Source organism: Hydractinia symbiolongicarpus, chromosome 1, assembly GCF_029227915.1.
Source record: "Hydractinia symbiolongicarpus strain clone_291-10 chromosome 1, HSymV2.1, whole genome shotgun sequence".
In the NCBI taxonomy this organism is placed as follows: Eukaryota; Metazoa; Cnidaria; class Hydrozoa; order Anthoathecata; family Hydractiniidae; genus Hydractinia; species Hydractinia symbiolongicarpus.
The window spans coordinates 20,420,313-20,564,491 of NC_079875.1; positions in this window are offsets into that span (position 1 = coordinate 20,420,313).

The following is a 144,179-nucleotide window of genomic DNA, read 5'->3' on the forward strand; positions in this document are numbered from 1 at the left end:
CTGTGCAGGCAGATAGAACCACGTGATTTACGTGTGAGGCTATATTAGACTGCAAAAGGCCACATTACAGCCTTAATAGGACGATGCACGTAGTTAAAGGTGTTCTAAAGCGACGGCGCTAATGAAAACGACTTGGGATGTTGTAGCACATTGAGACTGGAAAGGCTAGTGCAATGGTAACCGGCGCAGGCAACTCAAACCGCGTGATTTAAGTGTGCGGGCTTTATTAGACCGCAAAAGGGCATATTACGGTCGTTATAGGCCCGTGCACGTAATTAAGAGTGTTCTAAGGCCACGGCGCTAAGGAGAACTACTTGGAGCGTTGTTGTGCATTGAGACTGGCAGGAATAGTCCAATTAAAACCTGCGCAGGCAGATGGAACCACGTGATTTACGTGTGAGGCCTTTATTAGACTGCAAAAGGTCATATTACAGCATTTATAGGACTGTGCACGTAGTAAAAAGTGTTCTAAGGCGACGGAGCTATTGAAAACGACTTGGGACGTTGAATTGCATTGAGACTGGAACGACTAGTCCAATGGTAACCTGCAAAAGCAGCTAAAACCGCGTGATTAAAGTGTGCGGCCTTTATTAGACTGCAAAAGGCCATATTAGGGTCTTTATAGGACTGTGCACGTAGTTAAGATTGTTCTAAGGCCACGGCGTTAAGGAGAACTGCTTGGAACGTTGTAGTGCATCAAGACTGGAAGGAATAGTCCAATGGTAAGCTGCGCAGGCAGATGAAACCGCGTGATTTACGTGTGAGGCCTTTATTAGACTGCTAAAGGCCATATTACAGCCTTTATAGGCCTATGCACGTAGTTAAGAGTGTTCTAAGGCGACGGCACTAATGAAAACGACTTGGGATGTTGTAGCGCATTGAGACAGGAACGACTAGTCCAATGGTAACCTGCGCAGGCAGATGGAACCTCGTGATTTACGTGTGAGGTCTTTATTTGACTGCAAAAGGTCATATTACAGCCTTTATAGGACTGTGCACGTAGTTAAGAGTGGCGACGGCACTAATGAAAACGACTTGGGATGTTGTAGCGCATTGAGACTGCATCGACTAGTCCAATGGTAACCGGCACAGGCAGCTAAAACCGCGTGATTAAAGTGTGCGGCCTTTATGAGACTGCAAAAGGCCATATTACGGTCTTTATAGGACGATGCACGTAGTTAAGAGTGTTCTAAGGCCACGGCGCTAAGGAGAACTACTTGGAACGTTGTAGTGCAATGAGACTGGAAGGAATAGTCCAATGGTAACTTGGGCAGGCAGATGGAACCACGTGATTTACATGTGAGGCTTTTATTAGACTGGAAAAGGGCATATTATAGCCTTTGTAGGACGATGCACGTAGTTAAGAGTGGTCTAAAGCGACGGCGCTAATGAAAACGACTCGGGACATTGGAGCGCATTGAGACTGGAAGGAATAGTAGAATGGTAACCGGCGCAGGCAGCTGAAACTGCGTGATTTACGTGTGCGGCCATTATTGGACTGCAAAAGGCCATATTAAGGTCTTTATAGGACTGTGCACGTAGTTAGGAGTGTTCAAAGGCCAAGGCGCTAAGGAGAACTACTTGGAACGTTGTAGCACATTGAGACTGGATGGAATAGTCCATTGGTTCCCTGTGCAGGCAGATAGAACCACGTGATTTGCGTGTGAGGCTATATTAGACTGCAAAAGGCCACATTACAGCCTTAATAGGACGATGCACGTAGTTAAAGGTGTTCTAAAGCGACGGCGCTAATGAAAACGACTTGGGATGTTGTAGCACATTGAGACTGGAAAGGCTAGTGCAATGGTAACCGGCGCAGGCAACTCAAACCGCGTGATTTAAGTGTGCGGGCTTTATTAGACCGCAAAAGGCCTTATTACGGTCGTTATAGGCCCGTGCACGTAATTAAGAGTGTTCTAAGGCCACGGCGCTAAGGAGAACTACTTGGAACGTTGTTGTGCATTGAGACTGGAAGGAATAGTCCAATGGTAAGCTGCGCAGGCAGATGAAACCGTGTGATTTACGTGTGAGGCCTTTATTAGACTGCAAAAGGCCATATTACAGCCTTTATAGGACAATGCACGTAGTTAAGAGTGTTGTAAAGCGACGGCGCTAAAAAAACGACTTGGGACGTTGTACCACATTGAGACCTGAAGGACTAGTCCAATGTTAACCTTCGCAGACAGGTGAAACCACGTGATTTACGTGTGAGGCCTTTATTAGACTGCAAAAGTCCATATTAGGGTCTTTATAGGACTGTGCACGTAGTTAAGAGTGTTCTAAGGCCACGGCGCTAAGGAGAACCAGTTTGAACGTTGTACTGCATTGAGACTGGAAGGAATAGTCCAAGGGTAAGCTGTGCAGGCAGATGAAACCACGTGATTTACGTGTGAGGCCTTTATTAGACTGCAAAAGGTCATATTACAGCATTTATAGGACTGTGTACGTAGTTAAAAGTGTTCTAAGGCGACGGAGCTATTGAAAACGACTTGGGACGTTGAATTGCATTGAGACTGGAACGACTAGTCCAATGGTAACCTGCAAAAGCAGCTAAAACCACGTGATTTACATGTGAGGCCTTTATTAGACTGGAAAAGGGCATATTATAGCCTTTGTAGGACGATGCACGCAGTTAAGAGTGTTGTAAAGCGACGGCGCTAAAAAAACGATCTGGGACGTTGTACCACATTGAGTCTTGAAGGACTAGTCCAATGGTAACCTTCGCAGACAAGTGAAACCACGTGATTTACGTGTGAGGCCTTTATTAGACTGCAAAAGGCCATATTACAGCCTTTATAGGACTGTGCACGTAGTTAAGAGTGTTCTAAGGCGACGGCGCTAATGAAAACGACTTGGGACGTTGTAGCGCATTGAGACTGGAAAGGCTAGTGCAATGGTAACCTGTGCAGGCAGATGGAACTTCGTGATTTACGTGTGAGGTCTTTATTTGACTGCAAAAGGTCATATTATACCCTTTATAGGACTGTGCACGTAGTTAAGAGTGTTCTAAGGCGACGGCACTAATGAAAACGACTTGGGATTTTGTAGCGCATTGAGACTGGAACGACTAGTCCAATGGTAACCGGCACAGGTAACTCAAACCGCGTGATTTAAGTATGCAGCCTTTATTACACCGCAAAAGGCCATACTACGGTCTTTATAGGACTGTGCACGTAGTTAAGAGTGTTCTAAGGCCACGGCGCTAAGGAGAACCACTTGGAACGTTGTAGTGCATTGAGACTGGAAGGAATAGTCCATTGGTTCCCTGCGCAGGCAGATAGAACCACGTGATTTGCGTGTGAGGCTATATTAGACTGCAAAAGGCCATATTACAGCCTTAATAGGACAATGCACGTAGTTAAGAGTGTTCTAAAGCGACGGCGCTAATGAAAACGACTTGGGATGTTGTAGCACATTGAGACTGGAAAGACTAGTTCAATGGTAACCGGCGCAGGCAACTCAAACCGCGTGATTTAAGTGTGCGGCCTTTATTAGACCGCAAAAGGCCATATTACGGTCGTTATAGGCCCGTGCACGTAATTAAGAGTGTTCTAAGGCCACGGCGCTAAGGAGAACCACTTCGGACGTGCTGGTGCATTGGGACTGGAACGACTAGTCCAATGATAACCGGCACAGGGAGCTGAAACCACGTGATTTACGTGTGAGGTCTTTATAAGACTGCAAAAGACCATATTACAGCCTTTATAGGACTGTGCACCTAGTTAAGAGGGTTTTAAGGCGACGGCGCTAATGAAAACGACTTCGGATGTTGTAGCGCATTGAGACTGGAAAGGCTAGTGCAATGGTAACCTGCAAAAGCAGCTAAAACCGCGTGATTAAAGTGTGCGGCCTTTATTAGACTGCAAAACGCCATATTAGGGTCTTTGTAGGACGATGCACGTAGTTAAGAGTGTTCTAAGGCCACGGCGTTAAGGAGAACTACTTGGAACGTTGTAGTGCATTGAGACTGGAACGACTAGTCCAATGGTAACCTGCAAAAGCAGCTAAAACCACGTGATTTACATATGAGGCCTTTATTAGACTGCAAAAGGTCATATTATACCTTTTATAGGGCTGTGCACGTAGTTAAGAGTGTTCTAAGGCCACGGCGTTAAGGAGAACTACTTGGAACGTTGTAGTGCAATGAGACTGCAAGCAATAGTCCAATGGTAACCTGTGCAGGCAGATGGAACCACGTGATTTACATGTGAGGCTTTTATTAGACTGGAAAAGGGCATATTATAGCCTTTGTAGGACGATGCACGTAGTTAAGAGTTTTCTAAAGCAACGGCGCTAATGAAAACCACTTGAAACGTTGTAGTGCATCAAGACTGGAAGGAATAGTCCAATGGTAAACTGCGCAAGCAGATGAAACCGCGTGATTTACGTGTGAGACCTTTATTAGACTGCAAAAGGCCATATTACAGCCTTTATAGGACGATGCACGTAGTTAAGAGTGTTGTAAAGCGACGGCGCTAAAAAAAACGACTTGGGACGTTGTACCACATTGAGACCTGAAGGACTGGTCCATTGGTAACCTTCGCAGACAGGTGAAGCCACGTGATTTACGTGTGAGGCCTTTATTAGACTGCAAAAGTCCATTTTACGGTCTTTATAGGACTGTGCACGTAGTTAAGTGTGTTCTAAGGCCACGGCGCTAAGGAGAACTACTTGGAACGTTGTTGTGCATTGAGACTGGAAGGAATAGTCCAATGGTACCCTGCGCAGGCAGATGGAACCACGTGATTTGCGTGTGAGGCTATATTAGACTGCAAAAGGCCACATTACAGCCTTAATAGGACGATGCACGTAGTTAAGAGTGTTCTAAGGCCACGGCGTTAAGGAGAACTACTTGGAACGTTGTAGTGCATTGAGACTGGAACGACTAGTCCAATGGTAACCTGCAAAAGCAGCTAAAACCACGTGATTTACATGTGAGGCCTTTATTAGACTGCAAAAGGTCATATTATACCTTTTATAGGGCTGTGCACGTAGTTAAGAGTGTTCTAAGGCCACGGCGTTAAGGAGAACTACTTGGAACGTTGTAGTGCAATGAGACTGCAAGCAATAGTCCAATGGTAACCTGCGCAGGCAGATGGAACCACGTGATTTACATGTGAGGCTTTTATTAGACTGCAAAAGGCCATATTACAGCCTTTATAGGACGATGCACGTAGTTAAGAGTGTTGTAAAGCGACGGCGCTAAAAAAAACGACTTGGGACGTTGTACCACATTGAGACCTGAAGGACTGGTCCATTGGTAACCTTCGCAGACAGGTGAAGCCACGTGATTTACGTGTGAGGCCTTTATTAGACTGCAAAAGTCCATTTTACGGTCTTTATAGGACTGTGCACGTAGTTAAGTGTGTTCTAAGGCCACGGCGCTAAGGAGAACTACTTGGAACGTTGTTGTGCATTGAGACTGGAAGGAATAGTCCAATGGTACCCTGCGCAGGCAGATGGAACCACGTGATTTGCGTGTGAGGCTATATTAGACTGCAAAAGGCCACATTACAGCCTTAATAGGACGATGCACGTAGTTAAGAGTGTTCTAAGGCCACGGCGTTAAGGAGAACTACTTGGAACGTTGTAGTGCATTGAGACTGGAAGGACTAGTCCAATGGTAACCTGCGCAGGCAGATGGAACCACGTGATTTACATGTGAGGCCTTTATTAGACTGCAAAAGGTCATATTATACCTTTTATAGGGCTGTGCACGTAGTTAAGAGTGTTCTAAGGCCACAGCGTTAAGGAGAACTACTTGGAACGTTGTAGTGCAATGAGACTGCAAGCAATAGTCCAATGGTAACCTGCGCAGGCAGATGGAACCACGTGATTTACATGTGAGGCTTTTATTAGACTGCAAAAGGCCATATTACAGCCTTTATAGGACGATGCACGTAGTTAAGAGTGTTGTAAAGCGACGGCGCTAAAAAAAACGACTTGGGACGTTGTACCACATTGAGACCTGAAGGACTGGTCCATTGGTAACCTTCGCAGACAGGTGAAGCCACGTGATTTACGTGTGAGGCCTTTATTAGACTGCAAAAGTCCATTTTACGGTCTTTATAGGACTGTGCACGTAGTTAAGAGTGTTGTAAAGCGACGGCGCTAAAGAAAAGGACTTGGGACGTTGTACCACATTGAGACCTGAAGGACTGGTCCATTGGTAACCTTCGCAGACAGGTGAAGCCACGTGATTTACGTGTGAGGCCTTTATTAGACTGCAAAAGTCCATTTTACGGTCTTTATAGGACTGTGCACGTAGTTAAGTGTGTTCTAAGGCCACGGCGCTAAGGAGAACTACTTGGAACGTTGTTGTGCATTGAGACTGAAAGGAATAGTCCAATGGTAACCTGCGCAGGCAGATGGAACCTCGTGATTTACGTGTGAAGTCTTTATTTGACTGCAAAAGGTCATATTATAGCCTTTATAGGACTGTGCACGTAGTTAAGAGTGTTCTAAGGCGACGACACTAATGAAAACGACTTGGGATGTTGTAGCGCATTGAGACTGGAACGACTAGTTCAATGGTAACCGGTACAGGTAACTCAAACCGCGTGATTTAAGTATGCAGCCTTTATTACACCGCAAAAGGCCATACTACGGTCTTTATAGGACTGTGCACGTAGTTAAGAGTGTTCTAAGGCCACGGCGCTAAGGAGAACCAGTTGGAACGTTGAACTGCATTGAGACTGGAAGGAATAGTCCAAGGGTAAGCTGTGCAGGCAGATAGAACCACGTGATTTGCGTGTGAGGCTATATTAGACTGCAAAAGGCCATATTACAGCCTTAATAGGACAATGCACGTAGTTAAGAGTGTTCTAAAGCGACCGCGCTAATGAAAACGTCTTGGGATGTTGTAGCACATTGAGACTGGAACGACTAGTTCAATGGTAACCTGCAAAAGCAGCTAAAACCACGTGATTTACATGTGAGGCCTTTATTAGACTGCAAAAGGTCATATTATACCTTTTATAGGGCTGTGCACGTAGTTAAGAGTGTTCTAAGGCCACGGCGTTAAGGAGAACTACTTGGAACGTTGTTGTGCATTGAGACTGGAAGGAATAGTCCAATGGTACCCTGCGCAGGCAGATGGAACCACGTGATTTACATGTGAGGCTTTTATTAGACTGGAAAAGGGCATATTATAGCCTTTGTAGGACGATGCACGTAGTTAAGAGTGTTCTAAAGCAACGGCGCTAATGAAAACCACTTGAAACGTTGTAGTGCATCAAGACTGGAAGGAATAGTCCAATGGTAAACTGCGCAAGCAGATGAAACCGCGTGATTTACGTGTGAGACCTTTATTAGACTGCAAAAGGCCATATTACAGCCTTTATAGGACGATGCACGTAATTAAGAGTGTTGTAAAGCGACGGCGCTAAAAAAAACGACTTGGGACGTTGTACCACATTGAGACCTGAAGGACTGGTCCATTGGTAACCTTCGCAGACAGGTGAAGCCACGTGATTTACGTGTGAGGCCTTTATTAGACTGCAAAAGTCCATTTTACGGTCTTTATAGGACTGTGCACGTAGTTAAGTGTGTTCTAAGGCCACGGCGCTAAGGAGAACTACTTGGAACGTTGTTGTGCATTGAGACTGGAAGGAATAGTCCAATGGTACCCTGCGCAGGCAGATGGAACCACGTGATTTGCGTGTGAGGCTATATTAGACTGCAAAAGGCCACATTACAGCCTTAATAGGACGATGCACGTAGTTAAGAGTGTTCTAAGGCCACGGCGTTAAGGAGAACTACTTGGAACGTTGTAGTGCATTGAGACTGGAAGGACTAGTCCAATGGTAACCTGCGCAGGCAGATGGAACCACGTGATTTACATGTGAGGCCTTTATTAGACTGCAAAAGGTCATATTATACCTTTTATAGGGCTGTGCACGTAGTTAAGAGTGTTCTAAGGCCACAGCGTTAAGGAGAACTACTTGGAACGTTGTAGTGCAATGAGACTGCAAGCAATAGTCCAATGGTAACCTGCGCAGGCAGATGGAACCACGTGATTTACATGTGAGGCTTTTATTAGACTGCAAAAGGCCATATTACAGCCTTTATAGGACGATGCACGTAGTTAAGAGTGTTGTAAAGCGACGGCGCTAAAAAAAACGACTTGGGACGTTGTACCACATTGAGACCTGAAGGACTGGTCCATTGGTAACCTTCGCAGACAGGTGAAGCCACGTGATTTACGTGTGAGGCCTTTATTAGACTGCAAAAGTCCATTTTACGGTCTTTATAGGACTGTGCACGTAGTTAAGAGTGTTGTAAAGCGACGGCGCTAAAGAAAAGGACTTGGGACGTTGTACCACATTGAGACCTGAAGGACTGGTCCATTGGTAACCTTCGCAGACAGGTGAAGCCACGTGATTTACGTGTGAGGCCTTTATTAGACTGCAAAAGTCCATTTTACGGTCTTTATAGGACTGTGCACGTAGTTAAGTGTGTTCTAAGGCCACGGCGCTAAGGAGAACTACTTGGAACGTTGTTGTGCATTGAGACTGAAAGGAATAGTCCAATGGTAACCTGCGCAGGCAGATGGAACCTCGTGATTTACGTGTGAAGTCTTTATTTGACTGCAAAAGGTCATATTATAGCCTTTATAGGACTGTGCACGTAGTTAAGAGTGTTCTAAGGCGACGACACTAATGAAAACGACTTGGGATGTTGTAGCGCATTGAGACTGGAACGACTAGTTCAATGGTAACCGGTACAGGTAACTCAAACCGCGTGATTTAAGTATGCAGCCTTTATTACACCGCAAAAGGCCATACTACGGTCTTTATAGGACTGTGCACGTAGTTAAGAGTGTTCTAAGGCCACGGCGCTAAGGAGAACCAGTTGGAACGTTGAACTGCATTGAGACTGGAAGGAATAGTCCAAGGGTAAGCTGTGCAGGCAGATAGAACCACGTGATTTGCGTGTGAGGCTATATTAGACTGCAAAAGGCCATATTACAGCCTTAATAGGACAATGCACGTAGTTAAGAGTGTTCTAAAGCGACCGCGCTAATGAAAACGTCTTGGGATGTTGTAGCACATTGAGACTGGAACGACTAGTTCAATGGTAACCTGCAAAAGCAGCTAAAACCACGTGATTTACATGTGAGGCCTTTATTAGACTGCAAAAGGTCATATTATACCTTTTATAGGGCTGTGCACGTAGTTAAGAGTGTTCTAAGGCCACGGCGTTAAGGAGAACTACTTGGAACGTTGTTGTGCATTGAGACTGGAAGGAATAGTCCAATGGTACCCTGCGCAGGCAGATGGAACCACGTGATTTACATGTGAGGCTTTTATTAGACTGGAAAAGGGCATATTATAGCCTTTGTAGGACGATGCACGTAGTTAAGAGTGTTCTAAAGCAACGGCGCTAATGAAAACCACTTGAAACGTTGTAGTGCATCAAGACTGGAAGGAATAGTCCAATGGTAAACTGCGCAAGCAGATGAAACCGCGTGATTTACGTGTGAGACCTTTATTAGACTGCAAAAGGCCATATTACAGCCTTTATAGGACGATGCACGTAATTAAGAGTGTTGTAAAGCGACGGCGCTAAAAAAAACGACTTGGGACGTTGTACCACATTGAGACCTGAAGGACTGGTCCATTGGTAACCTTCGCAGACAGGTGAAGCCACGTGATTTACGTGTGAGGCCTTTATTAGACTGCAAAAGTCCATTTTACGGTCTTTATAGGACTGTGCACGTAGTTAAGTGTGTTCTAAGGCCACGGCGCTAAGGAGAACTACTTTGAACGTTGTTGTGCATTGAGACTGGAAAGGCTAGTGCAATGGTAACCGGCGCAGGCAACTCAAACCGCGTGATTTAAGTGTGCCAGCTTTATTAGACCGCAAAAGGCCATATTACGGTCGTTATAGGCCCGTGCACGTAATTAAGAGTGTTCTAAGGCCACTGCGCTAAGGAGAACTACTTGGAACGTTGTTGTGCATTGAGACTGGAAGGAATAGTCCAATGGTACCCTGCGCAGGCAGATGGAACCACGTGATTTACGTGTGAGGCCTTTATTAGACTGCAAAAGGTCATATTACAGCATTTATAGGACTGTGCACGTAGTAAAAAGTGTTCTAAGGCGACGGAGCTATTGAAAACGACTTGGGACGTTGAATTGCATTGAGACTGGAACGACTAGTCCAATGGTAACCCGCAAAAGCAGCTAAAACCGCGTGATTAAAGTGTGCGGCCTTTATTAGACTGCAAAAGGCCATATTAGGGTCTTTATAGGACTGTGCACGTAGTTAAGAGTGTTCTAAGGCCACGGCGTTAAGGAGAACTGCTTGGAACGTTGTAGTGCATCAAGACTGGAAGGAATAGTCCAATGGTAAGCTGCGCAGGCAGATGAAACCGCGTGATTTACGTGTGAGGCCTTTATTAGACTGCAAAAGGCCATATTACAGCCTTTATAGGCCTGTGCACGTAGTTAAGAGTGTTCTAAGGCGACGGCACTAATGAAAACAACTTGGGATGTTGTAGCGCATTGAGACAGGAACGACTAGTCCAATGGTAACCTGCGCAGGCAGATGGAACCTCGTGATTTACGTGTGAGGTCTTTATTTGACTGCAAAAGGTCATATTACAGCCTTTATAGGACTGTGCACGTAGTTAAGAGTGGCGACGGCACTAATGAAAACGACTTGGGATGTTGTAGCGCATTGAGACTGCATCGACTAGTCCAATGGTAACCGGCACAGGCAGCTAAAACCGCGTGATTAAAGTGTGCGGCCTTTATGAGACTGCAAAAGGCCATATTACGGTCTTTATAGGACGATGCACGTAGTTAAGAGTGTTCTAAGGCCACGGCGCTAAGGAGAACTATTTGGAACGTTGTAGGGCAATGAGACTGGAAGGAATAGTCCAATGGTAACCGGCGCAGGCAACTCAAACCGCGTGATTTAAGTATGCGGCCTTTATTACACCGCAAAAGGCCATACTACGGTCTTTATTGGACTGTGCACGTAGTTAAGAGTGTTCTAAGGCCACGGCGCTAAGGAGAACCACTTGGAACGTTGTAGTGCATTGAGACTGGATGGAATAGTCCATTGGTTCCCTGTGCAGGCAGATAGAACCACGTGATTTGCGTGTGAGGCTATATTAGACTGCAAAAGGCCACATTACAGCCTTAATAGGACGATGCACGTAGTTAAAGGTGTTCTAAAGCGACGGCGCTAATGAAAACGACTTGGGATGTTGTAGCACATTGAGACTGGAAAGGCTAGTGCAATGGTAACCGGCGCAGGCAACTCAAACCGCGTGATTTAAGTGTGCGGGCTTTATTAGACCGCAAAAGGCCATACTACGGTCGTTATAGGCCCGTGCACGTAATTAAGAGTGTTCTAAGGCCACGGCGCTAAGGAGAACTACTTGGAACGTTGTTGTGCATTGAGACTTGAAGGAATAGTCCAATGGTACCCTGCGCAGGCAGATGGAACCACGTGATTTACGTGTGAGGCCTTTATTAGACTGCAAAAGGTCATATTACAGCATTTATAGGACTGTGCACGTAGTAAAAAGTGTTCTAAGGCGACGGAGCTATTGAAAACGACTTGGGACGTTGGATTGCATTGAGACTGGAACGACTAGTCCAATGGTAACCTGCAAAAGCAGCTAAAACCGCGTGATTAAAGTGTGCGGCCTTTATTAGACTGCAAAAGGCCATATTAGGGTCTTTATAGGACTGTGCACGTAGTTAAGAGTGTTCTAAGGCCACGGCGTTAAGGAGAACTGCTTGGAACGTTTTAGTGCATCAAGACTGGAAGGAATAGTCCAATGGTAAGCTGCGCAGGCAGATGAAACCGCGTGATTTACGTGTGAGGCCTTTATTAGACTGCAAAAGGCCATATTACAGCCTTTATAGGACGATGCACGTAGTTAAGAGTGTTGTAAAGCGACGGCGCTAAAAAAACGACTTGGGACGTTGTACCACATTGAGACCTGAAGGACTAGTCCAATGGTAACCTTCGCAGACAGGTGAAACCACGTGATTTACGTGTGAGGTCTTTATTAGACTGCAAAAGTCCATATTAGGGTCTTTATAGGACTGTGCACGTAGTTAAGAGTGTTCTAAGGCCACGGCGTTAAGGAGAACTACTTGGAACGTTGTAGTGCATCAAGACTGGAAGGAATAGTCCAATGGTAAGCTGCGCCGGCAGATGAAACCGCGTGATTTACGTGTGAGGCCTTTATTAGACTGCAAAAGGCCATATTACAGCCTTTATAGGAAGATGCACGTAGTTAAGAGTGTTGTAAAGCGACGGCGCTAAAAAAACGACTTGGGACGTTGTACCACATTGAGACCTGAAGGACTAGTCCAATGTTAACCTGCAAAAGCAGCTAAAACCGCGTGATTAAAGTGTGCGGCCTTTATTAGACTGCAAAAGGCCATATTAGGGTCTTTATAGGACTGTGCACGTAGTTAAGAGTGTTCTAAGGCCACGGCGTTAAGGAGAACTACTTGGAACGTTGTAGTGCAATGAGACAGCAAGGAATAGTCCAATGGTAACCTGCGCAGGCAGATGGAACTACGTGATTTACTTGTGAGGCTTTTATTAGACTGGAAAAGGGCATATTATAGCCTTTGTAGGACGATGCACGTAGTTAAGAGTGTTGTAAAGCGACGGCGCTAAAAAAACGACTTGGGACGTTGTACCACATTGAGTCTTGAAGGACTAGTCCAATGGTACCCTGCGCAGGCAGATGGAACCACGTGATTTACGTGTGAGTCCTTTATTAGACTGCAAAAGTCCATTTTACGGTCTTTATAGGACTGTGCACGTAGTTAAGTGTGTTCTAAGGCCACGGCGCTAAGGAGAACTACTTGGAACGTTGTTGTGCATTGAGACTGGAAGGAATAGTCCAATGGTACCCTGCGCAGGCAGATGGAACCACGTGATTTACGTGTGAGTCCTTTATTAGACTGCAAAAGTCCATTTTACGGTCTTTATAGGACTGTGCACGTAGTTAAGTGTGTTCTAAGGCCACGGCGCTAAGGAGAACCACTTGGAACGTTGTAGTGCATTGAGACTGGATGGAATAGTCCATTGGTTCCCTGTGCAGGCAGATAGAACCACGTGATTTGCGTGTGAGGCTATATTAGACTGCAAAAGGCCACATTACAGCCTTAATAGGACGATGCACGTAGTTAAAGGTGTTCTAAAGCGACGGCGCTAATGAAAACGACTTGGGATGTTGTAGCACATTGAGACTGGAAAGGCTAGTGCAATGGTAACCTGCGCAGGCAGATGGAACCACGTGATTTACATTTGAGGCTTTTATTAGACTGGAAAAGGGCATATTATAGCCTTTGTAGGACGATGCACGTAGTTAAGAGTGTTCTAAAGCAACGGCGCTAATGAAAACCACTTGAAACGTTGTAGTGCATCAAGACTGGAAGGAATAGTCCAATGGTAAGCTGCACAGGCAGATGAAACCACGTGATTTACGTGTGAGGCCTTTGTTAGACTGCAAAAGGCCATATTACAGCCTTTATAGGGCTGTGCACGTAGTTAAGAATGTTCTAAGGCGACGGCACTAATGAAAACGACTTGGGATGTTGTAGCGCATTGAGACTGGAACGACTAGTCGAATGGTTATCGACGCAGGCAGCTGAAACCGCTTGATTTACGTGTGCGGCCTTTATTGGACTGCAAATGGCCATATTACGGTCTTTATAGGACTCTGCCCGTAGTTAAGAGTGTTCTAAGGCCATGGCGCTAAGGAGAACCACTTAGAACGTTGTGGTGCATTGAGACTAAAAGGTACAGTCCAATGGTAACCTGCGCAGGCAGATGGAACCGCGTGATTTACGTGTGAGGCCTTTATTAGACTGAAAAAGGGCATATTATAGCCTTTGTAGGACGATGCACGTAGTTAAGAGTGTTCTAAAGCGACAGCGCTAAGGAAAACGACTTGGGACGTTGTAGCGCATTGAGACTGGAAGGAATTGTCCAATGGTAACTGGCGCAGGCAGCTGAAACCGCATGATTTACGTGTGCAGCCATTATTGGACTGCAAAAGGCCATATTAAGGTCTTTATAGGACTGTGTACGTAGTTAAGAGTGTTCTAAGGCCACGGCGCTAAGGAGAACCAGTTGGAACGTTGAACTGCATTGAGACTGGAAGGAATAGTCCAAGGGTAAGCTGTGCAGGCAGATGAAACCACGTGATTTACGTGTGAGGCTTTTATTAGACTGGAAAAGGGCATATTATAGCCTTTGTAGGACGATGCACGTAGTTAAGAGTGTTCTAAAGCAACGGCGCTAATGAAAACCACTTGAAACGTTGTAGTGCACCAAGACTGGAAGGAATAGTCCAATGGTAAGCTGCGCAGGCAGATGAAACCACGTGATTTACGTGTGAGGCCTTTATTAGACTGCAAAAGGTCATATTATACCTTTTATAGGGCTGTGCACGTAGTTAAGAGTGTTCTAAGGCCACGGCGTTAAGGAAAACTACTTGGAACGTTGTAGTGCATCAAGACTGGAAGGAATAGTCCAATGGTAAGCTGCGCAGGCAGATGAAACCACGTGATTTACGTGTGAGGCCTTTATTAGACTGCAAAAGGTCATATTATACCTTTTATAGGGCTGTGCACGTAGTTAAGAGTGTTCTAAGGCCACGGCGTTAAGGAAAACTACTTGGAACGTTGTAGTGCATCAAGACTGGAAGGAATAGTCCAATGGTAACCTGCGCAGGCAGATGGAACCACGTGATTTACATGTAAGGCTTTTATTAGACTGGAAAAGGGCATATTATAGCCTTTGTAGGACGATGCACGTAGTTAAGAGTGTTCTAAAGCAACGGCGCTAATGAAAACCACTTGAAACGTTGTAGTGCATCAAGACTGGAAGGAATAGTCCAATGGTAAGCTGCGCAGGCAGATGAAACCACGTGATTTACGTGTGAGGCCTTTATTAGACTGCAAAAGGCCATATTACAGCCTTTATAGGACTGTGCACGTAGTTAAGTGTGTTCTAAGGCCACGGCGCTAAGGAGAACTACTTGGAACGTTGTTGTGCATTGAGACTGGAAGGAATAGTCCAATGGTACCCTGCGCAGGCAGATGGAACCACGTGATTTACGTGTGAGTCCTTTATTAGACTGCAAAAGTCCATTTTACGGTCTTTATAGGACTGTGCACGTAGTTAAGAGTGTTCTAAGGCCACGGCGTTAAGGAGAACTGCTTGGAACGTTGTAGTGCATCAAGACTGGAAGGAATAGTCCAATGGTAAGCTGCGCAGGCAGATGAAACCGCGTGATTTACGTGTGAGGCCTTTATTAGACTGCAAAAGGCCATATTACAGCCTTTATAGGACGATGCACGTAGTTAAGAGTGTTGTAAAGCGACGGCGCTAAAAAAACGACTTGGGACGTTGTACCACATTGAGACCTGAAGGACTAGTCCAATGGTAACCTTCGCAGACAGGTGAAACCACGTGATTTACGTGTGAGGTCTTTATTAGACTGCAAAAGTCCATATTAGGGTCTTTATAGGACTGTGCACGTAGTTAAGAGTGTTCTAAGGCCACGGCGTTAAGGAGAACTACTTGGAACGTTGTAGTGCATCAAGACTGGAAGGAATAGTCCAATGGTAAGCTGCGCAGGCAGATGAAACCGCGTGATTTACGTGTGAGGCCTTTATTAGACTGCAAAAGGCCATATTACAGCCTTTATAGGAAGATGCACGTAGTTAAGAGTGTTGTAAAGCGACGGCGCTAAAAAAACGACTTGGGACGTTGTACCACATTGAGACCTGAAGGACTAGTCCAATGTTAACCTGCAAAAGCAGCTAAAACCGCGTGATTAAAGTGTGCGGCCTTTATTAGACTGCAAAAGGCCATATTAGGGTCTTTATAGGACTGTGCACGTAGTTAAGAGTGTTCTAAGGCCACGGCGTTAAGGAGAACTACTTGGAACGTTGTAGTGCAATGAGACAGCAAGGAATAGTCCAATGGTAACCTGCGCAGGCAGATGGAACTACGTGATTTACTTGTGAGGCTTTTATTAGACTGGAAAAGGGCATATTATAGCCTTTGTAGGACGATGCACGTAGTTAAGAGTGTTGTAAAGCGACGGCGCTAAAAAAACGACTTGGGACGTTGTACCACATTGAGTCTTGAAGGACTAGTCCAATGGTACCCTGCGCAGGCAGATGGAACCACGTGATTTACGTGTGAGTCCTTTATTAGACTGCAAAAGTCCATTTTACGGTCTTTATAGGACTGTGCACGTAGTTAAGTGTGTTCTAAGGCCACGGTGCTAAGGAGAACTACTTGGAACGTTGTTGTGCATTGAGACTGGAAGGAATAGTCCAATGGTACCCTGCGCAGGCAGATGGAACCACGTGATTTACGTGTGAGTCCTTTATTAGACTGCAAAAGTCCATTTTACGGTCTTTATAGGACTGTGCACGTAGTTAAGTGTGTTCTAAGGCCACGGCGCTAAGGAGAACTACTTGGAACGTTGTTGTGCATTGAGACTGGAAGGAATAGTCCAATGGTACCCTGCGCAGGCAGATGGAACCACGTGATTTACGTGTGAGTCCTTTATTAAACTGCAAAAGGTCATATTACAGCATTTATAGGACTGTGCACGTAGTTAAGAGTGTTCTAAAGCAACATCGCTAATGAAAACCACTTGAAACGTTGTAGTGCATCAAGACTGGAAGGAATAGTCCAATGGTAACCTGCGCAGGCAGATGGAACCACGTGATTTACATGTGAGGCTTTTATTAGACTGGAAAAGGGCATATTATAGCCTTTGTAGGACGATGCACGTAGTTAAGAGTGTTCTAAAGCAACGGCGCTAATGAAAACCACTTGAAACGTTGTAGTGCATCAAGACTGGAAGGAATAGTCCAATGGTAAGCTGCACAGGCAGATGAAACCACGTGATTTACGTGTGAGGCCTTTGTTAGACTGCAAAAGGCCATATTACAGCCTTTATAGGGCTGTGCACGTAGTTAAGAATGTTCTAAGGCGACGGCACTAATGAAAACGACTTGGGATGTTGTAGCGCATTGAGACTGGAACGACTAGTCGAATGGTTATCGACGCAGGCAGCTGAAACCGCTTGATTTACGTGTGCGGCCTTTATTGGACTGCAAAAGGCCATATTACGGTCTTTATAGGACTCTGCCCGTAGTTAAGAGTGTTCTAAGGCCATGGCGCTAAGGAGAACCACTTAGAACGTTGTGGTGCATTGAGACTAAAAGGTACAGTCCAATGGTAACCTGCGCAGGCAGATGGAACCGCGTGATTTACGTGTGAGGCCTTTATTAGACTGAAAAAGGGCATATTATAGCCTTTGTAGGACGATGCACGTAGTTAAGAGTGTTCTAAAGCGACAGCGCTAAGGAAAACGACTTGGGACGTTGTAGCGCATTGAGACTGGAAGGAATTGTCCAATGGTAACCGGCGCAGGCAGCTGAAACCGCATGATTTACGTGTGCAGCCATTATTGGACTGCAAAAGGCCATATTAAGGTCTTTATAGGACTGTGTACGTAGTTAAGAGTGTTCTAAGGCCACGGCGCTAAGGAGAACCAGTTGGAACGTTGAACTGCATTGAGACTGGAAGGAATAGTCCAAGGGTAAGCTGTGCAGGCAGATGAAACCACGTGATTTACGTGTGAGGCTTTTATTAGACTGGAAAAGGGCATATTATAGCCTTTGTAGGACGATGCACGTAGTTAAGAGTGTTCTAAAGCAACGGCGCTAATGAAAACCACTTGAAACGTTGTAGTGCACCAAGACTGGAAGGAATAGTCCAATGGTAAGCTGCGCAGGCAGATGAAACCACGTGATTTACGTGTGAGGCCTTTATTAGACTGCAAAAGGTCATATTATACCTTTTATAGGGCTGTGCACGTAGTTAAGAGTGTTCTAAGGCCACGGCGTTAAGGAAAACTACTTGGAACGTTGTAGTGCATCAAGACTGGAAGGAATAGTCCAATGGTAAGCTGCGCAGGCAGATGAAACCACGTGATTTACGTGTGAGGCCTTTATTAGACTGCAAAAGGTCATATTATACCTTTTATAGGGCTGTGCACGTAGTTAAGAGTGTTCTAAGGCCACGGCGTTAAGGAAAACTACTTGGAACGTTGTAGTGCATCAAGACTGGAAGGAATAGTCCAATGGTAACCTGCGGAGGCAGATGGAACCACGTGATTTACATGTAAGGCTTTTATTAGACTGGAAAAGGGCATATTATAGCCTTTGTAGGACGATGCACGTAGTTAAGAGTGTTCTAAAGCAACGGCGCTAATGAAAACCACTTGAAACGTTGTAGTGCATCAAGACTGGAAGGAATAGTCCAATGGTAAGCTGCGCAGGCAGATGAAACCACGTGATTTACGTGTGAGGCCTTTATTAGACTGCAAAAGGCCATATTACAGCCTTTATAGGACTGTGCACGTAGTTAAGTGTGTTCTAAGGCCACGGCGCTAAGGAGAACTACTTGGAACGTTGTTGTGCATTGAGACTGGAAGGAATAGTCCAATGGTACCCTGTGCAGGCAGATGGAACCACGTGATTTACGTGTGAGTCCTTTATTAGACTGCAAAAGTCCATTTTACGGTCTTTATAGGACTGTGCACGTAGTTAAGTGTGTTCTAAGGCCACGGCGCTAAGGAGAACTACTTGGAACGTTGTTGTGCATTGAGACTGGAAGGAATAGTCCAATGGTACCCTGCGCAGGCAGATCGAACCACGTGATTTACGTGTGAGTCCTTTATTAAACTGCAAAAGGTCATATTACAGCATTTATAGGACAGTGCACGTAGTTAAGAGTGTTCTAAAGCGACGGCGCTAATGAAAACGACTTGGGATGTTGTAGCACATTGAGACTGGAAAGACTAGTTCAATGGTAACCGGCGCAGGCAACTCAAACCGCGTGATTTAAGTGTGCGGCCTTTATTAGACCGCAAAAGGCCATATTACGGTCGTTATAGGCCCGTGCACGTAATTAAGAGTGTTCTAAGGCCACGGCGCTAAGGAGAACCACTTGGGACGTGCTGGTGCATTGGGACTGGAACGACTAGTCCAATGACTAGGCACAGGCAGCTGAAAACACGTGATTTACGTGTGAGGTCTTTATAAGACTGCAAAAGGCCATATTACTGCCTTTATAGGACTGTGCACCTAGTTAAGAGTGTTCTAAGGCGACGGCGCTAATGAAAACGACTTCGAACGTTGTAGCGCATTGAGACTGGAAAGGCTAGTGCAATGGTAACCGGTGCAGGCAACTCAAACCGCGTGATTTAAGTGTGCGGCCTTTATTAGACTGCAAAAGGCCATACTACTGTCTTTGTAGGACGATGCACGTAGTTAAGAGTGTTCTAAAGCGACGGCGCTAATGAAAACGACTTGGGACGTTGTAGCGTATTGAGACTGGAAGGAATTGTCCAATGGTAACCGGCGCAGGCAGATGGAACCACGTGATTTACATGTGAGGCTTTTATTAAACTGAAAAAGGGCATATTATAGCCTTTGTAGGACGATGCACGTAGTTAAGAGTGTTCTAAAGCAATGGTGCTAATGAAAACCACTTAAAACGTTGTAGTGCATCAAGACTGGAAGGAATAGTCCAATGGTAAGCTGCACAGGCAGATGAAACCACGTGATTTACGTGTGAGGCCTTTATTAGACTGCAAAAGGCCATATTACAGCCTTTATAGAGGGTTGTGCACGTAGTTAAGAGTGTTCTAAAGCGACAGCGCTAAGGAAAACGACTTGGGACGTTGTAGCGCATTGAGGCTGGAAGGAATAGTAGAATGGTAACTGGCGCAGGCAGCTGAAACCGCGTGATTTACGTGTGCAGCCATTATTGGACTGCAAAAGGCCATATTAAGGTCTTTATAGGACTGTGTACGTAGTTAAGAGTGTTCTAAGGCCACGGCGCTAAGGAGAACCAGTTGGAACGTTGAACTGCATTGAGACTGGAAGGAATAGTCCAAGGGTAAGCTGTGCAGGCAGATGAAACCACGTGATTTACGTGTGACGCCTTTATTAGACTGCAAAAGTCCATTTTACGGTCTTTATAGGACTGTGCACGTAGTTAAGTGTGTTCTAAGGCCACGGCGCTAAGGAGAACTACTTGGAACGTTGTTGTGCATTAAGACTGGAAGGAATAGTCCAATGGTACCCTGCGCAGGCAGATGGAACCACGTGATTTACGTGTGAGGCTTTTATTAGACTGGAAAAGGGCATATTATAGCCTTTGTAGGACGATGCACGTAGTTAAGAGTGTTCTAAAGCAACGGCGCTAATGAAAACCACTTGAAACGTTGTAGTGCATCAAGACTGGAAGGAATAGTCCAATGGTAACCTGCGCAGGCAGATGGAACCACGTGATTTACATGTGAGGCTTTTATTAGACTGGAAAAGGGCATATTATAGCCTTTGTAGGACGATGCACGTAGTTAAGAGTGTTCTAAAGCAACGGCGCTAATGAAAACCACTTGAAACGTTGTAGTGCATCAAGACTGGAAGGAATAGTCCAATGGTAAGCTGCGCAGGCAGATGAAACCACGTGATTTACGTGTGAGGCCTTTGTTAGACTGCAAAAGGCCATATTACAGCCTTTATAGGGCTGTGCACGTAGTTAAGAATGTTCTAAGGCGACGGCACTAATGAAAACGACTTGGGATGTTGTAGCGCATTGAAACTGGAACGACTAGTCGAATGGTTATCGACGCAGGCAGCTGAAACCGCTTGATTTACGTGTGCGGCCTTTATTGGACTGAAAAAGGCCATATTACGGTCTTTATAGGACTCTGCCCGTAGTTAAGAGTGTTCTAAGGCCACGGCGCTAAGAAGAACCACTTAGAACGTTGTGGTGCATTGAGACTAAAAGGTACAGTCCAATGGTAACCTGCGCAGGCAGATGGAACCGCGTGATTTACGTGTGAGGCCTTTATTAGACTGGAAAAGGGCATATTATAGCCTTTGTAGGACGATGCACGTAGTTAAGAGTGTTCTAAAGCAACGGCGCTAATGAAAACCACTTGAAACGTTGTAGTGCATCAAGACTGGAAGGAATAGTCCAATGGTAAGCTTCGCAGGCAGATGAAACCACGTGATTTACGTGTGAGGCCTTTATTAGACTGCAAAAGGTCATATTATACCTTTTATAGGGCTGTGCACGTAGTTAAGAGTGTTCTAAGGCCACGGCGTTAAGGAAAACTACTTGGAACGTTGTAGTGCAATGAGACTGCAAGCAATAGTCCAATGGTAACCTGCGCAGGCAGATGGAACCACGTGATTTACATGTGAGGCTTTTTTTAGACTGGAAAAGGGCATATTATAGCCTTTGTAGGACGATGCACGTAGTTAAGAGTGTTCTAAAGCAACGGCGCTAATGAAAACCACTTGAAACGTTGTAGTGCATCAAGACTGGAAGGAATAGTCCAATGGTAAGCTGCGCAGGCAGATGAAACCACGTGATTTACGTGTGAGGCCTTTATTAGACTGCAAAAGTCCATTTTACGGTCTTTATAGGACTGTGCACGTAGTTAAGTGTGTTCTAAGGCCACGGCGCTAAGGAGAACTACTTGGAACGTTGTTGTGCATTGAGACTGGAAGGAATAGTCCAATGGTACCCTGCGCAGGCAGATGGAACCACGTGATTTACGTGTGAGTCCTTTATTAGACTGCAAAAGTCCATTTTACGGTCTTTATAGGACTGTGCACGTAGTTAAGTGTGTTCTAAGGCCACGGCGCTAAGGAGAACTACTTGGAACGTTGTTGTGCATTGAGACTGGAAGGAATAGTCCAATGGTACCCTGCGCAGGCAGATGGAACCACGTGATTTACGTGTGAGTCCTTTATTAAACTGCAAAAGGTCATATTACAGCATTTATAGGACTGTGCACGTAGTTAAGAGTGTTCTAAAGCAACATCGCTAATGAAAACCACTTGAAACGTTGTAGTGCATCAAGACTGGAAGGAATAGTCCAATGGTAACCTGCGCAGGCAGATGGAACCACGTGATTTACATGTGAGGCTTTTATTAGACTGGAAAAGGGCATATTATAGCCTTTGTAGGACGATGCACGTAGTTAAGATTGTTCTAAAGCAACGGCGCTAATGAAAACCACTTTAAACGTTGTAGTGCATCAAGACTGGAAGGAATAGTCCAATGGTAAGCTGCACAGGCAGATGAAACCACGTGATTTACGTGTGAGGCCTTTGTTAGACTGCAAAAGGCCATATTACAGCCTTTATAGGGCTGTGCACGTAGTTAAGAATGTTCTAAGGCGACGGCACTAATGAAAACGACTTGGGATGTTGTAGCGCATTGAGACTGGAACGACTAGTCGAATGGTTATCGACGCAGGCAGCTGAAACCGCTTGATTTACGTGTGCGGCCTTTATTGGACTGCAAAAGGCCATATTAAGGTCTTTATAGGACTCTGCCCGTAGTTAAGAGTGTTCTAAGGCCACGGCGCTAAGGAGAACCACTTAGAACGTTGTGGTGCATTGAGACTAAAAGGTACAGTCCAATTGTAACCTGCGCAGGCAGATGGAACCGCGTGATTTACGTGTGAGGCCTTTATTAGACTGAAAAAGGGCATATTATAGCCTTTGTAGGACGATGCACGTAGTTAAGGGTGTTCTAAAGCGACAGCGCTAAGGAAAACGACTTGGGACGTTGTAGCGCATTGAGACTGGAAGGAATTGTCCAATGGTAACCGGCGCAGGCAGCTGAAACTGCATGATTTACGTGTGCAGCCATTATTGGACTGCAAAAGGCCATATTAAGGTCTTTATAGGACTGTGTACGTAGTTAAGAGTGTTCTAAGGCCACGGCGCTAAGGAGAACCAGTTGGAACGTTGAACTGCATTGAGACTGGAAGGAATAGTCCAAGGGTAAGCTGTGCAGGCAGATGAAACCACGTGATTTACGTGTGAGGCTTTTATTAGACTGGAAAAGGGCATATTATAGCCTTTGTAGGACGATGCCCGTAGTCAAGAGTGTTCTAAAGCAACGGCGCTAATGAAAACCACTTGAAACGTTGTAGTGCATCAAGACTGGAAGGAATAGTCCAATGGTAAGCTGCGCAGGCAGATGAAACCACGTGATTTACGTGTGAGGCCTTTATTAGACTGCAAAAGGTCATATTATACCTTTTATAGGGCTGTGCACGTAGTTAAGAGTGTTCTAAGGCCACGGCGTTAAGGAAAACTACTTGGAACGTTGTAGTGCATCAAGACTGGAAGGAATAGTCCAATGGTAAGCTGCGCAGGCAGATGAAACCACGTGATTTACGTGTGAGGCCTTTATTAGACTGCAAAAGGTCATATTATACCTTTTATAGGGCTGTGCACGTAGTTAAGAGTGTTCTAAGGCCACGGCGTTAAGGAAAACTACTTGGAACGTTGTAGTGCATCAAGACTGGAAGGAATAGTCCAATGGTAACCTGCGCAGGCAGATGGAACCACTTGATTTACATGTGAGGCTTTTATTAGACTGGAAAAGGGCATATTATAGCCTTTGTAGGACGATGCACGTAGTTAAGAGTGTTCTAAAGCAACGGCGCTAATGAAAACCACTTGAAACGTTGTAGTGCATCAAGACTGGAAGGAATAGTCCAATGGTAAGCTGCGCAGGCAGATGAAACCACGTGTTTTACGTGTGACGCCTTTATTAGACTGCAAAAGGCCATATTACAGCCTTTATAGGACTGTGCACGTAGTTAAGTGTGTTCTAAGGCCACGGCGCTAAGGAGAACTACTTGGAACGTTGTTGTGCATTGAGACTGGAAGGAATAGTCCAATGGTACCCTGCGCAGGCAGATGGAACCACGTGATTTACGTGTGAGTCCTTTATTAGACTGCAAAAGTCCATTTTACGGTCTTTATAGGACTGTGCACGTAGTTAAGTGTGTTCTAAGGCCACGGCGCTAAGGAGAACTACTTGGAACGTTGTTGTGCATTGAGACTGGAAGGAATAGTCCAATGGTACCCTGCGCAGGCAGATCGAACCACGTGATTTACGTGTGAGTCCTTTATTAAACTGCAAAAGGTCATATTACAGCATTTATCGGACAGTGCACGTAGTTAAGAGTGTTCTAAAGCGACGGCGCTAATGAAAACGACTTGGGATGTTGTAGCACATTGAGACTGGAAAGACTAGTTCAATGGTAACCGGCGCAGGCAACTCAAACCGCGTGATTTAAGTGTGCGGCCTTTATTAGACCGCAAAAGGCCATATTACGGTCGTTATAGGCCCGTGCACGTAATTAAGAGTGTTCTAAGGCCACGGCGCTAAGGAGAACCACTTGGAACGTGCTGGTGCATTGGGACTGGAACGACTAGTCCAATGATAACCGGCACAGGCAGCTGAAAACACGTGATTTACGTGTGAGGTCTTTATAAGACTGCAAAAGGCCATATTACTGCCTTTATAGGACTGTGCACCTAGTTAAGAGTGTTCTAAGGCGACGGCGCTAATGAAAACGACTTCGAACGTTGTAGCGCATTGAGACTGGAAAGGCTAGTGCAATGGTAACCGGTGCAGGCAACTCAAACCGCGTGATTTAAGTGTGCGGCCTTTATTAGACTGCAAAAGGCCATACTACTGTCTTTGTAGGACGATGCACGTAGTTAAGAGTGTTCTAAAGCGACGGCGCTAATGAAAACGACTTGGGACGTTGTAGCGTATTGAGACTGGAAGGAATTGTCCAATGGTAACCGGCGCAGGCAGATGGAACCACGTGATTTACATGTGAGGCTTTTATTAGACTGAAAAAGGGCATATTATAGCCTTTGTAGGACGATGCACGTAGTTAAGAGTGTTCTAAAGCAACGGTGCTAATGAAAACCACTTAAAACGTTGTAGTGCATCAAGACTGGAAGGAATAGTCCAATGGTAAGCTGCACAGGCAGATGAAACCACGTGATTTACGTGTGAGGCCTTTATTAGACTGCAAAAGGCCATATTACAGCCTTTATAGAGGGTTGTGCACGTAGTTAAGAGTGTTCTAAAGCGACAGCGCTAAGGAAAACGACTTGGGACGTTGTAGCGCATTGAGGCTGGAAGGAATAGTAGAATGGTAACTGGCGCAGGCAGCTGAAACCGCGTGATTTACGTGTGCAGCCATTATTGGACTGCAAAAGGCCATATTAAGGTCTTTATAGGACTGTGTACGTAGTTAAGAGTGTTCTAAGGCCACGGCGCTAAGGAGAACCAGTTGGAACGTTGAACTGCATTGAGACTGGAAGGAATAGTCCAAGGGTAAGCTGTGCAGGCAGATGAAACCACGTGATTTACGTGTGACGCCTTTATTAGACTGCAAAAGTCCATTTTACGGTCTTTATAGGACTGTGCACGTAGTTAAGTGTGTTCTAAGGCCACGGCGCTAAGGAGAACTACTTGGAACGTTGTTGTGCATTGAGACTGGAAGGAATAGTCCAATGGTACCCTGCGCAGGCAGATGGAACCACGTGATTTACGTGTGAGGCTTTTATTAGACTGGAAAAGGGCATATTATAGCCTTTGTAGGACGATGCACGTAGTTAAGAGTGTTCTAAAGCAACGGCGCTAATGAAAACCACTTGAAACGTTGTAGTGCATCAAGACTGGAAGGAATAGTCCAATGGTAACCTGCGCAGGCAGATGGAACCACGTGATTTACATGTGAGGCTTTTATTAGACTGGAAAAGGGCATATTATAGCCTTTGTAGGACGATGCACGTAGTTAAGAGTGTTCTAAAGCAACGGCGCTAATGAAAACCACTTGAAACGTTGTAGTGCATCAAGACTGGAAGGAATAGTCCAATGGTAGGCTGCGCAGGCAGATGAAACCACGTGATTTACGTGTGAGGCCTTTGTTAGACTGCAAAAGGCCATATTACAGCCTTTATAGGGCTGTGCACGTAGTTAAGAATGTTCTAAGGCGACGGCACTAATGAAAACGACTTGGGATGTTGTAGCGCATTGAGACTGGAACGACTAGTCGAATGGTTATCGACGCAGGCAGCTGAAACCGCTTGATTTACGTGTGCGGCCTTTATTGGACTGAAAAAGGCCATATTACGGTCTTTATAGGACTCTGCCCGTAGTTAAGAGTGTTCTAAGGCCACGGCGCTAAGAAGAACCACTTAGAACGTTGTGGTGCATTGAGACTAAAAGGTACAGTCCAATGGTAACCTGCGCAGGCAGATGGAACCGCGTGATTTACGTGTGAGGCCTTTATTAGACTGAAAAAGGGCATATTATAGCCTTTGTAGGACGATGCACGTAGTTAAGAGTGTTCTAAAGCGACAGCGCTAAGGAAAACGACTTGGGACGTTGTAGCGCATTGAGACTGGAAGGAATTGTCCAATGGTAACCGGCGCAGGCAGCTGAAACCGCATGATTTACGTGTGCAGCCATTATTGGACTGCAAAAGGCCATATTAAGGTCTTTATAGGACTGTGTACGTAGTTAAGAGTGTTCTAAGGCCACGGCGCTAAGGAGAACCAGTTGGAACGTTGAACTGCATTGAGACTGGAAGGAATAGTCCAAGGGTAAGCTGTGCAGGCAGATGAAACCACGTGATTTACGTGTGAGGCTTTTATTAGACTGGAAAAGGGCATATAGTTAAGAGTGTTCTAAAGCAACGGCGCTAATGAAAACCACTTGAAACGTTGTAGTGCATCAAGACTGGAAGGAATATTCCAATGGTAAGCTGCCCAGGCAGATGAAACCACGTGATTTACGTGTGAGGCCTTTATTAGACTGCAAAAGGTCATATTATACCTTTTATAGGGCTGTGCACGTAGTTAAGAGTGTTCTAAGGCCACGGCGTTAAGGAAAACTACTTGGAACGTTGTAGTGCAATGAGACTGCAAGCAATAGTCCAATGGTAACCTGCGCAGGCAGATGGAACCACGTGATTTACATGTGAGGCTTTTATTAGACTGGAAAAGGGCATATTATAGCCTTTGTAGGACGATGCACGTAGTTAAGAGTGTTCTAAAGCAACGGCGCTAATGAAAACCACTTGAAACGTTGTAGTGCATCAAGACTGGAAGAAATAGTCCAATGGTAAGGTGCGCAGGCAGATGAAACCACGTGATTTACGTGTGAGGCCTTTATTAGACTGCAAAAGGCCATATTACAGCCTTTATAGGACTGTGCACGTAGTTAAGTGTGTTCTAAGGCCACAGCGCTAAGGAGAACTATTTGGAACGTTGTTGTGCATTGAGACTGGAAGGAATAGTCCAATGGTACCCTGCGCAGGCAGATGGAACCACGTGATTTATGTGTGAGTCCTTTATTAGACTGCAAAAGTCCATTTTACGGTCTTTATAGGACTGTGCACGTAGTTAAGTGTGTTCTAAGGCCCCGGCGCTAAGGAGAACTACTTGGAACGTTGTAGTGCATTGAGACTGGAAGGAATAGTCCAATGGTACCCTGCGCAGGCAGATGGAACCACGTGATTTACGTGTGAGTCCTTTATTAGACTGCAAAAGGTCATATTACAGCATTTATAGGACTGTGCACGTAGTTAAGAGTGTTCTAAAGCGACGGCGCTAATGAAAACGACTTGGGATGTTGTAGCACATTATGACTGGAAAGACTAGTTCAATGGTAACCGGCGCAGGCAACTCAAACCGCGTGATTTAAGTGTGCGGCCTTTATTAGACCGCAAAAGGCCATATTACGGTCGTTATAGGCCCGTGCACGTAATTAAGAGTGTTCTAAGGCCACGGCGCTAAGGAGAACCACTTGGGACGAGCTGGTACATTGGGACTGGAACGACTAGTCAAATGATAACCGGTACAGGCAGCTGAAAACACGTGATTTACGTGTGAGGTCTTCATAAGACTGCAAAAGGCCATATTACTGCCTTTATAGGACTGTGCACCTAGTTAAGCGTGTTCTAAGGCGACGGCGCTAATGAAAACGACTTCGAACGTTGTAGCGCATTGAGACTGGAAAGGCTAGTGCAATGGTAACAGGTGCAGGCAACTCAAACCGCGTGATTTAAGTGTGCGGCCTTTATTAGACTGCAAAAGGCCATACTACGGTCTTTGTAGGACGATGCACGTAGTTAAGAGTGTTCTAAAGCGACGGCCCTAATGAAAACGACTTGGGACGTTGTAGCGTATTGAGACTGGAAGGAATTGTCCAATGGTAACCGGCGGAGGCAGATGGAACCACGTGATTTACATGTGAGGCTTTTATTAGACTGGAAAAGGGCATATTATAGCCTTTGTAGGACGATGCACGTAGTTAAGAGTGTTCTAAAGCAACGGCGCTAATGAAAACCACTTGAAACGTTGTAGTGCATTGAGACTGGAAGGAATAATCCAATGGTAACCTGCGCAGGCAGAGGGAACCACGTGATTTACGTGTGAGGCCTTCATTACACTGCAAAAGGCCACATTACAGCCTTAATAGGACGATGCACGTAGTTAAAGGTGTTCTAAAGCGACGGCGCTAAGGACAATCACTTGGAACGTTGCATCGCATTGAGACTGGAACGACTAGTCCAATGGTAACCGGCGAAAGCAGCTAAAACCGCGTGATTAAAGTGTGCCAGCTTTATTAGACCGCAAAAGGCCATATTACGGTCGTTATAGGCCCGTGCACGTAATTAAGAGTGTTCTAAGGCCACTGCGCTAAGGAGAACTACTTGGAACGTTGTTGTGCATTGAGACTGGAAGGAATAGTCCAATGGTACCCTGCGCAGGCAGATGGAACCACGTGATTTACGTGTGAGGCCTTTATTAGACTGCAAAAGGTCATATTACAGCATTTATAGGACTGTGCACGTAGTAAAAAGTGTTCTAAGGCGACGGAGCTATTGAAAACGACTTGGGACGTTGTACCGCATTGAGACTGGAACGACTAGTCCAATGGTAACCTGCAAAAGCAGCTAAAACCGCGTTATTAAAGTGTGCGGCCTTTATTAGACTGCAAAAAGCCATATTAAGGTCTTTATAGGACTGTGCACGTAGTTAAGAGTGTTCTAAGGCCACGGGGCTAAGGAGAACCACTTGGAACGTTGTAGTGCATTGAGACTGGAAGGAATAGTCCAATGGTAACCTGCGCAGGCAGATAGAACCACGTGATTTGCGTGTGAGGCTATATTAGACTGCAAAAGGCCATATTACAGCCTTTATAGGACTGTGTACGTAGTTAAGAGTGTTCTAAGGCCACGGCGCTAAGGAGAATCACTTGGAACGTTGAATCGCATTGAGACTGGAACGACTAGTCCAATGGTAACCTGCAAAAGCAGCTAATACCGCGTGATTAAAGTGTGAGGCCTTTATTAGACTGCAAAAGGCCATATTAAGGTCTTTATAGGACTGTGCACGTAGTTAAGAGTGTTCTAAGGCCACGGGGCTAAGGAGAACCACTTGGAACGTTGTAGTGCATTGAGACTGGAAGGAATAATCCAATGGTAACCTGCGCAGGCAGAGGGAACCACGTGATTTACGTGTGAGGCCTTCATTACACTGCAAAAGGCCATATTACAGCCTTTATAGGACTGTGCACGTAGTTAAGAAAGTTCTGAGGCCACGGCGCTAAGGAGAACCACTTGAAACGTTGTAGTGCATCAAGACTGGAAGGAATAGTCCAATGGTAACCTGCGCAGGCAGATGGAACCACGTGATTTACATGTGAGGCTTTTATTAGACTGGAAAAGGGCATATTATAGCCTTTGTAGGACGATGCACGTAGTTAAGAGTGTTCTAAAGCAACGGCGCTAATGAAAACCACTTGAAACGTTGTAGTGCATCAAGACTGGAAGGAATAGTCCAATGGTAAGCTGCGCAGGCAGATGAAACCACGTGATTTACGTGTGAGGCCTTTGTTAGACTGCAAAAGGCCATATTACAGCCTTTATAGGGCTGTGCACGTAGTTAAGAATGTTCTAAGGCGACGGCACTAATGAAAACGACTTGGGATGTTGTAGCGCATTGAGACTGGAACGACTAGTCGAATGGTTATCGACGCAGGCAGCTGAAACCGCTTGATTTACGTGTGCGGCCTTTATTGGACTGCAAAAGGCCATATTACGGTCTTTATAGGACTCTGCCCGTAGTTAAGAGTGTTCTAAGGCCACGGCGCTAAGGAGAACCACTTAGAACGTTGTGGTGCATTGAGACTAAAAGGTACAGTCCAATGGTAACCTGCGCAGGCAGATGAAACCGCGTGATTTACGTGTGAGGCCTTTATTAGACTGAAAAAGGGCATATTGTAGCCTTTGTAGGACGATGCACGTAGTTAAGAGTGTTCTAAAGCGACAGCGCTAAGGAAAACGACTTGGGACGTTGTAGCGCATTGAGACTGGAAGGAATTGTCCAATGGTAACCGGCGCAGGCAGCTGAAACCGCATGATTTACGTGTGCAGCCATTATTGGACTGCAAAAGGCCATATTAAGGTCTTTATAGGACTGTGTACGTAGTTAAGAGTGTTCTAAGGCCACGGCGCTAAGGAGAACCAGTTGGAACGTTGAACTGCATTGAGACTGGAAGGAATAGTCCAAGGGTAAGCTGTGCAGGCAGATGAAACCACGTGATTTACTTGTGAGGCTTTTATTAGACTGGAAAAGGGCATATTTTAGCCTTTGTAGGACGATGCACGTAGTTAAGAGTGTTCTAAAGCAACGGCGCTAATGAAAACCACTTGAAACGTTGTAGTGCATCAAGACTGGAAGGAATAGTCCAATGGTAACCTGCGCAGGCAGATGGAACCACGTGATTTACGTGTGAGGCTTTTATTAGACTGGAAAAGGGCATATTATAGCCTTTGTAGGACGATGCACGTAGTTAAGAGTGTTCTAAAGCAACGGCGCTAATGAAAACCACTTGAAACGTTGTAGTGCATCAAGACTGGAAGGAATAGTCCAATGGTAACCTGCGCAGGCAGATGGAACCACGTGATTTACATGTGAGGCTTTTATTAGACTGGAAAAGGGCATATTATAGCCTTTGTAGGACGATGCACGTAGTTAAGAGTGTTCTAAAGCAACGGCGCTAATGAAAACCACTTGAAACGTTGTAGTGCATCAAGACTGGAAGGAATAGTCCAATGGTAAGCTGCGCAGGCAGATGAAACCACGTGATTTACGTGTGAGGCCTTTGTTAGACTGCAAAAGGCCATATTACAGCCTTTATAGGGCTGTGCACGTAGTTAAGAATGTTCTAAGGCGACGGCACTAATGAAAACGACTTGGGATGTTGTGGTGCATTGAGACTAAAAGGTACAGTCCAATGGTAACCTGCGCAGGCAGATGGAACCGCGTGATTTACGTGTGAGGCCTTTATTAGACTGAAAAAGGGCATATTATAGCCTTTGTAGGACGATGCACGTAGTTAAGAGTGTTCTAAAGCGACAGCGCTAAGGAAAACGACTTGCGACGTTGTAGCGCATTGAGACTGGAAGGAATTGTCCAATGGTAACCGGCGCAGGCAGCTGAAACCGCATGATTTACGTGTGCAGCCATTATTGGACTGCAAAAGGCCATATTAAGGTCTTTATAGGACTGTGTACGTAGTTAAGAGTGTTCTAAGGCCACGGCGCTAAGGAGAACCAGTTGGAACGTTGAACTGCATTGAGACTGGAAGGAATAGTCCAAGGGTAAGCTGTGCAGGCAGATGAAACCACGTGATTTACGTGTGAGGCTTTTATTAGACTGGAAAAGGGCATATTTTAGCCTTTGTAGGACGATGCACGTAGTTAAGAGTGTTCTAAAGCAACGGCGCTAATGAAAACCACTTGAAACGTTGTAGTGCATCAAGACTGGAAGGAATAGTCCAATGGTAAGCTGCCCAGGCAGATGAAACCACGTGATTTACGTGTGAGGCCTTTATTAGACTGCAAAAGGTCATATTATACCTTTTATAGGGCTGTGCACGTAGTTAAGAGTGTTCTAAGGCCACGGCGTTAAGGAAAACTACTTGGAACGTTGTAGTGCAATGAGACTGCAAGCAATAGTCCAATGGTAACCTGCGCAGGCAGATGGAACCACGTGATTTACATGTGAGGCTTTTATTAGACTGGAAAAGGGCATATTATAGCCTTTGTAGGACGATGCACGTAGTTAAGAGTGTTCTAAAGCAACGGCGCTAATGAAAACCACTTGAAACGTTGTAGTGCATCAAGACTGGAAGGAATAGTCCAATGGTAAGGTGCGCAGGCAGATGAAACCACGTGATTTACGTGTGAGGCCTTTATTAGACTGCAAATGGCCATATTACAGCCTTTATAGGACTGTGCACGTAGTTAAGTGTGTTCTAAGGCCACGGCGCTAAGGAGAACTATTTGGAACGTTGTTGTGCATTGAGACTGGAAGGAATAGTCTAATGGTACCCTGCGCAGGCAGATGGAACCACGTGATTTATGTGTGAGTCCTTTATTAGACTGCAAAAGTCCATTTTACGGTCTTTATAGGACTGTGAACGTAGTTAAGTGTGTTCTAAGGCCCAGGCGCTAAGGAGAACTACTTGGAACGTTGTAGTGCATTGAGACTGGAAGGAATAGTCCAATGGTACCCTGCGCAGGCAGATGGAACCACGTGATTTACGTGTGAGTCCTTTATTAGACTGCAAAAGGTCATATTACAGCATTTATAGGACTGTGCACGTAGTTAAGAGTGTTCTAAAGCGACGGCGCTAATGAAAACGACTTGGGATGTTGTAGCACATTATGACTGGAAAGACTAGTTCAATGGTAACCGGCGCAAGCAACTCAAACCGCGTGATTTAAGTGTGCGGCCTTTATTAGACCGCAAAAGGCCATATTACGGTCGTTATAGGCCCGTGCACGTAATTAAGAGTGTTCTAAGGCCACGGCGCTAAGGAGAACCACTTGGGACGTGCTGGTGCATTGGGACTGGAACGACTAGTCCAATGATAACCGGAAGAGGCAGCTGAAAACACGTAATTCACGTGTGAGGTCTTCACAAGACTGCAAAAGGCCATATTACTGCCTTTATAGGACTGTGCACCTAGTTAAGAGTGTTCTAAGGCGACGGCGCTAATGAAAACGACTTTGAACGTTGTAGCGCATTGAGACTGGAAAGGCTAGTGCAATGGTAACCGGTGCAGGCAACTCAAACCGCGTGATTTAAGTGTGCGGCCTTTATTAGACTGCAAAAGGCCATACTACAGTCTTTGTAGGACGATGCACGTAGTTAAGAGTGTTCTAAAGCGACGGCCCTAATGAAAACGACTTGGGACGTTGTAGCGTATTGAGACTGGAAGGAATTGTCCAATGGTAACCGGCGCAGGCAGATGGAACCACGTGATTTACATGTGAGGCTTTTATTAGACTGGAAAAGGGCATATTATAGCCTTTGTAGGACGATGCACGTAGTTAAGGGTGTTCTAAAGCAACGGCGCTAATGAAAACCACTTGAAACGTTGTAGTGCATCAAGACTGGAAGGAATAGTCCAATGGTAAGCTGCGCAGGCAGATGAAAATACGTGATTTACGTGTGAGGCCTTTATTAGACTGCAAAAGGCCATATTACAGCCTTTATAGGGCTGTGCACGTAGTTAAGAGTGTTCTAAGGCGACGGCACTAATGAAAACGACTTGGGATGTTGTAGCGCATTGAGACTGGAACGACTAGTCGAATGGTTATCGACGCAGGCAGCTGAAACCGCTTGATTCACGTGTGCGGCCTTTATTAGACTGCAAAAGGCCATATTAGGGTCTTTATAGGACTGTGTACGTAGTTAAGAGTGTTCCAAGGCCACGGCGCTAAGGAGAACCACTTAGAACGTTGTGGTGTATTGAGACTAAAAGGTACAGTCCAATGGTAACCTGCGCAGGCAGATGGAACCGCGTGATTTACGTGTGAGGCCCTTATTAGACTGAAAAAGGCCATATTATAGCCTTTGTAGGACGATGCACGTAGTTAAGAGTGTTCTAAAGCGACAGCGCTAAGGAAAACGACTTGGGACGTTGTACCGCATTGAGACTGGAACGACTAGTCCAATGGTAACCTGCAAAAGCAGCTAAAACCGCGTTATTAAAGTGTGCGGCCTTTATTAGACTGCAAAAGGCCATATTAAGGTCTTTATAGGACTGTGCGCGTAGTTAAGAGTGTTCTAAGGCCACGGGGCTAAGGAGAACCACTTGGAACGTTGTAGTGCATTGAGACTGGAAGGAATAGTCCAATGGTAACCTGCGCAGGCAGATAGAACCACGTGATTTGCGTGTGAGGCTATATTAGACTGCAAAAGGCCATATTACAGCCTTTATAGGACTGTGTACGTAGTTAAGAGTGTTCTAAGGCCACGGCGCTAAGGAGAATCACTTGGAACGTTGTATCGCATTGAGACTGGTACGACTGGTCCAATGGTAACCGGCAAAAGCAGCTAAAACCGCGTGATTAAAGTGTGCGGCCTTTATTAGACTGCAAAATGCCATATTAGGGTCTTTATAAGGCTGTGCACGTAGTTAAGAGTGTTCTAAGGCCACGGCGCTAAGGAAAACCACTTGGAACGTTGTAGTGCATTGAGACTGGAAGGAATAGTCCATTGGTAACCTGCACAGGCAGATAAAACCACGTGATTTGCGTGTGAGGCTATATTAGACTGCAAAAGGCCACATTACAGCCTTAATAGGACGATGCACGTAGTTAAAGGTGTTCTAAAGCGACGGCGCTAATGAAAACGACTTGGGATGTTGTAGCACATTGAGACTGGAAAGGCTAGTGCAATGGTAACCGGCGAAGGCAACTCAAACCGCGTGATTTAAGTGTGCGGGCTTTATTAGACCGCAAAAGGCCATATTACGGTCGTTATAGGCCCGTGCACGTAATTAAGAGTGTTCTAAGGCCACGGCGCTAAGGAGAACTACTTGGAACGTTGTTGTGCATTGAGACTTGAAGGAATAGTCCAATGGTACCCTGCGCAGGCAGATGGAACCACGTGATTTACGAGTGAGGCCTTTATTAGACTGCAAAAGGTCATATTACAGCATTTATAGGACTGTGCACGTAGTAAAAAGTGTTCTAAGGCGACGGAGCTATTGAAAACGACTTGGGACGTTGAATTGCATTGAGACTGGAACGACTAGTCCAATGGTAACCTGCAAAAGCAGCTAAAACCGCGTGATTAAAGTGTGCGGCCTTTATTAGACTGCAAAAGGCCATATTAGGGTCTTTATAGGACTGTGCACGTAGTTAAGAGTGTTCTAAGGCCACGGCGTTAAGGAGAACTGCTTGGAACGTTGTAGTGCATCAAGACTGGAAGGAATAGTCCAATGGTAAGCTGCGCAGGCAAATGAAACCGCGTGATTTACGTGTGAGGCCTTTATTAGACTGCAAAAGGCCATATTACAGCCTTTATAGGACGATGCACGTAGTTAAGAGTGTTGTAAAGCGACGGCGCTAAAAAAACGACTTGGGACGTTGTACCACATTGAGACCTGAAGGACTAGTCCAATGGTAACCTTCGCAGACAGGTGAAACCACGTGATTTACGTGTGAGGTCTTTATTAGACTGCAAAAGTCCATATTAGGGTCTATATAGGACTGTGCACGTAGTTAAGAGTGTTCTAAGGCCACGGCGTTAAGGAGAACTGCTTGGAACGTTGTAGTGCATCACGACTGGAAGGAATAGTCCAATGGTAAGCTGCGCAGGCAGATGAAACCGCGTGATTTACGTGTGAGGCCTTTATTAGACTGCAAAAGGCCATATTACAGCCTTTATAGGACGATGCACGTAGTTAAGAGTGTTCTAAGGCCACGGCGCTAAGGAGAACCACTTGGAATGTTGTAGTGCATTGAGACTGGAAAGAATAGTCCATTGGTTCCCTGCGCAGGCAGATAGAACCACGTGATTTGCGTGTGAGGCTATATTAGACTGCAAAAGGCCATATTACAGCCTTAATAGGACAATGCACGTAGTTAAGAGTGTTCTAAAGCGACGGCTCTAATGAAAACGACTTGGGAAGTTGTAGCACATTGAGACTGGAAAGACTAGTTCAATTGTAACCGGCGCAGGCAACTCAAACCGCGTGATTTAAGTGTGCGGCCTTTATTAGACCGCAAAAGGCCATATTACGGTCGTTATAGGCCCGTGCACGTAATTAAGAGTGTTCTAAGGCCACGGCGCTAAGGAGAACCACTTGGGACGTGCTGGTGCATTGGGACTGGAACGACTAGTCCAATGATAATCGGCACAGGCAGCTGAAACCACGTGATTTACGTGTGAGGTCTTTATAAGACTGCAAAAGGCCATACTACGGTCTTTGTAGGACGATGCACGTAGTTAAGAGTGTTCTAAAGCGACAGCGCTAATGAAAACGACTTGGGACGTTGTAGCGCATTGAGACTGGAAGGAATTGTCCAATGGTAACCGGCGCAGGCAGCTGAAACCGCATGATTTACGTGTGCAGCCATTATTGGACTGCAAAAGGCCATATTAAGGTCTTTATAGGACTGTGTACGTAGTTAAAAGTGTTCTAAGGCGACGGAGCTATTGAAAACGACTTGGGACGTTGAATTGCATTGATACTGGAACGACTAGTCCAATGGTAACCTGCAAAAGCAGCTAAAACCACGTGATTTACATGTGAGGCCTTTATTAGACTGCAAAAGGTCATATTATACCTTTTTTAGGGCTGTGCACGTAGTTAAGAGTGTTCTAAAGCAACGGCGCTAATGAAAACCACTTGAAACGTTGTAGTGCATCAAGACTGGAAGGAATAGTCCAATGGTAAGCTGCGCAGGCAGATGAAACCACGTGATTTACGTGTGAGGCCTTTATTAGACTGCAAAAGGCCATATTAAGGTCTTTATAGGACTGTGTACGTAGTTAAGAGTGTTCTAAGGCCACGGCGCTAAGGAAAACGAGTTGGAACGTTGAACTGCATTGAGACTGGAAGGAATAGTCCAAGGGTAAGCTGTGCAGGCAGATGAAACCACGTGATTTACGTGTGAGGCTTTTATTAGACTGGAAAAGGGCATATTATAGCCTTTGTAGGCCGATGCACGTAGTTAAGAGTGTTCTAAAGCAACGGCGCTAATGAAAACCACTTGAAACGTTGTAGTGCATCAAGACTGGAAGGAATAGTCCAATGGTAAGCTGCGCAGGCAGATGAAACCACGTGATTTACGTGTGAGGCCTTTATTAGACTGCAAAAGGTCATATTATACCTTTTATAGGGCTGTGCACGTAGTTAAGAGTGTTCTAAGGCCACGGCGTTAAGGAAAACTACTTGGAACGTTGTAGTGCAATGAGACTGCAAGCAATAGTCCAATGGTAACCTGCGCAGGCAGATGGAACCACGTGATTTACATGTGAGGCTTTTTTTAGACTGGAAAAGGGCATATTATAGCCTTTGTAGGACGATGCACGTAGTTAAGAGTGTTCTAAAGCAACGGCGCTAATGAAAACCACTTGAAACGTTGTAGTGCATCAAGACTGGAAGGAATAGTCCAATGGTAAGCTGCGCAGGCAGATGAAACCACGTGATTTACGTGTGAGGCCTTTATTAGACTGCAAAAGGCCATATTACAGCCTTTATAGGACTGTGCACGTAGTTAAGTGTGTTCTAAGGCCACGGCGCTAAGGAGAACTACTTGGAACGTTGTTGTGCATTGAGACTGGAAGGAATAGTCCAATGGTACCCTGCGCAGGCAGATGGAACCACGTGATTTACGTGTGAGTCCTTTATTAGACTGCAAAAGTCCATTTTACGGTCTTTATAGGACTGTGCACGTAGTTAAGTGTGTTCTAAGGCCACGGCGCTAAGGAGAACTACTTGGAACGTTGTTGTGCATTGAGACTGGAAGGAATAGTCCAATGGTAAGCTGCGCAGGCAGATGAAACCACGTGATTTACGTGTGAGGCCTTTGTTAGACTGCAAAAGGCCATATTACAGCCTTTATAGGGCTGTGCACGTAGTTAAGAATGTTCTAAGGCGACGGCACTAATGAAAACGACTTGGGATGTTGTAGAGCATTGAGACTGGAACGACTAGTCGAATGGTTATCGACGCAGGCAGCTGAAACCGCTTGATTTACGTGTGCGGCCTTTATTGGACTGCAAAAGGCCATATTACGGTCTTTATAGGACTCTGCCCGTAGTTAAGAGTGTTCTAAGGCCACGGCGCTAAGGAGAACCACTTAGAATGTTGTGGTGCATTGAGACTAAAAGGTACAGTCCAATGGTAACCTGCGCAGGCAGATGGAACCGCGTGATTTACGTGTGAGGCCTTTATTAGACTGAAAAAGGGCATATTATAGCCTTTGTAGGACGATGCACGTAGTTAAGAGTGTTCTAAAGCGACAGCGCTAAGGAAAACGACTTAGGACGTTGTAGCGCATTGAGACTGGAAGGAATAGTAGAATGGTAACGGGCGCAGGCAGATGAAACCGCATGATTTACGTGTGCAGCCATTATTGGACTGCAAAAGGCCATATTAAGGTCTTTATAGGACTGTGTACGTAGTTAAGAGTGTTCCAAGGCCACGGCGCTAAGGAGAACCAGTTGGAACGTTGAACTGCATTGAGACTGGAAGGAATAGTCCAAGGGTAAGCTGTGCAGGCAGATGAAACCACGTGATTTACGTGTGAGGCTTTTATTAGACTGGAAAAGGGCATATTATAGCCTTTGTAGGACGATGCACGTAGTTAAGAGTGTTCTAAAGCAACGGCGCTAATGAAAACCACTTGAAACGTTGTAGTGCATCAAGACTGGAAGGAATAGTCCAATGGTAAGCTGCGCAGGCAGATGAAACCACGTGATTTACGTGTGAGGCCTTTATTAGACTGCAAAAGGCCATATTACAGCCTTTATAGGACTGTGCACGTAGTTAAGTGTGTTCTAAGGCCACGGCGCTAAGGAGAACTACTTGGAACGTTGTTGTGCATTGAGACTGGAAGGAATAGTCCAATGGTAAGCTGCGCAGGCAGATGAAACCACGTGATTTACGTGTGAGGCCTTTGTTAGACTGCAAAAGGCCATATTACAGCCTTTATAGGGCTGTGCACGTATTTAAGAATGTTCTAAGGCGACGGCACTAATGAAAACGACTTGGGATGTTGTAGCGCATTGAGACTGGAACGACTAGTCGAATGGTTATCGACGCAGGCAGCTGAAACCGCTTGATTTACGTGTGCGGCCTTTATTGGACTGCAAAAGGCCATATTACGGTCTTTATAGGACTCTGCCCGTAGTTAAGAGTGTTCTAAGGCCACGGCGCTAAGGAGAACCACTTAGAACGTTGTGGTGCATTGAGACTAAAAGGTACAGTCCAATGGTAACCTGCGCAGGCAGATGGAACCGCGTGATTTACGTGTGAGGCCTTTATTAGACTGAAAAAGGGCATATTATAGCCTTTGTAGGACGATGCACGTAGTTAAGAGTGTTCTAAAGCAACGGCGCTAATGAAAACCACTTGAAACGTTGTAGTGCATCAAGACTGGAAGGAATAGTCCAATGGTAAGCTGCGCAGGCAGATGAAACCACGTGATTTACGTGTGAGGCCTTTATTAGACTGCAAAAGGCCATATTACAGCCTTTATAGGACTGTGCACGTAGTTAAGTGTGTTCTAAGGCCACGGCGCTAAGGAGAACTACTTGGAACGTTGTTGTGCATTGAGACTGGAAGGAATAGTCCAATGGTACCCTGCGCAGGCAGATGGAACCACGTGATTTACGTGTGAGTCCTTTATTAGACTGCAAAAGTCCATTTTACGGTCTTTATAGGACTGTGCACGTAGTTAAGTGTGTTCTAAGGCCACGGCGCTAAGGAGAACTACTTGGAACGTTGTTGTGCATTGAGACTGGAAGGAATAGTCCAATGGTACCCTGCGCAGGCAGATCGAACCACGTGATTTACGTGTGAGTCCTTTATTAAACTGCAAAAGGTCATATTACAGCATTTATAGGACAGTGCACGTAGTTAAGAGTGTTCTAAAGCGACGGCGCTAATGAAAACGACTTGGGATGTTGTAGCACATTGAGACTGGAATGACTAGTTCAATGGTAACCGGCGCAGGCAACTCAAACCGCGTGATTTAAGTGTGCGGCCTTTATTAGACCGCAAAAGGCCATATTACGGTCGTTATAGGCCCGTGCACGTAATTAAGAGTGTTCTAAGGCCACGGCGCTAAGGAGAACCACTTGGGACGTGCTGGTGCATTGGGACTGGAACGACTAGTCCAATGATAACCGGCACAGGCAGCTGAAAACACGTGATTTACGTGTGAGGTCTTTATAAGACTGCAAAAGGCCATATTACTGCCTTTATAGGACTGTGCACCTAGTTAAGAGTGTTCTAAGGCGACGGCGCTAATGAAAACGACTTGGGACGTTGTAGCGTATTGAGACTGGAAGGAATTGTCCAATGGTAACCGGCGCAGGCAGATGGAACCACGTGGTTTACATGTGAGGCTTTTATTAGACTGAAAAAGGGCATATTATAGCCTTTGTAGGACGATGCACGTAGTTAAGAGTGTTCTAAAGCAACGGTGCTAATGAAAACCACTTAAAACGTTGTAGTGCATCAAGACTGGAAGGAATAGTCCAATGGTAAGCTGCACAGGCAGATGAAACCACGTGATTTACGTGTGAGGCCTTTATTAGACTGCAAAAGGCCATATTACAGCCTTTATAGAGGGTTGTGCACGTAGTTAAGAGTGTTCTAAAGCGACAGCGCTAAGGAAAACGACTTGGGACGTTGTAGCGCCTTGAGGCTGGAAGGAATAGTAGAATGGTAACTGGCGCAGGCAGCTGAAACCGCGTGATTTACGTGTGCAGCCATTATTGGACTGCAAAAGGCCATATTAAGGTCTTTATAGGACTGTGTACGTAGTTAAGAGTGTTCTAAGGCCACGGCGCTAAGGAGAACCAGTTGGAACGTTGAACTGCATTGAGACTGGAAGGAATAGTCCAAGGGTAAGCTGTGCAGGCAGATGAAACCACGTGATTTACGTGTGACGCCTTTATTAGACTGCAAAAGTCCATTTTACGGTCTTTATAGGACTGTGCACGTAGTTAAGTGTGTTCTAAGGCCACGGCGCTAAGGAGAACTACTGGGAACGTTGTTGTGCATTGAGACTGGAAGGAATAGTCCAATGGTACCCTGCGCAGGCAGATGGAACCACGTGATTTACGTGTGAGGCTTTTATTAGACTGGAAAAGGGCATATTATAGCCTTTGTAGGACGATGCACGTAGTTAAGAGTGTTCTAAAGCAACGGCGCTAATGAAAACCACTTGAAACGTTGTAGTGCATCAAGACTGGAAGGAATAGTCCAATGGTAACCTGCGCAGGCAAATGGAACCACGTGATTTACATGTGAGGCTTTTATTAGACTGGAAAAGGGCATATTATAGCCTTTGTAGGGCGATGCACGTAGTTAAGAGTGTTCTAAAGCGACGGCACTAATGAAAACGACTTGGGATGTTGTAGCGCATTGAGACTGGAACGACTAGTCGAATGGTTATCGACGCAGGCAGCTGAAACCGCTTGATTTACGTGTGAGGCCTTTGTTAGACTGCAAAAGGCCATATTACAGCCTTTATAGGGCTGTGCACGTAGTTAAGAATGTTCTAAGGCGACGGCACTAATGAAAACGACTTGGGATGTTGTAGCGCATTGAGACTGGAACGACTAGTCGAATGGTTATCGACGCAGGCAGCTGAAACCGCTTGATTTACGTGTGCGGCCTTTATTAGACTGCAAAAGGCCATATTACAGCCTTTATAGGACTGTGCACGTAGTTAAGTGTGTTCTAAGGCCACGGCGCTAAGGAGAACTATTTGGAACGTTGTTGTGCATTGAGACTGGAAGGAATAGTCCAATGGTACCCTGCGCAGGCAGATGGAACCACGTGATTTATGTGTGAGTCCTTTATTAGACTGCAAAAGTCTATTTTACGGTCTTTATAGGACTGTGCACGTAGTTAAGTGTGCTCTAAGGCCCCGGCGCTAAGGAGAACTACTTGGAACGTTGTAGTGCATTGAGACTGGAAGGAATAGTCCAATGGTACCCTGCGCAGGCAGATGGAACCACGTGATTTACGTGTGAGTCCTTTATTAGACTGCATAAGGTCATATTACAGCATTTATAGGACTGTGCACGTAGTTAAGAGTGTTTTAAAGCGACGGCGCTAATGAAAACGACTTGGGATGTTGTAGCACATTATGACTGGAAAGACTAGTTCAATGGTAACCGGCGCAGGCAACTCAAACCGCGTGATTTAAGTGTGCGGCCTTTATTAGACCGCAAAAGGCCATATTACGGTCGTTATAGGCCCGTGCACGTAATTAAGAGTGTTCTAAGGCCACGGCGCTAAGGAGAACCACTTGGGACGTGCTGGTGCATTGGGACTGGAACGACTAGTCCAATGATAACCGGCACAGGCAGCTGAAAACACGTAATTTACGTGTGAGGTCTTCATAAGACTGCAAAAGGCCATATTACTGCCTTTATTGGACTGTGCAGCTAGTTAAGTGTGTTCTAAGGCGACGGCGCTAATGAAAACGACTTCGAACGTTGTAGCGCATTGAGACTGGAAAGGCTAGTGCAATGGTAACCGGTGCAGGCAACTCAAACCGCGTGATTTAAGTGTGCGGCCTTTATTAGACTGCAAAAGGCCATACTACGGTCTTTGTAGGACGATGCACGTAGTTAAGAGTGTTCTAAAGCGACGGCCCTAATGAAAACGACTTGGGATGTTGTAGCGTATTGAGACTGGAAGGAATTGTCCAATGGTAACCGGCGCAGGCAGATGGAACCACGTGATTTACGTGTGAGTCCTTTATTAGACTGCAAAAGGTCATATTACAGCATTTATAGGACTGTGCACGTAGTTAAGAGTGTTTTAAAGCGACGGCGCTAATGAAAACGACTTGGGATGTTGTAGCACATTATGACTGGAAAGACTAGTTCAATGGTAACCGGCGCAGGCAACTCAAACCGCGTGATTTAAGTGTGCGGCCTTTATTAGACCGCAAAAGGCCATATTACGGTCGTTATAGGCCCGTGCACGTAATTAAGAGTGTTCTAAGGCCACGGCGCTAAGGAGAACCACTTGGGACGTGCTGGTGGATTGGGACTGGAACGACTAGTCCAATGATAACCGGCACAGGCAGCTGAAAACACGTAATTTACGTGTGAGGTCTTCATAAGACTGCAAAAGGCCATATTACTGCCTTTATTGGACTGTGCAGCTAGTTAAGTGTGTTCTAAGGCGACGGCGCTAATGAAAACGACTTCGAACGTTGTAGCGCATTGAGACTGGAAAGGCTAGTGCAATGGTAACCGGTGCAGGCAACTCAAACCGCGTGATTTAAGTGTGCGGCCTTTATTAGACTGCAAAAGGCCATACTACGGTCTTTGTAGGACGATGCACGTAGTTAAGAGTGTTCTAAAGCGACGGCCCTAATGAAAACGACTTGGGATGTTGTAGCGTATTGAGACTGGAAGGAATTGTCCAATGGTAACCGGCGCAGGCAGATGGAACCACGTGATTTACATGTGAGGCTTTTATTAGACTGGAAAAGGGCATAATATAGCCTTTGTAGGACGATGCACGTAGTTAAGAGTGTTCTAAAGCAACGGCGCTAATGAAAACCACTTGAAACGTTGTAGTGCATCAAGACTGGAAGGAATAGTCCAATGGTAAGCTGCGCAGGCAGATGAAAATACGTGATTTACGTGTGAGGCCTTTATTAGACTGCAAAAGGCCATATTACAGCCTTTATAGGGCTGTGCACGTAGTTAAAAGTGTTCTAAGGCGACGGCACTAATGAAAACGACTTGGGATGTTGTAGCGCATTGAGACTGGAACGACTAGTCGAATGGTTATCGACGCAGGCAGCTGAAACCGCTTGATTCACGTGTGCGGCCTTTATTAGACTGCAAAAGGCCATATTAGGGTCTTTATGGGACTGTGCACGTAGTTAAGAGTGTTCTAAGGCCACGGCGTTAAGGAGAACTACTTGGAAAGTTGTAGTGCAATGAGACTGCAAGGAATAGTCCAATGGTAACCTGCGCAGGCAGATGGAACCACGTGATTTACGTGTGAAGCCTTTATTAGACTGCAAAAGGCCATATTACAGCCTTTATAGGACGATGCACGTAGTTAAGAGTGTTGTAAAGCGACGGCGCTAAAAAAAATGACTTGGGACGTTGTACGACAATGAGACTTAAAGGACTAGTCCAATGGTCCCCTTCGCAGACAGGTGAAACCACGTGATTTGCGTGTGAGGCCTTTATTAGACTGCAAAAGGCCATATTACAGCCTTTATAGGGCTGTTCACGTAGTTAAGAGTGTTCTAAGGCGACGGCACTAATGAAAACGACTTGGGATGTTGTAGCGCATTGAGACTGGAACGACTAGTCGAATGGTTATCGACGAAGGCAGCTGAAACCGCATGATTTACGTGTGCGGCTATTATTGGACTGCAAAAGGCCATAATAAGGTCTTTATAGGACTGTGTACGTAGTTAAGAGTGTTCCAAGGCCACGGCGCTAAGGAGAACCTCTTAGAACGTTGTGGTGTATTGAGACTAAAAGGTACAGTCCAATGGTAACCTGCCCAGGCAAATGGAACCACGTGATTTACGTGTGAAGCCTTTATTAGACTGCAAAAGGCCATACTACAGCCTTTATAGGACGATGCACGTAGTTAAGAGTGTTGTAAAGCGACGGCGCTAAAAAAAACGACTTGGGACGTTGTACCACATTGAGACTTGAAGGACTAGTCCAATGGTAACCTTCGCAGACAGGTGAAACCACGTGATTTACGTGTGAGGCCTTTATTAGACTGCAAAAGGCCATATTACAGCCTTTATAGGGCTGTGCACGTAGTTAAGAGTGTTCTAAGGCGACGGCACTAATGAAAACGACTTGGGATGTTGTAGCGCATTGAGACTGGAACGACTAGTCGAATGGTTATCGACGCAGGCAGCTGAAACCGCTTGATTTACGTGTGCGGCCTTTATTGGACTGCAAAAGGCCATATTACGGTCTTTATAGGACTCTGCCCGTAGTTAAGAGTGTTCTAGGGCCACGGCGCTAAGGAGAACCACTTAGAACGTCGTGGTGCATTGAGACTAAAAGGTACAGTCCAGTGGTAACCTGGGCAGGCAGATGGAACCACGTGATTTACGTGTGAGGCCTTTATTAGACTGGAAAAGGGCATATTATAGCCTTTGTAGGACGATGCACGTAGTTAAGAGTGTTCTAAAGCGACGGCGCTAAGGAAAACGACTTGGAACGTTGAATCGCATTGAGACTGGAAGGACTAGTCCAATGGTAACCTGCAAAAGCAGCTAATACCGCGTGATTAAAGTGTGAGGCGTTTATTAGACTGCAAAAGGCCATATTAAGGTCTTTATAGGACTGTGCACGTAGTTAAGAGTGTTCTAAGGCCACGGGGCTAAGAAGAACCACTTGGAACGTTGTAGTGCATTGAGACTGGAAGGAATAATCCAATGGTAACCTGCGCAGGCAGAGGGAACCACGTGATTTACGTGTGAGGCCTTCATTACACTGCAAAAGGCCATATTACAGCCTTTATAGGACGATACACGTAGTTTAGAGTGTTCTAAGGCCACGGCGCTAAGGAGAACCACTTGGAACGTTGTAGTGCATTGAGACTGGAAGGACTAGTCCAATTGAAACCTGCGCAGACAGGTGTAACCACGTGATTTACGTGTGAGACCTTTATTAGACTGCAAAAGGCCATATTACAGCCTTTATAGGACTGTGTACGTAGTTAAGAGTGTTCTAAGGCCACGGCGCTAAGGAGAATCACTTGGAACGTTGCATCGCATTGAGACTGGAACGACTAGTCCAATGGTAACCGGCGAAAGCAGCTAAAACCGCGTGATTAAAGTGTGCGGCCTTTATTAGACTGCAAAATGCCATATTAGGGTCTTTATAAGGCTGTGCACGTAGTTAAGAGTGTTCTAAGGCCACGGTGCTAAGGAAAACCACTTGGAACGTTGTTGTGCATTGAGACTGGAAGGAATAGTCCAATGGTAACCTGCGCAGGCAGATGGAACCACGTGATTTACGTGTGAGGCCTTTATTAGACTGGAAAAGGGCATATTATAGCCTTTGTAGGACGATGCACGTAGTTAAGAGTGTTCTAAAGCGACGGCGCTAAGGAAAACGACTTGGGACGTATTGAGACTGGAAGGAATTGTCCAATGGTAACCGGCGCAGGCAGATGGAACCACGTGATTTACATGTGAGGCTTTTATTAGACTGGAAAAGGGCATATTATAGCCTTTGTAGGACGATGCACGTAGTTAAGAGTGTTCTAAAGCAACGGCGCTAATGAAAACCACTTGAAACGTTGTAGTGCATCAAGACTGGAAGGAATAGTCCAATGGTAAGCTGCGCAGGCAGATGAAACCACGTGATTTACGTGTGAGGCCTTTATTAGACTGCAAAAGGCCATATTACAGCCTTTATAGGGCTGTGCACGTAGTTAAGAGTGTTCTAAGGCGACGGCACTAATGAAAACGACTTGGGATGTTGTAGCGCATTGAGACTGCAACGACTAGTCGAATGGTTATCGACGCAGGCAGCTGAAACCGCATGATTCACGTGTGCGGCCTTTATTGGACTGCAAAAGGCCATATTACGGTCTTTATAGGACTCTGCCCGTAGTTAAGAGTGTTCTAAGGCCACGGCGCTAAGGAGAACCACTTAGAATTTTGTGGTGCATTGAGACTAAAAGGTACAGTCCAATGGTAACCTGCGCAGGCAGATGGAACCGCGTGATTTACGTGTGAGGCCTTTATTAGACTGAAAAAGGGCATATTATAGCCTTTGTAGGACGATGCACGTAGTTACGAGTGTTCTAAAGCGACAGCGCTAAGGAAAACGACTTGGAACGTTGTAGCGCATTGAGACTGGAAGGAATAGTAGAATGGTAACTGGCGCAGGCAGCTGAAACCGCGTGATTTACGTGTGCGGCCTTTATTGGACTGCAAAAGGCCATAATAAGGTCTTTATAGGGCTGTGCACGTAATTAAGAGAGTTCTAAAGCCACAGAGCTAAGGAAAACCACTTGGAACGTTGTAGTGCATTGAGACTGGAAGGAATAGTCCAATGGTACCCTGTGCAGGCAGATGGAACCACGTGATTTACGTGTGAGTCCTTTATTAGACTGGAAAAGGGCATATTATAGCCTTTGTAGGACGATGCACGTAGTTAAGAGTGTTCTAAAGCGACGGCGCTAAGGAAAACGACTTGGAACGTTGTAGTGCAATGGGACTGGAAGGAATTGTCCAATGGTCACCTGAATAGGCAGATGGAACAATGTGATTTACATGTGAGGCCTTTTAAGACTGCAAAGGGCATATTATACCTTTTATAGGGCTGTGCACGTAGTTAAGAGTGTTCTAAAGCGACGGCAATAATGAAAACGACTTGGAACGTTGTAGCGCAATGAGACTGGAGCGACTAGTCCAATGCTAACCGGCACAGGCAGCTAAAACCGCGTGATTAAAGTGTGCGGCTTTTATTAGACTGCAAAAGGCCATATTACTGTCGTTATAGGGCTGTGCACGTAATTAAGAGACTTCTAAGGCCACGGCGCTAAGGAAAACCACTTGGAACGTTGTTGTGCATTGAGACTGGAAGGAATAGTCCAATGGTAACCTGCGCAGGCAGATGGAACCACGTGATTTACGTGTGAGGCCTTCATTAGACTGGAAAAGGGCATATTATAGCCTTTGTAGGACGATGCACGTAGTTAAGAGTGTTCTAAAGCGACGGCGCTAAGGAAAACGACTTGGAACGTTGAATCGCATTGAGACTGGAACAACGACTAGTCCAATGGTAATCTGCAAAAGCAGCTAATACCGCGTGATTAAAGTGTGCGGCCTTTATTAGACTGCAAAAGGCCATATTAAGGTCTTTATAGGACTGTGCACGTAATTAAGAGAGTTCTAAAGCCACAGAGCTAAGGAATACCACTTGGAACGTTTTAGTGCATTGAGACTGGAAGGAATAGTCCAATGGTACCCTGCGCAGGCAGATGGAACCACGTGATTTACGAGTGAGTCCTTTATTAGACTGCAAAAGGTCATATTACAGCATTTATAGGACTGTGCACGTAGTTAAGAGTGTTCTAAAGCGACGGCGCTAATGAAAACGACTTGGGATGTTGTAGCACTTTGAGACTGGAAAGACTAGTTCAATGGTAACCGGCGCAAACAACTCAAACCGCGTGATTTAAGTGTGCAGCCTTTATTAGACCGCAAAAGGCCATATTACGGTCGTTATAGGCCCGTGCACGTAATTAAGAGTGTTCTAAGGCCACGACGCTAAGGAAAACCACTTGGGACGTGCTGGTGCATTGGGACTGGAACGACTAGTCCAATGATAACCGGCACAGGCAGCTGAAAACACGTGATTTACGTGTGAGGTCTTTATAAGACTGCAAAAGGCCATATTACTGCCTTTATAGGACTGTGCACCTAGTTAAGAGTGTTCTAAGGCGACGGCGCTAATGAAAACGACTTCGAACGTTGTAGCGCATTGAGACTGGAAAGGCTAGTGCAATGGTAACCGGTGCAGGCAACTCAAACCGCGTGATTTAAGTGTGCGGCCTTTATTAGACTGCAAAAGGCCATACTACGGTCTTTGTAGTACGATGCACGTAGTTAAGAGTGTTCTAAAGCGACGGCGCTAATGAAAACGACTTGGGACGTTGTAGCGTATTGAGACTGGAAGGAATTGTCCAATGGTAACCGGCGCAGGCAGATGGAACCACGTGATTTACATGTGAGGCTTTTATTAGACTGGAAAAGGGCATATTATAGCCTTTGTAGGACGATGCACGTAGTTAAGAGTGTTCTAAAGCAACGGCGCTAATGAAAACCACTTGAAACGTTGTAGTGCATCAAGACTGGAAGGAATAGTCCAATGGTAAGCTGCGCAGGCAGCTGAAACCGCTTGATTCACGTGTGCGGCCTTTATTGGACTGCAAAAGGCCATATTACGGTCTTTATAGGACTCTGCCCGTAGTTAAGAGTGTTCTAAGGCCACGGCGCTAAGGAGAACCACTTAGAACGTTGTGGTGCATTGAGACTAAAAGGTACAGTCCAATGGTAACCTGCGCAGGCAGATGGAACCGCGTGATTTACGTGTGAGGCCTTTATTAGACTGAAAAAGGGCATATTAAAGCCTTTGTAGGACGATGCACGTAGTTAAGACTGTTCTAAAGCGACAGCGCTAAGGAAAACGACTTGGAACGTTGTAGCGCATTGAGACTGGAAGGAATAGTAGAATGGTAACTGGCGCAGGCAGCTGAAACCGCGTGATTTACGTGTGCGGCCTTTATTGGACTGCAAAAGGCCATATTAAGGTCTTTATAGGGCTGTGCACGTAATTGAGAGAGTTTTAAAGCCACAGAGCTAAGGAAAACCACTTGGAACGTTGTAGTGCTTTGAGACTGGAAGGAATAGTCCAATGGTACCCTGCGCAGGCAGATGGAACCACGTGATTTACGTGTGAGTCTTTTATTAGACTAAAAAAGGGCATATTATAGCCTTTGTATGACGATGCACGTAGTTAAGAGTGTTCTAAAGCGACGGCGCTAAGGAAAACGACTTGGAACGTTGAATCGCATTGAGACTGGAACAACGACTAGTCCAATGGTAATCTGCAAAAGCAGCTAATACCGCGTGATTAAAGTGTGCGGCCTTTATTAGACTGCAAAAGGCCATATTAAGGTCTTTATAGGACTGTGCACGTAGTTAAGAGTGTTCTAAGGCCACGGGGCTAAGGAGAACCACTTGGAACGTTGTAGTGCATTTGGACTGGAACGACTAGTCCAATTGAAACCTGCGCGGACAATTGTAACCACGTGATTTACGTGTGAGACCTTTATTAGACTGCAAAAGGCCATATTACAGCCTTTATAGGACTGTGCACGTAGTTAAGAAAGTTCTGAGGCCACGGCGCTAAGGAGAACCACTTGGGACGTTTTAGTGCATTTGGACTGGAACGACTAGTCCAATGGTAACCGGCGCAGGCAGCTGAAACCACGTGATTTACGTGTGCGGCCTTTATTAGACTGAAAAAGGCCATATTACAGTCGTTATAGGGCTGTGCACGTAATTAAGAGAGTTCTAAAGCCACAGAGCTAAGGAATACCACTTGGAACGTTGTAGTGCATTGAGACTGGAAGGAATAGTCCGATGGAACCCTGCGCAGGCAGATGGAACCACGTGATTTACGTGTGAGTCCTTTATTAGACTGCAAAAGGTCATATTACAGCATTTATGGGACTGTGCACGTAGTTAAGAGTGTTCTAAAGCGACGGCGCTAATGAAAACGACTTGGGACGTTGTAGCCTATTGAGACTGGAAAGACTAGTTCAATGGTAACCGGCGCAGGCAGATGGAACCACGTGATTTACATGTGAGGCTTTTATTAGACTGGAAAAGGGCATATTATAGCCTTTGTAGGACGATGCACGTAGTTAAGAGTGTTCTAAAGCAACGGCGCTAATGAAAACCACTTGAAACGTTGTAGTGCATCAAGACTGGAAGGAATAGTCCAATTGAAACCTGCGCAGACAGGTGTAACCACGTGATTTACGTGTGAGACCTTTATTAGACTGCAAAAGGCCATATTACAGCCTTTATAGGACTGTGCACGTAGTTAAGAAAGTTCTGAGGCCACGGCGCTAAGGAGAACCACTTGGGACGTTTTAGTGCATTGGGACTGGAACGACTAGTCCAATGGTAACCGGCGCAGGCAGCTGAAACCACGTGATTTACGTGTGCGGCCTTTATTAGACTGAAAAAGGCCATATTACAGTCGTTATAGGGCTGTGCACGTAATTAAGAGAGTTCTAAAGCCACAGAGCTAAGGAAAACCACTGGGAACGTTGTAGTGCATTGAGACTGGAAGGAATAGTCCAATGGTACCCTGCGCAGGCAGATGGAACCACGTGATTTACGTGTGAGGCCTTTATTAGACTGGAAAAGGGCATATTATAGCCTTTGTAGGACGATGCACGTAGTTAAGAGTGTTCTAAAGCGACGGCGCTAAGGAAAACGACTTGGAACGTTGAATTGCATTGAGACTGGAACAACGACTAGTCCAATGGTAATCTGCAAAAGCAGTTAATACCGCGTGATTAAAGTGTGCGGCCTTTATTAGACTGCAAAAGGCCATATTAAGGTCTTTATAGGACTGTGCACGTAGTTAAGAGTGTTCTAAGGCCACGGGGCTAAGGAGAACCACTTGGAACGTTGTAGTGCATTGAGACTGGAAGGACTAGTCCAATTGAAACCTGCGCAGACAGGTGTAACCACGTGATTTACGTGTGAGACCTTTATTAGACTGCAAAAGGCCATATTACAGCTTTTATAGGACTGTGCACGTAGTTAAGAAAGTTCTGAGGCCACGGCGCTAAGGAGAACCACTTGGGACGTTTTAGTGCATAGGGACTGGAACGACTAGTCCAATGGTAACCGGCGCAGGCAGCTGAAACCACGTGATTTACGTGTGCGGCCTTTATTAGACTGAAAAAGGCCATATTACAGTCGTTATAGGGCTGTGCACGTAATTAAGAGAGTTCTAAAGCCACAGAGCTAAGGAATACCACTTGGAACGTTTTAGTGCATTGAGACTGGAAGGAATAGTCCAATGGTACCCTGCGCAGGCAGATGGAACCACGTGATTTACGTGTGAGTCCTTTATTAGACTGCAAAAGGTCATATTACAGCATTTATAGGACTGTGCACGTAGTTAAGAATGTTCTAAAGCGACGGCGCTAATGAAAACGACTTGGGATGTTGTAGCACTTTGAGACTGGAAAGACTAGTTCAATGGTAACCGGCGCAGGCAACTCAAACCGCGTGATTTAAGTGTGCGGCCTTTATTAGACCGCAAAAGGCCATATTACGGTCGTTATAGGCCCGTGCACGTAATTAAGAGTGTTCTAAGGCCACGGCGCTAAGGAAAACCACTTGGGACGTGCTGGTGCATTGGGACTGGAACGACTAGTCCAATGATAACCGGCACAGGCAGCTGAAAACACGTGATTTACGTGTGAGGTCTTTATAAGACTGCAAAAGGCCATATTACTGCCTTTATAGGACTGTGCACCTAGTTAAGAGTGTTCTAAGGCGACGGCGCTAATGAAAACGGCTTCGAACGTTGTATCGCATTGAGACTGGAAAGGCTAGTGCAATGGTAACCGGTGCAGGCAACTCAAACCGCGTGATTTAAGTGTGCGGCCTTTATTAGACTGCAAAAGGCCATACTACGGTCTTTGTAGGACGATGCACGTAGTTAAGAGTGTTCTAAAGCGACGGCGCTAATGAAAACGACTTGGGACGTTGTAGCCTATTGAGACTGGAAGGAATTGTCCAATGGTAACCGGTGCAGGCAGATGGAACCACGTGATTTACATGTGAGGCTTTTATTAGACTGGAAAAGGGCATATTATAGCCTTTGTAGGACGATGCACGTAGTTAAGAGTGTTCTAAAGCAACGGCGCTAATGAAAACCACTTGAAACGTTGTAGTGCATCAAGACTGGAAGGAATAGTCCAATGGTAAGCTGCGCAGGCAGATGAAACCACGTGATTTACGTGTGAGGCCTTTATTAGACTGCACAAGGCCATATTAGGGTCTTTATGGGACTGTGCACGTAGTTAAGAGTGTTCTAAGGCCACGGCGTTAAGGAGAACTACTTGGAAAGTTGTAGTGCAATGAGACTGCAAGGAATAGTCCAATGGTACCCTGCGCAGGCAGATGGAACCACGTGATTTACGTGTGAGTCCTTTATTAGACGGCAAAAGGCCATATTACAGCCTTTATAGGGCTGTGCACGTAGTTAAGAGTGTTCTAAAGCGACGGCGCTAATGAAAACGACTTGGGATGTTGTAGCACATTGAAACTGGAAAGACTAGTTCAATGGTAACCGGCGCAGGCAACTCAAACCGCGTGATTAAAGTGTGCGGCCTTTATTAGACTGCAAAAGGCCATATTAAGGTCTTTATAGGACTGTGCACGTAGTTAAGAGTGTTCTAAGGCCACTGGGCTAAGGAGAACCACTTGGAACGTTGTAGTGCATTGGGACTGGAACGACTTGTCCAATGGTAACCGGCGCAGGCAGCTGAAACCACGTGATTTACGTGTGCGGCCTTTATTAGACTGAAAAAGGCCATATTACAGTCGTTATATGGCTGTGCACGTAATTAAGAGAGTTCTAAAGCCACAGAACTAATGAAAACGACTTCGAACGTTATAGCGCATTGAGACTGGAAAGGCTAGTGCAATGGTAACCGGTGCAGGCAACTCAAACCGCGTGATTTACGTGTGCAAACTTAGACTGCAAAAGGCCATACTACGGTCTTTGTAGTACGATGCACGTAGTTAAGAGTGTTCTAAAGCGACGGCGCTAATGAAAACGACTTGGGACGTTGTAGCGTATTGAGACTGGAAGGAATTGTCCAATGGTAACCGGCGCAGGCAGATGGAACCATGTGATTTACATGTGAGGCTTTTATTAGACTGGAAAAGGGCATATTATAGCCTTTGTAGGACGATGCACGTAGTTAAGAGTGTTCTAAAGCAACGGCGCTTATGAAAACCACTTGAAACGTTGTAGTGCATTGAGACTAAAAGGTACAGTCCAATGATAACCTGCGCAGGCAGATGGAACCGCGTGATTTACGTGTGAGGCCTTTTATAGGGCTGTGCACGTAGTTAAGAGTGTTCCAAGGCCACGGCGCTAAGGAGAACCACTTAGAACGTTGTAGTGCAATGAGACTGCAAGGAATTGTCCAATGGTAACCGGCGCAGGCAGATGGAACCACGTGATTTACGTGTGAAGCCTTTATTAGACTGCAAAAGGCCATATTACAGCCTTTGTAGGGCGATGCACGTAGTTAAGAGTGTTCTAAAGCGACAGCGCTAAGGAAAACGACTTTGGACGTTGTAGCGCATTGAGACTGGAAGGAATAGTAGAATGGTAACTGGCGCAGGCAGCTGAAACCGCGTGATTTACGTGTGCGGCCTTTATTGGACTGCAAAAGGCCATATTAAGGTCTTTATAGGACTGTACACGTAGTTAAGAGTGTTCTAAGGCCACGGCGCTAAGGAAAACTACTTGGAAAGTTGTAGTGCAATGAGACTGCAAGGAATAGTCCAATGGTAACCTGCGCAGGCAGATGGAACCACGTGATTTACGTGTGAAGCCTTTATTAGACTGCAAAAGGCCATATTACAGCCTTTATAGGACGATGCACGTAGTTAAGAGTGTTGTAAAGCGACGGCGCTAAAAAAAACGACTTGGGACGTTGTACCACATTGAGACTTGAAGGACTAGTCGAATGGTTATCGACGCAGGCAGCTGAAACCGCATGATTTACGTGTGCGGCCATTATTGGACTGCAAAAGGCCATAATAAGGTCTTTATAGGACTGTGCACATAATTAAGAGACTTCTAAGGCCACGGCGCTAAGGAAAACCACTTGGAACGTTGTTGTGCATTGAGACTGGAAGGAATAGTCCAATGGTAACCTGCGCAGGCAGATGAAACCACGTGATTTACGTGTAAGGCCTTTATTAGACTGGAAAAGGGCATATTATAGCCTTTGTAGGACGATGCACGTAGTTAAGAGTGTTCTAAAGCGACGGCGCTAAGGAAAACGACTTGGAACATTGAATCGCATTGAGACTGGAACAACGACTAGTCCAATGGTAATCTGCAAAAGCAGCTAATACCGCGTGATTAAAGTGTGCGGCCTTTATTAAACTGCAAAAGGCCATATTAAGGTCTTTATAGGACTGTGCACGTAGTTAAGAGTGTTCTAAGGCCACGGGGCTAAGGAGAACCACTTGGAACGTTGTAGTGCATTGGGACTGGAACGACTTGTCCAATGGTAACCGGCGCAGGCAGCTGAAACCACGTGATTTACGTGTGCGGCCTTTATTAGACTGAAAAAGGCCATATTACAGTCGTTATATGGCTGTGCACGTAATTAAGAGAGTTCTAAAGCCACAGAACTAATGAAAACGACTTCGAACGTTGTAGCGCATTCAGACTGGAAAGGCTAGTACAATGGTAACCGGTGCAGGCAACTCAAACCGCGTGATTTACGTGTGCAAACTTTATTAGACTGCAAAAGGCCATACTACGGTCTTTGTAGTACGATGCAAGTAGTTAAGAGTGTTCTAAAGCGACGGCGCTAATGAAAACGACTTGGGACGTTGTAGCGTATTGAGACTGGAAGGAATTGTCCAATGGTAACCGGCGCAGGCAGATGGAACCATGTGATTTACATGTGAGGCTTTTATTAGACTGGAAAAGGGCATATTATAGCCTTTGTAGGACGATGCACGTAGTTAGGAGTGTTCTAAAGCAACGGCGCTAATGAAAACCACTTGAAACGTTGTAGTGCATTGAGACTAAAAGGTACAGTCCAATGGTAACCTGCGCAGGCAGATGGAACCGCGTGATTTACGTGTGAGGCCTTTATTAGACTGAAAAAGGGCATATTACAGCCTTTATAGGACGATGCACGTAGTTAAGAGTGTTGTAAAGCGACGGCGCTAAAAAAAACGACTTGGGACGTTGTACCACATTGAGACTTGAAGGACTAGTCCAATGGTAACCTTCGCAGACAGGTGAAACCACGTGATTTACGTGTGAGGCCTTTATTAGACTGCAAAAGGCCATATTACAGCCTTTATAGGGCTGTGCACGTAGTTAAGAGTGTTCCAAGGCCACGGCGCTAAGGAGAACCACTTAGAACGTTGTGGTGTATTGAGACTAAAAGGTACAGTCCAATGGTAACCTGCGCAGGCAGATGGAACCGCGTGATTTACGTGTGAGGGCTTTATTAGACTGAAAAAGGCCATATTATAGCCTTTGTAGGACGATGCACGTAGTTAAGATTGTTCTAAAGCGACAGCGCTAAGGAAAACGACTTGGGACGTTGTACCACATTGAGACTTGAAGGACTAGTCCAATGGTAACCTTCGCAGACAGGTGAAACCACGTGATTTACGTGTGAGTCCTTTATTAGACTGCAAAAGGCCATATTACAGCCTTTATAGGGCTGTGCACGTAGTTAAGAGTGTTCCAAGGCCACGGCGCTAAGGAGAACCACTTAGAACGTTGTAGTGCAATGAGACTGCAAGGAATTGTCCAATGGTAACCGGCGCAGGCAGATGGAACCACGTGATTTACGTGTGAGGCCTTTATTAGACTGCAAAAGGCCATATTACAGCCTTTGTAGGACGATGCACGTAGTTAAGAGTGTTCTAAAGCGACAGCGCTAAGGAAAACGACTTTGGACGTTGTAGCGCATTGAGACTGGAAGGAATAGTAGAATGGTAACTGGCGCAGGCAGCTGAAACCGCGTGATTTACGTGTGCGGCCTTTATTGGACTGCAAAAGGCCATATTAAGGTCTTTATAGGACTGTGCACCTAGTTAAGAGTGTTCTAAGGCGACGGCGCTAATGAAAACGGCTTCGAACGTTGTATCGCATTGAGACTGGAAAGGCTAGTGCAATGGTAACCGGTGCAGGCAACTCAAACCGCGTGATTTAAGTGTGCGGCCTTTATTAGACTGCAAAAGGCCATACTACGGTCTTTGTAGGACGATCCACGTAGTTAAGAGTGTTCTAAAGCGACGGCGCTAATGAAAACGACTTGGGACGTTGTAGCGTATTGAGACTGGAAGGACTAGTCCAATGGTAACCTTCGCAGACAGGTGAAACCACGTGATTTACGTGTGAGGCCTTTATTAGACTGCAAAAGGCCATATTACAGCCTTTATAGGGCTGTGCACGTAGTTAAGAGTGTTCTAAGGCGACGGCACTAATGAAAACGACTTGGGATGTTGTAGCGCATTGAGACTGGAACGACTAGTCGAATGGTTATCGACGCAGGCAGATGAAACCGCATGATTTACGTGTGCGGCCATTATTGGACTGCAAAAGGCCAGAATAAGGTCTTTATAGGACTGTGTACGTAGTTAAGAGTGTTCCAAGGCCACGGCGCTAAGGAGAACCACTTAGAACGTTGTGGTGTATTGAGACTAAAAGGTACAGTCCAATGGTAACCTGCGCAGGCAGATGGAACCGCGTGATTTACGTGTGAGGCCTTTATTAGACTGAAAAAGGCCATATTATAGCCTTTATAGGACGATCCACGTAGTTAAGAGTGTTGTAAAGCGACGGCGCTAAAAAAAACGACTTGGGACGTTGTACCACATTGAGACTTGAAGGACTAGTCCAATGGTAACCTTCGCAGACAGGTGAAACCACGTGATTTACGTGTGAGGCCTTTATTAGACTGCAAAAGGCCATATTACAGCCTTTATAGGGCTGTGCACGTAGTTAAGAGTGTTCTAAGGCGACGGCACTAATGAAAACGACTTGGGATGTTGTAGCGCATTGAGACTGGAAAGGCTAGTGCAATGGTAACCGGTGCAGGCAACTCAAACCGCGTGATTTAAGTGTGCGGCCTTTATTAGACTGCAAAAGGCCATACTACGGTCTTTGTAGTACGATGCACGTAGTTAAGAGTGTTCTAAAGCGACGGCGCTAATGAAAACGACTTGGGACGTTGTAGCGTATTGAGACTGGAAGGAATTGTCCAATGGTAACCGGCGCAGGCAGATGGAACCACGTGATTTACATGTGAGGCTTTTATTAGACTGGAAAAGGGCATATTATAGCCTTTGTAGGACGATGCACGTAGTTAAGAGTGTTCTAAAGCAACGGCGCTAATGAAAACCACTTGAAACGTTGTAGTGCATCAAGACTGGAAGGAATAGTCCAATGGTAAGCTGCGCAGGCAGCTGAAACCGCTTGATTCACGTGTGCGGCCTTTATTGGACTGCAAAAGGCCATATTACGGTCTTTATAGGACTCTGCCCGTAGTTAAGAGTGTTCTAAGGCCACGGCGCTAAGGAGAACCACTTAGAACGTTGTGGTGCATTGAGACTAAAAGGTACAGTCCAATGGTAACCTGCGCAGGCAGATGGAACCGCGTGATTTACGTGTGAGGCCTTTATTAGACTGAAAAAGGGCATATTAAAGCCTTTGTAGGACGATGCACGTAGTTAAGACTGTTCTAAAGCGACAGCGCTAAGGAAAACGACTTGGAACGTTGTAGCGCATTGAGACTGGAAGGAATAGTAGAATGGTAACTGGCGCAGGCAGCTGAAACCGCGTGATTTACGTGTGCGGCCTTTATTGGACTGCAAAAGGCCATATTAAGGTCTTTATAGGGCTGTGCACGTAATTGAGAGAGTTTTAAAGCCACAGAGCTAAGGAAAACCACTTGGAACGTTGTAGTGCTTTGAGACTGGAAGGAATAGTCCAATGGTACCCTGCGCAGGCAGATGGAACCACGTGATTTACGTGTGAGTCTTTTATTAGACTAAAAAAGGGCATATTATAGCCTTTGTATGACGATGCACGTAGTTAAGAGTGTTCTAAAGCGACGGCGCTAAGGAAAACGACTTGGAACGTTGAATCGCATTGAGACTGGAACAACGACTAGTCCAATGGTAATCTGCAAAAGCAGCTAATACCGCGTGATTAAAGTGTGCGGCCTTTATTAGACTGCAAAAGGCCATATTAAGGTCTTTATAGGACTGTGCACGTAGTTAAGAGTGTTCTAAGGCCACGGGGCTAAGGAGAACCACTTGGAACGTTGTAGTGCATTGAGACTGGAAGGACTAGTCCAATTGAAACCTGCGCGGACAGGTGTAACCACGTGATTTACGTGTGAGACCTTTATTAGACTGCAAAAGGCCATATTACAGCCTTTATAGGACTGTGCACGTAGTTAAGAAAGTTCTGAGGCCACGGCGCTAAGGAGAACCACTTGGGACGTTTTAGTGCATTTGGACTGGAACGACTAGTCCAATGGTAACCGGCGCAGGCAGCTGAAACCACGTGATTTACGTGTGCGGCCTTTATTAGACTGAAAAAGGCCATATTACAGTCGTTATAGGGCTGTGCACGTAATTAAGAGAGTTCTAAAGCCACAGAGCTAAGGAATACCACTTGGAACGTTGTAGTGCATTGAGACTGGAAGGAATAGTCCGATGGAACCCTGCGCAGGCAGATGGAACCACGTGATTTACGTGTGAGTCCTTTATTAGACTGCAAAAGGTCATATTACAGCATTTATGGGACTGTGCACGTAGTTAAGAGTGTTCTAAAGCGACGGCGCTAATGAAAACGACTTGGGACGTTGTAGCCTATTGAGACTGGAAAGACTAGTTCAATGGTAACCGGCGCAGGCAGATGGAACCACGTGATTTACATGTGAGGCTTTTATTAGACTGGAAAAGGGCATATTATAGCCTTTGTAGGACGATGCACGTAGTTAAGAGTGTTCTAAAGCAACGGCGCTAATGAAAACCACTTGAAACGTTGTAGTGCATCAAGACTGGAAGGAATAGTCCAATTGAAACCTGCGCAGACAGGTGTAACCACGTGATTTACGTGTGAGACCTTTATTAGACTGCAAAAGGCCATATTACAGCCTTTATAGGACTGTGCACGTAGTTAAGAAAGTTCTGAGGCCACGGCGCTAAGGAGAACCACTTGGGACGTTTTAGTGCATTGGGACTGGAACGACTAGTCCAATGGTAACCGGCGCAGGCAGCTGAAACCACGTGATTTACGTGTGCGGCCTTTATTAGACTGAAAAAGGCCATATTACAGTCGTTATAGGGCTGTGCACGTAATTAAGAGAGTTCTAAAGCCACAGAGCTAAGGAAAACCACTGGGAACGTTGTAGTGCATTGAGACTGGAAGGAATAGTCCAATGGTACCCTGCGCAGGCAGATGGAACCACGTGATTTACGTGTGAGGCCTTTATTAGACTGGAAAAGGGCATATTATAGCCTTTGTAGGACGATGCACGTAGTTAAGAGTGTTCTAAAGCGACGGCGCTAAGGAAAACGACTTGGAACGTTGAATTGCATTGAGACTGGAACAACGACTAGTCCAATGGTAATCTGCAAAAGCAGTTAATACCGCGTGATTAAAGTGTGCGGCCTTTATTAGACTGCAAAAGGCCATATTAAGGTCTTTATAGGACTGTGCACGTAGTTAAGAGTGTTCTAAGGCCACGGGGCTAAGGAGAACCACTTGGAACGTTGTAGTGCATTGAGACTGGAAGGACTAGTCCAATTGAAACCTGCGCAGACAGGTGTAACCACGTGATTTACGTGTGAGACCTTTATTAGACTGCAAAAGGCCATATTACAGCTTTTATAGGACTGTGCACGTAGTTAAGAAAGTTCTGAGGCCACGGCGCTAAGGAGAACCACTTGGGACGTTTTAGTGCATAGGGACTGGAACGACTAGTCCAATGGTAACCGGCGCAGGCAGCTGAAACCACGTGATTTACGTGTGCGGCCTTTATTAGACTGAAAAAGGCCATATTACAGTCGTTATAGGGCTGTGCACGTAATTAAGAGAGTTCTAAAGCCACAGAGCTAAGGAATACCACTTGGAACGTTTTAGTGCATTGAGACTGGAAGGAATAGTCCAATGGTACCCTGCGCAGGCAGATGGAACCACGTGATTTACGTGTGAGTCCTTTATTAGACTGCAAAAGGTCATATTACAGCATTTATAGGACTGTGCACGTAGTTAAGAATGTTCTAAAGCGACGGCGCTAATGAAAACGACTTGGGATGTTGTAGCACTTTGAGACTGGAAAGACTAGTTCAATGGTAACCGGCGCAGGCAACTCAAACCGCGTGATTTAAGTGTGCGGCCTTTATTAGACCGCAAAAGGCCATATTACGGTCGTTATAGGCCCGTGCACGTAATTAAGAGTGTTCTAAGGCCACGGCGCTAAGGAAAACCACTTGGGACGTGCTGGTGCATTGGGACTGGAACGACTAGTCCAATGATAACCGGCACAGGCAGCTGAAAACACGTGATTTACGTGTGAGGTCTTTATAAGACTGCAAAAGGCCATATTACTGCCTTTATAGGACTGTGCACCTAGTTAAGAGTGTTCTAAGGCGACGGCGCTAATGAAAACGGCTTCGAACGTTGTATCGCATTGAGACTGGAAAGGCTAGTGCAATGGTAACCGGTGCAGGCAACTCAAACCGCGTGATTTAAGTGTGCGGCCTTTATTAGACTGCAAAAGGCCATACTACGGTCTTTGTAGGACGATGCACGTAGTTAAGAGTGTTCTAAAGCGACGGCGCTAATGAAAACGACTTGGGACGTTGTAGCCTATTGAGACTGGAAGGAATTGTCCAATGGTAACCGGTGCAGGCAGATGGAACCACGTGATTTACATGTGAGGCTTTTATTAGACTGGAAAAGGGCATATTATAGCCTTTGTAGGACGATGCACGTAGTTAAGAGTGTTCTAAAGCAACGGCGCTAATGAAAACCACTTGAAACGTTGTAGTGCATCAAGACTGGAAGGAATAGTCCAATGGTAAGCTGCGCAGGCAGATGAAACCACGTGATTTACGTGTGAGGCCTTTATTAGACTGCACAAGGCCATATTAGGGTCTTTATGGGACTGTGCACGTAGTTAAGAGTGTTCTAAGGCCACGGCGTTAAGGAGAACTACTTGGAAAGTTGTAGTGCAATGAGACTGCAAGGAATAGTCCAATGGTACCCTGCGCAGGCAGATGGAACCACGTGATTTACGTGTGAGTCCTTTATTAGACGGCAAAAGGCCATATTACAGCCTTTATAGGGCTGTGCACGTAGTTAAGAGTGTTCTAAAGCGACGGCGCTAATGAAAACGACTTGGGATGTTGTAGCACATTGAAACTGGAAAGACTAGTTCAATGGTAACCGGCGCAGGCAACTCAAACCGCGTGATTAAAGTGTGCGGCCTTTATTAGACTGCAAAAGGCCATATTAAGGTCTTTATAGGACTGTGCACGTAGTTAAGAGTGTTCTAAGGCCACTGGGCTAAGGAGAACCACTTGGAACGTTGTAGTGCATTGGGACTGGAACGACTTGTCCAATGGTAACCGGCGCAGGCAGCTGAAACCACGTGATTTACGTGTGCGGCCTTTATTAGACTGAAAAAGGCCATATTACAGTCGTTATATGGCTGTGCACGTAATTAAGAGAGTTCTAAAGCCACAGAACTAATGAAAACGACTTCGAACGTTATAGCGCATTGAGACTGGAAAGGCTAGTGCAATGGTAACCGGTGCAGGCAACTCAAACCGCGTGATTTACGTGTGCAAACTTAGACTGCAAAAGGCCATACTACGGTCTTTGTAGTACGATGCACGTAGTTAAGAGTGTTCTAAAGCGACGGCGCTAATGAAAACGACTTGGGACGTTGTAGCGTATTGAGACTGGAAGGAATTGTCCAATGGTAACCGGCGCAGGCAGATGGAACCATGTGATTTACATGTGAGGCTTTTATTAGACTGGAAAAGGGCATATTATAGCCTTTGTAGGACGATGCACGTAGTTAAGAGTGTTCTAAAGCAACGGCGCTTATGAAAACCACTTGAAACGTTGTAGTGCATTGAGACTAAAAGGTACAGTCCAATGATAACCTGCGCAGGCAGATGGAACCGCGTGATTTACGTGTGAGGCCTTTTATAGGGCTGTGCACGTAGTTAAGAGTGTTCCAAGGCCACGGCGCTAAGGAGAACCACTTAGAACGTTGTAGTGCAATGAGACTGCAAGGAATTGTCCAATGGTAACCGGCGCAGGCAGATGGAACCACGTGATTTACGTGTGAAGCCTTTATTAGACTGCAAAAGGCCATATTACAGCCTTTGTAGGACGATGCACGTAGTTAAGAGTGTTCTAAAGCGACAGCGCTAAGGAAAACGACTTTGGACGTTGTAGCGCATTGAGACTGGAAGGAATAGTAGAATGGTAACTGGCGCAGGCAGCTGAAACCGCGTGATTTACGTGTGCGGCCTTTATTGGACTGCAAAAGGCCATATTAAGGTCTTTATAGGACTGTACACGTAGTTAAGAGTGTTCTAAGGCCACGGCGCTAAGGAAAACTACTTGGAAAGTTGTAGTGCAATGAGACTGCAAGGAATAGTCCAATGGTAACCTGCGCAGGCAGATGGAACCACGTGATTTACGTGTGAAGCCTTTATTAGACTGCAAAAGGCCATATTACAGCCTTTATAGGACGATGCACGTAGTTAAGAGTGTTGTAAAGCGACGGCGCTAAAAAAAACGACTTGGGACGTTGTACCACATTGAGACTTGAAGGACTAGTCGAATGGTTATCGACGCAGGCAGCTGAAACCGCATGATTTACGTGTGCGGCCATTATTGGACTGCAAAAGGCCATAATAAGGTCTTTATAGGACTGTGCACATAATTAAGAGACTTCTAAGGCCACGGCGCTAAGGAAAACCACTTGGAACGTTGTTGTGCATTGAGACTGGAAGGAATAGTCCAATGGTAACCTGCGCAGGCAGATGAAACCACGTGATTTACGTGTAAGGCCTTTATTAGACTGGAAAAGGGCATATTATAGCCTTTGTAGGACGATGCACGTAGTTAAGAGTGTTCTAAAGCGACGGCGCTAAGGAAAACGACTTGGAACATTGAATCGCATTGAGACTGGAACAACGACTAGTCCAATGGTAATCTGCAAAAGCAGCTAATACCGCGTGATTAAAGTGTGCGGCCTTTATTAAACTGCAAAAGGCCATATTAAGGTCTTTATAGGACTGTGCACGTAGTTAAGAGTGTTCTAAGGCCACGGGGCTAAGGAGAACCACTTGGAACGTTGTAGTGCATTGGGACTGGAACGACTTGTCCAATGGTAACCGGCGCAGGCAGCTGAAACCACGTGATTTACGTGTGCGGCCTTTATTAGACTGAAAAAGGCCATATTACAGTCGTTATATGGCTGTGCACGTAATTAAGAGAGTTCTAAAGCCACAGAACTAATGAAAACGACTTCGAACGTTGTAGCGCATTCAGACTGGAAAGGCTAGTACAATGGTAACCGGTGCAGGCAACTCAAACCGCGTGATTTACGTGTGCAAACTTTATTAGACTGCAAAAGGCCATACTACGGTCTTTGTAGTACGATGCAAGTAGTTAAGAGTGTTCTAAAGCGACGGCGCTAATGAAAACGACTTGGGACGTTGTAGCGTATTGAGACTGGAAGGAATTGTCCAATGGTAACCGGCGCAGGCAGATGGAACCATGTGATTTACATGTGAGGCTTTTATTAGACTGGAAAAGGGCATATTATAGCCTTTGTAGGACGATGCACGTAGTTAGGAGTGTTCTAAAGCAACGGCGCTAATGAAAACCACTTGAAACGTTGTAGTGCATTGAGACTAAAAGGTACAGTCCAATGGTAACCTGCGCAGGCAGATGGAACCGCGTGATTTACGTGTGAGGCCTTTATTAGACTGAAAAAGGGCATATTACAGCCTTTATAGGACGATGCACGTAGTTAAGAGTGTTGTAAAGCGACGGCGCTAAAAAAAACGACTTGGGACGTTGTACCACATTGAGACTTGAAGGACTAGTCCAATGGTAACCTTCGCAGACAGGTGAAACCACGTGATTTACGTGTGAGGCCTTTATTAGACTGCAAAAGGCCATATTACAGCCTTTATAGGGCTGTGCACGTAGTTAAGAGTGTTCCAAGGCCACGGCGCTAAGGAGAACCACTTAGAACGTTGTGGTGTATTGAGACTAAAAGGTACAGTCCAATGGTAACCTGCGCAGGCAGATGGAACCGCGTGATTTACGTGTGAGGGCTTTATTAGACTGAAAAAGGCCATATTATAGCCTTTGTAGGACGATGCACGTAGTTAAGATTGTTCTAAAGCGACAGCGCTAAGGAAAACGACTTGGGACGTTGTACCACATTGAGACTTGAAGGACTAGTCCAATGGTAACCTTCGCAGACAGGTGAAACCACGTGATTTACGTGTGAGTCCTTTATTAGACTGCAAAAGGCCATATTACAGCCTTTATAGGGCTGTGCACGTAGTTAAGAGTGTTCCAAGGCCACGGCGCTAAGGAGAACCACTTAGAACGTTGTAGTGCAATGAGACTGCAAGGAATTGTCCAATGGTAACCGGCGCAGGCAGATGGAACCACGTGATTTACGTGTGAGGCCTTTATTAGACTGCAAAAGGCCATATTACAGCCTTTGTAGGACGATGCACGTAGTTAAGAGTGTTCTAAAGCGACAGCGCTAAGGAAAACGACTTTGGACGTTGTAGCGCATTGAGACTGGAAGGAATAGTAGAATGGTAACTGGCGCAGGCAGCTGAAACCGCGTGATTTACGTGTGCGGCCTTTATTGGACTGCAAAAGGCCATATTAAGGTCTTTATAGGACTGTGCACCTAGTTAAGAGTGTTCTAAGGCGACGGCGCTAATGAAAACGGCTTCGAACGTTGTATCGCATTGAGACTGGAAAGGCTAGTGCAATGGTAACCGGTGCAGGCAACTCAAACCGCGTGATTTAAGTGTGCGGCCTTTATTAGACTGCAAAAGGCCATACTACGGTCTTTGTAGGACGATCCACGTAGTTAAGAGTGTTCTAAAGCGACGGCGCTAATGAAAACGACTTGGGACGTTGTAGCGTATTGAGACTGGAAGGACTAGTCCAATGGTAACCTTCGCAGACAGGTGAAACCACGTGATTTACGTGTGAGGCCTTTATTAGACTGCAAAAGGCCATATTACAGCCTTTATAGGGCTGTGCACGTAGTTAAGAGTGTTCTAAGGCGACGGCACTAATGAAAACGACTTGGGATGTTGTAGCGCATTGAGACTGGAACGACTAGTCGAATGGTTATCGACGCAGGCAGATGAAACCGCATGATTTACGTGTGCGGCCATTATTGGACTGCAAAAGGCCAGAATAAGGTCTTTATAGGACTGTGTACGTAGTTAAGAGTGTTCCAAGGCCACGGCGCTAAGGAGAACCACTTAGAACGTTGTGGTGTATTGAGACTAAAAGGTACAGTCCAATGGTAACCTGCGCAGGCAGATGGAACCGCGTGATTTACGTGTGAGGCCTTTATTAGACTGAAAAAGGCCATATTATAGCCTTTATAGGACGATCCACGTAGTTAAGAGTGTTGTAAAGCGACGGCGCTAAAAAAAACGACTTGGGACGTTGTACCACATTGAGACTTGAAGGACTAGTCCAATGGTAACCTTCGCAGACAGGTGAAACCACGTGATTTACGTGTGAGGCCTTTATTAGACTGCAAAAGGCCATATTACAGCCTTTATAGGGCTGTGCACGTAGTTAAGAGTGTTCTAAGGCGACGGCACTAATGAAAACGACTTGGGATGTTGTAGCGCATTGAGACTGGAACGACTAGTCGAATGGTTATCGACGCAGGCAGCTGAAACCGCTTGATTTACGTGTGCGGCCTTTATTGGACTGCAAAAGGCCATATTACGGTCTTTATAGGACTCTGCCCGTAGTTAAGAGTGTTCTAGGGCCACGGCGCTAAGGAGAACCACTTAGAACGTTGTGGTGCATTGAGACTAAAAGGTACAGTCCAATGGTAACCTGCACAGGCAGATGGAACCACGTGAGTTACGTGTGAGGCCTTTATTAGACTGGAAAAGGGCATATTATAGCCTTTGTAGGACGATGCACGTAGTTAAGAGTGTTCTAAAGCGACGGCGCTAAGGAAAACGACTTGGAACGTTGAATCGCATTGACACTGGAAGGACTAGTCCAATGGTAACCTGCAAAAGCAGCTAATACCGCGTGATTAAAGTGTGAGGCCTTTATTAGACTGCAAAAGGCCATATTAAGGTCTTTATAGGACTGTGCACGTAGTTAAGAGTGTTCTAAGGCCACGGGGCTAAGGAGAACCACTTGGAACGTTGTAGTGCATTGAGACTGGAAGGACTAGTCCAATTGAAACCTGCGCGGACAATTGTAACCACGTGATTTACGTGTGAGACCTTTATTAGACTGCAAAAGGCCATATTACAGCCTTTATAGGACTGTGCACGTAGTTAAGAAAGTTCTGAGGCCACGGCGCTAAGGAGAACCACTTGGGACGTTTTAGTGCATTTGGACTGGAACGACTAGTCCAATGGTAACCGGCGCAGGCAGCTGAAACCACGTGATTTACGTGTGCGGCCTTTATTAGACTGAAAAAGGCCATATTACAGTCGTTATAGGGCTGTGCACGTAATTAAGAGAGTTCTAAAGCCACAGAGCTAAGGAATACCACTTGGAACGTTGTAGTGCATTGAGACTGGAAGGAATAGTCCGATGGAACCCTGCGCAGGCAGATGGAACCACGTGATTTACGTGTGAGTCCTTTATTAGACTGCAAAAGGTCATATTACAGCATTTATGGGACTGTGCACGTAGTTAAGAGTGTTCTAAAGCGACGGCGCTAATGAAAACGACTTGGGACGTTGTAGCCTATTGAGACTGGAAAGACTAGTTCAATGGTAACCGGCGCAGGCAGATGGAACCACGTGATTTACATGTGAGGCTTTTATTAGACTGGAAAAGGGCATATTATAGCCTTTGTAGGACGATGCACGTAGTTAAGAGTGTTCTAAAGCAACGGCGCTAATGAAAACCACTTGAAACGTTGTAGTGCATCAAGACTGGAAGGAATAGTCCAATGGTAAGCTGCGCAGGCAGATGAAACCACGTGATTTACGTGTGAGGCCTTTATTAGACTGCACAAGGCCATATTACAGCCTTTATAGGGCTGTGCACGTAGTTAAGAGTGTTCTAAGGCGACGGCACTTATGAAAACGACTTGGGATGTTGTAGCGCATTGAGACTGGAACGACTAGTCGAATGGTTATCGACGCAGGCAGCTGAAACCGCTTGATTCACGTGTGCGGCCTTTATTGGACTGCAAAAGGCCATATTACGGTCTTTATAGGACTCTGCCCGTAGTTAAGAGTGTTCTAAGGCCACAGCGCTAAGGAGAACCACTTAGAACGTTGTGGTGCATTGAGACTAAAAGGTACAGTCCAATGGTAACCTGCGCAGGCAGATGGAACCGCGTGATTTACGTGTGAGGCCTTTATTAGACTGAAAAAGGGCATATTATAGCCTTTGTAGGACGATGCACGTAGTTAAGAGTGTTCTAAAGCGACAGCGCTAAGGAAAACGACTTGGGACGTTGTAGCGCATTGAGACTGGAAGGAATAGTAGAATGGTAACTGGCGCAGGCAGCTGAAACCGCGTGATTTACGTGTGCGGCCTTTATTGGACTGCAAAAGGCCATATTAAGGTCTTTATAGGGCTGTGCACATAATTAAGAGACTTCTAAGGCCACGGCGCTAAGGAAAACCACTTGGAACGTTGTTGTGCATTGAGACTGGAAGGAATCGTCCAATGGTAACCTGCGCAGGCAGCTGAAACCACGTGATTTACGTGTGAGGCCTTTATTAGACTGGAAAAGGGCATATTATAGCCTTTATAGGACGATGCACGTAGTTAAGAGTGTTCTAAAGCGACGGCGCTAAGGAAAACGACTTGGAACGTTGAATCGCATTGAGACTGGAACAACGACTAGTCCAATGGTAATCTGCAAAAGCAGCTAATACCGCGTGATTAAAGTGTGCGGCCTTTATTAGACTGCAAAAGACCATATTAAGTTCTTTATAGGACTGTGCACGTAGTTAAGAGTGTTCTAAGGCCACGGGGCTAAGGAGAACCACTTGGAACGTTGTAGTGCATTGAGACTGGAAGGACTAGTCCAATTGAAACCTGCGCAGACAGGTGTAACCACGTGATTTACGTGTGAGACCTTTATTAGACTGCAAAAGGCCATATTACAGCCTTTATAGGACTGTGCACGTAGTTAAGAAAGTTCTGAGGCCACGGCGCTAAGGAGAACCACTTGGGACGTTTTAGTGCATTGGGACTGGAACGACTAGTCCAATGGTAACCGGCGCAGGCAGCTGAAACCACGTGATTTACGTGTGCGGCCTTTATTAGACTGAAAAAGGCCATATTACAGTCGTTATAGGGCTGTGCACGTAATTAAGAGAGTTCTAAAGCCACAGAGCTAAGGAAAACCACTGGGAACGTTGTAGTGCATTGAGACTGGAAGGAATAGTCCAATGGTACCCTGCGCAGGCAGATGGAACCACGTGATTTACGTGTGAGGCCTTTATTAGACTGGAAAAGGGCATATTATAGCCTTTGTAGGACGATGCACGTAGTTAAGAGTGTTCTAAAGCGACGGCGCTAAGGAAAACGACTTGGAACGTTGAATTGCATTGAGACTGGAACAACGACTAGTCCAATGGTAATCTGCAAAAGCAGCTAATACCGCGTGATTAAAGTGTGCGGCCTTTATTAGACTGCAAAAGGCCATATTAAGGTCTTTATAGGACTGTGCACGTAGTTAAGAGTGTTCTAAGGCCACGGGGCTAAGGAGAACCACTTGGAACGTTGTAGTGCATTGAGACTGGAAGGACTAGTCCAATTGAAACCTGCGCAGACAGGTGTAACCACGTGATTTACGTGTGAGACCTTTATTAGACTGCAAAAGGCCATATTACAGCTTTTATAGGACTGTGCACGTAGTTAAGAAAGTTCTGAGGCCACGGCGCTAAGGAGAACCACTTGGGACGTTTTAGTGCATAGGGACTGGAACGACTAGTCCAATGGTAACCGGCGCAGGCAGCTGAAACCACGTGATTTACGTGTGCGGCCTTTATTAGACTGAAAAAGGCCATATTACAGTCGTTATAGGGCTGTGCACGTAATTAAGAGAGTTCTAAAGCCACAGAGCTAAGGAATACCACTTGGAACGTTTTAGTGCATTGAGACTGGAAGGAATAGTCCAATGGTACCCTGCGCAGGCAGATGGAACCACGTGATTTACGTGTGAGTCCTTTATTAGACTGCAAAAGGTCATATTACAGCATTTATAGGACTGTGCACGTAGTTAAGAATGTTCTAAAGCGACGGCGCTAATGAAAACGACTTGGGATGTTGTAGCACTTTGAGACTGGAGAGACTAGTTCAATGGTAACCGGCGCAGGCAACTCAAACCGCGTGATTTAAGTGTGCGGCCTTTATTAGACTGAAAAAGGCCATATTACAGTCGTTATAGGGCTGTGCACGTAATTAAGAGAGTTCTAAAGCCACAGAGCTAAGGAATACCACTTGGAACGTTTTAGTGCATTGAGACTGGAAGGAATAGTCCAATGGTACCCTGCGCAGGCAGATGGAACCACGTGATTTACGTGTGAGTCCTTTATTAGACTGCAAAAGGTCATATTACAGCATTTATAGGACTGTGCACGTAGTTAAGAATGTTCTAAAGCGACGGCGCTAATGAAAACGACTTGGGATGTTGTAGCACTTTGAGACTGGAAAGACTAGTTCAATGGTAACCGGCACAGGCAGCTGAAAACACGTGATTTACGTGTGAGGTCTTTATAAGACTGCAAAAGGCCATATTACTGCCTTTATAGGACTGTGCACCTAGTTAAGAGTGTTCTAAGGCGACGGCGCTAATGAAAACGGCTTCGAACGTTGTATCGCATTGAGACTGGAAAGGCTAGTGCAATGGTAACCGGTGCAGGCAACTCAAACCGCGTGATTTAAGTGTGCGGCCTTTATTAGACTGCAAAAGGCCATACTACGGTCTTTGTAGGACGATGCACGTAGTTAAGAGTGTTCTAAAGCGACGGCGCTAATGAAAACGACTTGGGACGTTGTAGCCTATTGAGACTGGAAGGAATTGTCCAATGGTAACCGGTGCAGGCAGATGGAACCACGTGATTTACATGTGAGGCTTTTATTAGACTGGAAAAGGGCATATTATAGCCTTTGTAGGACGATGCACGTAGTTAAGAGTGTTCTAAAGCAACGGCGCTAATGAAAACCACTTGAAACGTTGTAGTGCATCAAGACTGGAAGGATTAGTCCAATGGTAAGCTGCGCAGGCAGATGAAACCACGTGATTTACGTGTGAGGCCTTTATTAGACTGCACAAGGCCATATTAGGGTCTTTATGGGACTGTGCACGTAGTTAAGAGTGTTCTAAGGCCACGGCGTTAAGGAGAACTACTTGGAAAGTTGTAGTGCAATGAGACTGCAAGGAATAGTCCAATGGTACCCTGCGCAGGCAGATGGAACCACGTGATTTACGTGTGAGTCCTTTATTAGACTGCAAAAGGTCATATTACAGCATTTATAGGACTGTGCACGTAGTTAAGAGTGTTCTAAAGCGACGGCGCTAATGAAAACGACTTGGGATGTTGTAGCACATTGAAACTGGAAAGACTAGTTCAATGGTAACCGGCGCAGGCAACTCAAACCGCGTGATTAAAGTGTGCGGCCTTTATTAGACTGCAAAAGGCCATATTAAGGTCTTTATAGGACTGTGCACGTAGTTAAGAGTGTTCTAAGGCCACTGGGCTAAGGAGAACCACTTGGAACGTTGTAGTGCATTGGGACTGGAACGACTTGTCCAATGGTAACCGGCGCAGGCAGCTGAAACCACGTGATTTACGTGTGCGGCCTTTATTAGACTGAAAAAGGCCATATTACAGTCGTTATATGGCTGTGCACGTAATTAAGAGAGTTCTAAAGCCACAGAACTAATGAAAACGACTTCGAACGTTATAGCGCATTGAGACTGGAAAGGCTAGTGCAATGGTAACCGGTGCAGGCAACTCAAACCGCGTGATTTACGTGTGCAAACTTTATTAGACTGCAAAAGGCCATACTACGGTCTTTGTAGTACGATGCACGTAGTTAAGAGTGTTCTAAAGCGACGGCGCTAATGAAAACGACTTGGGACGTTGTAGCGTATTGAGACTGGAAGGAATTGTCCAATGGTAACCGGCGCAGGCAGATGGAACAATGTGATTTACATGTGAGGCTTTTATTAGACTGGAAAAGGGCATATTATAGCCTTTGTAGGACGATGCACGTAGTTAAGAGTGTTCTAAAGCAACGGCGCTTATGAAAACCACTTGAAACGTTGTAGTGCATTGAGACTAAAAGGTACAGTCCAATGGTAACCTGCGCAGGCAGATGGAACCGCGTGATTTACGTGTGAGGCCTTTATTAGACTGAAAAAGGGCATATTACAGCCTTTATAGGACGATGCACGTAGTTAAGAGTGTTGTAAAGCGACGGCGCTAAAAAAAACGACTTGGGACGTTGTACCACATTGAGACTTGAAGGACTAGTCCAATGGTAACCTTCGCAGACAGGTGAAACCACGTGATTTACGTGTGAGGCCTTTATTAGACGGCAAAAGGCCATATTACAGCCTTTATAGGGCTGTGCACGTAGTTAAGAGTGTTCCAAGGCCACGGCGCTAAGGAGAACCACTTAGAACGTTGTGGTGTATTGAGACTAAAAGGTACAGTCCAATGGTAACCTGCGCAGGCAGATGGAACCGCGTGATTTACGTGTGAGGGCATAATTAGACTGAAAAAGGCCATATTATAGCCTTTGTAGGACGATGCACGTAGTTAAGATTGTTCTAAAGCGACAGCGCTAAGGAAAACGACTTGGGACGTTGTACCACATTGAGACTTGAAGGACTAGTCCAATGGGAACCTTCGCAGACAGGTGAAACCACGTGATTTACGTGTGAGGCCTTTATTAGACTGCAAAAGGCCATATTACAGCCTTTATAGGGCTGTGCACGTAGTTAAGAGTGTTCCAAGGCCACGGCGCTAAGGAGAACCACTTAGAACGTTGTAGTGCAATGAGACTGCAAGGAATTGTCCAATGGTAACCGGCGCAGGCAGATGGAACCACGTGATTTACGTGTGAAGCCTTTATTAGACTGCAAAAGGCCATATTACAGCCTTTGTAGGACGATGCACGTAGTTAAGAGTGTTCTAAAGCGACAGCGCTAAGGAAAACGACTTTGGACGTTGTAGCGCATTGAGACTGGAAGGAATAGTAGAATGGTAACTGGCGCAGGCAGCTGAAACCGCGTGATTTACGTGTGCGGCCTTTATTGGACTGCAAAAGGCCATATTAAGGTCTTTATAGGACTGTACACGTAGTTAAGAGTGTTCTAAGGCCACGGCGCTAAGGAAAACTACTTGGAAAGTTGTAGTGCAATGAGACTGCAAGGAATAGTCCAATGGTAACCTGCGCAGGCAGATGGAACCACGTGATTTACGTGTGAAGCCTTTATTAGACTGCAAAAGGCCATATTACAGCCTTTATAGGACGATGCACGTAGTTAAGAGTGTTGTAAAGCGACGGCGCTAAAAAAAACGACTTGGGACGTTGTACCACATTGAGACTTGAAGGACTAGTCGAATGGTTATCGACGCAGGCAGCTGAAACCGCATGATTTACGTGTGCGGCCATTATTGGACTGCAAAAGGCCATAATAAGGTCTTTATAGGACTGTGCACATAATTAAGAGACTTCTAAGGCCACGGCGCTAAGGAAAACCACTTGGAACGTTGTTGTGCATTGAGACTGGAAGGAATAGTCCAATGGTAACCTGCGCAGGCAGATGAAACCACGTGATTTACGTGTAAGGCCTTTATTAGACTGGAAAAGGGCATATTATAGCCTTTGTAGGACGATGCACGTAGTTAAGAGTGTTCTAAAGCGACGGCGCTAAGGAAAACGACTTGGAACATTGAATCGCATTGAGACTGGAACAACGACTAGTCCAATGGTAATCTGCAAAAGCAGCTAATACCGCGTGATTAAAGTGTGCGGCCTTTATTAGACTGCAAAAGGCCATATTAAGGTCTTTATAGGACTGTGCACGTAGTTAAGAGTGTTCTAAGGCCACGGGGCTAAGGAGAACCACTTGGAACGTTGTAGTGCATTGGGACTGGAACGACTTGTCCAATGGTAACCGGCGCAGGCAGCTGAAACCACGTGATTTACGTGTGCGGCCTTTATTAGACTGAAAAAGGCCATATTACAGTCGTTATATGGCTGTGCACGTAATTAAGAGAGTTCTAAAGCCACAGAACTAATGAAAACGACTTCGAACGTTGTAGCGCATTCAGACTGGAAAGGCTAGTACAATGGTAACCGGTGCAGGCAACTCAAACCGCGTGATTTACGTGTGCAAACTTTATTAGACTGCAAAAGGCCATACTACGGTCTTTGTAGTACGATGCACGTAGTTATGAGTGTTCTAAAGCGACGGCGCTAATGAAAACGACTTGGGACGTTGTAGCGTATTGAGACTGGAAGGAATTGTCCAATGGTAACCGGCGCAGGCAGATGGAACCATGTGATTTACATGTGAGGCCTTTATTAGACTGAAAAAGGGCATATTACAGCCTTTATAGGACGATGCACGTAGTTAAGAGTGTTGTAAAGCGACGGCGCTAAAAAAAACGACTTGGGACGTTGTACCACATTGAGACTTGAAGGACTAGTCCAATGGTAACCTTCGCAGACAGGTGAAACCACGTGATTTACGTGTGAGGCCTTTATTAGACTGCAAAAGGCCATATTACAGCCTTTATAGGGCTGTGCACGTAGTTAAGAGTGTTCCAAGGCCACGGCGCTAAGGAGAACCACTTAGAACGTTGTGGTGTATTGAGACTAAAAGGTACAGTCCAATGGTAACCTGCGCAGGCAGATGGAACCGCGTGATTTACGTGTGAGGGCTTTATTAGACTGAAAAAGGCCATATTATAGCCTTTGTAGGACGATGCACGTAGTTAAGATTGTTCTAAAGCGACAGCGCTAAGGAAAACGACTTGGGACGTTGTACCACATTGAGACTTGAAGGACTAGTCCAATGGTAACCTTCGCAGACAGGTGAAACCACGTGATTTACGTGTGAGTCCTTTATTAGACTGCAAAAGGCCATATTACAGCCTTTATAGGGCTGTGCACGTAGTTAAGAGTGTTCCAAGGCCACGGCGCTAAGGAGAACCACTTAGAACGTTGTAGTGCAATGAGACTGCAAGGAATTGTCCAATGGTAACCGGCGCAGGCAGATGGAACCACGTGATTTACGTGTGAGGCCTTTATTAGACTGCAAAAGGCCATATTACAGCCTTTGTAGGACGATGCACGTAGTTAAGAGTGTTCTAAAGCGACAGCGCTAAGGAAAACGACTTTGGACGTTGTAGCGCATTGAGACTGGAAGGAATAGTAGAATGGTAACTGGCGCAGGCAGCTGAAACCGCGTGATTTACGTGTGCGGCCTTTATTGGACTGCAAAAGGCCATATTAAGGTCTTTATAGGACTGTGCACCTAGTTAAGAGTGTTCTAAGGCGACGGCGCTAATGAAAACGGCTTCGAACGTTGTATCGCATTGAGACTGGAAAGGCTAGTGCAATGGTAACCGGTGCAGGCAACTCAAACCGCGTGATTTAAGTGTGCGGCCTTTATTAGACTGCAAAAGGCCATACTACGGTCTTTGTAGGACGATCCACGTAGTTAAGAGTGTTCTAAAGCGACGGCGCTAATGAAAACGACTTGGGACGTTGTAGCGTATTGAGACTGGAAGGACTAGTCCAATGGTAACCTTCGCAGACAGGTGAAATCACGTGATTTACGTGTGAGGCCTTTATTAGACTGCAAAAGGCCATATTACAGCCTTTATAGGGCTGTGCACGTAGTTAAGAGTGTTCTAAGGCGACGGCACTAATGAAAACGACTTGGGATGTTGTAGCGCATTGAGACTGGAACGACTAGTCGAATGGTTATCGACGCAGGCAGATGAAACCGCATGATTTACGTGTGCGGCCATTATTGGACTGCAAAAGGCCAGAATAAGGTCTTTATAGGACTGTGTACGTAGTTAAGAGTGTTCCAAGGCCACGGCGCTAAGGAGAACCACTTAGAACGTTGTGGTGTATTGAGACTAAAAGGTACAGTCCAATGGTAACCTGCGCAGGCAGATGGAACCGCGTGATTTACGTGTGAGGCCTTTATTAGACTGAAAAAGGCCATATTATAGCCTTTATAGGACGATCCACGTAGTTAAGAGTGTTGTAAAGCGACGGCGCTAAAAAAAACGACTTGGGACGTTGTACCACATTGAGACTTGAAGGACTAGTCCAATGGTAACCTTCGCAGACAGGTGAAACCACGTGATTTACGTGTGAGGCCTTTATTAGACTGCAAAAGGCCATATTACAGCCTTTATAGGGCTGTGCACGTAGTTAAGAGTGTTCTAAGGCGACGGCACTAATGAAAACGACTTGGGATGTTGTAGCGCATTGAGACTGGAACGACTAGTCGAATGGTTATCGACGCAGGCAGCTGAAACCGCTTGATTTACGTGTGCGGCCTTTATTGGACTGCAAAAGGCCATATTACGGTCTTTATAGGACTCTGCCCGTAGTTAAGGGTGTTCTAGGGCCACGGCGCTAAGGAGAACCACTTAGAACGTTGTGGTGCATTGAGACTAAAAGGTACAGTCCAATGGTAACCTGCACAGGCAGATGGAACCACGTGAGTTACGTGTGAGGCCTTTATTAGACTGGAAAAGGGCATATTATAGCCTTTGTAGGACGATGCACGTAGTTAAGAGTGTTCTAAAGCGACAGCGCTAAGGAAAACGACTTGGAACGTTGAATCGCATTGACACTGGAAGGACTAGTCCAATGGTAACCTGCAAAAGCAGCTAATACCGCGTGATTAAAGTGTGAGGCCTTTATTAGACTGCAAAAGGCCATATTAAGGTCTTTATAGGACTGTGCACGTAGTTAAGAGTGTTCTAAGGCCACGGGGCTAAGGAGAACCACTTGGAACGTTGTAGTGCATTGAGACTGGAAGGAATAGTCCAATGGTAACCTGCGCAGGCAGAGGGAACCACGTGATTTACGTGTGAGGCATTCATTACACTGCAAAAGGCCATACTACAGCCTTTATAGGACGATACACGTAGTTTAGAGTGTTCTAAGGCCACGGGGCTAAGGAGAACCACTTGGAACGTTGTAGTGCATTGACACTGGAAGGACTAGTCCAATTGAAACCTGCGCAGACAGGTGTAACCACGTGATTTACGTGTGAGACCTTTATTAGACTGCAAAAGGCCATATTACAGCCTTTATAGGACTGTGCACGTAGTTAAGAAAGTTCTGAGGCCACGGCGCTAAGGAGAACCACTTGGAACGTTGTAGTGCATTGAGACTGAAAGAAACAGTCCAATGGTAACCTGCGCAGGCAGATAGAACCACGTGATTTGCGTGTGAGGCTATATCAGACTGCAAAAGGCCATATTACAGCCTTTATAGGACTGTGTACGTAGTTAAGAGTGTTCTAAGGCCACGGCGCTAAGGAGAATCACTTGGAACGTTGTATCGCATTGAGACTGGAACGACTAGTCCAATGGTAACCGGCGAAAGCAGCTAAAAACGCGTGATTAAAGTGTGCGGCCTTTATTAGACTGCAAAATGCAATATTAGGGTCTTTATAAGGCTGTGCACGTAGTTAAGAGTGTTCTAAGCCCACGGCGCTAAGGAAAACCACTTGGAACGTTGTAGTGCATTGAGACTGGAAGGAATAGTCCATTGGTAACCTGCACAGGCAGACAAAACCACGTGATTTACATGTGAGGCCTTTATTAGACTGCAAAAGGTCATATTATACCTTTTATAGGGCTGTGCACGTAGTTAAGAGTGTTCTAAAGCGACGGCAATAATGAAAACGACTTGGAACGTTGTAGCGCAATGAGACTGGAACGACTGGTCCAATGCCAACCGGCACAGGCATCTAAAACCGCGTGATTAAAGTGTGCGGCCTTTATTAAACTGCAAAAGGCCATATTACGGTCGTTATAGGGCTGTGCACATAATTAAGAGACTTCTGAGGCCACGGCGCTAAGGAAAACCACTTGGAACGTTGTAGTGCATTGAGACTGGAAGGACTAGTCCAATTGAAACCTGCGCAGACAGGTGTAACCACGTGATTTACGTGTGAGACCTTTATTAGACTGCAAAAGGCCATATTACAGCGTTTATAGGACGATGCACGTAGTTAAGAGTGTTCTAAGGCGACGGAGCTAATGAAAACGACTTAGGACGTTTTATCGCATTGAGACTGGAACGACTAGTCCAATGGTAACCTGCAAAAGCAGCTAATACCGCGTGATTAAAGTGTGCGGCCTTTATTAGACTGCAAAAGGCCATATTAAGGTCTTTATAGGACTGTGCACGTAGTTAAGAGTGTTCTAAGGCCACGGGGCTAAGGAGAACCACTTGGAACGTTGTAGTGCATTGGGACTGGAACGACTTGTCCAATGGTAACCGGCGCAGGCAGCTGAAACCACGTGATTTACGTGTGCGGCCTTTATTAGACTGAAAAAGGCCATATTACAGTCGTTATATGGCTGTGCACGTAATTAAGAGAGTTCTAAAGCCACAGAACTAATGAAAACGACTTCGAACGTTGTAGCGCATTCAGACTGGAAAGGCTAGTACAATGGTAACCGGTGCAGGCAACTCAAACCGCGTGATTTACGTGTGCAAACTTTATTAGACTGCAAAAGGCCATACTACGGTCTTTGTAGTACGATGCACGTAGTTATGAGTGTTCTAAAGCGACGGCGCTAATGAAAACGACTTGGGACGTTGTAGCGTATTGAGACTGGAAGGAATTGTCCAATGGTAACCGGCGCAGGCAGATGGAACCATGTGATTTACATGTGAGGCTTTTATTAGACTGGAAAAGGGCATATTATAGCCTTTGTAGGACGATGCACGTAGTTAGGAGTGTTCTAAAGCAACGGCGCTAATGAAAACCACTTGAAACGTTGTAGTGCATTGAGACTAAAAGGTACAGTCCAATGGTAACCTGCGCAGGCAGATGGAACCGCGTGATTTACGTGTGAGGCCTTTATTAGACTGAAAAAGGGCATATTACAGCCTTTATAGGACGATGCACGTAGTTAAGAGTGTTGTAAAGCGACGGCGCTAAAAAAAACGACTTGGGACGTTGTACCACATTGAGACTTGAAGGACTAGTCCAATGGTAACCTTCGCAGACAGGTGAAACCACGTGATTTACGTGTGAGGCCTTTATTAGACTGCAAAAGGCCATATTACAGCCTTTATAGGGCTGTGCACGTAGTTAAGAGTGTTCCAAGGCCACGGCGCTAAGGAGAACCACTTAGAACGTTGTGGTGTATTGAGACTAAAAGGTACAGTCCAATGGAAACCTGCGCAGGCAGATGGAACCGCGTGATTTACGTGTGAGGGCTTTATTAGACTGAAAAAGGCCATATTATAGCCTTTGTAGGACGATGCACGTAGTTAAGATTGTTCTAAAGCGACAGCGCTAAGGAAAACGACTTGGGACGTTGTACCACATTGAGACTTGAAGGACTAGTCCAATGGTAACCTTCGCAGACAGGTGAAACCACGTGATTTACGTGTGAGTCCTTTATTAGACTGCAAAAGGCCATATTACAGCCTTTATAGGGCTGTGCACGTAGTTAAGAGTGTTCCAAGGCCACGGCGCTAAGGAGAACCACTTAGAACGTTGTAGTGCAATGAGACTGCAAGGAATTGTCCAATGGTAACCGGCGCAGGCAGATGGAACCACGTGATTTACGTGTGAGGCCTTTATTAGACTGCAAAAGGCCATATTACAGCCTTTGTAGGACGATGCACGTAGTTAAGAGTGTTCTAAAGCGACAGCGCTAAGGAAAACGACTTTGGACGTTGTAGCGCATTGAGACTGGAAGGAATAGTAGAATGGTAACTGGCGCAGGCAGCTGAAACCGCGTGATTTACGTGTGCGGCCTTTATTGGACTGCAAAAGGCCATATTAAGGTCTTTATAGGACTGTGCACCTAGTTAAGAGTGTTCTAAGGCGACGGCGCTAATGAAAACGGCTTCGAACGTTGTATCGCATTGAGACTGGAAAGGCTAGTGCAATGGTAACCGGTGCAGGCAACTCAAACCGCGTGATTTAAGTGTGCGGCCTTTATTAGACTGCAAAAGGCCATACTACGGTCTTTGTAGGACGATCCACGTAGTTAAGAGTGTTCTAAAGCGACGGCGCTAATGAAAACGACTTGGGACGTTGTAGCGTATTGAGACTGGAAGGACTAGTCCAATGGTAACCTTCGCAGACAGGTGAAACCACGTGATTTACGTGTGAGGCCTTTATTAGACTGCAAAAGGCCATATTACAGCCTTTATAGGGCTGTGCACGTAGTTAAGAGTGTTCTAAGGCGACGGCACTAATGAAAACGACTTGGGATGTTGTAGCGCATTGAGACTGGAACGACTAGTCGAATGGTTATCGACGCAGGCAGATGAAACCGCATGATTTACGTGTGCGGCCATTATTGGACTGCAAAAGGCCAGAATAAGGTCTTTATAGGACTGTGTACGTAGTTAAGAGTGTTCCAAGGCCACGGCGCTAAGGAGAACCACTTAGAACGTTGTGGTGTATTGAGACTAAAAGGTACAGTCCAATGGTAACCTGCGCAGGCAGATGGAACCGCGTGATTTACGTGTGAGGCCTTTATTAGACTGAAAAAGGCCATATTATAGCCTTTATAGGACGATCCACGTAGTTAAGAGTGTTGTAAAGCGACGGCGCTAAAAAAAACGACTTGGGACGTTGTACCACATTGAGACTTGAAGGACTAGTCCAATGGTAACCTTCGCAGACAGGTGAAACCACGTGATTTACGTGTGAGGCCTTTATTAGACTGCAAAAGGCCATATTACAGCCTTTATAGGGCTGTGCACGTAGTTAAGAGTGTTCTAAGGCGACGGCACTAATGAAAACGACTTGGGATGTTGTAGCGCATTGAGACTGGAACGACTAGTCGAATGGTTATCGACGCAGGCAGCTGAAACCGCTTGATTTACGTGTGCGGCCTTTATTGGACTGCAAAAGGCCATATTACGGTCTTTATAGGACTCTGCCCGTAGTTAAGAGTGTTCTAGGGCCACGGCGCTAAGGAGAACCACTTAGAACGTTGTGGTGCATTGAGACTAAAAGGTACAGTCCAATGGTAACCTGCACAGGCAGATGGAACCACGTGAGTTACGTGTGAGGCCTTTATTAGACTGGAAAAGGGCATATTATAGCCTTTGTAGGACGATGCACGTAGTTAAGAGTGTTCTAAAGCGACGGCGCTAAGGAAAACGACTTGGAACGTTGAATCGCATTGACACTGGAAGGACTAGTCCAATGGTAACCTGCAAAAGCAGCTAATACCGCGTGATTAAAGTGTGAGGCCTTTATTAGACTGCAAAAGGCCATATTAAGGTCTTTATAGGACTGTGCACGTAGTTAAGAGTGTTCTAAGGCCACGGGGCTAAGGAGAACCACTTGGAACGTTGTAGTGCATTGAGACTGGAAGGAATAGTCCAATGGTAACCTGCGCAGGCAGAGGGAACCACGTGATTTACGTGTGAGGCCTTCATTACACTGCAAAAGGCCATACTACAGCCTTTATAGGACGATACACGTAGTTTAGAGTGTTCTAAGGCCACGGGGCTAAGGAGAACCACTTGGAACGTTGTAGTGCATTGACACTGGAAGGACTAGTCCAATTGAAACCTGCGCAGACAGGTGTAACCACGTGATTTACGTGTGAGACCTTTATTAGACTGCAAAAGGCCATATTACAGCCTTTATAGGACTGTGCACGTAGTTAAGAAAGTTCTGAGGCCACGGCGCTAAGGAGAACCACTTGGAACGTTGTAGTGCATTGAGACTGAAAGAAACAGTCCAATGGTAACCTGCGCAGGCAGATAGAACCACGTGATTTGCGTGTGAGGCTATATTAGACTGCAAAAGGCCATATTACAGCCTTTATAGGACTGTGTACGTAGTTAAGAGTGTTCTAAGGCCACGGCGCTAAGGAGAATCACTTGGAACGTTGTATCGCATTGAGACTGGAACGACTAGTCCAATGGTAACCGGCGAAAGCAGCTAAAAACGCGTGATTAAAGTGTGCGGCCTTTATTAGACTGCAAAATGCAATATTAGGGTCTTTATAAGGCTGTGCACGTAGTTAAGAGTGTTCTAAGCCCACGGCGCTAAGGAAAACCACTTGGAACGTTGTAGTGCATTGAGACTGGAAGGAATAGTCCATTGGTAACCTGCACAGGCAGACAAAACCACGTGATTTACATGTGAGGCCTTTATTAGACTGCAAAAGGTCATATTATACCTTTTATAGGGCTGTGCACGTAGTTAAGAGTGTTCTAAAGCGACGGCAATAATGAAAACGACTTGGAACGTTGTAGCGCAATGAGACTGGAACGACTGGTCCAATGCCAACCGGCACAGGCATCTAAAACCGCGTGATTAAAGTGTGCGGCCTTTATTAAACTGCAAAAGGCCATATTACGGTCGTTATAGGGCTGTGCACATAATTAAGAGACTTCTGAGGCCACGGCGCTAAGGAAAACCACTTGGAACGTTGTAGTGCATTGAGACTGGAAGGACTAGTCCAATTGAAACCTGCGCAGACAGGTGTAACCACGTGATTTACGTGTGAGACCTTTATTAGACTGCAAAAGGCCATATTACAGCGTTTATAGGACTGTGCACGTAGTTAAGAAAGTTCTGAGGCCACGGCGCTAAGGAGAACCACTTGGGACGTTTTAGTGCATTGGGACTGGAACGACTAGTCCAATGGTAACCGGCGCAGGCAGCTGAAACCACGTGATTTACGTGTGCGGCCTTTATTAGACTGAAAAAGGCCATATTACAGTCGTTATAGGGCTGTGCACGTAATTAAGAGAGTTCTAAAGACACAGAGCTAAGGAAAACCACTTGGAACGTTGTAGTGCATTGAGACTGAAAGAAACAGTCCAATGGTAACCTGCGCAGGCAGATAGAACCACGTGATTTGCGTGTGAGGCTATATTAGACTGCAAAAGGCCATATTACAGCCTTTAAAGGACTGTGTACATAGTTAAGAGTGTTCTAAGGCCACGGCGCTAAGGAGTATCACTTGTAACGTTGAATCGCATTGAGACTGGAACGACTAGTCCAATGGTAACCGGCGAAAGCAGCTAAAACCGCGTGATTAAAGTGTGCGGCCTTTATTAGACTGCAAAAGGCCATATTAAGGTCTTTATAGGACTGTGCACGTAGTTAAGAGTGTTCTAAGGCCACGGCGCTAAGGAGAACTACTTGGAACGTTGTAGTGCAATGGGACTGGAAGGAATAGTCCAATGGTCACCTGGGTAGGCAGATGGAACCACGTGATTTACATGTGAGGCCTTTATTAGACTGCAAAAGGTCATATTATACCTTTTATAGGGCTGTGCACGTAGTTAAGAGTGTTCTAAAGCGACGGCCATAATGAAAACGACTTGGAACGTTGTAGCGCAATGAGACTGGAAGGAATAGTCCAATGGTAACCTGCGCAGGCAGAGGGAACCACGTGATTAACGTGTGAGGCCTTCATTACACTGCAAAAGGCCATATTACAGCCTTTATAGGACGATACACGTAGTTTACAGTGTTCTAAGGCCACGGGGCTAAGGAGAACCACTTGGAACGTTGTAGTGCATTGAGACTGGAAGGACTAGTCCAATTGAAACCTGCGCAGACAGGTGTAACCACGTGATTTACGTGTGAGACCTTTATTAGACTGCAAAAGGCCATATTACAGCCTTTATAGGACTGTGCACGTACTTAAGAAAGTTCTGAGGCCACGGCGCTAAGGAGAACCACTTGGAACCTTGTAGTGCATTGAGACTGAAAGAAACAGTCCAATGGTAACCTGCGCAGGCAGATAGAACCACGTGATTTGCGTGTGAGGCTATATTAGACTGCAAAAGGCCATATTACAGCCTTTATAGGACTGTGTACGTAGTAAAGAGTGTTCTAAGGCCACGGCGCTAAGGAGAATCACTTGGAACGTTGTATCGCATTGAGACTGGAACGACTAGTCCAATGGTAACCGGCGAAAGCAGCTAAAACCGCGTGATTAAAGTGTGCGGCCTTTATTAGACTGCAAAATGCCATATTAGGGTCTTTATAAGGCTGTGCACGTAGTTAAGAGTGTTCTAAGGCCACGGCGCTAAGGAAAACCACTTGGAACGTTGTAGTGCATTGAGACTGGAAGGAATAGTCCATTGGTAACCTGCACAGGCAAATAAAACCACGTGATTTGCGTGTGAGGCTATATTAGACTGCAAAAGGCCATATTAAGGTCTTTATAGGACTGTGCACGTAGTTAAGAGTGTTCTAAGGCCACGGGGCAAAGGAGAACCACTTGGAACGTTGTAGTGCATTGAGACTGGAAGGACTAGTCCAATTGAAACCTGCGCAGACAGGTGTAACCACGTGATTTACGTGTGAGACCTTTATTAGACTGCAAAAGGCCATATTACAGCCTTTATAGGACTGTGCACGTAGTTAAGAAAGTTCTGAGGCCACGGCGCTAAGGAGAACCACTTGGGACGTTTAAGTGCATTGGGACTGGAACGACTAGTCCAATGGTAACCGGCGCAGGCAGCTGAAACCACGTGATTTACGTGTGCGGCCTTTATTAGACTGAAAAAGGCCATATTACAGTCGTTATAGGGCTGTGCACGTAATTAAGAGAGTTCTAAAGCCACAGAGCTAAGGACAACCACTTGGAACGTTGTAGTGCATTGAGACTGAAAGAAACAGTCCAATGGTAACCTGCGCATCCTATAAAGGCTGTAATATGGCCTTTTCCAGTCTAATAAAGGTCTCACACGTAAATCACGTGGTTCCATCTGCCTGCGCAGGTTACCATTGGACTATTCCTTCCAGTCTCAATGCACAACAACGTTCCAAGTGGTTTTCCTTAGCGCCGTGGCCTTTGAAGTCTCCTAATTACGTGCACAGCCCTATAACGACCGTAATATGGCCTTTTGCAGTCTAATAAAAGCCGCACACTTTAATCACGCGGTTTTAGCTGCCTGTGCCGGTTAGCATTGGACTAGTCGTTCCAGTCTCATTGCGCTACAACGTTCCAAGTCGTTTTCATTATGGCCGTCGCTTTAGAACACTCTTAACTACGTGCACAGCCCTATAAAAGGTATAATATGACCTTTTGCAGTCTAATAAAGGCCTCATATGTAAATCACGTGGTTCCATCTGCCTACCCAGGTGACCATTGGACTATTCCTTCCAGTCCCATTGCACTACAACGTTCCAAGTAGTTCTCCTTAGCGCCGTGGCCTTAGAACACTCTTAACTACGTGCACAGTCCTATAAAGACCTTAATATGGCCTTATGCAGTCTAATAAAGGCCGCACACTTTAATCACGCGGTTTTAGCTGCTTTCGCCGGTTACCATTGGACTAGTCGTTCCAGTCTCAATGCGATACAACGTTCCAAGTGATACTCCTTAGCGCCGTGGCCTTAGAACACTCTTAACTATGTACACAGTCCTTTAAAGGCTGTAATATGGCCTTTTGCAGTCTAATATAGCCTCACACGCAAATCACGTGGTTCTATTTGCCTGAGGACGATGCACGTAGTTAAGAGTGTTGTAAAGCGACGGCGCTAAAAAAAACGACTTTGGACGTTGTACCACATTGAGACTTGAAGGACTAGTCCAATGGTAACCTTCGCAGACAGGTGAAACCACGTGATTTACGTGTGAGGCCTTTATTAGACTGCAAAAGGCCATATTACAGCCTTTATAGGGCTGTGCACGTAGTTAAGAGTGTTCTAAGGCGACGGCACTAATGAAAACGACTTGGGATGTTGTAGCGCATTGAGACTGGAACGACTAGTCGAATGGTTATCGACGCAGGCAGATGAAACCGCATGATTTACGTGTGCGGCCATTATTGGACTGCAAAAGGCCATAATAAGGTCTTTATAGGACTGTGTACGTAGTTAAGAGTGTTCTAAGGCCACGGCGCTAAGGAGAACCACTTAGAACGTTGTGGTGTATTGAGACTAAAAGGTACAGTCCAATGGTAACCTGCGCAGGCAGATGGAACCGCGTGATTTACGTGTGAGGCCTTTATTAGACTGAAAAAGGCCATATTATAGCCTTTATAGGACGATCCACGTAGTTAAAAGTGTTGTAAAGCGACGGCGCTAAAAAAAACGACTTGGGACGTTGTACCACATTGAGACTTGAAGGGCTAGTCCAATGGTAACCTTCGCAGACAGGTGAAACCACGTGATTTACGTGTGAGGCCTTTATTAGACTGCAAAAGGCCATATTACAGCCTTTATAGGGCTGTGCACGTAGTTAAGAGTGTTCTAAGGCGACGGCACTAATGAAAACGACTTGGGATGTTGTAGCGCATTGAGACTGGAACGACTAGTCGAATGGTTATCGACGCAGGCAGCTGAAACCGCTTGATTTACGTGTGCGGCCTTTATTGGACCGCAAAAGGCCATATTACGGTCTTTATAGGACTCTGCCCGTAGTTAAGAGTGTTCTAGGGCCACCGCGCTAAGGAGAACCACTTAGAACGTTGTGGTGCATTGAGACTAAAAGGTACAGTCCAATGGTAACCTGCGCAGGCAGATGGAACCACGTGATTTACGTGTGAGGCCTTTATTAGACTGGAAAAGGGCATATTATAGCCTTTGTAGGACGATGCACGTAGTTAAGAGTGTTCTAAAGCGACGGCGCTAAGGAAAACGACTTGGAACGTTGAATCTCATTGAGACTGGAACGACTAGTCCAATGGTAACCTGCAAAAGCAGCTAATACCACGTGAATAAAGTGTGAGGCCTTTATTAGACTGCAAAAGGCCATATTACAGCCTTTATAGGACGATACACGTAGTTTAGAGTGTTCTAAGGCCACGGGGCTAAGGAGAACCACTTGGAACGTTGTAGTGCATTGAGACTGGAAGGAATAGTCCAATGGTAACCTGCGCAGGGAGAGGGAACCACGTGATTTACGTGTGAGGCCTTCATTACACTGCAAAAGGCCATATTACAGCCTTTATAGGACGATACACGCAGTTTAGAGTGTTCTAAGGCCACGGGGCTAAGGAGAACCACTTGGAACGTTGTAGTGCATTGAGACTGGAAGGACTAGTTCAATTGAAACCTGCGCAGACAGGTGTAACCACGTGATTTACGTGTGAGACCTTTATTAGACTGCAAAAGGCCATATTACAGCCTTTATAGGACTGTGCACGTAGTTAAGAAAGTTCTGAGGCCACGGCGCTAAGGAGAACCACTTGGAACGTTGTAGTGCATTGAGACTGAAAGAAACAGTCCAATGGTAACCTGCGCAGGCAGATAGAACCACGTGATTTGCGTGTGAGGCTATATTAGACTGCAAAAGGCCATATTACAGCCTTTATAGGGCTGTGCACGTAGTTAAGAGTGTTCTAAAGCGACGGCGCTAAGGAAAACGACTTGGAACGTTGAATCTCATTGAGACTGGAACGACTAGTCCAATGGTAACCTGCAAAAGCAGCTAATACCACGTGATTAAAGTGTGAGGCCTTTATTAGACTGCAAAAGGCCATATTACAGCCTTTATAGGACGATACACGTAGTTTAGAGTGTTCTAAGGCCACGGGGCTAAGGAGAACCACTTGGAACGTTGTAGTGCATTGAGACTGAAAGAAACAGTCCAATGGTAACCTGCGCAGGCAGATAGAACCACGTGATTTGCGTGTGAGGCTATATTAGACTGCAAAAGGCCATATTACAGCCTTTATAGGACTGTGTACGTAGTTAAGAGTGTTCTAAGGCCACGGCGCTAAGGAGAATCACTTGGAACGTTGTATCGCATTGAGACTGGAACGACTAGTCCAATGGTAACCGGCGAAAGCAGCTAAAACCGCGTGATTAAAGTGTGCGGCCTTTATTAGACTGCAAAATGCAATATTAGGGTCTTTATAAGGCTGTGCACGTAGTTAAGAGTGTTCTAAGGCCACGGCGCTAAGGAAAACTACTTGGAACGTTGTAGTGCATTGAGACTGGAAGGAATAGTCCATTGGTAACCTGCACAGGCAGATAAAACCACGTGATATGCGTGTGAGGCCTTTATTAGACTGAAAAAGGCCATATTATAGCCGTTATAGGACGATCCACGTAGTTAAAAGTGTTGTAAAGCGACGGCGCTAAAAAAAACGACTTGGGACGTTGTACCACATTGAGACTTTAAGGACTAGTCCAATGGTAACCTTCGCAGACAGGTGAAACCACGTGATTTACGTGTGAGGCCTTTATTAGACTGCAAAAGGCCATATTACAGCCTTTATAGGGCTGTGCACGTAGTTAAGAGTGTTCTAAGGCGACGGCACTAATGAAAACGACTTGGGATGTTGTAGCGCATTGAGACTGGAACGACTAGTCGAATGGTTATCGACGCAGGCAGCTGAAACCGCTTGATTTACGTGTGCGGCCTTTATTGGACTGCAAAAGGCCATATTACGGTCTTTATAGGACTCTGCCCGTAGTTAAGAGTGTTCTAGGGCCACGGCGCTAAGGAGAACCACTTAGAACGTTGTGGTGCATTGAGACTAAAAGGTACAGTCCAATGGTAACCTGCGCAGGCAGATGGAACCACGTGATTTACGTGTGAGGCCTTTATTAGACTGGAAAAGGGCATATTATAGCCTTTGTAGGACGATGCACGTAGTTAAGAGTGTTCTAAAGCGACGGCGCTAAGGAAAACGACTTGGAACGTTGAATCTCATTGAGACTGGAACGACTAGTCCAATGGTAACCTGCAAAAGCAGCTAATACCACGTGATTAAAGTGTGAGGCCTTTATTAGACTGCAAAAGGCCATATTACAGCCTTTATAGGACGATACACGTAGTTTAGAGTGTTCTAAGGCCACGGGGCTAAGGAGAACCACTTGGAACGTTGTAGTGCATTGAGACTGGAAGGAATAGTCCAATGGTAACCTGCGCAGGCAGAGGGAACCACGTGATTTACGTGTGAGGCCTTCATTACACTGCAAAAGGCCATATTACAGCCTTTATAGGACGATACACGTAGTTTAGAGTGTTCTAAGGCCACGGGGCTAAGGAGAACCACTTGGAACGTTGTAGTGCATTGAGACTGGAAGGACTAGTCCAATTGAAACCTGCGCAGACAGGTGTAACCACGTGATTTACGTGTGAGACCTTTATTAGACTGCAAAAGGCCATATTACAGCCTTTATAGGACTGTGCACGTAGTTAAGAAAGTTCTGAGTCCACGGCGCTAAGGAGAACCACTTGGAACGTTGTAGTGCATTGAGACTGAAAGAAACAGTCCAATGGTAACCTGCGCAGGCAGATAGAACCACGTGATTTGCGTGTGAGGCTATATTAGACTGCAAAAGGCCATATTACAGCCTTTATAGGACTGTGTACGTAGTTAAGAGTGTTCTAAGGCCACGGCGCTAAGGAGAATCACTTGGAACGTTGTATCGCATTGAGACTGGAACGACTAGTCCAATGGTAACCGGCGAAAGCAGCTAAAACCGCGTGATTAAAGTGTGCGGCCTTTATTAGACTGCAAAATGCAATATTAGGGTCTTTATAAGGCTGTGCACGTAGTTAAGAGTGTTCTAAGGCCACGGCGCTAAGGAAAACCACTTGGAACGTTGTAGTGCATTGAGACTGGAAGGAATAGTCCATTGGTAACCTGCACAGGCAGATAAAACCACGTGATATGCGTGTGAGGCTATATTAGACTGCAAAAGGCCATATTACAGCCTTTATAGGACGATACACGTAGTTAAGAGTGTTCTAAGGCCACGGCGCTAAGGAGAACTACTTGGAACGTTGTAGTGCAATGGGACTGGAAGGAATAGTCCAATGGTCACCTGAATAGGCAGATGGAACCACGTGATTTACATGTGAGGCCTTTATTAGACTGCAAAACGTCATATTATACCTTTTATAGGGCTGTGCACGTAGTTAAGAGTGTTCTAAAGCGACGGCAATAATGAAAACGACTTGGAACGTTGTAGCGCAATGAGACTGGAACGACTAGTCCAATGCTAACCGGCACAGGCAGCTAAAACCCCGTGATTAAAGTGTGCGGCCTTTATTAAACTGCAAAAGGCCATATTACTGTCGTTATAGGGCTGTGCACATAATTAAGAGACTTCTAAGGCCACGGCGCTAAGGAAAACCACTTGGAACGTTGTTGTGCATTGAGACTGGAAGGAATAGTCCAATGGTAACCTGCGCAGGCAGATGGAACCACGTGATTTACGTGTGAGGCCTTTATTAGACTGGAAAAGGGCATATTAAGGTCTTTATAGGACTGTGCACGTAGTTAAGAGTGTTCTAAGGCCACGGGGCTAAGGAGAACCACTTGGAACGTTGTAGTGCATTGAGACTGGAAGGACTAGTCCAATTGAAACCTGCGCAGACAGGTGTAACTACGTGATTTACGTGTGAGACCTTTATTAGACTGCAAAAGGCCATATTACAGCTTTTATAGGACTGTGCACGTAGTTAAGAAAGTTCTGAGGCCACGGCGCTAAGGAGAACCACTTGGGACGTTTTAGTGCATTGGGACTGGAACGACTAGTCCAATGGTAACCGGCGCAGGCAGCTGAAACCACGTGATTTACGTGTGCGGCCTTTATTAGACTGAAAAAGGCCATATTACGGTCGTTATAGGGCTGTGCACATAATTAAGAGACTTCTAAGGCCACGGCGCTAAGGAAAACCACTTGGAACGTTGTTGTGCATTGAGACTGGAAGGAATAGTAGAATGGTAACCGGCGAAAGCAGCTAAAACCGCGTGATTAAAGTGTGCGGCCTTTATTAGACTGCAAAAGGCCATATTAAGGTCTTTATAGGACTGTGCACGTAGTTAAGAGTGTTCTAAGGCCACGGCGCTAAGGAGAACTACTTGGAACGTTGTAGTGCAATGGGACTGGAAGGACTAGTCCAATTGAAACCTGCGCAGACACGTGTAACTACGTGATTTACGTGTGAGGCCTTTATTAGACTGGAAAAGGGCATATTAAGGTCTTTATAGGACTGTGCACGTAGTTAAGAGTGTTCTAAGGCCACGGGGCTAAGGAGAACCACTTGGAACGTTGTAGTGCATTAAGACTGGAAGGACTAGTCCAATTGAAACCTGCGCAGACAGGTGTAACTACGTGATTTACGTGTGAGACCTTTATTAGACTGCAAAAGGCCATATTACAGCCTTTATAGGACTGTGCACGTAGTTAAGAAAGTTCTGAGGCCACGGCGCTAAGGAGAACCACTTGGGACGTTTTAGTGCATTGGGACTGGAACGACTAGTCCAATGGTAACCGGCGCAGGCAGCTGAAACCACGTGATTTACGTGTGCGGCCTTTATTAGACTGAAAAAGGCCATATTACGGTCGTTATAGGGCTGTGCACATAATTAAGAGACTTCTAAGGCCACGGCGCTAAGGAAAACCACTTGGAACGTTGTTGTGCATTGAGACTGGAAGGAATAGTAGAATGGTAACCGGCGAAAGCAGCTAAAACCGCGTGATTAAAGTGTGCGGCCTTTATTAGACTGCAAAAGGCCATATTAAGGTCTTTATAGGACTGTGCACGTAGTTAAGAGTGTTCTAAGGCCACGGCGCTAAGGAGAACTACTTGGAACGTTGTAGTGCAATGGGACTGGAAGGAATAGTCCAATGGTCACCTGGGTAGGCAGATGGAACCACGTGATTTACATGCGAGGCCTTTATTAGACTGCAAAAGGTCATATTATACCTTTTATAGGGCTGTGCACGTAGTTAAGAGTGTTCTAAAGCGACGGCCATAATGAAAACGACTTGGAACGTTGTAGCGCAATGAGACTGGAACGACTAGTCCAATGCTAACCGGCACAGGCAGCTAAAACCGCGTGATTAAAGTGTGCGGCCTTTATTAGACTGCAAAAGGCCATATTACGGTCGTTATAGGGCTGTGCACGTAATTAAGAGACTTCAAAGGCCACGGCGCTAAGGAAAACCACTTGGAACGTTGTTGTGCATTGAGACTGGAAGGAATAGTCCAATGGTAACCTGCGCAGGCAGATGGAACCACGTGATTTACGTGTGAGACCTCTATTAGACTGGAAAAGGGCATATTATAGCTTTTGTAGGACGATGCACGTAGTTAAGAGTGTTCTAAAGCGACGGCGCTAAGGAAAACGACTTGGAACGTTGAATCGCAATGAGACTGGAACAACGACTAGTCCAATGGTAACCTGCAAAGGCAGCTAATACCGCGTGATTAAAGTGTGCGGCCTTTATTAGACTGCAAAAGGCCATATTAAGGTCTTTATAGGACGATCCACGAGTTAAGAGTGTTCTAAAGCGACGGCGCTAAGGAAAACGACTTGGGACGTTGTAGCACATTGAGACTGGAAGGACTAGTCCAATTGAAACCTGCGCAGACAGGTGTAACCACGTGATTAACGTGTGAGGCTATATTAGACTGCAAAAGGCCATATTACAGCCTTTATACGACGATGCACGTAGTTAAGAGTGTTCTAAAGCCACAGCGCTAAGGTGAACCACTTGGAAAGTTGTAGTGCATTGAGACTGAAAGAAATAGTCCATTGGTTTCCTGCGCAGGCAGAGGGAGGCACGTGATTTACGTGTGAGGCCTTTATTACACTGCAAAAGGCCATATTACAGCCTTTATAGGACGTTACACGTAGTGAAGAGTGTTCTAAGGCCACGGCGCTAAGGAGAACTACTTGGAACGTTGTAGTGCAATGGGACTGGAAGGAATAATCCAATGGTCACCTGCGTAGGCAGATGGAACCACGTAATTTACATGTGAGGCCTTTATTAGACTGCAAAAGGTCATATTATACCTTTTATAGGGCTGTGCACGTGTTTAAGAGTGTTCTAAAGCGAGGGCAATAATGAAAACGACTTGGAATGTTGTAGCGCATTGAGACTGGAACGACTAGTCCAATGCTAACCGGCACAGGCAGCTAAAACCGCGTGATTAAAGCGTGCGGCCTTTATTAGACTGCAAAAGGCCATATTACGGTCGTTATAGGGCTGTGCACGTAATTAAAAGACTTCTAAGACCACGGCGCTAGGGAAAACCACTTGGAACGTTGTTGTGCATTGAGACTGAAAGAAACAGTCAAATGGTAACCTGCGCAGGCAGATAGAACCACGTGATTTACGTGTGAGGCTTTTATTAGACTGCAAAAGGCCGTATTAAAGCCTTTATAGGACGATGCACGTAGTTAAGAGTGTTCTAAGGCCACGGCGCTAAGAAAAACCACTTGGAACGTTGTAGTGCAATGAGACTGCAAGCAATAGTCAAATGGTAACCTGCGCAGGCAGCTGATACCACGTGATTTACGTGTGAGGCCTTTATTAGAATGCAAAAACCCATATTACAGCCTTTATAGGACTGTGCACGTAGTTAAGAGTGTTCTAAGGCGACGGTATTAATGAAAACGACTTGGGATGTTGTAGCGCATTGAGACTGGAACGACTAGTCCAACGGTAACCGGCACAGGCAGCTAAAACCGCGTGATTAAAGTGTGCGGCCTTTATTAGACTGCAAAAGGCCATATTAAGGTCTTTATAGGACTGTGCACGAAATTAAGAGTGTTCTAAGGCCACGGGGCTAAGGAGAACGAATTGGGACGTTGTGGCACAATGAGAATGGAAGGACTAGTCCAATTGAAACCTGCGCAGACAGGTGTAACCACGTGATTTACGTGTGAGGCCTTTATTAGACTGCAAAAGGCCATATTACAGCCTTTATAGGACTGTGCACGTAGTTAAGAGTGTTCTAAGGCGACGGTATTAATAAAAACGACTTGGGATGTTGTAGCGCATTGAGACTGGAACGACTAGTCCAATGGTAACTGGCACAGGCAGCTAAAACCGCGTGATTAAAGTGTGCGGCCTTTATGAGCCTGCAAAAGGCCATATTACGGTCTTTATAGGACGATGCACGTAGTTAAGAGTGTTCTAAAGCGACGGCGCTAAGGAAAACGACTTGGGACGTTGTGGCACATTGAGACTGGAACGACTAGTCGGATGGTAATCGACGCAGGCAGCTGAAACCGCTTGATTTACGTCTGCAGCCTTTATTGGACTGCAAAAGGCCATATTACGGTCTTTATAGGACTCTGCCCGTAGTTAAGAGTGTTCTAAGGCCACGGCGCTAAGGAAAACCACTTAAAACGTTGTGGTGCAATGAGACTGGAAGGAATAGTCCAATGGTAACCTGCGCAGGCAGATTGAACAACGTGATTTACGTGTTAGGCCTTTATTACACTGCATAAGGCCATATTACAGCCTTTATAGGACGATGCACGTAGTTAAGAGTGTTCTAAGGCGACGGAGCTAATGAAAACGACTTAGGACGTTTTATCGCATTGAGACTGGAACGACTAGTCCAATGGTAACCGGCGAAAGCAGCTAAAACCGCGTGATTAAAGTGTGCGGCCTTTATTGGACTGCAAAAGGCCATATTACGGTCTTTATAGGACTCTGCCCGTAGTTAAGAGTGTTCTAAGGCCACGGCGCTAAGGAGAACCACTTAAAACGTTGTGGTGTAATGAGACTGGAAGGAATAGTCCAATGGTAACCTGCGCAGGCAGATGGAACCACGTGATTTACGTGTGAGGCCTTTATTAGACTGCAAAAGGCCATATTGCAGCCTTTATAGGACTGTGCACGTAGTTAAGAGTGTTCTAAGGCGACGGAGCTATTGAAAACGACTTGGGACGTTTTATCGCATTGAGACTGGAACGACTAGTCCAATGGTAACCGGCGAAAGCAGCTAAAACCGCGTGATTAAAGTGTGCGGCCTTTATTAGACTGCAAAAGGCCATATTAAGGTCTTTATAGGACTGTGCACGTAGTTAAGAGTGTTCTAAGGCCACGGGGCTAAGGAGAACGACTTAGGACGTTGTGGCACATTGAGAATGGAAGGACTAGTCCAATTGAAACCAGCGCAGACAGGTGTAACCACGTGATTTACGTGTGAGGCCTTTATTACACTGCAAAAGACCATATTACAGCCTTTATAGGACTGTGCACGTAGTTAAGAGTGTTCTAAGGCGACGGTATTAATGAAAACGACTTGGGATGTTGTAGCGCATTGAGACTGGAACGACTAGTCCAATGGTAACCGGCACATGCAGCTAAAACCGCGTGATTAAAGTGTGCGGCCTTTATGAGCCTGCAAAAGGCCATATTACGGTCTTTATAGGACGATGCACGTAGTTAAGAGTGTTCTAAAGCGACAGCGCTAAGGAAAACGACTTGGGACGTTGTAGCGCATTGAGACTAAAAGGTACAATCCAGTGGTAACCTGGGCAGGCAGATGGAACCACGTGATTTACGTGTGAGGCCTTTATTACACTGCATAAGGCCATATTACAGCCTTTATAGGACGATGCACGTAGTTAAGAGTGTTCTAAGGCGACGGAGCTAATGAAAACGACTTAGGACGTTTTATCGCATTGAGACTGGAACGACTAGTCCAATGGTAACCGGCGAAAGCAGCTCAAACCGCGTGATTAAAGTGTGCGGCCTTTATTAGACTGCAAAATGCCATATTAGGGTCTTTATAAGGCTGTGCACGTAGTTAAGAGTGTTCTAAGGCCACGACGCTAAAGAAAACCACTTGGAACGTTGTAGTGCATTGAGACTGGAAGGAATAGTCCATTGGTAACCTGCGCAGGCAGATAAAACCACGTGATTTGCGTGTGAGGGTATATTAGACTGCAAAAGGCCATATTACAGCCTTTATAGGACGATACACGTAGTTAAGAGTGTTCTAAGGCCACGGCGCTAAGGAGAACTACTTGGAACGTTGTTGTGCATAGGACTGGAAGGAATAGTCCAATGGTCACCTGGGTAGGCAGATGGAACCACGTGATTTACGTGTGAGGCCTTTATTACACTGCATAAGGCCATATTACAGCCTTTATAGGACGATGCACGTAGTTAAGAGTGTTCTAAGGCGACGGAGCTAATGAAAACGACTTAGGACGTTTTATCGCATTGAGACTGGAACGACTAGTCCAATGGTAACCGGCGAAAGCAGCTCAAACCGCGTGATTAAAGTGTGCGGCCTTTATTAGACTGCAAAAGACCATATTAAGGTCTTTATAGGACTGTGCACGAAATTAAGAGTGTTCTAAGGCCACGGGGCTGAGGAGAACGACTTGGGACGTTGTGGCACATTGAGAATGGAAGGACTAGTCCAATTGAAACCTGCGCAGACAGGTGTAACCACGTGATTTACGTGTGAGGCCTTTATTAGACTGCAAAAGGCCATATTACAGCCTTTATAGGACGATACACGTAGTTAAGAGTGTTCTAAGGCCACGGCGCTAAGGAGAACCACTTGGAACGTTGTAGTGCATTGAGACAGAAAGGAATAGACCATTCGTAACCTGCGCAGGCAGGTGTAACCACGTGATTTACGTGTGCGGCCCTTATTGGACTGCAAAAGGCCATATTACGGTCTTTATAGGACTGTGCACGTAGGTAAGAGTGTTCTAAGGTCACGGCGCTAAGGAAAACTACTTGGAACGTTGTAGTGCAATGAGACTGGAAGGAATAGTCCAATGGTAACCTACGCAGGGAGATGGAACCACGTGATTTACGTGTGAGACTATATTAGACTTCAAAAGGCCATATTACAGCCTTTATAGGACTGTGCACGTTGTTAAGAGTGTTCTAAGGCCACGGCGCTAAGGAGAATCACTTGGAACGTTGTATCGCATTGAGACTGGAACGACTAGTCCAATGGTAACCGGCGAAAGCAGCTCAAACCGCGTGATTAAAGTGTGCGGCCTTTATTAGACTGCAAAATGCCATATTAGGGTCTTTATAAGGCTGTGCACGTAGTTAAGAGTGTTCTAAGGCCACGGCGCTAAGGAAAACCACTTGGAACGTTGTAGTGCATTGAGACTGGAAGGAATAGTCCATTGGTAACCTGCGCAGGCAGATAAAACCACGTGATTTGCGTGTGAGGGTATATTAGACTGCAAAAGGCCATATTACAGCCTTTATAGGACGATACACGTAGTTAAGAGTGTTCTAAGGCCACGGCGCTAAGGAGAACTACTTGGAACGTTTTAGTGCAATGGGACTGGAAGGAATAGTCCAATGGTCACCTGGGTAGGCAGATGGAACCACGTGATTTACATGTGAGGCCTTTATTAGACTGCAAAAGGTCATATTATACCTTTTATAGGGCTGTGCACGTAGTTAAGAGTGTTCTAAAGCGACGGCAATAATGAAAACGACTTGGAACGTTGTAGCGCAATGAGACTGGAACGACTAGTCCAATGCTAACCGGCACAGGCAGCTAAAACCGCGTGATTAAAGTGTGCAGCCTTTATTAGACTGCAAAAGGCCATATTACGGTCGTTATAGGTCTGTGCACATAATTAAGAGACTTCTAAGGCTACGGCGCTAAGGAAAACCACTTGGAACGTTGTTGTGCATTGAGACTGGAAGGAATAGTCCAATGGTAACCTGCGCAGGCAGATAAAACCACGTGATTTGCGTGTGAGGGTATATTAGACTGCAAAAGGCCATATTACAGCCTTTATAGGACGATACACGTAGTTAAGAGTGTTCTAAGGCCACGGCGCTAAGGAGAACTACTTGGAACGTTGTAGTGCATAGGACTGGAAGGAATAGTCCAATGGTCACCTGGGTAGGCAGATGGAACCACGTGATTTACGTGTGAGGCCTTTATTACACTGCATAAGGCCATATTACAGCCTTTATAGGACGATGCACGTAGTTAAGAGTGTTCTAAGGCGACGGAGCTAATGAAAACGACTTAGGACGTTTTATTATCGCATTGAGACTGGAACGACTAGTCCAATGGTAACCGGCGAAAGCAGCTCAAACCGCGTGATTAAAGTGTGCGGCCTTTATTAGACTGCAAAAGGCCATATTAAGGTCTTTATAGGACTGTGCACGAAATTAAGAGTGTTCTAAGGCCACGGGGCTGAGGAGAACGACTTGGGACGTTGTGGCACATTGAGAATGGAAGGACTAGTCCAATTGAAACCTGCGCAGACAGGTGTAACCACGTGATTTACGTGTGAGGCCTTTATTAGACTGCAAAAGGCCATATTACAGCCTTTATAGGACGATACACGTAGTTAAGAGTGTTCTAAGGCCACGGCGCTAAGGAGAACCACTTGGAACGTTGTAGTGCATTGAGACAGAAAGAAATAGTCCATTCGTAACCTGCGCAGGCAGGTGTAACCACGTGATTTACGTGTGCGGCCCTTATTGGACTGCAAAAGGCCATATAACGGTTTTTATAGGACTGTGCACGTAGGTAAGAGTGTTCTAAGGTCACGGCGCTAAGGAGAACTACTTGGAACGTTGTAGTGCAATGAGACTGGAAGGAATAGTCCAATGGTAACCTACGCAGGGAGATGGAACCACGTGATTTACGTGTGAGACTATATTAGACTTCAAAAGGCCATATTACAGCCTTTATAGGACTGTGCACGTAGTTAAGAGTGTTCTAAGGTCACGGCGCTAAGGAGAATCACTTGGAACGTTGTATCGCATTGAGACTGGAACGACTAGTCCAATGGTAACCGGCGAAAGCAGCTAAAACCGCGTGATTAAAGTGTGCGGCCTTTATTAGACTGCAAAATGCCATATTAGGGTCTTTAAAAGGCTGTGCACGTAGTTAAGAGTGTTCTAAGGCCACGGCGCTAAGGAAAACCACTTGGAACGTTGTAGTGCATTGAGACTGGAAGGAATAGTCCATTGGTAACCTGCGCAGGCAGATAAAACCACGTGATTTGCGTGTGAGGGTATATTAGACTGCAAAAGGCCATATTACAGCCTTTATAGGACGATACACGTAGTTGAGAGTGTTCTAAGGCCACGGCGCTAAGGAGAACTACTTGGAACGTTTTAGTGCAATGGGACTGGAAGGAATAGTCCAATGGTCACCTGGGTAGGCAGATGGAACCACGTGATTTACATGTGAGGCCTTTATTAGACTGCAAAAGGTCATATTATACCTTTTATAGGGCTGTGCACGTAGTTAAGAGTGTTCTAAAGCGACGGCAATAATGAAAACGACTTGGAACGTTGTAGCGCAATGAGACTGGAACGACTAGTCCAATGCTAACCGGCACAGGCAGCTAAAACCGCGTGATTAAAGTGTGCGGCCTTTATTAGACTGCAAAAGGCCATATTACGGTCGTTATAGGGCTGTGCACATAATTAAGAGACTTCTAAGGCCACGGCGCTAAGGAAAACCACTTGGAACGTTGTTGTGCATTGAGACTGGAAGGAATAGTCCAATGGTAACCTGCGCAGGCAGATGGAACCACGTGATTTACGTGTGAGGCCTTTATTAGACTGCAAAAGGGCATATTATAGCCTTTCTAGGACGATGCACGTAGTTAAGAGTGTTCTAAAGCGACGGCGCTAAGGAAAACGACTTGGAACGTTGAATCGCATTGAGACTGGAACAACGACTAGTCCAATGGTAACCTGCAAAAGCAGCTAATACCGCGTGATTAAAGTGTGCGGCCTTTATTAGACTGCAAAATGCCATATTAGGGTCTTTATAAGGCTGTGCACGTAGTTAAGAGTGTTCTAAGGCCACGGCGCTAAGGAAAACCACTTGGAACGTTGTAGTGCATTGAGACTGGAAGGAATAGTCCATTGGTAACCTGCGCAGGCAGATAAAACCACGTGATTTGCGTGTGAGGGTATATTAGACTGCAAAAGGCCATATTACAGCCTTTATAGGACGATACACGTAGTTAAGAGTGTTCTAAGGCCACGGCGCTAAGGAGAACTACTTGGAACGTTGTAGTGCATAGGACTGGAAGGAATAGTCCAATGGTCACCTGGGTAGGCAGATGGAACCACGTGATTTACGTGTGAGGCCTTTATTAGACTGCAAAAGGTCATATTATACCTTTTATAGGGCTGTGCACGTAGTTAAGAGTGTTCTAAAGCGACGGCAATAATGAAAACGACTTGGAACGTTGTAGCGCAATGAGACTGGAACGACTAGTCCAATGCTAACCAACACAGGCAGCTAAAACCGCGTGATTAAAGTGTGCGGCCTTTATTAGACTGCAAAAGGCCATATTACGGTCGTTATAGGGCTGTGCACATAATTAAGAGACTTCTAAGGCCACGGCGCTAAGGAGTATCACTTGGAACGTTGTAGTGCATTGAGACTGGAAGGACTAGTCCAATTGAAACCTGCGCAGACAGATGTAACCACGTGATTTACGTGTGAGACCTTTATTAGACTGCAAAAGGCCATATTACAGCCTTTATAGGACTGTGCACGTAGTTAAGAAAGTTCTGGGGCCACGGCGCTAAGGAGAACCACTTGGGACGTTTTAGTGCATTGGGACTGGAACGACTAGTCCAATGGTAACCGGTGCAGGCAGCTGAAACCACGTGATTTACGTGTGCGGCCTTTATTAGACTGAAAAAGGCCATATTACAGTCGTTATAGGGCTGTGCACGTAATTAAGAGAGTTCTAAAGCCACAAAGCTAAGGAAAACCACTTGGAACGTTATAGTGCATTGAGACTGAAAGAAACAGTCCAATGGTAACCTGCGCAGGCAGATAGAACCACGTGATTTGCGTGTGAGGCTATATTAGACTGCAAAAGGCCATATTACAGCCTTTATAGGACTGTGTACATAGTTAAGAGTGTTCTAAGGCCACGGCGCTAAGGAGTATCACTTGGAACGTTGTATCGCATTGAGACTGGAACGACTAGTCCAATGGTAACCGTGAAAGCAGCTAAAACCGCGTGATAAAAGTGTGCGGCCTTTATTAGACTGCAAAAGGCCATATTAAGGTCTTTATAGGACTGTGCACGTAGTTAAGAGTGTTCTAAGGCCACGGGGCTAAGGAGAACGACTTGGCACGTTGTGGCACATTGAGAATGGAAGGACTAGTCCAATTGAAACCTGCGCAGACAGGTGTAACCACGTGATTTACGTGTGAGGCCTTTATTAGACTGCAAAAGGCCATAATACAGCTTTTATAGGACTGTGCACGTAGTTAAGAGTGTTCTAAGGCGACGGAGCTATTGAAAACGACTTGGGACGTTTTATCGCATTGAGACTGGAACGACTAGTCCAATGGTAACCGGCGAAAGCAGCTAAAACCGCGTGATTAAAGTGTGCGGCCTTTATTAGACTACAAAAGGCCATATTAAGGTCTTTATAGGACTGTGCACGTAGTTAAGAGTGTTCTAAGGCCACGGGGCTAAAGAGAACGACTTGGGACGTTGTGGCACATTGAGAATGGAAGGACTAGTCCAATTGAAACCTGCGCAGACAGGTGTAACCACGTGATTTACGTGTGAGGCCTTTATTAGACTGCAAAAGGCCATATTACAGCCTTTATAGGACTGTGCACGTAGTTAAGAGTGTTCTAAGGCGACGGTATTAATGAAAACGACTTGGGATGTTGTAGCACATTGAGACTGGAACGACTAGTCCAATGGTAACCGGCACAGGCAGTTAAAACCGCGTGATTAAAGTGTGCGGCCTTTATGAGCCTGCAAAAGGTCATATTACGGTCTTTATAGGACGATGCACGTAGTTAAGAGTGTTCTAAAGCGACGGCGCTAAGGAAAACGACTTGGGACGTTGTGGTGCAATGAGACTGGAAGGAATAGTCCAATGGTAACTTGCGCAGGCAGATTGAACCACGTGATTAAAGTGTGCGGCCTTTATTAGACTGCAAAAGGCCATATTACGGTCTTTATAGGGCTGTGCACATAATTAAGAGACTTCTAAGGCAACGGCGCTAAGGAAAACCACTTGGAACGTTGTTGTGCATTGAGACTGGAAGGAATAGTCCAATGGTAACCTGCAAAAGCAGCTAATACCGCGTGATTAAAGTGTGCGGCCTTTATTAGACTGCAAAAGGCCATATTAAGGTCTTTATAGGACTGTGCACGTAGTTAAGAAAGTTCTGAGGCCACGACGCTAAGGAGAACCACTTGGAACGTTGTAGTGCACTGAGACTGGAAGGACTAGTCCAATTGAAACCTGCGCAGACAGGTGTAACCACGTGATTTACGTGTGAGACCTTTATTAGACTGCAAAAGGCCATATTACAGCCTTTATAGGACTGTGCATGTAGTTAAGAAAGTTCTGAGGCCACGACGCTAAGGAGAACCACTTGGGACGTTTTAGTGCATTGGGACTGGAACGACTAGTCCAATGGTAACCGGTGCAGGCAGCTGAAACCACGTGATTTACGTGTGCGGCCTTTATTAGACTGAAAAAGGCCATATTACAGTCGTTATAGGGCTGTGCACGTAATTAGGAGAGTTCTAAAGCCACAAAGCTAAGGAAAACCACTTGGAACGTTGTAGTGCATTGAGACTGAAAGAAACAGTCCAATGGTAACCTGCGCAGGCAGATAGAACCACGTGATTTGCGTGTGAGGCTATATTAGACTGCAAAAGGCCATATTACAGCCTTTATAGGACTGTGTACATAGTTAAGAGTGTTCTAAGGCCACGGCGCTAAGGAGTATCACTTGGAACGTTGTATCGCATTGAGACTGGAACGACTAGTCCAATGGTAACCGGCGAAAGCAGCTAAAACCGCGTGATTAAAGTGTGCGGCCTTTATTAGACTGCAAAAGGCCATATTAAGGTCTTTATAGGACTGTGCACGTAGTTAAAAGTGTTCTAAGGCCACGGGGCTGAGGAGAACCACTTGGAACGTTGTAGTGCATTGAGACTGGAAGGAATATTCCAATGGTAACCTGCGCAGGCAGAGGGAACCACGTGATTTACGTGTGAGGCCTTCATTACACTGCAAAAGGCCATATTACAGCCTTTATAGGACGATACACGTAGTTAAGAGTGTTCTAAGGCCACGGCGCTAAAGAGAACTACTTGGAACGTTGTAGTGCAATGGGACTGGAAGGAATAGTCCAATGGTCACCTGGGTAGGCAGATGAAACCACGTGATTTACATGTGAGGCCTTTATTAGACTGCAAAAGGTCATATTATTCCTTTTATAGGGCTGTGCACGTAGTTAAGAGTGTTCTAAAGCGACGGCCATAATGAAAACGACTTGGAACGTTGTAGCGCAATGAGACTGGAACGACTAGTCCAATGCTAACCGGCACAGGCAGCTAAAACCGCGTGATTAAAGTGTGCGGCCTTTATTAGACTGCAAAAGGCCATATTACGGTCGTTATACGGCTGTGCACGTAATTAAGAGACTTCTAAGGCCACGGCGCTAAGGAGAACCACTTAGAAAGTAGGGCATTGAGACTGGAAGGAATAGTCCAATGGTAAGCTGCGCAGGCAGATGAAACCACGTGCTTTACGTGTGAGGCCTTTATTAGACTGCAAAAGGCCATATTACGGTCTTTATAGGACTCTGCCCGTAGTTAAGAGTGTTCTAAGGCCACGGCGCTAAGGAGAACCACTTAGAACGTTGTGGTGCAATGAGACTGGAACGACTAGTCCAATGGTAACCGGCGAAAGCAGCTAAAACCACGTGATTTACGTGTGAGACTATATTGGACTGCAAAAGGCCGTATTACGGTCTTTATAGGACTGTGCACGTAGGTAAGAGGGTTCTAAGGTCACGGCGCTAAGGAGAACTACTTGGAACGTTGTAGTGCAATGGGACTGGAAGGAATAGCCCAATGGTCACCTGGGTAGGCAGATGGAACCACGTGATTTACATGTGAGGCCTTTATTAGACTGCAAAAGGTCATATTATACCTTTTATAGGGCTGTGCACGTAGTTAAGAGTGTTCTAAAGCGACGGCAATAATGAAAACGACTTGAAACGTTGTAGCGCAATGAGACTGGAACGACTAGTCCAATGCTAACCGGCAGAGGCAGCTAAAACCGCGTGATTAAAGTGTGCGGCCTTTATTAGACTGCAAAAGGCCATATTACGGTCTTTATAGGGCTGTGCACATAATTAAGAGACTTCTAAGGCAACGGCGCTAAGGAAAACCACTTGGAACGTTGTTGTGCATTGAGACTGGAAGGAATAGTCCAATGGTAACCTGCAAAAGCAGCTAATACCGCGTGATTAAAGTGTGCGGCCTTTATTAGACTGCAAAAGGCCATATTAAGGTCTTTATAGGACTGTGCACGTAGTTAAGAGTGTTCTAAGGCCACGAGGCTAAGGAGAACCACTTGGAACGTTGTAGTGCACTGAGACTGGAAGGACTAGTCCAATTGAAACCTGCGCAGACAGGTGTAACCACGTGATTTACGTGTGAGACCTTTATTAGACTGCAAAAGGCCATATTACAGCCTTTATAGGACTGTGCATGTAGTTAAGAAAGTTCTGAGGCCACGACGCTAAGGAGAACCACTTGGGACGTTTTAGTGCATTGGGACTGGAACGACTAGTCCAATGGTAACCGGTGCAGGCAGCTGAAACCACGTGATTTACGTGTGCGGCCTTTATTAGACTGAAAAAGGCCATATTACAGTCGTTATAGGGCTGTGCACGTAATTAGGAGAGTTCTAAAGCCACAAAGCTAAGGAAAACCACTTGGAACGTTGTAGTGCATTGAGACCGAAAGAAACAGTCCAATGGTAACCTGCGCAGGCAGATAGAACCACGTGATTTGCGTGTGAGGCTATATTAGACTGCAAAAGGCCATATTACAGCCTTTATAGGACTGTGTACATAGTTAAGAGTGTTCTAAGGCCACGGCGCTAAGGAGTATCACTTGGAACGTTGTATCGCATTGAGACTGGAACGACTAGTCCAATGGTAACCGGCGAAAGCAGCTAAAACCGCGTGATTAAAGTGTGCGGCCTTTATTAGACTGCAAAAGGCCATATTAAGGTCTTTATAGGACTGTGCACGTAGTTAAGAGTGTTCTAAGGCCACGGGGCTAAGGAGAACCACTTGGAACGTTGTAGTGCATTGAGACTGGAAGGAATATTCCAATGGTAACCTGCGCAGGCAGAGGGAACCACGTGATTTACGTGTGAGGCCTTCATTACACTGCAAAAGGCCATATTACAGCCTTTATAGGACGATACACGTAGTTAAGAGTGTTCTAAGGCCACGGCGCTAAAGAGAACTACTTGGAACGTTGTAGTGCAATGGGACTGGAAGGAATAGTCCAATGGTCACCTGGGTAGGCAGATGAAACCACGTGATTTACATGTGAGGCCTTTATTAGACTGCAAAAGGTCATATTATTCCTTTTATAGGGCTGTGCACGTAGTTAGGAGTGTTCTAAAGCGACGGCCATAATGAAAACGACTTGGAACGTTGTAGCGCAATGAGACTGGAACGACTAGTCCAATGCTAACCGGCACAGGCAGCTAAAACCGCGTGATTAAAGTGTGCGGCCTTTATTAGACTGCAAAAGGCCATATTACGGTCGTTATAGGGCTGTGCACGTAATTAAGAGACTTCTAAGGCCACGGCGCTAAACAAAACGACTTGGAACGTTGTTGTGCATTGAGACTGGAAGGAATAGTCCAATGGTAACCTGCGCAGGCAGATGGAACCACGTGATTTACGTGTGAGTCCTTTATTAGACTGGAAAAGGGCATATTATAGCCTTTGTAGGACGATGCACGTAGTTAAGAGTGTTCTAAAGCGACGGCGCTAAGGAAAACGACTTGGAACGTTGAATCGCATTGAGACTGGAACAACGACTAGTCCAATGGTAACCTGCAAAAGCAGCTAATACCGCGTGATTAAAGTGTGCGGCCTTTATTAGACTGCAAAAGGCCGTATTAAGGTCTTTATAGGACTGTGCATGTAGTTAAGAGTGTTCTAAGGCCACGGCGCTAAGGAGTATCACTTGTAACGTTGTATCGCATTGAGACTGGAACGACTAGTCCAATGGTAACCGGCGAAAGGAGCTAAAACCGCGTGATTAAAGTGTGCGGCCTTTATTAGACTGCAAAAGGCCATATTAAGGTCTTTATAGGACTGTGCATGTACTTAAGAGTGTTCTAAGGCCACGGGCTAAGGAGAACTACTTGGAACGTTGTAGTGCATTGAGACTGGAAGGAATATTTCAATGGTAACCTGCGCAGGCAGAGGGAACCACGTGATTTACGTGTGAGGCCTTCATTGCACTGCAAAAGGCCATATTACAGCCTTTATAGGACGATACACGTAGTTAAGAGTGTTCTAAGGCCACGGCGCTAAGGAGAACTACTTGGAACGTTGTAGTGCAATGGGACTGGAAGGAATAGTCCAATGGTCACCTGGGTAGGCAGATGGAACCACGTGTTTTACATGTGAGGCCTTTATTAGACTGCAAAAGGTCATATTATACCTTTTATAGGGCTGTGCACGTAGTTAAGAGTGTTCTAAAGCGACGGCCATAATGAAAACGACTTGGAACGTTGTAGCGCAATGAGACTGGAACGACTAGTCCAATGCTAACCTGCACAGGCAGCTAAAACCGCGTGATTAAAGTGTGCAGCCTTTATTAGACTGCAAAAGGCCATATTACGGTCGTTATTGGGCTGTGCACGTAATTAAGAGACTTCTAAGGCCACGGCGCTAAGGAAAACCACTTGGAACGTTGTTGTGCATTGAGACTGGAAGGAATAGTCCAATGGTAACCTGCGCAGGCAGATGGAACCACGTGACTTACGTGTGAGGCCTTTATTAGACTGGAAAAGGGCATACTATAGCCTTTGTAGGACGATGCACGTAGTTAAGAGTGTTCTAAAGCGACGGCGCTAAGGAAAACGACTTGGAACGTTGAATCGCATTGAGACTGGAACAACGACTAGTCCAATGGTAACCTGCAAAAGCAGCTAATACCGCGTGATTAAAGTGTGCGGCCTTTATTAGACTGCAAAAGGCCATATTAAGGTCTTTATAGGACTGTGCATGTACTTAAGAGTGTTCTAAGGCCACGGGGCTAAGGAGAACTACTTGGAACGTTGTAGTGCATTGAGACTGGAAGGAATATTTCAATGGTAACCTGCGCAGGCAGAGGGAACCACGTGATTTACGTGTGAGGCCTTCATTACACTGCAAAAGGCCATATTACAGCCTTTATAGGACGATACACGTAGTTAAGAGTGTTCTAAGGCCACGGCGCTAAGGAGAACTACTTGGAACGTTGTAGTGCAATGGGGCTGGAAGGAATAGTCCAATGGTCACCTGGGTAGGCAGATGGAACCACGTGTTTTACATGTGAGGACTTTATTAGACTGCAAAAGGTCATATTATACCTTTTATAGGGCTGTGCACGTAGTTAAGAGTGTTCTAAAGCGACGGCCATAATGAAAACGACTTGGAACGTTGTAGCGCAATGAGACTGGAACGACTAGTCCAATGCTAACCGGCACAGGCAGCTAAAACCGCGTGATTAAAGTGTGCGGCCTTTATTAGACTGCAAAAGGCCATATTACGGTCGTTATAGGGCTGTGCACGTAATTAAGAGACTTCTAAGGCCACAGCGCTAAGGAAAACCACTTGGAACGTTGTTGTGCATTGAGACTGGAAGGAATAGTCCAATGGTAACCTGCGCAGGCAGATGGAACCACGTGATTTACGTGTGAGGCCTTTATTAGACTGGAAAAGGGCATATTATAGCCTTTGTAGGACGATGCACGTAGTTAAGAGTGTTTTAAAGCGACGGCGCTAAGGAAAACGACTTGGAACGTTGAATCGCATTGAGACTGGAACAACGACTAGTCCAATGGTACCCTGCAAAAGAAGCTAATACCGTGTGATTAAAGTGTGCGGCCTTTATTAGACTGCAAAAGGCCATATTAAGGTCTTTATAGGACTGTGCACGTAGTTAAGAGTGTTCTAAGGCCACGGGGCTAAGGAGAACCACTTGGAACGTTGTAGTGCATTGAGACTGGAAGGACTAGTCCAATTGAAACCAGCGCAGACAGGTGTAACCACGTGATTTACGTGTGAGACCTTTATTAGACTGCAAAAGGCCATATTACAGCCTTTATAGGACTGTGCATGTAGTTAAGAAAGTTCTGAGGCCACGGCGCTAAGGAGAACCACTTGGGACGTTTTAGTGCATTGGGACTGGAACGACTAGTCCAATGGTAACCGGTGCAGGCAGCTGAAACCACGTGATTTACGTGTGCCGCCTTTATTAGACTGAAAAAGGCCATATTACAGTCGTTATAGGGCTGTGCACGTAGTTAAGAGTGTTCTAAGGCCACGGGGCTAAGGAGAACCACTTGGAACGTTGTAGTGCATTGAGACTGGAAGGAATATTCCAATGGTAACCTTCGCAGGCAGAGGGAACCATGTGATTTACGTGTGAGGCCTTCATTACACTGCAAAAGGCCATATTACAGACTTTATAGGACGATACACGTAGTTAAGAGTGTTCTAAGGCCACGGCGCTAAGGAGAACTACTTGGAACGTTGTAGTGCAATGGGACTGGAAGGAATAGTCCAATGGTCACCTGGGTAGGCAGATGAAACCACGTGATTTACATGTGAGGCCCTTATTAGACTGCAAAAGGTCATATTATTCCTTTTATAGGGCTGTGCACGTAGTTAAGAGTGTTCTAAAGCGACGGCCATAATGAAAACGACTTGGAACGTTGTAGCGCAATGAGACTGGAACGACTAGTCCAATGCTAACCGGCACAGGCAGCTATAACCGCGTGATTAAAGTGTGCGGCCTTTATTAGACTGCAAAAGGCCATATTACGGTCGTTATAGGGCTGTGCACGTAATTAAGAGACTTCTAAGGCCACGGCGCTAAGGAAAACCACTTGGAACGTTGTTATGCATTGAGACTGGAAGGAATAGTCCAATGGTAACCTGGGCAGGCAGATGGAACCACGTGATTTACGTGTGAGGCCTTTATTAGACTGGAAAAGGGCATATTATAGCCTTTGTAGGACGATGCACGTAGTTAAGAGTGTTCTAAAGCGACGGCGCTAAGGAAAACGACTTGGAACGTTGAATCGCATTGAGACTGGAACAACGACTAGTCCAATGGTAACCTGCAAAAGCAGCTAATACCGCGTGATTAAAGTGTGCGGCCTTTATTAGACTGCAAAAGGCCATATTAAGGTCTTTATAGGACTGTGCATGTAGTTAAGAGTGTTCTAAGGCCACGGGGCTAAGGAGAACTACTTGGAACGTTGTAGTGCATTGAGACTGGAAGGAATATTTCAATGGTAACCTGCGCAGGCAGAGGGAACCACGTGATTTACGTGTGAGGCATTCATTACACTGCAAAAGGCCATATTACAGCCTTTATAGGACGATACACGTAGTTAAGAGTGTTCTAAGGCCACGGCGCTAAGGAGAACTACTTGGAACGTTGTAGTGCAATGGGACTGGAAGGAATAGTCCAATGGTCACCTGGGTAGGCAGATAGAACCACGTGATTTACGTGTGAGGCATTTAGACTGGAAAAGGGCATATTATAGCCTTGGTAGGACGATGCACGTATTTAAGAGTGTTCCAAAGCAACGGCGCTAAGGAAAACCACTTGGAACGTTGAAGTGCATTGAGACTGGAAGAAACAGTCCAATGGTAACCTGCGCAGGCAGCTGAAACCAATTGATTTACGTGTGCGCCTTTATTGGACTGCAAAAGGCCATATTACAGCCTTTATAGGACTGTGCACGTAGTTAAGAGTGTTCTAAGGCGACGGCACTAATGAAAACGACTTGGGACGTTGTAGCGCATTGAGACTGAAACGACTAGTCCAATGGTAATCGGCGCAGGCAGCTGAAACTGCGTGATTAAAGTTTGCGGCCTTTATTAGACTGCAAAAGGCCATATTGCTGTCGTTATAGGGCTGTGCACGTAATTAAGATTGTTCTAAAGCCACGGCGTTAAGGAGAACCACTTGGAACGTTGTAGTGCATCAAGACTGGAAGGTATAGTCCAAAAGTAAGCTGCGCAGGCAGAGGGAACCACGTAATTTACGTGTGAGGCCTTCATTACACTGCAAAAGGCCATATTACAGCCTTTATAGGACGATACACGTAATTAAGAGAGTTTTAAAGCCACGGCGCTAAGGAGAACCACTTGGAACGCTGTAGGGCATTGAGACTGGAAGGAATAGTCCAATGGTAAGCTGCGCAGGCAGATGAAACCACTTGATTTACGTGTGAGGCCTTTATTAGACTGCAAAAGGCCATATTACAGCCTTTATAGGACTGTGCACGCAGTTAAGAGTGTTCTAAGGCGACGGTATCAATGAAAACGACATGGGATGTTGTAGTGCATTGAGACTGGAACGACTAGTCCTATGGTAACCGGCGAAAGCAGCTAAAACCGCGTGATTAAAGTGTGCGGCCTTTATTAGACTGCAAAAGGCCATATTAAGGTCTTTATAGGACTGTGCACGTAGTTAAGAGTGTTCTAAGGCCACGGGGCTAAGGAGAACGACTTGGGACGTTGTGGCACATTGAGAATGGAAGGACTAGTCCAATTGAAACCTGCGCAGACAGGTGTAACCACGTGATTTACGTGTGAGGCCTTTATTAGACTGCAAAAGGCCATATTACAGCCTTTATAGGACTGTGCACGTAGTTAAGAGTGTTCTAAGGCGACGTGCATTGAGACTGGAACGACTAGTCCAATGGTAACCGGCACAGGCAGCTAAAACCGCGTGATTAAAGTGTGCGGCCTTTATGAGCCTGCAAAAGGCCATATTACGGTCTTTATAGGACTGTGCACGAAATTAAGAGTGTTCTAAGGCCACGGGGCTAAGGAGAACGACTTGGGACGTTGTGGCACATTGAGAATGGAAGGACTAGTCCAATTGAAACCTGCGCAGACAGGTGTAACCACGTGATTTACGTGTGAGGCCTTTATTAGACTGCAAAAGGCCATATTACAGCTGTTATAGGACTGTGCACGTAGTTAAGAGTGTTCTAAGGCGACGGAGCTATTGAAAACGACTTGGGATGTTGTAGCGCATTGAGACTGGAACGACTAGTCCAATGGTAACCGGCACAGGCAGCTAAAACCGCGTGATTAAAGTGTGCGGCCTTTATTAGACTGAAAAAGGGCATATTATAGCCTTTGTAGGACGATGCACGTAGTTAAGAGTGTTCTAAAGCGACGGCGCTAAGGAAAACGACTTGGAACGTTGAATCGCATTGAGACTGGAACAACGACTAGTCCAATGGTAACCTGCAAAAGCAGCTAATGCCGCGTGATTAAAGTGTGCGGCCTTTATTAGACTGCAAAAGGCCATATTAAGGTCTTTATAGGACTGTGCACGTAGTTAAGAGTGTTCTAAGGGTACGGCGCTAAGGAGAACTACTTGGAACGTTGTATGGCAATGGGACTGGAAGGAATAGTCCAATGGTCACCTGCGTAGGTAGATGGAAGCACGTGATTTACATGTGAGGCCTTTATTAGACTGCAAAAGGTCATATTATACCTTTTATAGGGCTGTGCACGTAGTTAAGAGTGTTCTAAAGCGAGGGCAATAATGAAAACGACTTGGAACGTTGTAGCGCATTGAGACTGGAACGACTAGTCCAATTCTAACCGGCACAGGCAGTTAAAACCGCGTGATTAAAGCGTGCGGCCTTTATTAGACTGCAAAAAGCCATATTACGGTCGTTATAGGGCTGTGCACGTAATTAAGAGACTTCTAAGGCCACGGCGCTAGGGAAAACCACTTGGAACGTTGTTGTGCATTGAGACTGAAAGAAACAGTCAAATGGTAAACTGCGCAGGCAGATAGAACCACGTGATTTACGTGTGAGGCTTTTATTAGACTGCAAAAAGGCCGTATTAAATCCTTTATAGGACGATGGACGTAGTTAAGAGTGTTCTAAAGCGACGGCGCTAAGGAAAACGACTTGCGACGTTGTAGCGCATTGAGACTGAAACGACTAGTCCAATGGTAACCGGCGCAGGCAGCTGAAACTGCGTGATTAAAGTGTGCGGCCTTTATTAGACTGCAAAAGGCCATATTACGGTCGTTATAGGGCTGTGCACGTGATTAAGAAAGTTCTAAAGCCACGGCGCTAGGGAAAACCACTTGGAACGTTGTTGTGCATTGAGACTGGAAGGAATAGTCCAATGGTAACCTGTGCAGGCAGATGGAACCACGTGATTTACGTGTGCGGCCTTTATTAGATTGGAAAAGGGCATATTATAGCCTTTGTAGGATGATGCACGTAGTTAAGAGTGTTCTAAAGCGACGGCGCTAAGGAAAACGACTTGGAACGTTGAATCGCATTGAGACTGGAACAACGACTAGTCCAATGGTAACCGGTGCAGGCAGCTGAAACCACGTGATTTACGTGTGCGGCCTTTATTAGACTGAAAAAGGCCATATTACAGTCGTTATAGGGCTGAGCACGTAATTAAGAGAGTTCTAAAGCCACAAAGCTAAGGAAAACCACTTGGAACGTTATAGTGCATTGAGACTGAAAGAAACAGTCCAATGGTAACCTGCGCAGGCAGATAGAACCACGTGATTTGCGTGTGAGGCTATATTAGACTGCAAAAGGCCATATTACAGCCTTTATAGGACTGTGTACATAGTTAAGAGTGTTCTAAGGCCACGGCGCTAAGGAGTATCACTTGGAACGTTGTATCGCATTGAGACTGGAACGACTAGTCCAATGGTAACCGCGAAAGCAGCTAATACCGCGTGATTAAAGTATGCGGCTTTTATTAGACTGCAAAAGGCCATATTAATGTCTTTATAGGACTGTGCACGTAGTTAAGAGTGTTCTAAGGCCACGGCACTAAGGAGAACTACTTGGAACGTTGTATGGCAATGGGACTGGAAGGAATAGTCCAATGGTCACCTGCGTAGGCAGATGGAACCACGTGATTTACATGTGAGGCCTTTATTAGACTGCAAAAGGTCATATTATACCTTTTATAGGGCTGTGCACGAAGTTAAGAGTGTTCTAAAGCGAGGGCAATAATGAAAACGACTTGGAACGTTGTAGAGCATTGAGACTGGAACGACTAGTCCAATGGCAACCGGCGCAGGCAGCTGAAACTGCGTGATTAAAGTGTGCGGCCTTTATTAGACTGAAAAAGGGCATATTATAGCCTTTGTAGGACGATGCACGTAGTTAAGAGTGTTCTAAAGCGACGGCGCTAAGGAAAACGACTTGGAACGTTGAATCGCATTGAGACTGGAACAACGACTAGTCCAATGGTAACCTGCAAAAGCAGCTAATGCCGCGTGATTAAAGTGTGCGGCCTTTATTAGACTGCAAAAGGCCATATTAAGGTCTTTATAGGACTGTGCACGTAGTTAAGAGTGTTCTAAGGGTACGGCGCTAAGGAGAACTACTTGGAACGTTGTATGGCAATATGACTGGAAGGAATAGTCCAATGGTCACCTGCGTAGGTAGATGGAAGCACGTGATTTACATGTGAGGCCTTTATTAGACTGCAAAAGGTCATATTATACCTTTTATAGGGCTGTGCACGTAGTTAAGAGTGTTCTAAAGCGAGGGCAATAATGAAAACGACTTGGAACGTTGTAGCGCATTGAGACTGGAACGACTAGTCCAATGCTAACCGGCACAGGCAGTTAAAACCGCGTGATTAAAGCGTGCGGCCTTTATTAGACTGCAAAAAGCCATATTACGGTCGTTATAGGGCTGTGCACGTAATTAAGAGACTTCTAAGGCCACGGCGCTAGGGAAAACCACTTGGAACGTTGTTGTGCATTGAGACTGAAAGAAACAGTCAAATGGTAAACTGCGCAGGCAGATAGAACCACGTGATTTACGTGTGAGGCTTTTATTAGACTGCAAAAAGGCCGTATTAAATCCTTTATAGGACGATGGACGTAGTTAAGAGTGTTCTAAAGCGACGGCGCTAAGGAAAACGACTTGCGACGTTGTAGCGCATTGAGACTGAAACGACTAGTCCAATGGTAACCGGCGCAGGCAGCTGAAACTGCGTGATTAAAGTGTGCGGCCTTTATTAGACTGCAAAAGGCCATATTACGGTCGTTATAGGGCTGTGCACGTGATTAAGAAAGTTCTAAAGCCACGGCGCTAAGGAGAACCACTTAAACCGTTGTGGTGCATTGAGACTAAAAGGAAAAGTCCAATGTTAACCTGTGCAGGCAGATGGAACCGCGTGATTTACGTGTGAGGCATTTAGACTGGAAAAGGGCATATTATAGCCTTGGTAGGACGATGCACGTATTTAAGAGTGTTCCAAAGCCACGGCGCTAAGGAAAACCACTTGGAACGTTGTAGGGCATTGAGACTGGAAGGAATAGTCCAATGGCAAGCTGCGCAGGCAGATGATACCACGTGATTTACGTGTGAGGCCTTTATTAGACTGCAAAAGGCCATATTACAGCCTTTATAGGATGATGCACGTAGTTAAGAGTGTTCTATGGCCACAGCGCTAAGGAGAACTACTTGAAACGTTGTTGTGCATTGAGACTGGAAGGAATAGTCCAATGGTAACCTGCGCAGGCAGATGGAACCACGTGATTTACGTGTGAGGCCTTTATTACACTGCAAAAGGCCATATTAGGGTCTTTAAAGGACAGTGCACGTAGTTAAGATTGTTCTAAGGCCACGGCGTTAAGGAGAACCACTTGGAACGTTGTAGTGCATCAAGACTGGAAGGAATAGTCCAATGGTAAGCTGCGCAGGCAGATGAAACCACGTGATTTACGTGTGAGGCCTTTATTAGACTGCAAAAGGCCATATTACAGCCTTTATAGGATGATGCACGTAGTTAAGAGTGTTCTATGGCCACAGCGCTAAGGAGAACTACTTGAAATGTTGTTGTGCATTGAGACTGGAAGGAATAGTCCAATGCTAAGCTGCGCAGGCAGATGGAACCACGTGATTTATGTGTGAGGCCTTTATTAGACTGCAAAAGGTCATATAACAGCATTTATAGGACTGTGCACGTAGTTAAGAGTGTTCTAAGGCGACGGAGCTATTGAAAACGATTTGGGACGTTTTATCGCATTGAGACTGGAATGACTAGTCCAATGGTAACCGGCGAAAGCAGCTAAAACCGCGTGATTAAAATGTGCGGCCTTTATTAGACTGCAAAATGCCATATTAAGGTTTTTATAGTACTGTGCACGTAGTTAAGAGTGTTCTAAGGCCACGGGGCTAAGGAGAACGACTTGGGACGTTGTGGCACATTGAGAATGGAAGGACTAGTCCAATTGAAACCTGCGCAGACAGGTGTAACCACGTGATTTACGTGTGAGGCCTTTATTAGACTGCAAAAGGCCATATTACAGCCTTTATAGGACTGTGCACGTAGTTAAGAGTGTTCTAAGGCGACGGTATTAATGAAAACGACTTGGGATGTAGTAGCGCATTGAGACTGGAACGACTAGTCCAATGGTAATCGGCGCAGGCAGCTGAAACTGCGTGATTAAAGTTTGCGGCCTTTATTAGACTGCAAAAGGTCATATTGCGGTCGTTATAGGGCTGTGCACGTAATTAAGAGAGTTCTAAAGCCACGGCGCTAAGGAGAACCACTTGGAACGCTGTAGGGCATTGAGACTGAAAGGAATAGTCCAATGGTAAGCTGCGCAGGCAGATGAAACCACGTGATTTACGTGTGAGGCCTTTATTAGAATGCAAAAGGCCATATTACAGCCTTTATAGGATGATGCACGTAGTTAAGAGTGTTCTATGGCCACGGCGCTAAGGAAAACTACTTGGAACGTTGTTGTGCATTGAGACTGGAAGGAATAGTCCAATGGTAACCTGCGCAGGCAGATGGAACCACGTGATTTACGTGTGAGGCCTTTATTAGACTGCAAAAGGTCATATAACAGCATTTATAGGACTGTGCACGAAGTTAAGAGTGTTCTAAGGCGACGGAGCTATTGAAAACGACTTGGGACGTTGAATTGCATTGAGACTGGAACGACTAGTCCAATGGTAACCTGCCAAAGCAGCTAAAACCGCGTGATTAAAGTGTGCGGCCTTTGTTAGACTGCAAAAGGCCATATTAGGGTCTTTAAAGGACTGTGCACGTAGTTAAGATTGTTCTAAGGCCACGGCGTTAAGGAGAACCACTTGGAACGTTGTAGTGCATCAAGACTGGAAGGTATAGTCCAATGGTAAGCTGCGCAGACAGAGGGAACCACGTGATTTACGTGTGAGGCCTTCATTACACTGCAAAAGGCCATATTACAGCCTTTATAGGACGATACACGTAATTAAGAGAGTTTTAAAGCCACGGCGCTAAGGAGAACCACTTGGAACGCTGTAGGGCATTGAGACTGGAAGGAATAGTCCAATGGTAAGCTGCGCAGGCAGATGAAACCACTTGATTTACGTGTGAGGCCTTTATTAGACTGCAAAAGGCTATATTACAGCCTTTATAGGATGATGCACGTAGTTAAGAGTGTTCTATGGCCACGGCGCTAAGGAGAACTACTTGGAACGTTGTTGTGCATTGAGACTGGAAGGAATAGTCCAATGGTAACCTGCGCAGGCAGATGGAACCACGTGATTTACTTGTGAGGCCTTTATTAGACTGCAAAAGGCCATATTACAGCCTTTATAGGACTGTGCACGTAGTTAAGAGTGTTCTAAGGCGACGGTATCAATGAAAACGACATGGGATGTTGTAGTGCATTGAGACTGGAACGACTAGTCCTATGGTAAACGGCGAAAGCAGCTAAAACCGCGTGATTAAAGTGTGCGGCCTTTATTAGACTGCAAAAGGCCATATTAAGGTTTTTATAGAACTGTGCACGTAGTTAAGAGTGTTCTAAGGCCACGGGGCTAAGGAAAACGACTTGGGACGTTGTGGCACATTGAGAATGGAAGGACTAGTCCAATTGAAACCTGCGCAGACAGGTGTAACCACGTGATTTACGTGTGAGGCCTTTATTAGACTGCAAAAGGCCATAATACAGCTTTTATAGGACTGTGCACGTAGTTAAGAGTGTTCTAAGGCGACGGAGCTATTGAAAACGACTTGGGACGTTTTATCGCATTGAGACTGGAACGACTAGTCCAATGGTAACCGGCGAAAGCAGCTAAAACCGCGTGATTAAAGTGTGCGGCCTTTATTAGACTACAAAAGGCCATATTACGGTCTTTATAGGACTGTGCACGTAGTTAAGAGTGTTCTAAGGCCACGGGGCTAAAGAGAACGACTTTGGACGTTGTGGCACATTGAGAATGGAAGGACTAGTCCAATTGAAACCTGCGCAGACAGGTGTAACCACGTGATTTACGTGTGAGGCCTTTATTAGACTGCAAAAGGGCATATTACAGTCTTTATAGGACTGTGCACGTAGTTAAGAGTGTTCTAAGGCAACGGTATTAATGAAAACGACTTGGGATGTTGTAGCGCATTGAGACTGGAACGACTAGTCCAATGGTAACCGGCACAGGCAGCTAAAACCGCGTGATTAAAGTGTGCGGCCTTTATGAGCCTGCAAAAGGCCATATTACGGTCTTTATAGGACGATGCACGTAGTTAAGAGTGTTCTAAAGCGACGGCGCTAAGGAAAACGACTTGGGACGTTGTGGTGCAATGAGACTGGAAGGAATAGTCCAATGGTAACCTGCGCAGGCAGATTGAACCACGTGATTTACGTGTTAGGCCTTTATTACACTGCATAAGGCCATATTACAGCCTTTATAGGACGATGCACGTAGTTAAGAGTGTTCTAAGGCGACGGAGCTAATGAAAACGACTTAGGAAGTTTTATCGCATTGAAACTGGAACGACTAGTCCAATGGTAACCGGCGATAGCAGCTAAAACGGCGTGATTAATGTGTGCGGCCTTTATTAGACTGTAAAAGGCCATATTAAGGTCTTTATAGGACTGTGCACGAAATTAAGAGTGTTCTAAGGCCACGGGGCTGAGGAGAACGACTTGGGACGTTGTGGCACATTGAGAATGGAAGGACTAGTCCAATTGAAACCTGCGCAGACAGGTGTAACCACGTGATTTACTTGTGAGGCCTTTATTAGACTGCAAAAGGCCATATTACGGTCGCTATAGGGTGTGCACGTAATTAAGAGAGCTCTAAAGCCACGGCGCTAAATAGAACCACTTTGAACGTAGTAGGGCATTGAGACTGGAAGGAATAGTCCAATGGTAAGCTGCGCAGGCAGATGAAACCACGTGCTTTACGTGTGAGGCCTTTATTAGACTGCAAAAGGCCATATTACGGTCTTTATAGGACTCTGCCCGTAGTTAAGAGTGTTCTAAGGCCACGGCGCTAAGGAGAACCACTTAGAACGTTGTGGTGCAATGAGACTGGAACGACTAGTCCAATGGTAACCGGCGAAAGCAGCTGAAACCACGTGATTTACGTGTGAGACTATATTGGACTGCAAAAGGCCATATTACGGTCTTTATAGGACTGTGCACGTACGTAAGAGGGTTCTAAGGTCACGGCGCTAAGGAGAACTACTTGGAACGTTGTAGTGCAATGGGACTGGAAGGAATAGCCCAATGGTCACCTGGGTAGGCAGATGGAACCACGTGATTTACATGTGAGGCCTTTATTAGACTGCAAAAGGTCATATTATACCTTTTATAGGGCTGTGCACGTAGTTAAGAGTGTTCTAAAGCGACGGCAATAATGAAAACGACTTGAAACGTTGTAGCGCATTGAGACTGGAAGGACTAGTCCAATGGTAACCGGCACAGGCAGCTAAAACCGCGTGATTAAAGTGTGCGGCCTTTATTAGACTGCAAAAGGCCATATTACGGTCGTTATAGGGCTGTGCACATAATTAAGAGACTTCTAAGGCAACGGCGCTAAGGAAAACCACTTGGAACGTTGTTGTGCATTGAGACTGGAAGGAATAGTCCAATGGTAACCTGCAAAAGCAGCTAATACCGCGTGATTAAAGTGTGCGGCCTTTATTAGACTGCAAAAGGCCATATTAAGGTCTTTATAGGACTGTGCACGTAGTTAAGAGTGTTCTAAGGCCACGGGGCTAAGGAGAACCACTTGGAACGTTGTAGTGCACTGAGACTGGAAGCACTAGTCCAATTGAAACCTGCGCAGACAGGTGTAACCACGTGATTTACGTGTGAGACCTTTATTAGACTGCAAAAGGCCATATTACAGCCTTTATAGGACTGTGCATGTAGTTAAGAAAGTTCTGAGGCCACGAAGCTAAGGAGAACCACTTGGGACGTTTTAGTGCATTGGGACTGGAACGACTAGTCCAATGGTAACCGGTGCAGGCAGCTGAAACCACGTGATTTACGTGTGCGGCCTTTATTAGACTGAAAAAGGCCATATTACAGTCGTTATAGGGCTGTGCACGTAATTAGGAGAGTTCTAAAGCCACAAAGCTAAGGAAAACCACTTGGAACGTTGTAGTGCATTGAGACTGAAAGAAACAGTCCAATGGTAACCTGCGCAGGCAGATAGAACCACGTGATTTGCGTGTGAGGCTATATTAGACTGCAAAAGGCCATATTACAGCCTTTATAGGACTGTGTACATAGTTAAGAGTGTTCTAAGGCCACGGCGCTAAGGAGTATCACTTGGAACGTTGTATCGCATTGAGACTGGAACGACTAGTCCAATGGTAACCGGCGAAAGCAGCTAAAACCGCGTGATTAAAGTGTGCGGCCTTTATTAGACTGCAAAAGGCCATATTAAGGTCTTTATAGGACTGTGCACGTAGTTAAGAGTGTTCTAAGGCCACGGGGCTAAGGAGAACCACTTGGAACGTTGTAGTGCATTGAGACTGGAAGGAATATTCCAATGGTAACCTGCGCAGGCAGAGGGAACCACGTGATTTACGTGTGAGGCCTTCATTAAACTGCAAAAGGCCATATTACAGCCTTTATAGGACGATACACGTAGTTAACAGTGTTCTAAGGCCACGGCGCTAAAGAGAACTACTTGGAACGTTGTAGTGCAATGGGACTGGAAGGAATAGTCCAATGGTCACCTGGGTAGGCAGATGAAACCACGTGATTTACATGTGAGGCCTTTATTAGACTGCAAAAGGTCATATTATTCCTTTTATAGGGCTGTGCACGTAGTTAAGAGTGTTCTAAAGCGACGGCCATAATGAAAACGACTTGGAACGTTGTAGCGCAATGAGTCTGGAACGACTAGTCCAATGCTAACCGGCACAGGCAGCTAAAACCGCGTGATTAAAGTGTGCGGCCTTTATTAGACTGCAAAAGGCCATATTACGGTCGTTATAGGGCTGTGCACGTAATTAAGAGACTTCTAAGGCCACGGCGCTAAGGAAAACGACTTGGAACGTTGTTGTGCATTGAGACTGGAAGGAATAGTCCAATGGTAACCTGCGCAGACAGATGGAACCACGTGATTTACGTGTGAGTCCTTTATTAGACTGGAAAAGGGCATATTATAGCCTTTGTAGGACGATGCACGTAGTTAAGAGTGTTCTAAAGCGACGGCGCTAAGGAAAACGACTTGGAACGTTGAATCGCATTGAGACTGGAACAACGACTAGTCCAATGGTAACCTGCAAAAGCAGCTAATACCGCGTGATTAAAGTGTGCGGCCTTTATTAGACTGCAAAAGGCCATATTAAGGTCTTTATAGGACTGTGCATGTAGTTAAGAGTGTTCTAAGGCCACGGCGCTAAGGAGTATCACTTGGAACGTTGTATCGCATTGAGACTGGAACGACTAGTCCAATGGTAACCGGCGAAAGCAGCTAAAACCGCGTGATTAAAGTGTGCGGCCTTCATTACACTGCAAAAGGCCATATTACAGCCTTTATAGAACGATACACGTAGTTAAGAGTGTTCTAAGGCCACGGCGCTAAGGAGAACTACTGGGAACGTTGTAGTGCAATGGGACTGGAAGGAATAGTCCAATGGTCACCTGGGTAGGCAGATGGAACCACGTGTTTTACATGTGAGGCCTTTATTAGACTGCAAAAGGTCATATTATACCTTTTATAGGGCTGTGCACGTAGTTAAGAGTGTTCTAAAGCGACGGCCATAATGAAAACGACTTGGAACGTTGTAGCGCAATGAGACTGGAACGACTAGTCCAATGCTAACCGGCACAGGCAGCTAGAACCGCGTGATTAAAGTGTGCAGCCTTTATTAGACTGCAAAAGGCCATATTACGGTCGTTATAGGGCTGTGCACGTAATTAAGAGACTTCTAAGGCCACGGCGCTAAGGAAAACCTCTTGGAACGTTGTTGTGCATTGAGACTGGAAGGAATAGTCCAATGGTAACCTGCGCAGGCAGATGGAACCACGTGATTTACGTGTGAGGCCTTTATTAGACTGGAAAATGGCATATTATAGCCTTTGTAGGACGATGCACGTAGTTAAGAGTGTTCTAAAGCGACGGCGCTAAGGAAAACGACTTGGAACGTTGAATCGCATTGAGACTGGAACAACGACTAGTCCAATGGTAACCTGCAAAAGCAGCTAATACCGTGTGATTAAAGTGTGCGGCCTTTATTAGACTGCAAAAGGCCATATTAAGGTCTTTATAGGACTGTGCATGTACTTAAGAGTGTTCTAAGGCCACGGGGCTAAGGAGAACTACTTGGAACGTTGTAGTGCATTGAGACTGGAAGGAATATTTTAATGGTAACCTGCGCAGGCAGAGGGAACCAAGTGATTTACGTGTAAGGCCTTCATTACACTGCAAAAGGCCATATTACAGCCTTTATAGGACGATACACGTAGTTAAGAGTGTTCTAAGGCCACGGCGCTAAGGAGAACTACTTGGAACGTTGTAGTGCAATGGGACTGGAAGGAATAGTCCAATGGTCACCTGGGTAGGCAGATGGAACCACGTGTTTTACATGTGAGGCCTTTATTAGACTGCAAAAGGTCATATTATACCTTTTATAGGGCTGTGCACGTAGTTAAGAGTGTTCTAAAGCGACGGCCATAATGAAAACGACTTGGAACGTTGTAGCGCAATGAGACTGGAACGACTAGTCCAATGCTAACCGGCACAGGCAGCTAAAACCGCGTGATTAAATTGTGCGGCCTTTATTAGACTGCAAAAGGCCATATTACGGTCGTTATAGGGCTGTGCACGTAATTAAGAGACTTCTAAGGCCACGGCGCTAAGGAAAACCACTTGGAACGTTGTTGTGCATTGAGACTTGAAGGAATAGTCCAATGGTAACCTGCGCAGGCAGATGGAACCACGTGATTTACGTGTGAGGCCTTTATTAGACTGGAAAAGGGCATATTATAGCCTTTGTAGGACGATGCACGTAGTTAAGAGTGTTCTAAAGCGACGGCGCTAAGGAAAACGACTTGGAACGTTGAATCGCATTGAGACTGGAACAACGACTAGTCCAATGGTACCCTGCAAAAGAAGCTAATACCGTGTGATTAAAGTGTGCGGCCTTTATTAGACTGCAAAAGGCCATATTAAGGTCTTTATAGGACTGTGCACGTAGTTAAGAGTGTTCTAAGGCCACGGGGCTAAGGAGAACCACTTGGAACGTTGTAGTGCATTGAGACTGGAAGGACTAGTCCAATTGAAACCAGCGCAGACAGGTGTAACCACGTGATTTACGTGTGAGACCTTTATTAGACTGCAAAAGGCCATATTACAGCTTTTATAGGACTGTGCATGTAGTTAAGAAAGTTCTGAGGCCACGGCGCTAAAGAGAACCACTTGGGACGTTTTAGTGCATTGGGACTGGAACGACTAGTCCAATGGTAACCGGTGCAGGCAGCTGAAACCACGTGATTTACGTGTGCGGCCTTTATTAGACTGAAAAAGGCCATATTACAGTCGTTATAGGGCTGTGCACGTAATTAGGAGAGTTCTAAAGCCACAAAGCTAAGGAAAACCACTTGGAACGTTGTAGTGCATTGAGACTGAAAGAAACAGTCCAATGGTAACCTGCGCAGGCAGATAGAACCACGTGATTTGCGTGTGAGGCTATATTAGACTGCAAAAGGCCATATTACAGCCTTTATAGGACTGTGTACATAGTTAAGAGTGTTCTAAGGCCACGGCGCTAAGGAGTATCACTTGGAACGTTGTATCGCATTGAGACTGGAACGACTAGTTCAATGGTAACCGGCGAAAGCAGCTAAAACCACGTGATTAAAGTGTGCGGCCTTTATTAGACTGCAAAAGGCCATATTAAGGTCTTTATAGGACTGTGCACGTAGTTAAGAGTGTTCTAAGGCCACGGGGCTAAGGAGAACCACTTGGAACGTTGTAGTGCATTGAGACTGGAAGGAATATTCCAATGGTAACCTGCGCAGGCAGAGGGAACCACGTGATTTACGTGTGAGGCCTTCATTACACTGCAAAAGGCCATATTACAGCCTTTATAACAAACAAACAGTCCAATGGTAACCTGCGCAGGCAGCTGAAACCAATTGATTTACGTGTGCGGCCTTTATTGGACTGTAAAAGGCCATATTACAGCCTTTATAGGACTGTGCACGTAGTTAAGAGTGTTCTAAGGCGACGGCACTAATGAAAACGACTTGGGACGTTGTAGCGCATTGAGACTGAAACGACTAGTCCAATGGTAACCGGCGCAGGCAGCTGAAACTGCGTGATTAAAGTGTGCGGCCTTTATTAGACTGCAAAAGGCCATATTACGGTCGTTATAGGGCTGTGCACGTAATTAAGAAAGTTCTAAAGCCACGGCGCTAAAGAGAACCACTTAAACCGTTGTGGTGCATTGAGACTAAAAGGAAAAGTCCAATGTTAACCTGTGCAGGCAGATGGAACCGCGTGATTTACGTGTGAGGCATTTAGACTGGAAAAGGGCATATTATAGCCTTGGTAGGACGATGCACGTATTTAAGAGTGTTCCAAAGCAACGGCGCTAAGGAAAACCACTTGGAACGTTGAAGTGCATTGAGAGTGGAAGAAACAGTCCAATGGTAACCTGCGCAGGCAGCTGAAACCAATTGATTAACGTGTGCGGCCTTTATTGGACTGCAAAAGGCCATATTACAGCCTTTATAGGACTGTGCACGTAGTTAAGAGTGTTCTAAGGCGGCGGCACTAATGAAAACGACTTGGGACGTTGTAGCGCATTGAGACTGAAACGACTAGTCCAATGGTAATCGGCGCAGGCAGCTGAAACTGCGTGATTAAAGTTTGCGGCCTTTATTAGACTGCAAAAGGCCATATTGCTGTCGTTATAGGGCTGTGCACGTAATTAAGATTGTTCTAAAGCCACGGCGTTAAGGAGAACCACTTGGAACGTTGTAGTGCATCAAGACTGGAAGGTATAGTCCAAAAGTAAGCTGCGCAGGCAGAGGGAACCACGTGATTTACGTGTGAGGCCTTCATTACACTGCAAAAGGCCATATTACAGCCTTTATAGGACGATACACGTAATTAAGAGAGTTTTAAAGCCACGGCGCTAAGGAGAACCACTTGGAACGCTGTAGGGCATTGAGACTGGAAGGAATAGTCCAATGGTAAGCTGCGCAGGCAGATGAAATTACGTGATTTACGTGTGAGGCCTTTATTAGACTGCAAAAGGCCATATTACAGCCTTTATAGGACTGTGCACGCAGTTAAGAGTGTTCTAAGGCGACGGTATCAATGAAAACGACATGGGATGTTGTAATGCATTGAGACTGGAACGACTAGTCCTATGGTAACCGGCGAAAGCAGCTAAAACCGCGTGATTAAAGTGTGCGGCCTTTATTAGACTGCAAAAGGCCATATTAAGGTCTTTATAGGACTGTGCACGTAGTTAAGAGTGTTCTAAGGCCACGGGGCTAAGGAGAACGACTTGGGACGTTGTGGCACATTGAGAATGGAAGGACTAGTCCAATTGAAACCTGCGCAGACAGGTGTAACCACGTGATTTACGTGTGAGGCCTTTATTAGACTGCAAAAGGCCATATTGCAGCCTTTATAGGACTGTGCACGTAGTTAAGAGTGTTCTAAGGCGACGGTATTAATGAAAACGACATGGGATGTTGTAGTGCATTGAGACTGGAACGACTAGTCCAATGGTAACCGGCACAGGCAGCTAAAACCGCGTGATTAAAGTGTGCGGCCTTTATGAGCCTGCAAAAGGCCATATTACGGTCTTTATAGGACTGTGCACGAAATTAAGAGTGTTCTAAGGCCACGGGGCTAAGGAGAACGACTTGGGACGTTGTGGCACATTGAGAATGGAAGGACTAGTCCAATTGAAACCTGCGCAGACAGGTGTAACCACGTGATATACGTGTGAGGCCTTTATTAGACTGCAAAAGGCCATATTACAGCTTTTATAGGACTGTGCACGTAGTTAAGAGTGTTCTAAGGCGACGGAGCTATTGAAAACGACTTGGGACGTTTTATCGCATTGAGACTGGAACGACTAGTCCAATGGTAACCGGCGAAAGCAGCTAAAACCGCGTGATTAAAGTGTGCGGCCTTTATTAGACTGCAAAAGGCTATATTAAGGTCTTTATAGGACTGTGCACGTAGTTAAGAGTGTTCTAAGGCCACGGGGCTAAAGAGAACGACTTGGGACGTTGTGGCACATTGAGAATGGAAGGACTAGTCCAATTGAAACCTGCGCAGACAGGTGTAACCACGTGATTTACGTGTGAGGCCTTTATTAGACTGCAAAAGGCCATATTACAGCCTTTATAGGACTGTGCACGTAGTTAAGAGTGTTCTAAGGCGACGGTATTAATGAAAACGACTTGGGATGTTGTAGCGCATTGAGACTGGAACGACTAGTCCAATGGTAACCGGCACAGGCAGCTAAAACCGCGTGATTAAAGTGTGCGGCCTTTATGAGCCTGCAAAAGGCCATATTACGGTCTTTATAGGACGATGCACGTAGTTAAGAGTGTTCTAAAGCGACGGCGCTAAGGAAAACGACTTGGGACGTTGTGGTGCAATGAGACTGGAACGACTAGTCCAATGGTAACCGGCGATAGCAGCTAAAACCGCGTGATTAAAGTGTGCGGCCTTTATTAGACTGTAAAAGGCCATATTAAGGTCTTTATAGGACTGTGCACGAAATTAAGAGTGTTCTAAGGCCACGGGGCTGAGGAGAACGACTTGGGACGTTGTGGCACATTGAGAATGGAAGGACTAGTCCAATTGAAACCTGCGCAGACAGGTGTAACCACGTGATTTACTTGTGAGGCCTTTATTAGACTGCAAAAGGCCATATTACGGTCGTTATAGGGTGTGTACGTAATTAAGAGAGCTCTAAAGCCACGGCGCTAAATAGAACCACTTTGAACGTAGAAGGGCATTGAGACTGGAAGGAATAGTCCAATGGTAAGCTGCGCAGGCAGATGAAACCAAGTGCTTTACGTGTGAGGCCTTTATTAGACTGCAAAAGGCCATATTACGGTCTTTATAGGACTCTGCCCGTAGTTAAGAGTGTTCTAAGGCCACGGCGCTAAGGAGAACCACTTAGAACGTTGTGGTGCAATGAGACTGGAAGGAATAGTCTAATGGTAACCTGCGCAGGCAGAGGGAACCACGTGATTTACGTGTGAGGCCTTCATTACACTGCAAAAGGCCATATTACAGCCTTTATAGGACGATACACGTAGTTAAGAGTGTTCTAAGGCCACGGCGCTAAGGAGAACTACTTGGAACGTTGTAGTGCAATGGGACTGGAAGGAATAGTCCAATGGTCACCTGGGTAGGCAGATGGAACCACGTGATTTACATGTGAGGCCTTTATTAGACTGCAAAAGGTCATATTATACCTTTTATAGGGCTGTGCACGTAGTTAAGAGTGTTCTAAAGCGACGGCCATAATGAAAACGACTTGGAACGTTGTAGCGCAATGAGACTGGAACGACTAGTCCAATGCTAACCGGGACAGGCAGCTAAAACCGTGTGATTAAAGTGTGCGGCCTTTATTAGACTGCAAAAGGCCATATTACGGTCGTTATAGGGCTGTGCACGTAATTAAGAAAATTCTAAGGCCACGGCGCTAAGGAAAACCACTTGGAACGTTGTTGTGCATTGAGACTGGAAGGAATAGTCCAATGGTAACCTGCGCAGGCAGATGGAACCACGTGATTTACGTGTGCGGCCTTTATTAGACTGGAAAAGGGCATATTATAGCCTTTGTAGGACGATGCACGTAGTTAAGAGTGTTCTAAAGCGACGGCGCTAAGGAAAACGACTTGGAACGTTGAATCGCATTGAGACTGGAACAACGACTAGTCCAATGGTAACCTGCAAAAGCAGCTAATACCGTGTGATTAAAGTGTGCGGCCTTTATTAGACTGCAAAAGGCCATATTAAGGTCTTTATAGGACTGTGAACGTAGTTAAGAGTGTTCTAAGGCCAAGGCGCTTAGGAGAACTACTTGGAACGTTGTAGTGCAATGGGACTGAAAGAAACAGTCAAATGGTAACCTGCGCAGGCAGATAGAACCACGTGATTTACGTGTGAGGCTTTTATTAGACTGCAAAAGGCCGTATTAAAGCCTTTATAGGACGATGCACGTAGTTAAGAGTGTTCTAAAGCGACAACGCTAAGGAAAACGACTTGGGACGTTGTAGAGCATTGAGACTGAAACGACTAGTCCAATGGTAACCGGCGCAGGCAGCTGAAACTGCGTGATTAAAGTGTGCGGCCTTTATTAGACTGGAAAAGGGCATATTATAGCCTTTGTAGGACGATGCACGTAGTTAAGAGTGTTCTAAGGCCACGGCGCTAAGGAGAACTACTTGGAACGTTGTATGGCAATGGGACTGGAAGGAATAGTCCAATGGTCACCTGCGTAGGCAGATGGAACCACGTGATTTACATGTGAGGCCTTTATTAGACTGCAAAAGGTCAAATTATACCTTTTATAGGGCTGTGCACGTAGTTAAGAGTGTTCTAAAGCGAGGGCAATAATGAAAACGACTTGGAACGTTGTAGCGCATTGAGACTGGAACGACTAGTCCAATGCTAACCGGCACAGGCAGCTAAAACCGCGTGATTAAAGCGTGCGGCCTTTATTAGACTGCAAAAGGCCATATTACGGTCGTTATAGGGCTGTGCACGTAATTAAGAGACTTCTAAGGCCACGGCGCTAGGGAAAACCACTTGGAACGTTGTTGTGCACTGAGACTGAAAGAAACAGTCAAATGGTAACCTGCGCAGGCAGATAGAACCACGTGATTTACGTGTGAGGCTTTTATTAGACTGCAAAAGGCCGTATTAAAGCCATTATAGGACTGTGCACGTAGTTAAGAGTGTTCTAAGGCGACGGCACTAATGAAAACGACTTGGGACGTTGTAGTGCATTGAGACTAAAACGACTAATCCAATGGTAATCGGCGCAGGCAGCTGAAACTGCGTGAATAAAGTTTGCGGCCTTTATTAGACTGCTAAAGGCCATATTGCTGTCGTTATAGGGCTGTGCACGTAATTAAGATTGTTCTAAGGCCACGGCGTTAAGAAGAAACACTTGGAACGTTGTAGTGCATCAAGACTGGAAGGTATAGTCCAAAGGTAAGCTGCGCAGGCAGAGGGAACCACGTGATTTACGTGTGAGGCCTTCATTACACTGCAAAAGGCCGTATTACAGCCTTTATAGGACGATACACGTAATTAAGAGAGTTTTAAAGCCACGGCGCTAAGGAGAACCACTTGGAACGCTGTAGGGCATTGAGACTGGAAGGAATAGTCCAATGGTAAGCTGCGCAGGCAGATGAAACCACTTGATTTACGTGTGAGGCCTTTATTAGACTGCAAAAGGCCATATTACAGCCTTTATAGGATGATGCACGTAGTTAAGAGTGTTCTAAGGCCACGGGGCTAAGGAGAACGACTTGGGACGTTGTGGCACAATGAGAATGGAAGGACTAGTCCAATTGAAACCTGCGCAGACAGGTGTAACCAAGTGATTTACGTGTGAGGCCTTTATTAGACTGCAAAAGGCCATATTACAGCCTTTATAGGACGATGCACGTAGTTAAGAGTGTTCTGAGGCGACGGAGCTAATGAAAACGACTTAGGACGTTTTATCGCATTGAGACTGGAACGACTAGTCCAATGGTAACCGGCACAGGCAGCTAAACCCGCGTGATTAATGTGTGCGGCCTTTATTAGACTGTAAAAGGCCATATTAAGGTCTTTATAGGACTGTGCACGAAATTAAGAGTGTTCTAAGGCGACGGGGCTGAGGAGAACGACTTGGGACGTTGTGGCACATTGAGAATGGAAGGACTAGTCCAATTGAAACCTGCGCAGACAGGTGTAACCACGTGATTTACTTGTGAGGCTTTTATTAGACTGCAAAAGGCCATATTACGGTCGTTATAGGGTGTGCACGTAATTAAGAGAGCTCTAAAGCCACGGCGCTAAATAGAACCACTTTGAACGTAGTAGGGCATTGAGACTGGAAGAAATAGTCCAATGGTAACCTGCGCAGGCAGATGGAACCACGTGATTTACGTGTGAGGCCTTTATTACACTGCATAAGGCCATATTACAGCGTTTATAGGACGATGCACGTAGTTAAGAGTGTTCTAAGGCGACGGAGCTAATGAAAACGACTTAGGACGTTTTATGGCATTGAGACTGGAACGACTAGTCCAATGGTAACCGGCGAAAGCAGCTAAAACCGCGTGATTAAAGTGTGCGGCCTTTATTAGACTGCAAAAGGCCATATTAAGGTCTTTGTAAGACTGTGCACGAAATTGAGAGTGTTCTAAGGCCACGGGGCTAAGGAGAACGGCTTGGGACGTTGTGGCACATTGAGAATGGAAGGACTAGTCCAATTGAAACCTGCGCAGACAGGTGTAACCACGTGATTTACGTGTGAGGCCTTTATTAGACTGCAAAAGGCCATATAACAGCCTTTATAGGACTGTACACGTAGTTAAGAGTGTTCTAAGGCGACGGTATTATTGAAAACGACTTGGGATGTTGTAGCGCATTGAGACTGGAACGACTAGTCCAATGGTAACCGGCGGAAGCAGCTAAAACCACGTGATTTACGTGTGAGACTATATTGGACTGCAAAAGGCCATATTACGGTCTTTATAGGACTGTGCACGTAGGTAAGAGTGTTCTAAGGTCACGGCGCTAAGGAGAACTACTTGGAACGTTGTAGTGCAATGGGACTGGAAGGAATAGTCCAATGGTCACCTGGGTAGGCAGATGGAACCACGTGATTTACATGTGAGGCCTTTATTAGACTGCAAAAGGTCATATTATACCTTTTATAGGACTGTGCACGTAGTTAAGAGTGTTCTAAAGCGACGGCAATAACGAAAACGACTTGAAACGTTGTAGCGCAATGAGACTGGAACGACTAGTCCAATGCTAACCGGCACAGGCAGCTAAAACCGCGTGATTAAAGTGTGCGGCCTTTATTAGACTGCAAAAGGCCATATTACGGTCGTTATAGGGCTGTGCACATAATTAAGAGACTTCTAAGGCAACGGCGCTAAGGAAAACCACTTGGAACGTTGTTGTGCATTGAGACTGGAAGGAATAGTCCAATGGTAACCTGCAAAAGCAGCTAATACCGCGTGATTAAAGTGTGCGGCCTTTATTAAACTGCAAAAGGCCATATTACGGTCTTTATAGGACTCTGCCCGTAGTTAAGAGTGTTCTAAGGCCACGGCGCTAAGGAGAACCACTTAGAACGTTGTGGTGCAATGAGACTGGAAGGAATAGTCCAATGGTAACCGGTGCAGGCAGCTGAAACCACGTGATTTACGTGTGCGGCCTTTATTAGACTGAAAAAGGCCATATTACAGTCATTATAGGGCTGTGCACGTAATTAGGAGAGTTCTAAAGCCACAAAGATAAGGAAAACCACTTGGAACGTTGTAGTGCATTGAGACTGAAAGAAACAGTCCAATGGTAACCTGCGCAGGCAGATAGAACCACGTGATTAAAGTGTGCGGCCTTTATGAGCCTGCAAAAGGCCATATTACGGTCTTTATAGGACGATGCACGTAGTTAAGAGTGTTCTAAAGCGACGGCGCTAAGGAAAACGACTTGGGACGTTGTGGTGCAATGAGACTGGAAGGAATAGTCCAATGGTAACCTGCGCAGGCAGATTGAACCACGTGATTTACGTGTTAGGCCTTTATTACACTGCATAAGGCCATATTACAGCCTTTATAGGACGATGCACGTAGTTAAGAGTGTTCTAAGGCGACGGTATTATTGAAAACGACTTGGGATGTTGTAGCGCATTGAGACTGGAACGACTAGTCCAATGGTAACCGGCGGAAGCAGCTAAAACCACGTGATTTACGTGTGAGACTATATTGGACTGCAAAAGGCCATATTACGGTCTTTATAGGACTGTGCACGTAGGTAAGAGTGTTCTAAGGTCACGGCGCTAAGGAGAACTACTTGGAACGTTGTAGTGCAATGGGACTGGAAGGAATAGTCCAATGGTCACCTGGGTAGGCAGATGGAACCACGTGATTTACATGTGAGGCCTTTATTAGACTGCAAAAGGTCATATTATACCTTTTATAGGACTGTGCACGTAGTTAAGAGTGTTCTAAAGCGACGGCAATAACGAAAACGACTTGAAACGTTGTAGCGCAATGAGACTGGAACGACTAGTCCAATGCTAACCGGCACAGGCAGCTAAAACCGCGTGATTAAAGTGTGCGGCCTTTATTAGACTGCAAAAGGCCATATTACGGTCGTTATAGGGCTGTGCACATAATTAAGAGACTTCTAAGGCAACGGCGCTAAGGAAAACCACTTGGAACGTTGTTGTGCATTGAGACTGGAAGGAATAGTCCAATGGTAACCTGCAAAAGCAGCTAATACCGCGTGATTAAAGTGTGCGGCCTTTATTAAACTGCAAAAGGCCATATTACGGTCTTTATAGGACTCTGCCCGTAGTTAAGAGTGTTCTAAGGCCACGGCGCTAAGGAGAACCACTTAGAACGTTGTGGTGCAATGAGACTGGAAGGAATAGTCCAATGGTAACCGGTGCAGGCAGCTGAAACCACGTGATTTACGTGTGCGGCCTTTATTAGACTGAAAAAGGCCATATTACAGTCATTATAGGGCTGTGCACGTAATTAGGAGAGTTCTAAAGCCACAAAGATAAGGAAAACCACTTGGAACGTTGTAGTGCATTGAGACTGAAAGAAACAGTCCAATGGTAACCTGCGCAGGCAGATAGAACCACGTGATTAAAGTGTGCGGCCTTTATGAGCCTGCAAAAGGCCATATTACGGTCTTTATAGGACGATGCACGTAGTTAAGAGTGTTCTAAAGCGACGGCGCTAAGGAAAACGACTTGGGACGTTGTGGTGCAATGAGACTGGAAGGAATAGTCCAATGGTAACCTGCGCAGGCAGATTGAACCACGTGATTTACGTGTTAGGCCTTTATTACACTGCATAAGGCCATATTACAGCCTTTATAGGACGATGCACGTAGTTAAGAGTGTTCTAAGGCGACGGAGCTAATGAAAACGACTTAGGAAGTTTTATCGCATTGAAACTGGAACGACTAGTCCAATGGTAACCGGCGATAGCAGCTAAAACGGCGTGATTAATGTGTGCGGCCTTTATTAGACTGTAAAAGGCCATATTAAGGTCTTTATAGGACTGTGCACGAAATTAAGAGTGTTCTAAGGCCACGGGGCTGAGGAGAACGACTTGGGACGTTGTGGCACATTGAGAATGGAAGGACTAGTCCAATTGAAACCTGCGCAGACAGGTGTAACCACGTGATTTACTTGTGAGGCCTTTATTAGACTGCAAAAGGCCATATTACGGTCGTTATAGGGTGTGCACGTAATTAAGAGAGCTCTAAAGCCACGGCGCTAAATAGAACCACTTTGAACGTAGTAGGGCATTGAGACTGGAAGGAATAGTCCAATGGTAAGCTGCGCAGGCAGATGAAACCACGTGCTTTACGTGTGAGGCCTTTATTAGACTGCAAAAGGCCATATTACGGTCTTTATAGGACTCTGCCCGTAGTTAAGAGTGTTCTAAGGCCACGGCGCTAAGGAGAACCACTTAGAACGTTGTGGTGCAATGAGACTGGAACGACTAGTCCAATGGTAACCGGCGAAAGCAGCTAAAACCACGTGATTTACGTGTGAGACTATATTGGACTGCAAAAGGCCATATTACGGTCTTTATAGGACTGTGCACGTAGGTAAGAGGGTTCTAAGGTCACGGCGCTAAGGAGAACTACTTGGAACGTTGTAGTGCAATGGGACTGGAAGGAATAGCCCAATGGTCACCTGGGTAGGCAGATGGAACCACGTGATTTACATGTGAGCCCTTTATTAGACTGCAAAAGGTCATATTATACCTTTTATAGGGCTGTGCACGTAGTTAAGAGTGTTCTAAAGCGACGGCAATAATGAAAACGACTTGAAACGTTGTAGCGCATTGAGACTGGAAGGACTAGTCCAATGGTAACCGGCACAGGCAGCTAAAACCGCGTGATTAAAGTGTGCGGCCTTTATTAGACTGCAAAAGGCCATATTACGGTCGTTATAGGGCTGTGCACATAATTAAGAGACTTCTAAGGCAACGGCGCTAAGGAAAACCACTTGGAACGTTGTTGTGCATTGAGACTGGAAGGAATAGTCCAATGGTAACCTGCAAAAGCAGCTAATACCGCGTGATTAAAGTGTTCGGCCTTTATTAGACTGCAAAAGGCCATATTAAGGTCTTTATAGGACTGTGCACGTAGTTAAGAGTGTTCTAAGGCCACGGGGCTAAGGAGAACCACTTGGAACGTTGTAGTGCACTGAGACTGGAAGCACTAGTCCAATTGAAACCTGCGCAGACAGGTGTAACCACGTGATTAAAGTGTGCGGCCTTTATTAGACTGCAAAAGGCCATATTAAGGTCTTTATAGGACTGTGCACGTAGTTAAGAGTGTTCTAAAGCGACGGCGCTAAGGAAAACGACTTGGAACGTTGAATCGCATTGAGACTGGAACAACGACTAGTCGAATGGTAACCTGCAAAAGCAGCTAATACCGCGTGATTAAAGTGTGCGGCCTTTATTAGACTGCAAAAGGCCATATTAAGGTCTTTATAGGACTGTGCATGTAGTTAAGAGTGTTCTAAGGCCACGGCGCTAAGGGGTATCACTTGGAACGTTGTATCGCATTGAGACTGGAACGACTAGTCCAATGGTAACCGGCGAAAGCAGCTAAAACCGCGTGATTAAAGTGTGCGGCCTTCATTACACTGCAAAAGGCCATATTACAGCCTTTATAGAACGATACACGTAGTTAAGAGTGTTCTAAGGCCACGGCGCTAAGGAGAACTACTGGGAACGTTGTAGTGCAATGGGACTGGAAGGAATAGTCCAATAGTCACCTGGGTAGGCAGATGGAACCACGTGTTTTACATGTGAGGTCTTTATTAGACTGCAAAAGGTCATATTATACCTTTTATAGGGCTGTGCACGTAGTTAAGAGTTTTCTAAAGCGACGGCCATAATGAAAACGACTTGGAACGTTGTAGCGCAATGAGACTGGAACGACTAGTCCAATGCTAACCGGCACAGGCAGCTAGAACCGCGTGATTAAAGTGTGCGGCCTTTATTAGACTGCAAAAGGCCATATTACGGTCGTTATAGGGCTGTGCACGTAATTAAGAGACTTCTAAGGCCACGGCGCTAAGGAAAACCTCTTGGAACGTTGTTGTGCATTGAGACTGGAAGGAATAGTCCAATGGTAACCTGCGCAGGCAGATGGAACCACGTGATTTACGTGTGAGGCCTTTATTAGACTGGAAAAGGGCATATTATAGCCTTTGTAAGACGATGCACGTAGTTAAGAGTGTTCTAAAGCGACGGCGCTAAGGAAAACGACTTGGAACGTTGAATCGCATTGAGACTGGAACAACGACTAGTCCAATGGTAACCTGCAAAAGCAGCTAATACCGTGTGATTAAATTGTGCGGCCTTTATTAGACTGCAAAAGGCCATATTAAGGTCTTTATAGGACTGTGCATGTACTTAAGAGTGTTCTAAGGCCACGGGGCTAAGGAGAACTACTTGGAACGTTGTAGTGCATTGAGACTGGAAGGAATATTTCAATGGCAACCTGCGCAGGCAGAGGGAACCACGTGATTTACGTGTAAGGCCTTCATTACACTGCAAAAGGCCATATTATACCTTTTATAGGGCTGTGCACGTAGTTAAGAGTGTTCTAAAGCGACGGCAATAATGAAAACGACTTGAAACGTTGTAGCGCATTGAGACTGGAAGGACTAGTCCAATGGTAACCGGCACAGGCAGCTAAAACCGCGTGATTAAAGTGTGCGGCCTTTATTAGACTGCAAAAGGCCATATTACGGTCGTTATAGGGCTGTGCACATAATTAAGAGACTTCTAAGGCAACGGCGCTAAGGAAAACCACTTGGAACGTTGTTGTGCATTGAGACTGGAAGGAATAGTCCAATGGTAACCTGCAAAAGCAGCTAATACCGCGTGATTAAAGTGTGCGGCCTTTATTAGACTGCAAAAGGCCATATTAAGGTCTTTATAGGACTGTGCACGTAGTTAAGAGTGTTCTGAGGCGACGGAGCTAATGAAAACGACTTAGGACGTTTTATCGCATTGAGACTGGAACGACTAGTCCAATGGTAACCGGCACAGGCAGCTAAACCCGCGTGATTAATGTGTGCGGCCTTTATTAGACTGTAAAAGGCCATATTAAGGTCTTTATAGGACTGTGCACGAAATTAAGAGTGTTCTAAGGCGACGGGGCTGAGGAGAACGACTTGGGACGTTGTGGCACATTGAGAATGGAAGGACTAGTCCAATTGAAACCTGCGCAGACAGGTGTAACCACGTGATTTACTTGTGAGGCTTTTATTAGACTGCAAAAGGCCATATTACGGTCGTTATAGGGTGTGCACGTAATTAAGAGAGCTCTAAAGCCACGGCGCTAAATAGAACCACTTTGAACGTAGTAGGGCATTGAGACTGGAAGAAATAGTCCAATGGTAACCTGCGCAGGCAGATGGAACCACGTGATTTACGTGTGAGGCCTTTATTACACTGCATAAGGCCATATTACAGCGTTTATAGGACGATGCACGTAGTTAAGAGTGTTCTAAGGCGACGGAGCTAATGAAAACGACTTAGGACGTTTTATGGCATTGAGACTGGAACGACTAGTCCAATGGTAACCGGCGAAAGCAGCTAAAACCGCGTGATTAAAGTGTGCGGCCTTTATTAGACTGCAAAAGGCCATATTAAGGTCTTTGTAAGACTGTGCACGAAATTGAGAGTGTTCTAAGGCCACGGGGCTAAGGAGAACGGCTTGGGACGTTGTGGCACATTGAGAATGGAAGGACTAGTCCAATTGAAACCTGCGCAGACAGGTGTAACCACGTGATTTACGTGTGAGGCCTTTATTAGACTGCAAAAGGCCATATAACAGCCTTTATAGGACTGTGCACGTAGTTAAGAGTGTTCTAAGGCGACGGTATTATTGAAAACGACTTGGGATGTTGTAGCGCATTGAGACTGGAACGACTAGTCCAATGGTAACCGGCGGAAGCAGCTAAAACCACGTGATTTACGTGTGAGACTATATTGGACTGCAAAAGGCCATATTACGGTCTTTATAGGACTGTGCACGTAGGTAAGAGTGTTCTAAGGTCACGGCGCTAAGGAGAACTACTTGGAACGTTGTAGTGCAATGGGACTGGAAGGAATAGTCCAATGGTCACCTGGGTAGGCAGATGGAACCACGTGATTTACATGTGAGGCCTTTATTAGACTGCAAAAGGTCATATTATACCTTTTATAGGACTGTGCACGTAGTTAAGAGTGTTCTAAAGCGACGGCAATAACGAAAACGACTTGAAACGTTGTAGCGCAATGAGACTGGAACGACTAGTCCAATGCTAACCGGCACAGGCAGCTAAAACCGCGTGATTAAAGTGTGCGGCCTTTATTAGACTGCAAAAGGCCATATTACGGTCGTTATAGGGCTGTGCACATAATTAAGAGACTTCTAAGGCAACGGCGCTAAGGAAAACCACTTGGAACGTTGTTGTGCATTGAGACTGGAAGGAATAGTCCAATGGTAACCTGCAAAAGCAGCTAATACCGCGTGATTAAAGTGTGCGGCCTTTATTAAACTGCAAAAGGCCATATTACGGTCTTTATAGGACTCTGCCCGTAGTTAAGAGTGTTCTAAGGCCACGGCGCTAAGGAGAACCACTTAGAACGTTGTGGTGCAATGAGACTGGAAGGAATAGTCCAATGGTAACCGGTGCAGGCAGCTGAAACCACGTGATTTACGTGTGCGGCCTTTATTAGACTGAAAAAGGCCATATTACAGTCATTATAGGGCTGTGCACGTAATTAGGAGAGTTCTAAAGCCACAAAGATAAGGAAAACCACTTGGAACGTTGTAGTGCATTGAGACTGAAAGAAACAGTCCAATGGTAACCTGCGCAGGCAGATAGAACCACGTGATTAAAGTGTGCGGCCTTTATGAGCCTGCAAAAGGCCATATTACGGTCTTTATAGGACGATGCACGTAGTTAAGAGTGTTCTAAAGCGACGGCGCTAAGGAAAACGACTTGGGACGTTGTGGTGCAATGAGACTGGAAGGAATAGTCCAATGGTAACCTGCGCAGGCAGATTGAACCACGTGATTTACGTGTTAGGCCTTTATTACACTGCATAAGGCCATATTACAGCCTTTATAGGACGATGCACGTAGTTAAGAGTGTTCTAAGGCGACGGTATTATTGAAAACGACTTGGGATGTTGTAGCGCATTGAGACTGGAACGACTAGTCCAATGGTAACCGGCGGAAGCAGCTAAAACCACGTGATTTACGTGTGAGACTATATTGGACTGCAAAAGGCCATATTACGGTCTTTATAGGACTGTGCACGTAGGTAAGAGTGTTCTAAGGTCACGGCGCTAAGGAGAACTACTTGGAACGTTGTAGTGCAATGGGACTGGAAGGAATAGTCCAATGGTCACCTGGGTAGGCAGATGGAACCACGTGATTTACATGTGAGGCCTTTATTAGACTGCAAAAGGTCATATTATACCTTTTATAGGACTGTGCACGTAGTTAAGAGTGTTCTAAAGCGACGGCAATAACGAAAACGACTTGAAACGTTGTAGCGCAATGAGACTGGAACGACTAGTCCAATGCTAACCGGCACAGGCAGCTAAAACCGCGTGATTAAAGTGTGCGGCCTTTATTAGACTGCAAAAGGCCATATTACGGTCGTTATAGGGCTGTGCACATAATTAAGAGACTTCTAAGGCAACGGCGCTAAGGAAAACCACTTGGAACGTTGTTGTGCATTGAGACTGGAAGGAATAGTCCAATGGTAACCTGCAAAAGCAGCTAATACCGCGTGATTAAAGTGTGCGGCCTTTATTAAACTGCAAAAGGCCATATTACGGTCTTTATAGGACTCTGCCCGTAGTTAAGAGTGTTCTAAGGCCACGGCGCTAAGGAGAACCACTTAGAACGTTGTGGTGCAATGAGACTGGAAGGAATAGTCCAATGGTAACCGGTGCAGGCAGCTGAAACCACGTGATTTACGTGTGCGGCCTTTATTAGACTGAAAAAGGCCATATTACAGTCATTATAGGGCTGTGCACGTAATTAGGAGAGTTCTAAAGCCACAAAGATAAGGAATACCACTTGGAACGTTGTAGTGCATTGAGACTGAAAGAAACAGTCCAATGGTAACCTGCGCAGGCAGATAGAACCACGTGATTAAAGTGTGCGGCCTTTATGAGCCTGCAAAAGGCCATATTACGGTCTTTATAGGACGATGCACGTAGTTAAGAGTGTTCTAAAGCGACGGCGCTAAGGAAAACGACTTGGGACGTTGTGGTGCAATGAGACTGGAAGGAATAGTCCAATGGTAACCTGCGCAGGCAGATTGAACCACGTGATTTACGTGTTAGGCCTTTATTACACTGCATAAGGCCATATTACAGCCTTTATAGGACGATGCACGTAGTTAAGAGTGTTCTAAGGCGACGGTATTATTGAAAACGACTTGGGATGTTGTAGCGCATTGAGACTGGAACGACTAGTCCAATGGTAACCGGCGGAAGCAGCTAAAACCACGTGATTTACGTGTGAGACTATATTGGACTGCAAAAGGCCATATTACGGTCTTTATAGGACTGTGCACGTAGGTAAGAGTGTTCTAAGGTCACGGCGCTAAGGAGAACTACTTGGAACGTTGTAGTGCAATGGGACTGGAAGGAATAGTCCAATGGTCACCTGGGTAGGCAGATGGAACCACGTGATTTACATGTGAGGCCTTTATTAGACTGCAAAAGGTCATATTATACCTTTTATAGGACTGTGCACGTAGTTAAGAGTGTTCTAAAGCGACGGCAATAACGAAAACGACTTGAAACGTTGTAGCGCAATGAGACTGGAACGACTAGTCCAATGCTAACCGGCACAGGCAGCTAAAACCGCGTGATTAAAGTGTGCGGCCTTTATTAGACTGCAAAAGGCCATATTACGGTCGTTATAGGGCTGTGCACATAATTAAGAGACTTCTAAGGCAACGGCGCTAAGGAAAACCACTTGGAACGTTGTTGTGCATTGAGACTGGAAGGAATAGTCCAATGGTAACCTGCAAAAGCAGCTAATACCGCGTGATTAAAGTGTGCGGCCTTTATTAAACTGCAAAAGGCCATATTACGGTCTTTATAGGACTCTGCCCGTAGTTAAGAGTGTTCTAAGGCCACGGCGCTAAGGAGAACCACTTAGAACGTTGTGGTGCAATGAGACTGGAAGGAATAGTCCAATGGTAACCGGTGCAGGCAGCTGAAACCACGTGATTTACGTGTGCGGCCTTTATTAGACTGAAAAAGGCCATATTACAGTCATTATAGGGCTGTGCACGTAATTAGGAGAGTTCTAAAGCCACAAAGATAAGGAAAACCACTTGGAACGTTGTAGTGCATTGAGACTGAAAGAAACAGTCCAATGGTAACCTGCGCAGGCAGATAGAACCACGTGATTAAAGTGTGCGGCCTTTATGAGCCTGCAAAAGGCCATATTACGGTCTTTATAGGACGATGCACGTAGTTAAGAGTGTTCTAAAGCGACGGCGCTAAGGAAAACGACTTGGGACGTTGTGGTGCAATGAGACTGGAAGGAATAGTCCAATGGTAACCTGCGCAGGCAGATTGAACCACGTGATTTACATGTTAGGCCTTTATTACACTGCATAAGGCCATATTACAGCCTTTATAGGACGATGCACGTAGTTAAGAGTGTTCTAAGGCGACGGAGCTAATGAAAACGACTTAGGAAGTTTTATCGCATTGAAACTGGAACGACTAGTCCAATGGTAACCGGCGATAGCAGCTAAAACGGCGTGATTAATGTGTGCGGCCTTTATTAGACTGTAAAAGGCCATATTAAGGTCTTTATAGGACTGTGCACGAAATTAAGAGTGTTCTAAGGCCACGGGGCTGAGGAGAACGACTTGGGACGTTGTGGCACATTGAGAATGGAAGGACTAGTCCAATTGAAACCTGCGCAGACAGGTGTAACCACGTGATTTACTTGTGAGGCCTTTATTAGACTGCAAAAGGCCATATTACGGTCGTTATAGGGTGTGCACGTAATTAAGAGAGCTCTAAAGCCACGGCGCTAAATAGAACCACTTTGAACGTAGTAGGGCATTGAGACTGGAAGGAATAGTCCAATGGTAAGCTGCGCAGGCAGATGAAACCACGTGCTTTACGTGTGAGGCCTTTATTAGACTGCAAAAGGCCATATTACGGTCTTTATAGGACTCTGCCCGTAGTTAAGAGTGTTCTAAGGCCACGGCGCTAAGGAGAACCACTTAGAACGTTGTGGTGCAATGAGACTGGAACGACTAGTCCAATGGTAACCGGCGAAAGCAGCTAAAACCACGTGATTTACGTGTGAGACTATATTGGACTGCAAAAGGCCATATTACGGTCTTTATAGGACTGTGCACGTAGGTAAGAGGGTTCTAAGGTCACGGCGCTAAGGAGAACTACTTGGAACGTTGTAGTGCAATGGGACTGGAAGGAATAGCCCAATGGTCACCTGGGTAGGCAGATGGAACCACGTGATTTACATGTGAGGCCTTTATTAGACTGCAAAAGGTCATATTATACCTTTTATAGGGCTGTGCACGTAGTTAAGAGTGTTCTAAAGCGACGGCAATAATGAAAACGACTTGAAACGTTGTAGCGCATTGAGACTGGAAGGACTAGTCCAATGGTAACCGGCACAGGCAGCTAAAACCGCGTGATTAAAGTGTGCGGCCTTTATTAGACTGCAAAAGGCCATATTACGGTCGTTATAGGGCTGTGCACATAATTAAGAGACTTCTAAGGCAACGGCGCTAAGGAAAACCACTTGGAACGTTGTTGTGCATTGAGACTGGAAGGAATAGTCCAATGGTAACCTGCAAAAGCAGCTAATACCGCGTGATTAAAGTGTTCGGCCTTTATTAGACTGCAAAAGGCCATATTAAGGTCTTTATAGGACTGTGCACGTAGTTAAGAGTGTTCTAAGGCCACGGGGCTAAGGAGAACCACTTGGAACGTTGTAGTGCACTGAGACTGGAAGCACTAGTCCAATTGAAACCTGCGCAGACAGGTGTAACCACGTGATTTACGTGTGAGACCTTTATTAGACTGCAAAAGGCCATATTACAGCCTTCATAGGACTGTGCATGTAGTTAAGAAAGTTCTGAGGCCACGACGCTAAGGAGAACCACTTGGGACGTTTTAGTTTATTGGGACTGGAACGACTAGTCCAATGGTAACCGGTGCAGGCAGCTGAAACCACGTGATTTACGTGTGCGGCCTTTATTAGACTGAAAAAGGCCATATTACAGTCGTTATAGGGCTGTGCACGTAATTAGGAGAGTTCTAAAGCCACAAAGCTAAGGAAAACCACTTGGAACGTTGTAGTGCATTGAGACTGAAAGAAACAGTCCAATGGTAACCTGCGCAGGCAGATAGAACCACGTGATTCGCGTGTGAGGCTATATTAGACTGGAAAAGGGCATATTATAGCCTTTGTAGGACGATGCACGTAGTTAAGAGTGTTCTAAAGCGACGGCGCTAAGGAAAACGACTTGGAACGTTGAATCGCATTGAGACTGGAACAACGACTAGTCGAATGGTAACCTGCAAAAGCAGCTAATACCGCGTGATTAAAGTGTGCGGCCTTTATTAGACTGCAAAAGGCCATATTAAGGTCTTTATAGGACTGTGCATGTAGTTAAGAGTGTTCTAAGGCCACGGCGCTAAGGGGTATCACTTGGAACGTTGTATCGCATTGAGACTGGAACGACTAGTCCAATGGTAACCGGCGAAAGCAGCTAAAACCGCGTGATTAAAGTGTGCGGCCTTCATTACACTGCAAAAGGCCATATTACAGCCTTTATAGAACGATACACGTAGTTAAGAGTGTTCTAAGGCCACGGCGCTAAGGAGAACTACTGGGAACGTTGTAGTGCAATGGGACTGGAAGGAATAGTCCAATAGTCACCTGGGTAGGCAGATGGAACCACGTGTTTTACATGTGAGGCCTTTATTAGACTGCAAAAGGTCATATTATACCTTTTATAGGGCTGTGCACGTAGTTAAGAGTTTTCTAAAGCGACGGCCATAATGAAAACGACTTGGAACGTTGTAGCGCAATGAGACTGGAACGACTAGTCCAATGCTAACCGGCACAGGCAGCTAGAACCGCGTGATTAAAGTGTGCGGCCTTTATTAGACTGCAAAAGGCCATATTACGGTCGTTATAGGGCTGTGCACGTAATTAAGAGACTTCTAAGGCCACGGCGCTAAGGAAAACCTCTTGGAACGTTGTTGTGCATTGAGACTGGAAGGAATAGTCCAATGGTAACCTGCGCAGGCAGATGGAACCACGTGATTTACGTGTGAGGCCTTTATTAGACTGGAAAAGGGCATATTATAGCCTTTGTAGGACGATGCACGTAGTTAAGAGTGTTCTAAAGCGACGGCGCTAAGGAAAACGACTTGGAACGTTGAATCGCATTGAGACTGGAACAACGACTAGTCCAATGGTAACCTGCAAAAGCAGCTAATACCGTGTGATTAAATTGTGCGGCCTTTATTAGACTGCAAAAGGCCATATTAAGGTCTTTATAGGACTGTGCATGTACTTAAGAGTGTTCTAAGGCCACGGGGCTAAGGAGAACTACTTGGAACGTTGTAGTGCATTGAGACTGGAAGGAATATTTCAATGGCAACCTGCGCAGGCAGAGGGAACCACGTGATTTACGTGTAAGGCCTTCATTACACTGCAAAAGGCCATATTATACCTTTTATAGGGCTGTGCACGTAGTTAAGAGTGTTCTAAAGCGACGGCAATAATGAAAACGACTTGAAACGTTGTAGCGCATTGAGACTGGAAGGACTAGTCCAATGGTAACCGGCACAGGCAGCTAAAACCGCGTGATTAAAGTGTGCGGCCTTTATTAGACTGCAAAAGGCCATATTACGGTCGTTATAGGGCTGTGCACATAATTAAGAGACTTCTAAGGCAACGGCGCTAAGGAAAACCACTTGGAACGTTGTTGTGCATTGAGACTGGAAGGAATAGTCCAATGGTAACCTGCAAAAGCAGCTAATACCGCGTGATTAAAGTGTGCGGCCTTTATTAGACTGCAAAAGGCCATATTAAGGTCTTTATAGGACTGTGCACGTAGTTAAGAGTGTTCTAAGGCCACGGGGCTAAGGAGAACCACTTGGAACGTTGTAGTGCACTGAGACTGGAAGCACTAGTCCAATTGAAACCTGCGCAGACAGGTGTAACCACGTGATTTACGTGTGAGACCTTTATTAGACTGCAAAAGGCCATATTACAGCCTTCATAGGACTGTGCATGTAGTTAAGAAAGTTCTGAGGCCACGACGCTAAGGAGAACCACTTGGGACGTTTTAGTTTATTGGGACTGGAACGACTAGTCCAATGGTAACCGGTGCAGGCAGCTGAAACCACGTGATTTACGTGTGCGGCCTTTATTAGACTGAAAAAGGCCATATTACAGTCGTTATAGGGCTGTGCACGTAATTAGGAGAGTTCTAAAGCCACAAAGCTAAGGAAAACCACTTGGAACGTTGTAGTGCATTGAGACTGAAAGAAACAGTCCAATGGTAACCTGCGCAGGCAGATAGAACCACGTGATTTGCGTGTGAGGCTATATTAGACTGCAAAAGGCCATATTACAGCCTTTATAGGACTGTGTACATAGTTAAGAGTGTTCTAAGGCCACGGCGCTAAGGAGTATCACTTGGAACGTTGTATCGCATTGAGACTGGAACGACTAGTCCAATGGTAACCGGCGAAAGCAGCTAAAACCGCGTGATTAAAGTGTGCGGCCTTTATTAGACTGCAAAAGGCCATATTAAGGTCTTTATAGGACTGTGCACGTAGTTAAGAGTGTTCTAAGGCCACGGGGCTAAGGAGAACCACTTGGAACGTTGTAGTGCATTGAGACTGGAAGGAATATTCCAATGGTAACCTGCGCAGGCAGAGGGAACCACGTGATTTACGTGTGAGACCTTCATTACACTGCAAAAGGCCATATTACAG